Genomic DNA, 142182 nt, shown 5'->3' with positions numbered 1-142182 from the left:
ACAGCACGGTACAAAGTCCAGGTGTAATCCAACATTAACTGTCAGGGTCAACTTACAGAAGAGCTCATTATGAGCCATGTTCTCACTAAGGTGCTGTCATCTAAGCTTGTAACACGCCTGAGGTCAGTGGCATCTGCTATTTGCCCACTTAAGCAGGAAGGGAGGTTACTAAGTCGTCCGAGGTCAGTAGCACACCCGGCAAGGGCTGGGATACAAATCCAGGGAGGGTGACTTAAGTCCCGGCTACTGCTGTGTTGCGAGGCTGTAACCTGTAATAGTGTGACTTGAGTCCCAGCTCTTAGCTACTGTGGTGTTGCGAGGCTGTAACCTTTAACAGTGTGACATTTCTTGTGACTAATCCAAAAGGAATGAAGAAAGGAAATTCTTCGCTCTTTTCTAAACATATTTTTCGGGGCACTGTGTATGCTGGCCAGAGGGGATTTGAATAAAGCCAAGTAAAAGGTAGTTAGGTCCTGGGGTGATGAGCAAACAGGGCTGTAGAGTGGATTAAGAGGTCTGTTCCATCTGGGGTCAGGGGAGGCTTTCTGGGGTAGGAGAGCCTTCACTGCGACACAACCAAGCACCCCGGGAGGTTCACAAGGAGGGGAATAACATGGCTATTCTGGCTGAATCTGGGATAGAGATCTTTGAGGTGACGTGCACCTTCAGTGGCATCTATTCAGTGGCATCTATTGGCTCCCAGGGCGACTGCCAAGAAAACAATGCTCCCCTTACGCAAAATGCCCACATAGCTTTCCGACCTAAAGTGATGCTACTCTCAGGAAATAAGACGGGAATGTGGCTTTACACGAGTCCACCTGGGTCACCCCAGGCGTCTCCATAAGCCCCTGGACTTTAAAATGGCTTTTCTCTTCACCATTCCTCTGCTCTGCTTCACAGTAGCTATTATATGCTTCTCAGGCACAATTTAAAGCTGTTTTTCAGATTTACTAAACAGTTCTTAAGTGGAATGTTAAATTTTTAAAACAATCAGTGTTCTGTGTGGCCATCCCCTAATACATATCTTTTCCTGTCGGTGACTCTCAGGAACCAACATGAAAGCTTTCTCACCTCACATTTAGATTTGTTTCTGCCGGGCACAGTGGCTCATGCCTGTAATCTTAACACTTTGGGAGGCCAGAGTGGGAGGATCACTTGAGCCAGGAGTTCAAGACCAGCTTGGGCAACATAGAGAGACCCTGTCTCTAAATAATAATAATAATAAATTAGCCAGGTGTTGTGGTGCACATCTGAAGTCTCAGCTATTCAGGAGGCTGTGTGGGAAGGATCGCTTGAGCCCAGGAGGTCAAGGCTGCAGTGAGCCATAATCAGGCCACTGCACTCCAGCATGGGCAACAGAGAAAGACCCTTTTACAATCAATCAATTTGCACCAATAAAACCTTGCCAACCCAAGTCATTCCTCTACCCTTAGCACAGTCCCTCCTGTCACAAACAAGGGACCTGATTTCTCAAAATATAATTTATATCAAAGTATCTAAGTAAACCTAACGAATGTAACAAGAATTCTCTCTTAAGCTGGCAGCTATGGCTTGTAAAAAAGAAACCCAACTTAAAAGTTATCTTCTGTACTAAGATATCTCTAAAACTCATAGCTTAAATGAAGCGTAATGACATTTATGTAACTACCAATCCATGAAAAAAAATTAAAACTACCTGAAATCATAAAATGTTTAATCTTCTAAAATAACGTGATCTATTTCTAAGGGTCTAATAACACAGACCCTGAAGCTATGACAAATAGACAATATAATCACACTAATACAGGCCTAATGGACTGTACTGAAAACCCGAGAAGCAGTCCTTGCATTTTAAATAGGTGTGTGATACTGCTGTTTGCACAAGGAACCTCTGTGTCTCTTCTCACAGCAAATTCTAATTACGCAGACCATCACAATTATTCAGACTTAAACACTAGATAGCATCTTCAATTTTCTACTTGGTAAAGTGGTTAGGCATATAGAAAAACTTATTAACTCTGAGAAAGAACACTTACATTCCTGGTAGAGCCCAGTGATCCCTTCAACTTATTAAGTTCCCTAGTGACTTCGATATGATCTCACTATGACTCACAAGCATGGGTCAAATTATTCCCTTGGCAGCCTTTTCCTAGCTCTAATCATATTCTAGAGGGGCTTCTCACATTGATGCTTCCCATCAATAAGTTTCTCATCATTCCACTTTTCAGATGAAACCTAAGGGTACACAGGTAGATGTAAGGAAAAGCCAAAAGCAGCAAAATTGTGAATACATACCACACTCCTCACTAGATGTGACAGCAAGGGACAATTTTGTAGACCCGGCCTCTGGTCCACGGCCTATATCCATCCAGAGGCAGTATGAAGTGACTTATTCATGGTGACTCTGTCTACAGGACAAGGTGGATCCCTCTAGTGCTCCTGCTTCTCTCATTTCTAAACCAAATGGCTCCAATGGATGTGTTTTAACCTCCTCTAAGATCCTAAGGTCCTTTAGCTTACAGAAGACATAAAGGTATCATGGGATGTAGCAGACAATGAATGTAATAACCTTTTTTTCTGAGAATAATCTATTTTTCTTTCTCTGACACTGTGAGGTGGGTGATCACTGAGGAGCAGTGCTCTCATCTGATGGGGCAGTCCTCAGGGCGGGGGGCGTGGGGATACAGCTTTCCTTCCCCTTCCAGAACCTCTGGGGAAGGGGAGCAGGGGCAACTCCATCCAGTTCTAGCCTGACCTCATGGAGGAAGTCTGTTTTCAGAGTATTCTCAAGAGGAACTCAGAGAGATTAAATAAGCAACGAAGAACAAGCCTCTAGAATGGCTCTGGGGAAAAGGAGCCATCCTGTCCCTTTTTGCCTTTTTCATGAGAAAATGCATCCTTCTTCCCACCTCTGCCACGTAAAGATACATTTCTAGACAAGTGCTCTCTTTAAGTCCCTGAAGATGAACGAAGCCTTCACGCCGCACAAGGATAGGCTTCCTTCCCATGGCCACTGCACAGCCCCAGGCTCTACCAGGCTCCAGTCTTGGGATGCAGAAATCATGGAAAAGTCTTTTAAAGACACCAGACACTGGGAGAATCTCTGCCACAGTCCCAATTATGTCCTCTTTGAAAAAGGGCCCCATTTTTTAAGAAGTAAAATACTCATTAAATCCCCTAGCTCCGTGGACTGCTGCCGATGTCTCCCTATCTAACTGTAGCAGTTTGCCAAGCACAGGACTCCAGAGATAGGCAGGTGGGGCCGCCTCCTCCGGCCTCACCCACCTCTGCTCCCTCCAGCCCACCCGCGCCTCCAGCTGCATAGTTGACTCACCATCCAAACAGCAGCTTCCCCCAGAAAGTAGACCAGGGCTCAATGGCAATTCTTGTGGCAAATTTAATAGAAGAATATGAGAATCACCCTTACTTCCCACACATAAAACATTGCAGGCACTCCAAATCCTTATAGACATATGCACTTCAGAATTAACTCAGGCACGCACAGCATCCCTGTGCTGGAGTTTATTTTAAAAAACAACGCCAACGCCTCAGTTATCACAGTTTCTTTTTTTGTCCATCATTTTCCGTAACAAAAGAAGCTACACAAAATCTGGGGGGGAGATACTGTCTTTGGAGACTGACACATTTGCAGAGGGGTCATGAATAATGATTCCAAAGCTCCTACTTAACTCCTGAATCAGGCAAAGAATAAGCGACAATACAAGAATGAATTTTGTTTACAGCAATCTCATAATACAGCATTGAATCGTTACAGTGCAGTGGTTGGAATTAAGTCCACAATAAAATATTCTTAGCCCAAACACCAGACAAACTAAAATCACCCAACTGCTCACGAACCAAAATGATCAGTGCAAGCAGCTGCGGTCTCAAGAGTGGAAACCAAAATGGGTAAGGCTTTTCTGGCAGTGAGTCTCTGACGTGAACGGCTCCCTCTCTGCTCAGTGAGGACCTGGCCGCCCTCACTTGGAGTCTTGGTCTTTCTTTTCATCTAAAAGGGCGGAGTGGATCCCCAGCTTTTTCAGTTCTTCCACCAGGTCCCCATTCTGGTGCATCTGCAGAAGAATGTCACAGCCCCCCACAAACTCGCCATTGAGGTACACTTGCGGGATGGTGGGCCAGTTGGAATAGTCTTTAATGCCTATGGAGAAAGAACATTTATTTGTTATTTAAATGGTGAAAGCTGAACCTTTCATAATTAAATATGTAATTCTGATCCACTAATAGCAGACAACCCATTGTCCCTCCCTGGCTTCCCCCAATCTTGAGAGCACTGTGTTTGCTACTGAGAGCACGAGTTTTCGTGTCAAAGAGATCAGTGGTTAGGCCCTAACTCTTCCAATTACAAACCGTCCGCCCTCAGACAAGTCACCTGACTTCTCATCCTGTTTCCACCCTCATCTCACAAGGTTTTTGTGAGAATTAGGTAAGTAAGATTCTCAGTAAAATACCTGACACACTGCAGATTAATGGCAGAGGACTGGACTGGATAATGCAAGTCACATAAGACACATAAGGCCACAATTCTTCATCTACCAGTCAAGCTTCAGGTGAAGCAAACTTGAAGAAATGTCACAACCAACTTCATAACCAAATGGATCCATCACGGTAATTCATGGCCAATTCGGGCAATCCCACCTGTGCGCTTTTCATGACTGTGACTGTCTAGGTTGGTGCAGGCCATCAGTTATTTCAGCTCGAGATGATGAGTTGCTAAGTTTTTGTTTTGTTTTGTTTTTGTTTTTTAATTTTTAACAATTACTTTTACCCAGGAAAAAATTCCTGTCCCATGGCTCTGGGTTGTCAGTTCCCGTCTATCCAGCCACTGTGATGGGCTCTCTGTGGAGTGGATGATCAGGCTCTGGGCAGAACCCGAAGAGACTGGTAAGTCTAATGAAGGGCCAGAGCTCAGCAAGGGCCCTGTCCAGGGCTGGGGGGTTCGGGGGCTGAGACCCGCTCTGCTCTTCAGAGCTCACAGCAGCCAAGAAACCAACCAGCAAGCACGTGATCAGTCCTGTGTGCAAATGGCTCTGAGGACACAGAGGAGATGAGGGACGCTCTGTGACAGCGCAGCTGTGCGACTACTCTGTTCAATTCTGAGTCACAAGGACGACGACTGTAACAAAATGGTAAGAAAGTAATGTGGCTTCAATCTTAAGACATAATAGATTACTCTTAACACTCCTCTTCATCATTCTACTTCCTTTTCTGCTTGTATGTTGAGATGACTGTGCTTTCAAAAACATAGCCGGCCATTAAAAAGCCTATATTGGTCATGTTAAAATGAAGATGGTCAATGCATGGCATATAGGAACTAACTCTTATGTGACACTTTTATATTTACACAGATATTTTTAAATGGCCAAAATGAGCATCTGGGTAAACAAAACAGAAAAGTCAACAAATTGTTCAAGTACAGTACAGTTTACACAAATTGATTTTCATGTAAACAAACTAAAATACAAAACTTGCTCTTGATACCCTATAATTTATTATCGTTTTCCAAATAAAATTACTGATTTCAGTTATATCACAAGTCCCAATATAGAATTTAGTTTTTTCTTAAAAGTTATTGCCTTATAAAAAAAACTGACTTTGCTCTAAACGACAGTCCTAGAGAAAGCCCCTGAACCAAGGGCTTTATCTTCCTTCTCCAGACTTCACATATTAAGAAAGGGTTACATTGCTCCAGGTCTCCAAAAAGACACCTCTCAGCCACTCTGGGTGCTGGTAAAGAAACATCAGCTAGCTCTTTTGGCATTTGCTAACAAAGGGTAAATTCCATTAATCATCAAAATGTCTTTATAATGCCAAATATCTAGATATACTAGAATACCCTGATGAATTCAAGTTATTCATCATGCTGATGTTTGATGCTATGTCAACAAAAACAACTAGCATAATTTGTGTGTTTTTTACTTTCTTCAAACTCTGCCCTCAAATACAAAGTCTATCAAAACTTCCTTTTTACAATGATGCCGATTACAAACTTTTATCTTTATGATGACTGAGAGCTGGGTGCGAGATTAAGAAATGTTTAAAGTAAACATGAGCTTCTTTTCGTTCTCTTAACGTTTCTTATATAGCTTTTATGCAAATGAGTCATTTATGTGCATGAACGATCTGTTTTGTTTCAATGAGTAATATATTGCGTGAAGCTTTCTGTAATAATCAGTTTTTACTGATTTATTTTGGTGGGTGTCTATAATTTTGAAACACACCAAAATGGAAATAAGTTTGCTGCCTGAGAACAACCCAAAACTACGTTTTACCCTAAAAATACATGTTTCTAAAGTAAAATTGCTTTTCATCAATCATTTTTTATAGTATCACACTCAATCAAAGCATTGGGCTTGCCTCATTCATTAAACTTTATGTTGCTGCAGATTGTATGTCCTGACTATGAGAGAAGGGGAGACCCCAGAATCCTTACCACCAAAACTACCAAAACAAGCAGGCTTTCAGACGTTCTGAACACCCAACACACACAGCCACATGCAAGTGATACTAACTTCTCGTGAGCCACCTGCCTGTTCTTGACAGCAGCTGACAGTGTTATCAAAATTAAATTTAGCTGCTTCTTTAATTTTTAGATGAATAGGTGTAACAGGCAGCTGACATCAAGGCCAAACGTTGGCACCCTTCTTAATGACTATGCTACTTTCCATTTTTAAGAAAACTGATTACCAGTTTAAATATTTAAGGAAATAACCAATTGCTTCCTATGGAGTGAAGCTGAGAAACTGTTAATAATAAAAGACTACTCTTCGTAAGTTGAATATTAAAATGAATCCTGCAGACTCACAAGTAACTGTTTAAACATGGTTAATCTCTCTCACACTTTAGTTTTCAAAAACTGCAATATGCAGTGGTAGTTCTTACAAATATCACTTGAAATAACTCAGAATTAGAGAGCTACTCTTGAAAATTAGAAAATCATATCCAAGAATGAATTTTAATGATAATAATTATTTCATATGTGATAGACAGTGGTGATTCCATCCGGGGCAGAAAATGCTGACTGCAAAGTTATATGGCAGAGTAACACTAGGAACTGGTAGTTCGGAGGCTATCTTACAAAGTCAGTTTACGCACATCTAATGTGCCCCACCAAAAAAACCCATACAAACACATTCATATTCCAAAGTATCAACCCAGAAAGAGGACAGAAATGTACTTTAAAATTCCCTTCCAGAACTTTCAAAAGGTATTTTTCAAAATTCATCACATTCAGAACACTGGACAATACTCCTGGTTTGGACACTAAATTATAAGAGCAGCATAATCATAGTTTTCTTTCTTTTTATTTTTCCTGGTAGAACTTCACTACAGTAGCTTCAGAATCTAATGTGAGTTCCAACTCTGTCTCTTACCTACTAGGCTCTGTGACCTTGGGCAAGTTGCACCACCTCTGAGAGTCACAATTTCTTCATATTCTCTAATTTAGAGAATGGCGTTAAGTCAAGATAAGATGATCTGAGCTGAAAGCATGGAAATCAGCAGACCCTCACTAGAAGAAAAGCAAAGCACGGGGCAGAGTGGGCAAGGCACAGGCTTAAGGGTCAGTAGATCTGGTTTGCTAGCCTGTAAATGTAGCCTCAGACAAATCTGTTAATCTCTTAGCCTCCGTTTCCTCATCTGTAAAATGGGAATACACTCTACACCTCGCAGATGTATTATGAAGATTCCGTGATATCTAAGGAATGAAATGAATTGAGCTCCCAGCATAGTACCAGGCACAGTGTGGACATTCTCTCCATACCAACATCCTCCACCACCCACCCTACAGAGCGATGCTTTTCTGAGAAAAAGAGGCAACAGAAAAGCACAGGAAAATAATGCAGGAAAAAGTGATTACGTATACCATAAAGTAATAAAAATACCATTTAGGCCAGGTGCGGTGGCTCACTCCTGTAATCCCAGCACTTTGGGAGGCCAAGGCTGGTGCATCACCTGAGGTCAGGAGTTCAGACTCCCCTGGCCAACATGGTGAAACCCTGTCCCTACTAAAAATCAAAAAAAAAAATTAGCCAGGCATGGTGCCAGGCACCTGTAATCCCAGCTCCTTGGGAGGCTGAGGCAGGAGAATCGCTTGAATCCAGGAGGCAGGGGTGGCAGTGAGCCAAGATTGCCCACTGCACTTCAGCCTAGGCAGCAGAGTGACACTGTCTCCAAAAAAAAAAAAACCCAAAAAACCAACAAAAAAAACCAACAAAAAAAAAAAAAACCATTTATTGAGTTAAGGATTACTGAGTTTCACACTCTTTAAGCGTTTTACAAAAATAATCTTATTTAATCTTTACAAAAATCTGACAAGGCAGGTACAATTATCCCTACTTTACAGATGAAGAAAGTAAGGCTCAGAAGGGTTAAGTAACTTAACAAAACTCACAGTGACAGCATGCAGTGAAACCAGGATTTATATCCAGGCTTCCAGGAGTACAAAAGCCCAGACTCTTAACTGCATGCTACCTGAGTCCCTCACCAGAGGTGGCCTCTACCCTCTAGCTGCCATCTGTCACTCCTGCCCATGAGCTACAAGTGCACTGCACACATATCTGCAATATATGGGACTGTTTTATATCTTTAACATTTACATATACAAATGGTATTATGTCATAATTACATGTTTGCTACTTGCTTTTTGACTAAACATTGTATTTTTGAGATTCAGCCATGTTAAATACAACTAGGTCTAGTTTATTTTAACAACAGTTTACCTTTCTATCATATGACTAAAGTTTATTTATCCGGTCTGCTACTAATAGACCAAGATCCCTTCCTGTCAGTTTTTCATTATTGCAAGCCACGCTACAATGAACGCCCCAACACAGGTATCCTAACACAGAGGTCCCCAACCTTTTTGGCACCGGGGACTGGTTTTGTGGAACACAATTTTTCCATGGACCGGGAAAGGGTGGGGATGGTTTCGGGATGAAACTGTTCCACCTCACATCATCAGGCATTAGTTACATTCTTATAAGGAATGCACAACCTAGATTCCTCGCACGTGCAGTTCACAGCAGGGTTTGTGCTCCTATGAGAATCTAATGCCATCACTGATGTGACAGGAGGTGGAGCTGAGGCGGTAAAGCTTGCTTGCCCACCGCTTACCTCCTGCTGTACGGCCTGGATCCCTGGCCTGGGGGCTGGGGACCCACGTCCTAACACACCCATGCAGAAGTCAGTCTCTAGGCCAGGGGTGGATAAACTGTAGTCTTCAGACCAAATCCAGTCTACTTCCTATTTTCGTAAATAAAGTTTTATGGAAACTCAGCCTGCTCATTCATCTACATATTGCCCATGACTGACTTCAGGCTATCTAACGGCAGAGTTGAATAGATGCAACAAAGACCACACTGCCTACAAAGCCTGACATACTTACTCTCTGGCCCTTTACTAGGGTAAGTTTGCAGATCCCCCTCTCTAGAATATATACCTAGAAGTCACGCAGCTGGGTCTTAGGCTCTGTTCACCCATAACTTGACTGGGTACTGAGAGTTACTCCTCCAAAGTGTTGGTGCCATTTTATACTGCCATCTGCAGCTTACTACATGTGCACCACACAAACACAAACACACAACTTGTTATCCAACTTTTAAAGTTCACCCGCATGACATGTGTTTCACAACTGTCTTCAATTCCCTGATACTGAAAAGGTTGAGCGTATTTTCAAATGCTTAATAAACACTCAACAATAGGATATGGTTATTTATTCCACAAATATTTGAGTCCCTATTCTGTCACTGTTCCAGATGCAAGGACTACAGTGATGATCTAAATCAGCAGCAAATGTTTATAATGTCTTTAAGGCCACAGAGTTTGCAATATAATGACAAATAAAAGCAGCATTTATTTATTTATTGAAATGCTCACTGAAAGCTTGCTTTACATAAGCCGTACATGCAGTGCCACAGGCAGCTGCATAAGACATGTTCCCTCCTCTCTGGAGGGCAAAATACTATGTATAGAAAAGCATGGTCTCAATGTGTTTTTTAAAAAAAAGCTGTTAGGAACTAGATCCAAATGTTAATACAATGGTTTCCATAAAATTATAGGTGATTTTCCTTCTTTAAACTTTTTAGTGTTTTCCAAGTTGCTTCCATGAGCATACGTTCTTTTATTAAGACTAGGATTAGGAAGCGATGTCAGTCTACTAGGACCTGATCCCTTTGTGACTGTCTTCTGCGTGCGCTCCAGATAAAAAGAGAAGTACAAGAAGGTCTTGAGAAGGCCAGAACACAATGCTGCCTCATAGTCACCTTTGTTCCCTGGGTCACAGTCTCAAGATCTGTCCGCATCACACTCCTGGGAACCAAGTACCCAAAACTAGGAAAGAATGTTTTCCTCTGGTTTGGGCCCTTTGTAAAGTTCAGGTCTCCTTGGCATAAGAACCAACAAAAGGCCAGTTTTGCAAGAGCTCTGTTCCTATTACTAGAAATGACCTTGGATCTGGTGTACACAGCTTTGGCTGGCAAAAGCAAGCATCAGACAGCCCATTAGTTGCTCTTGGTAAATAAAGCTGTATAGGGAAGAGGGCAAGAGTCTTAATACCCTGGCTGAACTAATCCCCATTTTGGGAACGTGCTTTTACCACCCTGCCCCAGTCCAAATGTTAATACTTACACTAATCTTTACTTTTCTAATCAATAAAAGAGGTATATGTTATATTCAATATCTATGCAACACATTTATTAACCAAAAGAGCAATCTGATGAAACTCAGTGGTCAAGGAACGTAAGGGTTAAATTCCTGTTGCTGCTGTTTGAATACTTAAGAAAGTAAACTCCGAAACCAGACACCAGACATGGATAAATGACAGAAAAATAAAATGGTATCAGTACATATTCTTATTTTTGCTCCTACTTTGAGTTTATTAGCTATATTCCAGCATATCTCATTTCCAGTTATATTAAACAAGAGAAAATAAATTCACAAACCAAAGACCCTCAAAACATTATACTAAGCGAGATAACAACACAACTTTTTTACTAGTGCCATATTGGCAATTTGCAGCGGACCCCCTGCAAGGTTTCTGTTAAAAGACTGCAAAACAGTTACTCCTCTTTTAAGCTGAGAAACTGTCTTTGAAGGAAGACTGCAGGTCCTTTGCTTTGTACATGATAAAACTGAGCCCAGTAACTGGTGGCATTCTAGTTCACCAGGAAGACAAAAGGGTCATGAGAATAACACATGGCAATATTATATATACGTGGTAATTTGAACTTGCCCTGTCAACTCCTCAACTTAACATGCCTTTAGGTCCCACCCACACCACTATCACCTACAGCAAATGGAAGATCACTCATCACCAAGAGTCTTTAAGGACTAGATAATCTGGGAAAAAATACGTTTGAAAACCATAAAGTGCTATATGAAGCCAGCTACCATTTACCAGGTGCTTTCTGTGCCAGGTAAGATGATACACACTTTCTATAATTTTTATTTTGTCTTCCTAACAAAAACTTTGCCAAATTGTCTCATTATCCTCAAATGCAGTTGAGTGACTTAAGTTTTACACCTGATTAGCCACAAAAGAGGATTTCAACCCAAAGCTTTTCCAAACACCAGCCTGTCTCTTCAATGTAAGGAATGACTATGGTTAGTAATTTCAAATTTAGAGTAACAGAGAACCTGGCACCTATTTTTAGCACACACCTGGCACCTCTTTTTAGCTAGGGACATGCAGGGACTCAGTCACTGAAAGTCTCTAACTGGGATGCAGGTACTCTAAGTCACTCTTTAGAAGGAACAGGTACAGCCTTCCCAGTTCTCCACCAACCCTGACCATCCTGGCCTCTTCCTCCTCCCCCACTCAGATAAGACTGGCGAATGCACGTGGGGTACTTGGAAAAGATGCTAATTAGCTGCAGCCTCCCCTTTCTTGGCCTGATCCATCTGGCCCCTGGTCCTCTGGGCTCTGAGGCTGAGCCAGTGAGTTAGCCCGGCGCCCAGGAGCCAGGGCTGCTTCTTTTCCCCACAAACCTCTCCAAGCCCTGGCCCACATACATTCAGCCCTGTGTTTGAGTATCTAAAGCCAAATGTCATGACTTTTCCCCGACAACACAGATCCCGACTAAGGCCAGCCGACAGCAGTCCCAACCCTTTGCTTGTAGCAACCACAGACGATGGTGGTTGCCACCCTGAGCCGTGAGCCAAGAGAGATCAGCCTCCGACCTCACTAGCCTCAAAGACAACTTCAGTCCTCTCCCCACCATCGACAGCCCCAGACCCTTACCCACGAGCAGGCCAATGGCTTCCAACCTCCCCAGAGTGTCCGCGAAAGTACCTATCTCACAGTGGGTCCTTACTATGTTTCCTAACCGTGCAGAGCAGTCAGGCTGCAGGCCGCCCTCCTCCGAGTCAGTCATTGACAAGTCGCTCCGAAACGCCTATATTAGCTCGAAGTGAGGATAACTGAACCCTCAGGACTTTACCTACTGCTCAAGTTGGCAACAGCAGAGAGCCGCAGATCCTCAAGACCCAGTCAAATCAACCACACCCGCAGCCCAGACTCTACTCCAGGACAGTACTCCTCGCCCTAACCCGGCTAGAACCTCCAGACAGACCCCAGCCGATGGAGCCCCGCTCTCCAGCCCGGCGCGGCGGAAGCCCTCGGCCTAGTGCAGCGATGCTCCTGGGCCCGGGGCGAAGGGCGCTTGCCCAGCACACTGGCCTGACCTTGTCGGAGTTCGCAGCACGTTGTAGGCCGCGTAAGTCGCGGAGTCCGTGCAGCCGCAGGATCTGCACCACGGCGTTGCTGAAACCGCACTGGGGCTGCTCCGGACGTCCCCTGAGGAAGAACCCACCACCTTGTCCTTCTTCACCAGCGGCGTCCAGCTTGCTTCCGCGAGCCGCCCGCGCCCGGCCGCGCCGCACGCCGGGACCCCCCAAAGGCCACCGCCGCCCGTGCCGCGCCCCAGCGGAGCAGAGCCGCCGCCGCTCGGCTGAGGGACCCGCTCATCTCCGCACGCTCGCCGGAACCCACGACAGCCGGGGGACCCGGCTGGCCACTCGGAGCGTTCCCCGGCCCGCGGCAGTTCGACCCACCCCCTGGAGACCCTCATTGGACCGACTCTAAACTGCCCTCCGTGATTGGGCAACACTGATCGGCAATTACTCGATTCTACCAATCACGTTGCTCGTCGCGTCCGGCAGGTAGGAGGTGGGCCTTATGCCTGAGTCGCATCCTACTGCCTTACTATTGGCCGTCGGCAACCGCTTTGCTAGTTAATTGGAGAGAATGGATGTCCATCAGGGTCACGCTTGCAGGGCAACGAGAGGCAAAACAAGAGGGAAGACGACTTTCCTCCCGTGAGCCAATGAGGCCAGCTGGGATACCCCGAGACAGCTGGGAGAGGCGCGGGACTCGCCCGTTCCGCGGAATGCCGGGAAGGGGTCACCTCCCGATGAAGTTTCCGGTTCCGGTGTTGGCGGTGGTTGAATTGCCATAGCAACGGGGTTGGCTGGAGCGTGGTTCTGGTCTCTTGGGAGGTAGCGGGGTTAGGCCGGGCCAGTATCCGCCTCTTCCAGCTTAGGTGAGCGTCCCTGGGCGCCTGCCGAACGCCGCGGCCGAATGCAGTTCGTCGTGGCGGAGAGCGGTAGCCTGACCGGGGTTCCAGCGCTCGGGCTGTAGCCTCGGCTCCTGGACTCTCCCTCGGCTCCGCCGCCACGTGGGAGCTGAGGCTCCGGGGCTTCAGCCTCCGGCGCGCGATTATTTCTCTAGAACAATTTTCATTTTTAAAGTTTGTAAAGCGCTTTTGCGTGTGTGATTTCCTCTGGGTTTCGTTTTCTTCCTTTCTTTTGTAGAGACGGAAGTGGCGGGGAGGGTGGTCTCACTTTGTTGCCCAGGCTGGTCTCGAACTCGTGGCTTCAAGGGATCCTCCTGCCTCGGCCTCTTAAAGTGCTGGGATTACAGGCGTGAGCCACCGCGTTCGGCCGCCTCTGAATTTCCAGCCTCGTTGGCCCTCCAGCCTTTTAAGCTGTTGGGCCTGGGATCAGGAAAGGTTTGTTGAGTGGGGAACTAAGAAGTGAATTCGTTCGTTCGACAAACGTCTTCTGAGCAGCCGCTGGGTGCTAGGCGCGGTGCCATCGCGGAATGTCCAGGGAGACCTGGTGCCCAAAGCTTGGAGCCAGCGTGAGAAATGAGAAGCAGATAACAAAGCAGTGTGGGAGTGCAGAGGAGGGAAAGCAAGCCTCCTTAGGCCCGTTGCTTGTTCTGTTCTCCCTTGTTCTTACCAGTGTTTGACAATATACAGGATTTACTAGCTTGGTTATTGACTTCTGTACCCGGCATTCAACTTTATTCAGTGCTGTATCCTCAGTGCCTAGGACGGTACTTGGAACGTGGTAAGTGCTCCTATTGGCGGGAAGAATAAATCCGGAAGAGCAGGACCAGTGGACTTACATAATCTGTAGTCTTGGAGCCGCATGGGGTTGGTAGTACCCTCGAGCACACCAGACTTGCAGAAAAAGCATACTCCAGAGGAAGCTGAGGCATGCCTGCTCGAGAGCCAGCTGTTCCATGTGCAATTTTCCTCTGATAGTTTCTGGTCACTGTTGCCACGGTGATAATGACTGGGCTATGTCATTATCTATCCGCCAACAGTAAGATAAGCTTTGCAGTCGAGATATTGTTTAGCAGATGGAGTGTTTTCTGTTGGACACTAAGTACTGCTACAAGTTACTCCTTTTTTTAAAACTTTGAGTATTTTTTTACAGTGTTGCTGGAGGTGATCTGTTTATGCTTTGGGAGTGTTCAAATTTAAAATCAGAAAATCAGCACATGTCAGTGAGTGAGTCTTTCAAATAATCCTTCTCCATGAAACCTGAGCCTGGTAAACTATGAAAGTAAACTCGGAACATTACCTGGAAGTCTCAGTGTCATATTTTCACCTCCATCAATATTACTGATGCTTGCTCATCTTCTAATGTGGGACCTGAAATTTACCAGGTGCTTAAAGGATCTTTTTGTTTTTCAGATTCCTTGATTCCGGGTAAATCAGAGGAACAAACAACATGAACAGAAATATGTAGAAAATGCTATTATGCTGAAGCATAATTGTTGTTTCAGAAGTCCAGCATCTGGTGCACTTAACAATAGAGAATATATTAAATTCTTCCCAAAATAACCTGTTGTTTATGCCTGTGTTTAAGTTTTTTGTTTGTTTTTAAGTAAATATTGGTGATTTGTTGCCAAAAACCTAAACTGTTTATTGCTGTCAACTTAACGAACAGAGAGGCTCCCTAAAAGAAAATGGTATTTATTCAGGAATAGAGCATTGCAATGAGAAAATGCATGCGATAGTTAACTGTGTGTATCCTGGGAGATAGAGGAAGACAAAGGTCTTTAAAGGAAAAATGAGGAGGGTTACATTATTGTTTTGAGATAATTATTTTTGACTACAAGGATTAGTAGCAAAGATGACGCCAGTCCCAGGTTGGACAGGCGGTTGCTCAGCAGGCATTGCAGATGTATTTTTTGTGTAAGATTGAGATGGCCTTTGTGCAGGATTGTGGTTTTGCAATCTTTTGTGATCGTTGTTGCTATCAGGCATTTATGCTTGCGAACTCTTTATGACTTTCCCTGTGTCTATTTTGATTCTGACATCTTTCTTCATTGCTCACTCTAAACTGTCTAATTCTGCTTTTGTGTTGACTGACATTGGGAGAAGAATGTGCAAACGTATATCCTGAGACCGAGCAGTAATGAGGAGTGTGGTGTTCCTTACCTAATGTATAATATTGGGCTCAGAAGCAGTTGTCTTTTTTGTTTGTTCAACGTTGTATTAAGTTGAGAACGCAGCTGCCATTAAAGATTAAGAGTAATCCTTGAGAAGGAAGAGTACAAAGCCTGTGTTTTGCTAAATCATAGGGAAGTTGCCATGTGTTTGTAGAACGTGATAAGAACATACAGTGCGTGAAATGCTAAGGATATGGAAAAGCATGCTGGTGCTCTTTCAAGGAGCTGTTTTGATAGCATGACCAAGGGCAGGAAACATCATGTATCCGAACCAAAGAAATTGAAACAATACATCTAAATTTAAATTTTTAATAAAACAACCCAAAATATAGTGAAATACTTAGCCCCAAACGTCAGTGATCTTAAGAAGCAAAGAAAACAGTATTCAAAATATTTCGTCCAAAATATCAGACTTTTGCCTATATGTTGGCATTTTGGTTTTGAAATTCCTCTTTAGTCCTATGATGAAAACATGACAAAATATACAACTTAAATAAACAAGTGTCATCAGTCTGCATCTATGGCCAAATGTTTTGGGTGTTTTGAGTAAATGGCCTGTCTTAGTTTGTGATCGTTTCCTGCCCCGTGGACATGAGTGAAGAGGTGAGGGTGGGAAGTACTCAGAAACTTCTGAGGATCCTGGGATTTGAGTCACAGGATGGATTAAACCCCAAACTAAATAATCATGCCATGTAAACATGCTGACTCAGGCATCCTAAAAATGTTTTTCTTCCTTGTGTTTATTTATAGATAAGGCTTTACTATATTTAGTAGAACTCCTGTTTTCTATCCACTTCTCCAAAAACAAATTGACCATTGAATTCATAGTGTAAACCTTCACCTATCTGAGATAACCCCTTTTTCAGCCCCAAATGAAGAACTAGAGTTCAGATTATTGAACTGAAGGTGATGCTTTATCTGAGCACTCCACATGTCAGTGTTTCTATACCTTTCCTTTTTTAAAAAATTATTTTTGAAGAGATGAGTTCTTAGTAGGTTGCCCAGACTGGTCTCCAACACCTGGTCTCAAATAGTCCTCCCGCCTTGCCCTCCCAAAGTACTAGGGTTATAGGTGTGAGCCGCTGCACCGGCCCTGTTGCTTTGATACTCAGTGCTGCATTCTTGTTTGTTCTTAGAAAATGAGAGGGTGTGTTTGCATGAGAATGTGTGGTACAGCAGTGTCTATCTGAGCTGGCCAGAACATTCTGCAAATGTCATATTAAGGACAAGGTGGCTGCTTGGATTGTGCAAGGGGCCGAACCACCACACATTCCTAAGCTAAAATAGCATTTGGGACCCAGAGTTCTGTTGACCTGAGCTGGAACCTGAAACCTTTCTCTGTAATGCACTGAGCTAACATCTAGTAGTTTTAGAGCATCACTGCAACCCTGGAATTAACTGGATTCCCTGACAATACCACAAATAATGTGTAAGAAACTGAAGCAAAATCCAGCCCTCAGAATTTTTCTAGTTCCTAATGTGGAGATAGAAATGCTTGTTGGGTTTCGACTACCTCTATCTGACAAGGCAGCTGGTTTATTAATATTTCTTTGGCCGAGGCTTTGCTCATGACAGCCGCCCACATCTTGGAGACAGGAGGGCAGGCCAGCCTCCACTATGTCACACAATTCCTGCTCCCTTCACCTGCCCCGAGTCACTGGGCCACTGAAGAGAAAGGGCATGCTATAGATCTGGTTAGTTCAGTCTAGAATGGACCGTGGGAGATAGGTGAGTGTTTATGAAAAGCCCAGATGCCATGACAACCCAGTTTTGTCCTGGAATTTGGGTAGAGGTGTAGTACTGGGTTCTGGTCTTAAATGTTGCTGAGTACTTGAGTTCTTTTTGATTTTCCTCAGATTTTTCCACATATGTTTTCCCCTTTCTGGATTTTGAACAAATCCAAATTGATGTCTGCTAAAGATTGTATATAATTCAAGAATTTCTTCATATAAAGGCTGCAGGGTTGTAAGGAATCTGTGTGTACTTTCTCTGTTCCTAAATATTTACCCCCAAGTGTTATCATCTTGCATAGATTGTACTTTTTTTGTTAAATTTTTGTGTAGATACATGAATTCATTAGAACCATACATTAACCCTAGGATAACAGTTTTCAGACATTTTGGTCTCCAAATTATGTTTTTTTTCCGAATATAATATGTTAGATATTAGCACTTGTGTCTCTAAGTTTTTTGCCTTCACATGCAATTTCTGTTCTCTTGCTGATTCATAGCATCGCCAATAAGTCCTGTAGAAAATCAACTATCTCAGTTATCTTTACTGGTTCTGCATATATACTAGATACACAGATGATTTTTGTGCTTTGCAAATTAAAATGACAAAATGTGCAATCCAAAGATCTAATAGCGGGATGTGGTGGCTCACACCTGTAATCCCAGCACTTTGGAAGGCCAAGGCGGGCAGATCACCTAAGGTCAGGAGTTCAAGACCAGCCTGACCAATATGGTGAAACCCCGTATCTACTAAAAATACAAAAAATTAGCCAGGCATGGTGGCGGGTGCCTGTATTCCCAGCTACTCGGGAGACTGAGGCAGGAGAATTGCTGGAACCCAGGAGGCAGAGGTTGCAGTGAGCTGAGATTTTGCCACTGCACTGCATACTCCAGCCTGGGCAACAGAGCGAGACTGTGTCTCAAATAAACAAACAGAAAACCAAAAATCTAATAAAAAAATCTAAGCCCATAGCCTGCTGTTTCTGAAAGCCCTGTCCCTCTTGTCCCCATGCTACTTTCTCGCATTGAGGACCAAGCTCCTCGGCTGCATGCCTTGCAAGTCGTACACCTGTTGGACTTCATTCTGTTGTCTGATTTAATAACAAGGACATGGGCCTGAATCATATCTCCCGGAAAGTGGTATTAAGAATTAAGTGGTAATCATAAAACTTGTTAAGCCTTTTGATTAAAGGTGATGAAAGAATTGTTTATTTTCCCCAACTGCCTGTTTAATGGCAATGTTTTGTAGTATTATGTGTTTCATTTTTTTTAAACCAGTAGTTTTTGTAACTCAAATTATTACATTCCAAAGACCTGAAAAGGTCCCTAGATCACAGAATACAAAGAGTAAGGAGCCAGTGCTGCTGTTTCGTGTATCAAACCTGTTAGGAAGATTTATCTGTTAGTTATGTCTCCCTCTGATAGTACTGAGTTTGCAGCCAGAAGAACATTTAGGAAGTTTAATTGTTTTCTTTTGAATAATTGCTGAGATGTATCGCCAAGGCCATAAATGCACTTTATGGTGAGTCAGAATTTCACTTTGTACTTCAATCTTTGAGCTTTAATAATTTCGTGCCTTCACAATGCAGTCTTGCTATTGTGGGAACCCATTGCTCCAGCCTTCTTCAATCGTTTGTCTAGGCCTGGCACAGTGGCTCATGCCTATAATCCCAGCACTCTGGGAAACCGAGGCTGGCGGATCACTTGAGATCAGGAGTTCGAGACCAGCCTGGCCAACATGGTGAAACCCCAGCTCTACTAAAAATACAAAATTAGCCAAGCGTGGTGGTGGGTGCCTGTAGTCCCAGCTACTCGGGAGGCGGAGGCAGGAGAATTGCTTGAGCCCAGGAGGTGGAGGTTGCAGTGAGCCACGATCACACCACTGCACTCCAGCCTGGGTGACAGAGCAAGACTCTGTCTCAAAAATAAATAAATAGAAAACAGTTCATCTAGCAAAAAAGAAATTGCCCCAGTTTCATTGCAGGGAGGGGAGGGATGATTCAGGTTAGAAATGAGATGAGGCATTAATTGTTCACTTTCCTTTGCTGGAAAAAAATGGAAGATTTTAAATATTATTTTCTCCTTTTACAGTCAGAAAAATCCTATTTGCTAATTCTAAACTTACTATTTTTTGAAAGTGTATCCTAGTGAGATACTGTTAATTGATATCAAATTTTAGTGAGCCACAGTTTCGAAGAGTTTTAATAAAAGACTGTATCATAAGGCTGGGTGTGGTGACTTATGCCTGTAATCCCAGCCCTTTGGGAGGCCGAGGCAAGTGGATCACCTGAGGTCAGGAATTTGAGACCAGCCTGGCCAACATGGTGAAACCCCATCTCTACTAAACATACAAAAAATTAGCTGGGCATGGTGGTGGGTGCCTGTAATCCAAGGTACTGAGGAGGCTGAGGCAGGAGAATCACTTGAACCCAGGAGGTGGAGGTTGCAGTGAGCCGAGATCATGCCATACCACTCCAGCCTGGGCAACAAGAGCAAAATTTCATCTTAAAAAAAAAAAAAAAAAAAAAGACTGTATCATAAAACAATTACATTCTGTTTAAAAAAAGAAAAAGCTTTTTTGCATAAACTTTATTACATAGACAAAATTGGGTGACCAAAATAATTTTGTATTATAATACAAAATTTTTCTTGAGGAGAAGCCATCATATTGGCAAACCTTCTTCCCTCTCCAGATAGAGGGTGATCTGGCATTTTCATATCGTTGCTGTGTGAGTGCAGCCCTGAGGGGACATGCCAGCCTAGTCGATGTGAAATCGAGGTGATACTCCACTGTTTCATCTTTTTATACCGTGCAGCCACAGCGCCATGATAATCCACATATACTATTGGCTGTTTAATTACAGAGCAAATAATATCCTCTTACTTGAAGGAATTTTTGCTTGTGTTCAGAACATAACACATCTTTCAAAGTCATTCTGGTTTTGAGAAACATTTTATAATCGAATGAGTCTCTGTCTTTCCTGGCAAGGCAGGTAGGGGGCACTAGTCTCTTTTTCTTAGGAAGCCGGGGCAAGAGCCAACAAGGGCTGCCCCTGTAATTACACAGTGTCTGGGAATTAATCATTTTGCCCAATTCTAGGAAGAGCCTCTCAGTTCTCACCCAATTGCTATTCTTATTTTAGGGAACAACTAACTTACTTAGTTTTCTAATATAACCACAACAGATCAGAAGCAGTAAATGTAAAAGGCTCACACTAAAAGCAGAAAGAAACAATGACTGAACGGTAAGTGAAAGGTGAAGCACTAAGAGGCAGATATTCTGGGATTCTTTTTAAAAAGCAGCATTCTGGGGCATTCGATGTAAGAAGGGGTGAACAGCCTTCACCCGTGACCGTTTCTTGTGCATTAATGCCTTGTGTGATGCTTCCGAGCAAGAAAAAGAAATTCTTTTCTGCATGCTCTGAGTGGAAAGTCAAAAACACATGCTGTTTATTTTAGCTTGCCAACAAAAACTACAAACACACACACACACACAGCTTAAGGTGATGTTAAAAAATAAAAGGATTACTCCATTGTGCTAGATAAACAGTTGTTCTGACTCTGTTATGTACTTCATGTTAGTTCATGGAAGATACCTTCGAAGTACCTACTACATTTCATCAGGTGTTGAGGGACTGAATAATATTGGTGTAAAGTTGAATTTTTTTTTTTTTTTTTTTTTTTTTGAGGTGGAGTCTTGCTCTGTCGCCCGGACTGGAGTGCAGTGGCCAGATCTCAGCTCACTGCAAGCTCCGCCTCCCGGGTTTACGCCATTCTCCTGCCTCAGCCTCCCGAGTAGCTGGGACTACAGGCGCCCGCCACCTCGCCCAGCTAGTTTTGTATTTTAGTAGAGACGGGGTTTCACCGTGTTAGCCAGAATGGTCTACGATCTCCTGACCTCGTGATTCGCCCGTCTCGGCCTCCCAAAGTGCTGGGATTACAGGCTTGAGCCACCGCGCCCGGCCGTAAAGTTGAATTTTTCTAACTAAACCAAATGGGCTTGATGAGAGCTCAGCTGATGTTAGGTCAGAAAGGGCCATCCATAAAGTGGTTCTGCAAATGCTGATGACAACCGAGGACACACAATTAGAGGCGTCAAAGAATATAACCACCTCACTTGTCCTACTGCCCAGCCCTGTTTCACAGTGGTTGGGGGCCAGCACCCCTTCAGGGAATGTATGCATTGTAATGTTACCTATTCCTTCCCCACCCAGCACCACACCCACACTAGGCCATCAGCTTCTAGTTAGGTAGGATTCATTTTTGAAACCTGGTGCCCCAGTGCCGTCCCTGGCACTTACTATGTGTTCAATATGTAATTTTGAATAAAGAAAACATGGTGAACAATACAGAGCAGGATCTCAGCAAATCCCAAATTGTGTGAAACTCATATCGACCACAGGTGCCATAGGAGGTGGAGAAACATTCAGTGATGTGCCCACAGGCTCTGTTAAGCGGGCTACACAGTGGAGTAAGATGCTCCCAAATCCCAAGGACCTCGCAGTCCTGTGATGGGGACAGATGCAAGAATGCCCCTGAGAACTGGAGAGAGGGGAAAAAGCTCAGCGCCTAAGGGGTGGGAAAAGCTTAGTAGGGAAGCAGCACTTGAGCTGAGTTTTGAGAGAAGGGTAAAGTGCCTCTATGTAAAAAGGAGCATTCCAGGAAGAGGGAGCAACCAGGGCAAAGGCACAGAGGCCCCTGGGCCCGCTGGGGTAATGCCGGGCCGTTTCTTGAGAAATGCAGGACTGGATATAGCTGAGGGGAGGGCAGATGGTAAGAGCTTGGGCTCTCCTCTGGATGAGGGAAAGTCCCAGGAGGAGTGTAAGCTGCTGAGTGCTTGAGAGATCACCCTGCAGGAGTGTTGATGGATTGGAGGTGGCTGAGCTAACGGGGCCACTTAGGAAAGGGTCACCAGATTTAACCTTTGCAGATATTGGGGTGGGGGGCATAGGGGAAGGGCACCACTGCAAGCTGAGTTCTTTGAAGGTAGGGATGACGGAATTTGGTGACTGGCTGACTGGGGAGGGGGCTGGGAGGAAGAGGGGAAGATTCAGGCTTATTCCTGGGTTTTTGCTTAGCCACTGGCTACACTTGCTGATGCAGGGAATACAGCGGGAGGGGGAAGGAGGATTGGAAAGGTAAGATCAGGAATTACTTTTGGACATTTGTTTCCAGGTGCCTGAGGAACGTCTAAATCATCTGGTTATGTCTGAAATAAAAGGAGAGATTATGCATATTATTGCCTCTACAGGTCTGGATCTATTGATAAAGGAGATTTGGGCAGGGAGGGCAAGAAGGAGTGCAGAGAAGAAAGCCTGGGGAAAGCATATAACTGGGGAAGGACAGGCCATGAGGAGAACTGGGAGCAAGTGCTTCGGGGAAGAGGAATTTACCAGAAGCCACAGAGGGCCTGGGCGTGGGGGCTCACACCTGTAAGCTTACATCTGTAGTCCCTGCACTTTGGGAGGCTTAGGCAGGAGGATTGCTTGAGGCCACGTGTTCTAGACTGGTCTGGGCAACATAGTGAGGCCCTGTCTGTAGAAAAAGTTTTAAGTTAGTTGGGAGCAGTGGTGTGTGCCTATAGTCCTAGCTACTTGGGAGGCTGAGGTGGGAGGATAACTAGCCCAGGAGTTCTAGACTGCAGTGAACTGTGATTGTACCACGGCACTCCAGCCTGGGCAACAGAGCAAGACTGTCTCTTAAAAAAAAAAAAAAAAAAAGGAAGCCACAGAGAGGCCAGCTAAGGGCCCAGGGTCTTGTGGATTTGGTAATGGAGGTAAACACAGTGTGGACTGATACAATCAGGGTTTGCTGCCCTTGGGCGCTTCACTTTAAGTGTAAGGGGCTCTGTAACATGGTAGAGTTGGGCCAGTGAATTTGTCAAGTGTCTTCTGGCTGTTACTTTTGTCTGTGTGTAAACCCTTATTTTAGGCCATTTCTGTAGTTAGTGAGCAGAGCAGATGGAGTTCAGTCATTTTGCAGAAATGTTTCCATTTGGATGATGAAACAAGCTCGATTGCTGAAGCTGGTGCACTCATCCCACTGGCATGGTGCTAGCCGAAAGCTTTGAAATACCTAAGGACACCTCTTGCCTATTTATAGAAGTTGCTTCTGTCTGCTGAATAGGGCTTTTTAATTAACCAGAAGGTGCATTGAGTGACACTGGCCATTTTTCTCTGCATACCAAGTCTATAACATCAAAGAAGAAATTTAAGATAAAAATTCTTTAACATCTTAGGCCAGGTGCTGCTGCTATTACCACTGCAAGGACTTGCGGCAATCAGTTGGGAAACGTTTGTTCTGCATGTGTTCCGTGCCAGGTGTTGGCAATAAGATTCTAAGGTTTTGGAACTAGGCTACAACAATGAAACAACTTTCTCTGTTAGGGAAGTGTCCTGGGCCGTCAAGAATTGTCATCAAGAGCAGCAGGTTTTATGAGATACATGGACCTATTTGGCATTTACCAGCCCCTGCCGCTCGGATAGAGGGACAGGGCTGGGCCCCAAGTGTGGGCTTCCCGGAAGAGCCAAGCGCCGGCTGCTCATATGGGATGGGTGGGGGTGGTGCAGGTGCCCTGCATGGGTTCCGCTGCCCTAAGGAGGGTGCCAAGGCCACGCCTCTGCGTGTCTGCCAGGGCTGGGCTCAGAGCCTCCCCGGCTTCCTGGGCACTCTGCCTATCACACAGTGATTCTAATATGATCATGTGTTCAGAATAGTCACACTTGTCAAAGCAAGGAGAGAACGCTTGAGCAGTGTTCAAAAACGTATCTCCAGGGATAAAAAAAAAAAAAAAAAAATGAAAGTTTCATTTTCCTCCTTAGTGGGGAAGTCTTCCTTACTCACAGACTCTTCCTGAGTTGGTGTCTATCGTGAAACATTCTTTGAAAGCATAGTAAGTGGAGGATTTAATTCACAATAGTAGTACACATTTGCACAGAACCTCAAGTTTGTAGTGCATTTCATCATCTTTATGTGAATCTCATGACAGCTCTTACAGGGAAAACAGGAAGAACTGGCCCCATTTTCTAAATGTGGAGACAGGAGGAGGTGAGATGGCTCGCCTCTGCCCAGCCAAGTGGGAAATGCAGAGCCCAGAAAGACAGCAGGTCAGGAGAGGTTGATCCAGGGAGCTGTTCATTCTGCCACCCACCCCATCGATGGCAACACCGACATTATCAAGGCTGCATTTAGATTTCAAAACAAAAACAAGCAAACATGCCAGGCTCGTAGTATGCTGTTGTTTTAACCAAAATGAGACAGCTCAAAGGGTGAGCAGCCATCAGTGCTGTGAGTGAAGCGCGATCACACATCTTGTGTGTTTAGCAACTCAGGAGGTAGCTGAGCCTGGAAGTGACTTTCCTGGTATGTAGCAATTCAGAGAATACAAAACCACATTCATTATCTGAAATGGGCTCAGTTGCCTCTATGTTTTACCATATAGAGCCGGGAACTTTGATGTGTGTAGTGTGTGCGTGTTTTGCTGCATATGCAGATAATCTACACAACTGGAGGCTTCAGCCTTGCTGTTCACACACACACACACACACACACACACCAGCAGATACATCACACACAGACTTCTCACCTGTTATGTTACTAACAGTGGTGCTGGTTTGTTTGAAAAGTATTTGAACTTATCAATAACCTTCCCCCAGAAGGCTCAGCATAGCTATAGCATATGCTGTGTGTGGAACATATAACTGAAGAAACACATTGGAATTGAATCACGACCACTATTGCTATGAGACAGAATCCACAGCGATGAAGTGGGCGCTGGGGTCAGACTGCCTGAGTGTGTACCCTAGGTGAGTCACATAAGAGCTGGGTGAATGGCCAAGTTTTCACCGTTTTTCCCTCATTTGGGAAATGGGATGATAATAGGAGCTATCCTGAAGGGTGGTGATGAGGACTAAATTAATAATATAGGTAAAGGCTTAGAACAGTGTGTGGCAGATGGTAGGTAAGCCCTTAATAAACATAAAATATCGTTATTTGTCTCCATCATTTGAGGTATATCTCACATCTTATCCAGAGGACTCCCAAACACTCGTGCCTTCCCTTCTCTCTCGGGTCTCTGGATTCCTCTACAAGTCAGGTTTGTGCCACGCAGCCTCACATATGATGGACATGCAGCATTAATGTTGCTTCCCCAACAGACTCTAAATTCCTTGATGTCAGGAACCCTGTAACTAACTGGCTTTTGTTAGATTTCCACAAGTCAAGACCCAGTCCAGGGCAACTGTTGGACACTTAAACATCTTTCATCACTAGCTGTGTTCATCACTAGGAAAAAGTAGGAAAAATCCAGTGTTGTGGGATTGTAAGTGGATATTAGATCCAGCAGCTGAAACTTAAGATGTTAAGAGTATATTGACACAGATGTGCACACAAAACGTTTATAGCAGCTTTATTGATAATAGCCAAAAACCAGGAACAACCCGGATGTCCTTCAGCAAGGGAAGGGTGACCCAGCCAGTGATGCATCCATCACACCGTGGATTGCTGCTCGGCAATGAGGAGGCACAGACTCGATACAGGAACCAGCTTGGGTGACGCTCCAGAGAACTGCACTGAGTGGAGAAGGGCAGTCCCACTGTGTGATTCCATTATTATTACATTCTTGAAGTGACAGAATTATAGAAAGGAGAACAGAGGAGTGGCTGCCAGAGTTTAAGGAGGGAATGGAAAAGGGGGGAAGAGCAGCGTGCGGGATCCTTGAGATGGAAGTGTTTTGTGTCGTGTTGGTGTCTGTCAGTATCCTAGCTGTGATACTGTACCATTGTTTTGTAAGATGCTGCCATCAGGGGAAACCAGGTAAAGTATATGAGGACCTCTCTGTATGATTTCTTACAACTGCATGTTAATTTACAGTGGTCTCAAAACATTTAATTACACAAAAAACCCACATACACTTAAAATAGTCCCAACAGAAGCAGAAAAAGTAGACCAGGCTTCCCACTGTTGGGGGAAACATGGCAAACCTCTTCCAGAAGGATTTTGTATATTTTTTATTTTCTGTTTTTTTTTTTTTTTTTTTTTTTTTTTTTTGAGATGGAGTCTTGCTTTGTCACCCAGGCTGGAGTGCCATGGCGTGATCTCGTCTTACTGCAACCTCTGCCTCCTGGGTTCAAGCGATTCTTCCGCCTCAGCCTCCTGAGTAGCTGGGATTGCAGGCACCCGCCACCACACCCGACTAATTTTTTTTTTTTTGTATTTTTAAGAGAGATGGGGTTTCACCATGTTGGCCAGGCTGGTCTTGAACTCCTGACCTCAGGTGATCCACCCACCTCGGCCTCCCAAAGTGCTGGGATTACAGGCGTGAGCCACTGCACCCGGCCAGATTTTATTTTTTAGGAATAAAATGTATCGATTGTCCTTTAACACTTTTGTTTATATTAGTATTTACTCCTTGGAGTATAATAGTAGCATTGTTTAGTTATGTTAAATGATGATTGTTTAACACAAACAAGATTCCTCTGTTTTCAAAAAGATATATGTGGAGAGAGAGAGAGAGAGACAGGGTCTCACTCTGTCACCCAGGCTGGAATGTAGTGGCGCAATCATGGCTCACTGCAGCCTTGACCTCCCAGGCCTAGGCAGTCCTCCTGCCTGAGCTCCAAGTAGCTGAGACCAGGCATGCAACACCCTGCCTGGATAATTTTATTTATTTATTTGTAGAGACGGGGGTCTCACCATGTTGCCTAGACTGGTCTTGAACTCCCGGGCTCAAGCGACCATCCCACGTTGGCCTCCCAAACTGCTGGGATTATAGGAGTGAGCCACTGCACCTGGCCACTATGTATGTATACATATATAGTGATATATGTATACACACAGTATATATCATGATGTATTTATTGCATTATATAACATATATAATACTATGTGTGTGTGTATGTATATATTTCTTATAGTTACTTAAATTGGGGGAATAATTTAGAGAAAATCTTTTCCAATTCTCTCATTTCACATATTCAAAAACTCAAAAGTGACCCGAGGTCACACAGCTAGTTAGCAGCCTTAACAAGGGTTAGAACCCCATCATCTGAGAATCCAGTCCTGTGTTTTATACACAATTGTATTTTATAAATGCAGCACAATTAAATGTACGTAGAGGAATATTCGAGTTACTGCAGTTACCCTGCTTGGTACTGAGATGATTCATTGCCACCCAGGGGGGTGCCCCTGCTCAGTTGATGGGTGGCAGCTGCCCATGGAGAAGTGAAGAAACCAGGGTGCTGGATGTGCTCACCCTAGAAGCACATGTAGCACCCGAGTGGGAAAGGACAGGCTAACACTTGGAGAACTGGCAAAGAAAAAACAAAGGAGAAGGGAAAGTTCAGAGCAGAACTGGGATGAGAACCAGCTCTCCAGGCTCAGACCAAGACCTCTCTGATGGGGCACCCCAGAAGTGAGCACCCTTAATGTGAGCTTTTCATCTGTGCTAAGCTGAAAGCACTTATGTACCTCACCACTAAGTTGGAAGCCAGGCTAGAGACGGAGAGATGGGAATGTAAAATGTTCTGAACAGCAATTCCTATCCTGGGACTGTGGGCAATGTCCCTCTTCCCTACTCTCTTGCCTCAGTTTACCCATGAGGTGCTTTATTAGCCAGAAAAGCCATTGCAGCTTTTGCTGTCATCTATCTGTGGAGATTGAACACATACACGCAAACAACTGAAAACATCATGCTTACAAAATGAGGATTGTGCAGACTGCTGTGGAAGCTGACTAACCAACAGCAAATGTGAAACAGACCCAGATAATTTCCCCAGCCTTCTTAAATTGATTCCTGCTTCCCCATGAGTGGTGGTGGAGATGCTGGCTGCAGGGAACAGACACAGGGAAAGAGTGGTAAAAACTTCGCTTTTTGGAAGACATTTGGTATGTTGCACAAACAGCCCCCACTACCAAGTGAGTCAGAACTTCCGAACAGCATAATTTTAGTGCCCTTCTTGTGGTTCTCTCTCTGGGCTGCTTCTGAAAGGAAGGTCTCAGGGCGGGGTTTCCTGTGTTCAATTCCAGAGATGACAAAGGGGCTTTTCCCCCAATCCTTTGCCAGATTTTTTTTCCAGATAGGTTTTCATGTCCACCCCCTTCTGTGGCTGCAGGTAATGCTGAGGACTAAGGCATTGTGGACTTCCTAGTTGCAAACTGCCCCATCCCTTCATATTCCTTACTCAACTTCTGTTTGCCTTCCATATGGACTACTTTGGAGAGGAAAAAGACTGGCATCAAATAAAAAATAGGATTCTGTTTTTGATGTAATGTTTATGTCAGGCTTAAGAAAAGTAATGGATGGCTGGGCATGGTGGCTCACACCTGTAATTCCAGCACTTTGGGAGGCCAAGCGGTCGGATCTCTTGAGGTAAGGAGTTCGAGACCAGCCTGGCCAGCATGGTGAAACCCTGTCTCTACTAAAAATACAAAAAATTAGCTGGGCGTGGTGGTGCATGCCTGTAGTCCCAGCTATTCAAGTGGCTGAGGCACGAGAATTGCTTGAATCTGGGAGGTGGAGGTTGCAGTGAGTCAAGATTGCACCACTGCACTCCAGCCCGGGTGATAGAGCGAGACTCTGTCTAAGAAAAGCAATGGAATGGGAGAGTATTCTGAAAAGCAGCAAGCCCTGTAAAGCCCAAGATAATAACAATCACATTGATAATAATAAAACTATCTGCACAGTATTTTGCATTTCATAAAATATGTTTATCACATGTGTTTTCACCTATGAAAAATTATTACTATCCCCATCTAACACGAGAAAAACCAATGTTGTAAGAGGTCACATTCAGTGTAAGATTACATGGTATGTGTACACTGTATGTGTAAGTCAGTCTTACATTGTAAGATTCACTCAGCTAAATAAGTAGCAAAGCTTGACCAGGAAAGTGAATATCTCTACTGCTCTGAACTGGTGCTCTGTACTGCACCAGCAGCAGGAGGGACAGTTCATCTCTGTGCACCATGGTCCCCGACACAGAATTATTACACCCTGACCTCCTTGGAGGTAGTCGTCTATGCCTCATTCTTCTTCGTATTCCCAGAGACTGGCACATAGTAGATACTCAGGAATGTTTGATGAAAGACTGAGTAGCTGTATGCCAGAAACTGTAGCAGTCATACCATTCCCAGAACCATAACATAACAGTTCACCTGAGTTGGGTGCTCAAATACCAGGCACAAAACCATACAAGATAAGCTCCTATTATTAGATCTATTTAACAGAAAAGGAAACCAAGTATGAGTAATCAGCTGAAAGTTGCAAATTGGGCACTTTGTCACTAGAGCCTGAGCTCCCAACTATACCCAGCCATCTCTTCCTGCAGGACATTGAGTTACGGCGGCCTGCTCCACTCTTGGAGCAGCCTGGGGGAGCCATCTCTCTCCTTGTGCAAATCACCTGCCCTCTTTGTGCCTTGGTTTCCCTTGTCAGGCGAAACTCATTAAACTTTTCCTAACTACCTGGAGGATGTTTGCAGAGATTTAATGAGGAGACACATTTGAAAGCATTCTGAAAAGCAAAAAGCATGATCCAGATGCAAGCATTATAATCATTGTTACTCACTGCCTGCACCTGCAGTTTGACTGTGGTAACTTCAAGGCCTGCGGCAGCACTTCTAATTGAGTCACAGTGATAATAACACGTATAATAGCATACTTGGAACCAGTCAGTCGCAGGGAGATGGGAGGGGTCTTGTGTATGTCTTCAGCAATGCTGTGAATAATTACAGCTTAATAAATGGGATCTAACTAAGAGGTGTGGGTCTACCTCAGAGTGAATCCTGGGTTTTGGCTAATTCTTCTACCTCCCTCTCAATTTCGAAAAGACATACACACACACACCCCATTAACTATCTTGTCCTGCTTTACAATTTAATCTCTTAGGATACTGACTTTTACACGGATCTGTTCTGCAAACATCTGGCATCCCTGCTAAGAAACAAAAAAGGAAAACAGCATCCTGGAAGCACTGGATTTGGGTCAGTTACTAACTCCTCATCTGTAAAATCACTAGCCGCACCTAAATTGTGATGACTGGAGTTCACATAAAACCTAGTTTTACAACTTGTATCCCTCATTAGTGGCGCTCATCTGATCCAGAGGCGGTGGAGTCAATCATGCAACTATGTAATTACTCAGAAAAAGATAAGAGCTGGGGCCCAGGGCTGTTCAAAGCCGGGCTGGATGCACAGGAAGGCCAGTGACTGCTGACCTGGGAGGAGAGGGAGAGAGGGCCAGGGTGCGAAGGCTTCCAGCCATCAAGCAGTAGGAGTTTGGCAGAAGGCTGTGGAGCAAACCCCAGGCCAAGGCAACTTCATGTGCACAGACACAGAGGCACATACAGTTTAGACCTTCTGGGACAAGGTTAAAGTGTTGGCATGGCTGGAGCAGGGGTTGGGAGGACGAGAGGATGTTTCTGCTGGATGGGAGGGAGAGGGGAGGAGCATTTTGAGGCCTTGGGTTTGTTGGGGGTTCACATTATGCCTGGTGATTCACATTCCTTGCGACTCCCGGACTGTGGGCCCGAACTGTGGAGTGGGAGAGGATGGGCAGGGTGCCACTCCCCCCCCCAACCACCCCGCCCTTTCTCCCCGCGTGAGGCTGGCTGATGGGTGTCATTTTCTTCTTGGATTTCGCGCCTCCGGGCGGTGTGCCCCTTCCTAGGCCCCCACCTCTCCTCTGTGAGGGCAAGATCTGCCGGTGTCCTAATCCCTTTTCCAAGTCTGGGCGCACAGATCCAACTTTCCCGGGGGAGAGGCAGCTCCGCGCCATCCCCTAGAATGAGAAAAGGGAGGGTGGCTGTGTGTGTGTCGCGGAGACAGACAGGGGCCAGGGCTCCGGGCTGCTTTCCAGGCCAGCATGGACAGGACACCCCCTTAACCCCCGCCCCGGGTCCGCGACAGGGAGCGGTGAGGCTCTTCCTCGGCCCTGGTACCCGGGGCCACGCACGGTGTCCGCCGGGCTGGGGTTGCGCACCCGGGGCCTCCGTTGAGCGCGTGCGGAGAGGGGCGCGGCCTCTCCCGCCTGGCCACCGGGCGGGTCCCGGCCGCGGGCGGGGGTACTCCGCGGTTGTCCGGCCCCGCCCCAACGCCTGCCCCGCCCCGGAGCCGCCCGGGACGCAGGAGAGGGAAGGAGGCTCGGCCAGTACCCGCCGAGCCGCCGCGCTTCCTCCACGCTCCGGGCGGGTAAGTGGCACCGGGCCGGGAGGCCAGGCCGGGGGCCGGGGCCCGGGCGGGTGGGGTCCTCAGCCCCCGGCCCAGCTCTGACACAGCCCCGGGGATCGGGGCGCCGAAAGTCTGGGGACCTGGGGAGGCGCGCCCGGCGCGGGGCGGGGCCCCGGCATGACAGCTGCGGGCGGGCGGGTATTTTTAGTTTAAATCCAACCGTTCCGTGCTGGCTGTGAAATTCCCGAGCCTTTCCTTTCAACCCCGGGAAGCTTCGGCCCGCAAGAAAAAGCCCTAAAGCCCGGGGCAGCACGTCCCAGGCGGGCCGGGTGCCTCCTCGGGGCTTCCCTCTGCCTCTCCTAGGGGCGGGCTGACCTGTCACCAAGGCTTGCGCGCGGCGCTCCTGGCGACCGCGAGCGCGCTCAGTGGTGTCTGGGAGAGCAGAGCAGGCGGTGAGGAGGGGAAGTCCAACCCCGAATGCTCAGTTTTGTTCAGACGCCTCTTGGCTGTGCAAACTTGACAAGCAGCTCAACCTCTCTGAGCCTCATTCCCACATTTCTAAAGGGGAGGGCAGTGAGGCCAGGGGTGGCTTGCAGGGCCTGAGAGAGCCTCAGATGGATGTTGACTTCCCTTGGGGTCTTGGGGTCTTGACCCCAAACAGCAGACCCATTGATGTGGCCCATTGGTCAACCCAGGAGCAGTGCCCTACACCGCCCAGCTGACTTCTGCTTCAAAACTGGAAGCCAGGGGCTCCAGCCTGGGCGGGGTGATAATGAATATTTTTAGTGAACCACTTTGGCCCTGAAGCTCCAACCGTGGGCTGCCCTGGGACTCTTTCCCAGGTTCCTGGTCACCCCTTTCAACTCTGAAGAGTTACCCTTATCCCAGCACTGGGTGCAGGGGCTTTCTACAGCCAAGGGCTGCTAGTGGGATAGCCTGATGTGTCTTGGGGGCATGCCCCATCCCACATGAATGAGGGCATGAGGAGACTGGACCGTCCTCCCAGAAAGAAGAGCATGTCAAAATCACTGCCGTTCTGAACTTGGCAGGACAGCCTCCCTCATCCACCAAGAGAAGCAGAAACAGGCCCAGAGAGGGGGAGTGATTTGCCCAGAGCCACACTGCCTGGCTCTCTTAAAGGGCCTGGCCTTGCCGCCTGCACTTCCAGGGCAGCTAACAGCCCACAGGAGTCAGGAGCTGGGAGGTGGGAGGGGCGTACTGGTGCCAATGAGCTGTTTTGCTCAGTTTCCTGTCACTGTGCCCCAGCGGGACGCTCCAGCACATGTGGGTCTGCACATTCCTCAGGCCGGACAGCGCTCGGCAGGCTGACAGCCACAGCTGTGCCAAGCCTGCTGGCCCCGGGCGTTGTTTTCAACCAGAGAGGCCCCTCTGGGGGTGGCTGAGCGGGAAGTGGGCTGGAATGTCTTATTTCTGGAACTTGTGTCTTGCTGTGGGTCCTGAGGAGAAGACCTGAGGATGTGTTGGTGGCACAGAGGGAAGTGGTGAGAATCCAGGCTCAGGTTTCTGCCTCCAGGTACAGTCTGGCATCTGGCACCTGGCTCCCTGCAGGTGCACTTCAGGGTGAGTTGGAGTCTCCATGGGAACAACCCTCCTGCCCGGGTGCTTTGCATGCTCTCCAGCAGCCATGGACCTGGCCATGCCTGGGCAGCCCCTTTGCCTTGTGATGCAGCCTGGAGCAGGCTGCCGGGGGCCCTGGCTTGGTGGCCCCGGGAGGCAAGACTGGGCAGGCTCAGCTCAACCTTAAAATCACCCTGGAGGCTTTGGGAACCCACTGGGCAGCTAGGTCTCCCGCACTGTCCAGCTGTTAGGAATGAGGGCAGTCAAGTTGGATTGCCTGAGTCCAGTCCTGGCTTAGCCAGCTCCTGGCTGTGTAGCCTTGGGAAAGTTGCTTCACCTTTCAGAGCTTCAGTGTCCTTCCCCATGGAAAGGGGCTAACCATAGCACTGCAGGTGTTGCCTTGCAGGGCGTCATGAGCACTGAATGAGCTTTGTCCTGATCAGCATCTCGTATGATGTCAGACACAGCACACGTGAGAAGGTGTAACAGTTTGAGGCGAAGGGGCCTCATCGGGATACCTGGATTCCCCTCTGCTCTGCCCCTCCTCTCCCTACCTTGATTTCCCCTTGTCTGTCAATGGTGAGTGGTCCTGGCTCACCCCCCTCACAGTCCTTCCAGCACTGAAAGCTGGCCCTTGGCCCCGGGGAAGGCAGGAGGTTCTAGAGAAGTTACAGAGGGACTCAGATGTGTCAATGGGGTCTTCCAAAGCACTTCCTGCCTCTCACCTCCTAGGATCTGGCAGTAGGCAAGGCTGTCACTGCTGGCCCGTTTACAGATGGGGAGGCTGATATCCGTGGCTGGATGTGGTAGAGCCAGGATTAGAACTCAGGGCTTTTGACCTGATGCTCTTCCTGATACCACACGGCCTATCCTAGACAATCCAAGGACACTGTTGTACATTCATCACTGGGAAAACAGTACCGACCAGACAGGATGCTTATCTTCATTAAGTCATCAGTACTTGCTGGAAAATAATATGGATTCTGAATATATATATATTCCCTAAGCAGCCTGACTGGACCACAAAGATAGGAACCCAGGAGCAATAGTGTTTCCTGACCCTCCCATCCCAAAAGGAACCTTTGCTTTAGGACTGAGGGATGATGTTCTGGGGCTGAGCAGCTAGGAAGTGGACGGGAGACAGCTTTGGGAAGCTGATGCCTTAATTCTGTCCTCTCTAAATACTTCCCTTTCAGGGTTGCTGTGAGGATAAGTGAGGTCACTGAGGATGATGCTTAGCAGAACGCCCAGCATGGTGGGGGCACACCATAAATAGGACTGATGGTTTTTATTATTACTAACCTTCTGCTATCACTGTAACACCAGAGTGCAGCCTGGATCTCTCGCCTGGGTTTCTAGGCTGCAGATGCGGCGTAGAGAACCCTAGCATCTCCATGGAGAACTGCTAAGGCAATTGTAAAAGCTCAAAACACAAGCACACTAAGCAATGAGTTGTTTAGTGACACATAGCTGAGAAGTAAAATGATGACAAAAAGCAAGAAGGTGATTATCTTAAATAAAAGCCAAGCATTACCACATGTGCTGAGGAAAGGCAAGAGAGGATCAGGAGAGTCATGGGGGGCAGTTGCAAAGGAGATCACTTTGTAGTTATTGGATAATTACATGTATGTTTTATACATGCCTTTATACATAGATTCTATTTCACAAAGTTCAGCCAATTTAAAAAAGAAAAAGGTAAGGGAATGATAATACAAAATCAAGGTGGTTATCTTTGGGGAGAAGTGGGTAATTGATCAGGGAGATGCCTGTTTCACTCTTAGTGGGATCCATTGTGTTCTGTTTCTTCAGTCCAGTGGTAGGCTTGTGGGTGTTGTTTTTAATTTTAATATTTATTTATTTATTTATTTATTTATTTATTTATTTATTTGAGACAGAGTCTCACTCTGTTGCCCAGGCTGGAGTGCAGTGGCGCGATCTTGGCTCACAGCAACCTCCATTCCCCAGGTTCAAGCGATTGTCCTGCCTCAGCCTCCCGACTAGCTGAGATTATAGGCATGTGCCACCATGCCTGGCTAAGAGTGTTATTTTTAAATATTTTTATGCTTCACCATTTGCAAATAGGAGACACATATATTACATTACATATATATATAATCTTACATAATACCAATTAAATTAAAAGATCATATGGAGCATTTTCAGATGCTTTCTTAGAAAATCTGCCTCTCTCCTCAGATTCAAATGTTAATCTGGCTGGATTTAAAAAAGAAACCAACAAATCCTGTTGTATGACACATACTTCTCTTTAATGTAGGAGACATAATCTCCTTCTTCCCAAATCATACAACGAGCAAGATAACAATAACACTGTATGACCCCAGGTGATCAGCAGGATTTGTAAAGGTCCTGGCCTAATGATTTATGCTTCTGAATCATAAAATCCTGAAATATTTGAGCTGGGAGGAACCTCAGGTCACCTGGACCAATCTGCTGGTTTTATAACAAAAGGAAGTGTCCTGGCCAAGATCAACACTGGCACACACGTAGGGAAGACACTTCTCTCCAGACTGCCACACCTGTGTGACTATCATGAGGATACCACCCGAGAGACAGACCAGTGTGAGTCCTGGGTCACTAGTCTCCTTCTTAGGGCAGTCAGGGAGAGAGACGGGAAGTATGCATGAGATTAAACTGATAGGATCATTTTATTTATTTATTTTATTTTTATTTGTTATTTTTTATTTTTTTTGACACGGCGTCTTGCTCTGTCTCCCAGGCTGGAGTGCAGTGGTGCGATCTTGGCTCACTGCAACCTCTGCCTCCCAGGTTCAAGCAATTCTCCTGCCTCAGCCTCCTGAGTAGCTGGGACTACAAGTGTGTGCCACCATGCCCAGCTAATTTTTTTTTTTTTTGTATTTTTAGTAGAGACAGGGTTTCACCTCATTGGCCAGAATGGTCTCGATCTCCTGACCTCATGATCTGCCCACCTCGGCCTCCCAAAATGCTGGGATTACAGGCTTGAGCCACCATGCCTGGCCCAGGATCATTTTATTTTTTAAAAGTCAGAGGAGAGTTACATTTTACTCACATTTCTAGAGCTTACATGAACAGAGACATCCTCAAAGAAAACATGTAAGCAGTGCTTAGAATCTCCTTTCCTACAGGAAGTCCTCTTAGGGAAGAGCTCCCCTTACTCATCCTATTTTTTGCTGGCATATTTGATCGCCAAAACAATTGAGTGCTGCAGGTATGGTTATTTCCATTTTTCCGTGGGGGAAACAGGTTCAGAGAGGTTCAGTGCCTTGACCCAAATCACTCAGCAGGTGAAGATGGAGCAGGACTTGCATCTAGAGCGGGAGTGGAAGAGATGAGCCACTTTTGTTTTCAGTGCGCTGTGCTGTGAGCGCATTCTTCACTTCTTAGATGCTGAAATTCCGCAGCCCAGCCTAGCCTGGGCGGGCTGTGGGGAAATGTCCTGGTGGAGGATAGTTGGGTGGTGGCTTTCCAGCTGTCAGATCACAGAGATGATCTAAAGGCTAAAGCTCTGCCTCTGCCTTGCTGCTCTCCTGCAAGGAAGCCCACTGCCTTTGTGGCATGGGCAGTGGTGAGTCAGGAGTTGGGAGAATCCATCCCAGTTTGGTCCTGCAATTTTTTTTTTTTTTGAGACGGGGTCTCACTCTGTCACCCAGACTGGAGTGCAATGGTGCAATATCGGCTCACTGCCACCTCCACCTCCCAGGTTCAAGCAATTCTCCCTCAGCTTCCCGAGTAGCTGGGATTACAGGTGCCTGCCACCATGCCCGGCTAATTTTTGTATTTTTAGTAGAGATGGGGTTTCACCATGCTGGCCAGGCTGGTCTCGAACTCCTGACCTCAGGCAGTCTGCCCACCTCGGCTGGGATTACAGGTGTGAGCCACTGTGCCCGGCCAAGTGCTGCACATTTTGATTCTTGGCCACTTTCTTCTCTCATCAAAGGTATTCTTCCTGCCCTCCCTCTGCAGAAGTGCCTGTCACAGACAACAGGGCTCCAAGGGACAGATGTTCCAGGAGTGCTTAGCTTCAGAGGATGGTTTTCCTAATGCACGGTTGCTGTGTCCCAGCATGGGTGCTCCCCTGGGCAGTGTAGGCCTGGGTCCAGGTCTCAGCCCTTGCTCTCTACCCTCTGCTCTGTGAATCCATTTCTTGGCCAGTTGCTGCACTGTGAATCCAGTTGTTTCCCATCTAACTGGGTTGGTGATACCTCCCCATGGGGCAGGGCTTAGTAAGGACCTAATGACAGAGAACTTTACATGGGTAAGGCAGCTTTCAGAGACTAGGAAACAAATCCTCATGTACATGCCCAGAGACACTGTGTGTGGGAGCTGGAGAAGTATTTAGAAGTGACAGCTGCAGTGGAACCAGCCCGAGCCTTAGAGATGATTTACGCTTGTACTTTTACATATGCGGAAACTGAGTCTCCACAGCAGAAATGGTTGGCTCAAGTCTTGCAGATGCTTTAGGGCCAAGATGGTATCTCCTAACTCCCTGACCAGTGCTCTTACCTTACAATCACCTTCCCTAAGAGTTTGTTTCATTGATATTCGTGGTATAACACAACTTGGGATGGTTGCTTGATGAAAATGAAACGGCAGCGTTCAGCCCGTGTGGTCATCACCAAGGCATGGACAGAACAGGGTGGGCCACCATGGCTGGTTGGACTCTAATTTAAGCCAACAGTTTTATTTGAGATCTGAAAAGAACTGAGCCCCTCCCAAGTGACACTTGCTGAAATAATGCAGCCGGCTGACTCACTGGGGTAGCCTCCTTCCTTAAGGACGGGAGGAGCCTACATTTGACCTTCACCTGGGCTAGTCTCTGTTTCCTGCTCTTTAAAGAGAGAGGTTGAGATTAGGAGATTTCTAAGGTACCTTGAAGTTCAGATGTTTTCTCATTCAAGGACCACAGCTTCAAAGTAGGTGTTTGGGGACCTGGGTCTGGCCAGTGCAGTTCACCCACTCACCCCAGGAGGGTCCAGATCACTGGCAGGTGACTCCTTGCTTACCCGCCTTGCTCTGAGGATTAGGTCCCATGTTCCCAACTGGTCCAGCTTTCTACAACCTGGGCCACCTTCAAGGACCATCAGGCCCCTAGCTCATCCTGGCCTTTCTCACCTGGACACCTGTGTACAAGCTGCTCCCCCGCTCAGCTCTCCTTCTCCCTGCCCCTTCCTACCAACACCTGGCTAGACATGACCTCCTCCTGGGAGCCCTCCTCAGCCACCTCCTACAGGATTGGTGATCTCTGTTTCCCTGTTCCTGGTGCACTTTGCCATTGATACTAATCCACAGTTTCGAGAGTGATTCCACACTAGCCTGTGACCTCCTTGAGGGCTGAACACAGGATTATTCATCCTCACATCCCTGTTCCCAGCCCAGAGAGAGAGCGTGCTATTACTACTATTATTAAATTAAAAGGCTTTAAAATAGGATCTTACAAACTTTAGGGGTGCTCACAGCTCCCTTGAATTAAGTATAAAGGGCAGATCCTAATATTTCCAGGACACAAGAAAAAAGCGAGCTCTGGAACCATGATCTGAGGCTGGGGAGAGAAGGTGCAATATGCATCATCTCCCTCTGTGGCCCCTTCAGGGGACTGCCCTCTTGGAGATCTCTCCATTCTCCTGGGTTCTGTGGGGGTTGGCCCTGGAACCTTGCAAATATCTCTTGGCATCCCTGGGGCTCACATCTGATGTTCTCTCTCCTGTGCGTGCCAAGTCTTTCTCCCTGCAGCTTGACTTCTTGTTCGTTCCTCTTCCTAAAAATTCCTCCCCCAGGCCTTCCCCTGGCCACACCCTCTCTGCGTTGAGATCTCAGCTCACAGTCACAGCCTCAGAGGGACCCTCCTGCCCACGCAGTGGCACTCATCCCATCCTGCCAACATGCTCTGTCCTGTCACCCTGAAATTATTTGTGTTAATTATTTGCAGTTGAGTTTATTGTCTGTCTTATGCACTAGAAGAAGATAAGGCCAGGGATTGTTATCTGCCCAGAACCCAGCCATCAGAGCTGCTCAATACTGTACATATTTTTAGAACGAATGAATGAATGAGTGAATGGGCTGATGGAGTCCATTGGGTGCCACCTAAGATTCCTGCATGGTTCATCTTTACAGCTCATATCTGCTCAGTGCTTTCTGAATGTCTAAGTGCTCTCTGCCTTTTCTCTCTTTGTCCTCACAACAGCCCAATGAAGGATGCTCTGATGTTGTTCCCATTTGGCAGAAAGGTTAATTAACCCATCCTCAGCTACCTCAGTTAGCAGTGGAGTTGGAAATTGAACCCAGGTTACCTGATCCCAGAGTTCTGGCAGGAAACTACCAGGCTACACTGGCCCTTCCACGCCAGGAGAGCTGTGGGCTGAAAGTGGTGAGTCACTCAGCCTCCTAACCAGGCATCTGGCTCTTTCTCCACAGTCTCCAGTGGCTCTCACACTGCCAGGCCATTCCTCAAAGGAAATCCTTTCTGTGGGACCAGTGTCACATGGGCTAGGAAACCAAAGGTTTTCCAGAGCCAGGGCCCACCCCGGAGCCTGTCTTCTCTGACCACATCCTTTTCTCCTAGGGAACCCTCTCTGCCACTTGTTCACTAGCTGTTGAGAACTTGGTGACCACAAGCCAGTGGCTGTGGGGTGGGGTGTGAGCCAGTTGGGGTTGCCAGGTTAATCTCTGTCATTTATCCAGCACCAGGCAGTGAGCAGGCCTGGCTTCCGTGATTTGCCTGTTTATCTGTTTGCCTTTTTCAAACTCAAGTTTGCTCAGGCATAATTTTAGAAAATTGATTTTTTAAAAAATTTCATCTTGTGGCATCTCTTGTCTCACTTCCCTCTGGGTGAAACCACCCGAATGCCCAGGGAGGGGGATCCAGGCCAAGCTCTTCTGGTTGCAGTCTTCACTTGCTAATGTGCTCCTTTGAGGGGGTGAGAGGATAGCCCCGGTAAGTTCCTGTCTGGGTCTCCTGCAGGAAGCTGCAGGGTTAGTCATGCAGCGCTTAGCTGGAGCCAGCTTTGGTTTGGGAGCCAAAGAAGCACGTGTTTGTGGCTGGGATCTGGGCTCTTCCGCTTTGTAACCAGTGCCTTGGGCAATGGCGTTTCTTCAACGTACTGACACTGGCTGAGGAGGACACGAACTAGGAAGACGCCAGAGACATGGCCCTGCCCTGTGGGAGGAGTCCAGTGGGTGAGGTGTGTGCTTTAAACAGTCCCATCCTAGGGGACAGTGACTCCGTGAGAGAGAAGCTCAGGGGGTTGGGAGGGGCACCAGGAAGGACCCTTTAATTTTGCCCAGAGGTACAGTCTTTCTGGGCCTCAACTCTCTTCTCTGTAAAGTGGGGGTGCAGGTGCCACACTCCTTGCCTTGCTGGCTGTGTTGTGAACTGCAGACCACCCCATGGAGGTAAGGGGTCATCACTATTGTTAGTTTAGCCAGCAGAGCAAGGCGTCACTGGTGCCATCTGTGCAAAGGAAGTTCGACTTTCAACTTTGGTGGAGTTTCTCTCTGTTCCAGGGCCTCAGGTGGAATCCTGCAGATCTGAGCTGGAACCCTGATTTTGTCACCTGTGGCAAGTCACATAACCTCCATGGGCCCGGCTATCACACCTGTAAGATGGGGCTGGCCACACCTTCCCTGCAGAGTCATTGTGAGGCTCAGATGAGATAACAGATGCCCGGATTCCCAGGAAACAGAAAGTGCTGGGTCACACCCATTCCCATGGATTCCCCTCCCAGCCTCTCCAAGTGCTCCCTCTTTTCTTTGGGTGCTCATTAGCTGGGGAGGTGACTTTGCCATTATGCAGGTCACTTGGAAGGGAGCGCAGCACTTCTGCCTGCCTCTGCCCCCAGCACATGCAGTGAGTTGAACAGGGCACAGCTGCTGGTGTGTCAGCCCTTGGCTCAGGTGTTGCTGGCCGATGCCCATGCCCTGGCAGGTCTAGGAAGGCATGATGGGCCAGAGTCGACCCAGCTAAGCCTGCGCCCATGTGCACAGTGTCCCCCTTTAGAGGTATACAGGGTACAGACCACACACCTTGACCATTCATTGCCTGCCCAGGGCACCAGCCATCTGCAATTGGCCAATGTGACTTTTTTCTTTTATGGAATTAACTACGGAGAAAAAAGTCAATATCACCACAGCAGGTCCTGCTGTCTCATTCCCAACCCTGAGCCTCAGGGTCCTCCTCAATACAGTGGATGGGCTTAGACTAGGTCAGATCTTGGTGAATTTGGACTAGAGGCTACTAGTAATTTCCAGGATAAATTTCATGGTACAAGCCCAGGGCATTGAATGACAGCCACTCCCTCTTCATCTCCTCTCCATCTTTTTCTTTTCTTTTTTACTTTTTCTTTTAATCTTTCTCATTATATGACCTTCTCATAACCACCTGGGCTCCACCCTGGACCAAGGAATTAGAGAGATCTCTGGATGTGGGGCTGCTTACCTGTAGCTTTTGAAAACTCCCCAGGTGATCCTGATGCACAGGGGTGGTTGCGAACCTCTGGATTTTGTCTAGGAGAACATCTCAGTGAGTTGCTAATGTGTTTTTAATAGCTCTCCAACACTTGCCTCTGTCTCTAACAATGAGCAGGCCCCAGGTGTAAACTAGCAACATTATCTAGAGTTAAACACTGTTTATGTTCATTATTTTATGATATATGGCAATTGATCCCAACCCTGTTTTTTATTTAAGGTAAAAATATATTTCTTAATCCAGCTATAAGAAAAAAAAGAAAAAGGTAAAAAGAAAAAAATATTCTTTTAAAATAGTTTAAAAGGGTCAAATTGAAGAATATTAATTAGAAAAAAATGTGGATGTGTCTGCATGGCAGATATAGTCAAAATCATGACTAATGCACAAATGGCCACACTGTGAAGACGTGGAACTAGATGACCTCTGAGGCCCAACATTCTGACAGATCTGAGGGCTGCCCAATGAGATCGCTAACCCAGGACCATTGGCACCAGCCACCTGGACTGGCAGAGAGTGGGGTAAGCAGGCTTGAGAGTGGTTGTATGCATAGCGGGGTTTCCCAGTGTGGTTTTACTCAGAGCTCTCCAGCGACAGTGCAGCTAGATTCTCTCTGTTTCAATGCATTTGCCTTCTTGCTCCACCTTCCCCAGACCATAGAGGCAGCCTGAGAAGCAACCTGTCCAGCAATCAGGGCCATTTCCCTGGGGACAATGCTGCCATGTAAACTCATTGACTGCAACATTACAGGACCCCAGCACCCACAGGAGCCCGGCTTCTTCACTGGTGCTTGGGTGAACCAAGCCATGGAGGGAAGTGAGTCGCCCAGAGGCCCAAGGCAGGACCCAGCAGCACTGCTGCTTCCCAGGCCTGGATTTTGTATATCAAATAGGGCCCCTGCCCCCAGGTCTTAAGCTCCCCAGAAGGGAAACAGAAACAGAATGTGATATAAACAGGCCCTGCCTGGCCCTGGCCAGCTTTTTCCGCCTGTGTCTGGTGGACCCTACCTGTTATCACTGGAGAGTTGGCCGGTGAGCCTTTCTTTTGTGAGTGATTGTGAGGCTCCTATTGTCTTTTTTTTTTTTTTTTTTAAATAGAGGTGGAGTCTCACTATGTCGTTCAGGTTAATCTCGAACTCCTGGGCTCAAGTGATCCTCACTTCTTGGCCTCCCAAAGTGCTGGGATTACAGCCATGAGCCACCATGCCTGGCCTCCTATAGTCTTTTAACTGATGTAGTAATTCACACCGTGGGCCCCTGGGAGGGTGGGGCCCAGTCTAGCAATGATTCAGATAGTGCTTTGAGGACATGGGGAGATGATTTCAGCAGAACAACCGTGACGGTGTGGGGGAACCTCAGCTTAGTGGCAAAGGCCCCCTAAATGACTATAAGCAAGATAAATGCCAGATGGAAAGCCCTGATGAAGACACGATTCTTAGCATTTGGAAACCTTTGCCCATCAGCAAAGCTGGCTATCCAGATTGTGTCACGGTTTGCTGAAAGGACTAGTGTAGAATTTTCTAGGATAATGGACCCGCAGGAATGCTGTGTTGATAGGTAGAGGGTGGGGTGAGGTAATTCCCTTGGGCTGATAAATAGCACTGGCCTCTGGAGCTTCTAGAACAAACTTTTTTGGTAAAAGGCCAGAAAGGAAATATGTGAATATATTTTGGTTCTCCATCATATCAAGAAGGCAGCCACAGACACTATGTAAATGAATGGGTGTTGGTTGTGTTCCAATAAAACTTTATGGACACTGAAATTTGGATTTCACATAATTTTCATATGCCATGAAACATTATTATTCTTTTGATTTTTTCCAACCACTTAAAATGTTCAAAACATACTTAACTTGAGAGCTGTACAGAAACAGGCAGTGGGCCATGGTTGGCAGCCTCCTGTTTAGAAGCCCCGTCTGCAGTGGAGGATGAGTCTTGCAGGTTTGAGCTAGTCACTCTTCTAAGAATTTCAGTTCTTAAAAATGTAGTTCTGGCTGGGCACAGTGGCTCACACCTGGAAACCCAGCACTTTGGGAGGCTGAGGCAGGAGGATTGCTTGAGCCCAGGAATTTGAGACCAGCGTGGGCAACATGGTGAGACCCATCTCTACAAAAAATATAAGAAAATTAGCTCAGCGTGGTGTCCCATGCCTGTGGTCTCAGCTACTCGATAGGTGGAGGCAGGAGGATCACTGGAGCCCAGAAGGTCAAGGCTGCAGTGAACTGTGATCACACCACCGTGCTCCAGCCTGGGTGACAAAGAGAGACCTGTCTCAAAAAAAAAAAAAAAAAAGTAGTTCTGAAACAAGTCTCAATCTTGTGTCTACTGTTTAAAATAGAACCTAGTGTTAATTTGTTTGCTCATTCAGCAAATATTAATGGTCTAGTGGTTAAGAGCAGGGGAAACTTGTCATATACAGGCTGTGGGACTTAGAGCAGGTGGCTTAGCCTCTCTGAGCCTCAGTTCTTTCATCTGTAAATAGGCAGGAATAGTAGGACCTACGGCAGCCGTGAAAGGATCCTTGTAAGACTGAGCCCAGTGTCTGGCAGATAGCATGCCCTTGGTGAAGGTTTACCATTACTGCCTCATGTCTATAAAGAGTTAGAGATTGGTATACAAAGGTGGATGGCAATGCTTACCCTGCATGGTAGGGGAGGCCCAGAGAAGTTAAGGGGCATTTCCAAGGTCACAAGCTAATAATAAATGGTAGAACTAGAAAACCGTGTGAGCCACAAGACCCAGCCCTTTCCATGCGACGCCCTTGCAGGGGACTTGAGGGTAGATTAAATCCACTTTATCTGGAGGCTGGCTAATGGGATTAATTTAATCATTAGCACCTTTCGCATGAGAGCTAGAGCTCTTGTAACTCCTCATCCCCGTGCCTCAGATTCTTGGGGAGACCTGCATTGTTTGGGGGGCCTCAAAGCTGGGAGTCAGACCTCCAGCAGCTTGGGGTGGCACCAGCCTGACTGTATTCTGTGAATGTCTTTGGTGGAAACTCGCTGCTTGACATGGAGCTCTACTTTAGAAACCTAGAAACAAGCATCTGCGGAAGACTCAGTTTTTCCGAGTCCTGTGGTTTCTGAGTCTCTGCAGGGTTAGTGGAAAGGGCCCTGGAAGTCAAGATTGTGAGTAGCTGCTTTTGAATAATGGAATCCTCGGGGCCTTGTGAAATGAATCCCAGAGGTGAGTTCCTGACCAGTTTTCCATGCTGGTTTTCCTTCTGCAAAATGGAGATGGTGGTGTCGTAATTAGTTGCTCGTTGGTTCAGTTTGGCACGTGGTTGCTTGCGGGGCACCCACAATGGGTCTCCTTCTGAATGCACAAAGACAGGTCGGGGAGGAAGCCTGTCCTTGGATTGTGGAGGCCTCGGGAGATAAAGCTCAGATAAGGAAGACAGTGACTGGATCTGAGAGCCTGTGGCAACTGTGATTAGGAGCCAGCCGGGGAAGATGGGGCCTCAAAGGCAGGACACACAGGCTGTAGGTGGCTGTCCCGTCCATAACCCAGAGCAAATCTCCCTCTCCACCCTGGAGGAAAGGCTGCTCGTGAACCTGGCTAGTTCTGAGGACACAGGCTCCAGGAACCCAGCCCCTGTGAGTGGCTGCAAGGTGGGGGTGGGGGGGGGGTGTCAGTAGAGTGGGGGACAGTCTGGGAATCTTGGAAGGGGATATGAAGGTGAAAGTAAGTGTGACCAACTGTCCCTGGTTTGCCCAAGACTAAGAGGTTTCCTGGGGTTTGGGACTTTCAAGGTTAAAACCTGGATGGTGTGCATCAACTCAGGATAAATTGGTCATCCTAGGTTAAAGTCATGCTACTCTGACTGTGGCACTGGGCGGTCGAGTCATTGGTAGAAGGAGTAAAGCGGGGATCATCTCTCCCCTGAGCCTTGTTGCACCCTCAGACTAGATTGTCCCTTCGCAGTGTTCCCGGAGCCCCCGTGCTATCCTTCAAGGGTCTGTGTGCTCCCCCAAGAGTCTGTAAAGGCAGAAAACGCCCTTGTGCTTGGGGCCAACTCGTGCCTACTCTAGGCCAGCATGTTTTGTAAATGCTGTTGAATGAATGAATGAGGCTTGAGGCTCTCCACCTTCATTTCTTCCCCGCTGAGGACAACCTACTCAGATGCTAATTCATGCTTTGCTGCTCTGCACATCTTGTTCCTTCCCCCCATGCCCTTCCCTCCTGCGGCCACCTCCCCCACTGTCCCTTCAGCTCAAGAGTCTCCTTTTCTGTGACTGCTCCTGACCAGCCCTCCCTCTGAGTGGAGTTTCTCCTGCCCCTGCTGTGTCCCCTCTGAACCGAACCTCACTCAGTTCCCTAATTGGGCCTGTTTGTGAATGCATCTTTCTCCCACATGCGCTGTGAGTTCCTCAAGGGCTGGTGTCCAGCTTAGTGTTTCCTCTGCTGTACGTGGCGCCTGGATGCCCCATGGAGGTGCCTTGAGAGAATGAATGGAGCTGAACACACGGAGCACAGATCCGTTCATTTCCTCACTCACCAGCTCCTCTGCGAGGCCTCCTGTATGACAGGCACAGTCCTGAGCAGTGGGGTGAGAGTCATGGACAAGATTGGTAAAGCCTTTGTGCTGTTGGAACTCACATTCTAGAAGGATCTAGAGTCAACAAGCAAGCAAATAAATAAATGAGAACATATCAGAAGGATACGTGTGCTCCGAAGAAAACACAAAGGAGAAGATGAGTCACCTGAGCTCCTGCCAGCTGCTTGCAGGCTGGGATGGAGTCACCAGCTCCATGGAGCGGACATTGCTGAGGCCCAGCACATGTGCCCATTCTATGGAGGCAGAAGGCATGCATTGTCCCCTGGGTCGTGGCATAGTCAACTTGGGCACAGTGGCTTTTGCCTTTCATGCAAAGTGTGTGGACTGTCAGTCCCTTTAGAGAAATTCATTAAAGCCAGTATTGTCTGAGAGGAGAGAGAAAATATTTTAGAAAGTCAGATGGGGTTTTGTGCCTGGTGTGGGAAGCAAGCGTGTGTCCTTCCCGCTTCACCACTCCCCCTCCCCCACTGGGAGTACAAAGAATGGGGCTCGTGTGCTGACCGTCCGCCTCTTCCAGTTGGGTGGGTGGCCTTGGAGCTGTAGCTGCAGCAGGAAGGGTCAGTGACTCTGCTATGGGGCTGCTGGGGACAATCCAGGGTCCTGCAAGGGAAAAGGTGTTAAAACGGCCAGCCACTGTCCCTCAGGCTGTCAGGGAGAGGATGAACAGGGATCATGAAGTTGGTTGCTCAGCTTCCAAGCGCTGCACACAACAGTGGGGCATTGTTCTCTGGGTCTGATGGGGAGCTCAGCCCCGGACACAGGCCAGCTCCAGGAGGAAGGCAGCCTCCTCCCACTGAGTCCGGCTGGGCCAAAGCAGAGCCCCAGAGGGCAGTTTCTCTCTGCTGCCTGGCTGTGGGCGGCCGCTGGTGCTGAGGTCTGGGGACTCAAGAGGACACGTACGAGTCTGCAAGGTAGTCACTCACTCCTGCGGGTAGCCCCTGCAGGTTGGGAGCCGCAGAGAGCAGTGGGACAAAAGGCAGTTCCTAGGCTGGGTGCCTGGCTTCTCACAGGCACATCGTAAACCTGGCGTCTCAAAGTTCTGGCAGGAACAAGCAGGTACTAATTATAACCTGCACAGCCTGTTAATGATCGACCTTGGACTCCAAGGAGGTGAAGGTTCTGGGGAGAAGGTCTCAAGGGTTCTCTGAATATCTCAGATATAAGACAGGAGGTAGGCTGGGCGCAGTGGCTCACGTCTGTAATCTCAGCACTTTGGGAGGCCAAGACGGGTGGATCACCTGAGGTCAAGAGTTCAAGACCAGCCTGACCAACATGGTGAAACCCTGTCTCTACTAAAAATAAAAAAATTAGTCGGACATCGTGGCGGGTGCCTGTAGTCCCAGCTATTCGGGAGACTGAGGTGGGAGAATTGCTTGAACGTGGGAGGAGGAGGTTGCAGTGAGCCGAGATCGCACCACTGAACTTCAGCCTGGGCAACAAGAGCGAAACTCCGTCTCAAATAAAAGACAAGAGTTAGTGATACAGGGGGCTCTTCTAGGTAACTCAGAGGACATTATCCTGCAGCCCCAGCAGAATGAAGACAATTTAAAACCGCCCGGGCTCTGCTACGGTATTGCTTGCTGTGTGACCTTTGGCAGGTTACTTAGCCACTTTGAATCTAACCTCAACTTCTTTATCTACAAAAAGAAGCCAGTCATTCTGGTTTAACGGTGGGTGGGAGGACTCAATGAGCTGATGTGTACAAACACCTCATGGGTACTTAGTAAGGTGCTAGTTCCCAGTCCTCTACACTATGAAAAATCCTGGAAGACTTTCTGGAGGTGGTGATGCCAAAGCCAATGGGTGAATGTAGCCAGGCAGAGAAGGGCGGAGGGACCAGCAGGAGCAAAGATCCAGGGGAGAAATGATGCTTACAGGAGCCACAGGTGGCTCCTGCTACAAGCAGAGGAGATGGAAAGTAGGGGAGGCTGAGGCTGCAGAGATGGATGGAGAAGGACTTTGAATGTCCTGTTAAACACCTTGGACTTTCTTGGGTGGAGGCTGTCAGGCACAGGAAGTGTTCATTCAGAAAAGCCTTTGACCCTGAGCCTTTAGATGCTCCTTTCTGCCAAGAGAGGACTCTGGTCCCACTGCCTCCTGCAAAACTGGCAGGTTTCCTGGGAAATGAATGGAAGCATCCTCGTGCCTGAGCCTCTGGATCCAGGCATGGATTTGGCTCTGCCAGTCAAGGGCCCAGGCACTGCAGGGCCATGGATCTCCCTAAGGGTTCAGTGAGCTCTGAGATTCACTCCCGCCAAGAACTCCCATTTGAAACGAACCCTACCGTTTCTCAGGCTGGGGCACCAGTTATTAAATTAAAAGTGAGATTCGAATGGTTCTGTGTTGTTTTTGTAAACCAAAGCTGAAAACTGTGGAGAGTATTGTTTTTAGCTGGAAGGTAAAGCATGCCAGGCTTTGTAGTCCGCCTTGTCCTGCTGCCATAGACCCAGGGCCAGCAGGATCCAGCCTGGGGGACACTGAGAGGTAGCTTCTTTGTGTTGAGGGCCTACGGTGCACCAGGCTCACTCAATGCCAGGCTCTTTGCATGCTTGTGGGTGCCATTGTCATCCTCATTTTACAAATGACGAAACTGAGGAACAGAGAGGTGAATACACTTGCCTGAGTCACACAGCTAGTAGATGGAGAAGCCAGATGCAGTCCTATTCTATACATACTTCAAAGTCTGTGCCTTTTCTGTCTCATGTAATGTGAATGCTGGACTTAATGCTCTTAACTTTTTCTGAAAGTCTAGTGGAACAATGAAATCTTTTAATTTCTAGGCCGGGAGTAGTGGCTCACACCTGTAATCCCATCACTTTGGGAGGCTGAGGCAGGCAGATCACCTGAGGTCAAGAGTTCAAGACTAGCCTGGCCAACATGGCGAAACCCTGTCTTTATTAAAAATATAAACATTAGCTGGCTATGGTGGTGCATGCCTGTAATCCTAGATTTCTGGCGAAATGAATGGAATCCCAGCTACTTGGGAGGCTGAGGCAGGAGAATGGCTTGAACCCGGTAGGTGGAGGTTGTAGTGAGCCAATATTATGCCACTACGCTCCAGCCTGGGTGACAGAACAAGACTCCGTCTCAAAAAAAAAAAATCTTTTAATTGTGATTAAAATGTAACTTTAAAAGCCTCTATTTTTTTTTTAACTGTTAATACCACTTTAAGGAAATTGAAATCTTAGAAACATACCCATGATTTCACTGCTCTGTGATGCTACTTTTTTCCCTTTTTTTTTTTAAGAGATGGGATCTTGTCCTGTCACCCAGGCTGGAGGGGAGTGCAGTGGCGCTCCTGTCACAGCTCACTGCAGCCTTGGATTCTGGGCTCAAGAGGTCTTTCTAAGGCTCTCTAGTTGTTGGGATTACAGGCACGTGGCACTGCATCCGGCTTCATTCCTCATCTTTTTTTGACAGTTTTTGAATGATTTGCACAGGAGGGGTCGACAAACTGTGGCCTGCTGGTCAAATGCCACCTGTTTTTGTAAATAAAGTTTTGTTGGAATGCAGTCATGCTCATTTATTTACATGCTATCTGTGGCTATTTTCATGCTACCATGACAGATTTGAGGAGATGTGACAGAGACCATATGGCTTGCAAAGCCTAAAAGCCTTGCTCTCTGACCGTGTCTAGAAACAGTTTGCCAACCCTCGTCCTAGAGTGCGGCGCTTTGCAGTCTGCTCTTTTTCTCTGCAGACCGTACATTATTCTAGGGCATTAATTTCTCATTATAAATGGCCAGAATATGCCGCAGAGTGGGTGAATGTCACCAACTTTCCTTGCTGGACTGTTATATTGCATCTTCTTTTTCTCCCCTCAGGAGAACTGTCACATTTGCACATTTATTATTTATTTAGGAGGCACTTCTATAGCACCTACTGTGTGCCAGCATTTTTCTAAGCACTTTACCAATATTAACTCACTTAGTCTTCAGACCTGCAGTGAGAAGTTTGTGCTAATACCATCCCCATATTATAGATGAGAAGGCAAAGTCAGAGGAGTTAAATATACTAGGCTAAGACCGCATAGCTTATTTGGCAGCAAAGTCAGGTTTGAATCCTTAGCAGCTGTTAGGAAGTGTCCCAGGAAAAGCAAGTCTTTGTGAATCCCTGTGTAGGGGGACGGGGCTGGGGCAGTGACTCACCAGGAGTGAGCCCTGCCAGACCCTACCTCGGCCCAGCCCTGGAGCCTCACACCATCCAGATTTGACTTGGCCCTGATCTTCCAGCTTGGGCCAAGTGACCACAAATTTTATTTCTTTGTTTAAAATGGCCCTGAAAAGACGGCCAGCAGCTGATGCTGAAGAGAAAGTGCAGAGGCCTAAGAAAATAATGACTCCGGATCAGAAAAATACCATTTGGGTGTAAGAGTACAAGAGTGGATGGTTGAGCCTGGCAGGAGCTCTGCTTTGTGGCCGGAAGAGTCCACAGCTTGCTCACTTGTTAGATAAATGGTAACTCTGCAAATATTTGAGTTGCCTGGAGAAAACAAAAATGTAATGTAACTATCCAAGAAAAAGGAGGTAGTTCAAGAAAGTTTGTGATCTTCACTCCATAGAATATTCTGAGCCATTTCCAACGAGAATGTAATGATGGACACCGTGGATTGCTTGTGGCAAGCATGTTCTTAGTCCTCTGGGAGATAAAGGGCCTTAGGGGAGCAGGAGGGAATCCCAGACGTTCTCACCAGGAGAACAAGCTTCCTAAGATTTCACGGAACCCTCGTGGCCCATCCGGGCACCCCCACTCCAATGATGTCAGAGGAGGCTGGTTAAAATCCCCTGCTCACGGAGACATTTTAGAACGTGAATTTAGCCAGGGCTTCCCACAGGACATTTATGAATGGGTGGATTCCAGAAGATCCCGTGTTAGGAAATGCCATGTTATAGAGACTGGAGTGGAGGCGGGCAGGGGAGGGAGTCCACAGTGTTGAGAATCCTCCAAATGCAACACTCACTTTCCAGAAGAGGAAAGACATACTGAGCTGTGTCAGGGCAGGACGCTCTAATCTGTTTGGTTCGTCTCTGTGATCTTCAACACTGACCACAGTGTCTGGCATAGGCTTTGAAGTAATTGTTATTAAATGAATTAAGCATCTCCCAAGCTTTGGAAAGGAGACAAATTGGGTCTGGCATGGTTCTTGGTCAGAAGACAAGATGACCACAACCCAACTCTCTGCCCATCCACTTAGGGTCCTTTTAGGGCATGGCCTTCATCTTCTCCCGGCCCCTCTGAGTGGAATGAGAGGTGGGAGAGCCCTGGGTTTTGGGGCCGCTGCCTTGTTGAGCTGCTCTGCCTGATTCATTTCAAGCCATACTCTTGAGAGACCCACTGAGGAAGCCTTCGCAGGTCCGGCTGCCATAACCCTAAGCCTGGCTGGCTCCTCGGGCTTGTCCCAGGCTCAGGAATGCTCACAGGGGATGGTCCGGCCTGAGCTGCTGGGGCTCACCCTCCACCCTGTCTGTCTGTCAGTCAGTTGGGAGGGAGATGGGAAATCCTGTTCTGAGACGAAAAGCAACCCTACTCCCTTGCCTTCCTGATTCACTTCCTCATTCCGCCGACATTTTACAGCCTGGCACAGGCGCGGGAGCCACGCAGGCCTGGGGTTGCTTCTGACTTGGTGCCTCAGTCACTGTCTGACCTGGGCGGGAGAGCCAGCCTCAGTTTCCCCATCTGTCAGACAGCATGATGACCCCTGCTTTGAAGGTTGATGAGGGCCTTCATGGTGTCTGCCCAGTGCCTGGCATGCAGCAGGCCTCACACGTGGGAACTCTTGCCGTTGTGAGTAGCATTTGGTAACATTTTACCCAACCAACAGGAGTCTCCTTTGGCATCCTAAGCTCAAGACCCAATGATAACCTTGACACCTACCAGGACAATCATAGGGTCGCAGATGAGCCCAGAGCAGGAGATAGGGTAGCAGCAGGGAGGGGACTCCTTAACTGTCAAACAGCATTGTCCAAGGTGGGCCCGGCTGGGCATTTTGCTGGGAAAGGGACTGTAAGGACAGACTGGGCACAGACACTCTTGGAAAGAATGGAGGCTGCTCTCACAGTTCATTAGATATTGGCAAGCTTAATCAGTTCTTAAGAAAAGACCCTTCTATCTGAACCCATGGCTTGCTTCTCTCTCTCTCTCTCTCTCTCTCTCTCTCTCTCTCTCTCTCTCTCTCTCTCTGTTTCTATTGAGTCTTGCTCTGTTGCCCAGGCTGGAGTGCAATGGCACGATCTCGGCTCACTGCAACCTTCGCCTCCCGGGTTCAAGCTATTCTCCTGCCTCAGCCTCCTGAGTAGCTGGGATTACAGGTGCCTGCCACCACACCCAACAATTTTTGTAGTTTTAGTAGAGATGGGGTTTCACCATGCTGGCCAGCCTGGCTCAAACGCCGGACCTTAGGCGATCCACACACTTCTGCCTCCCAGAGTGCTGGGATTACAGGCATGAGCCACTGCACCTGGCCCCCATGGCCTTTGTTTTGAAGAGCAGGTTTACAACAAATAGGATGCCTTAGGGTTAAACGGCGCCTTGCAAGGCATCTCCTAGCATGTGACTTAAGGTGCCCTGTTGCAAGGGCCCTGCTTGGTCCAATGTGGTTTTCACACCATTGAGCAGATGCTGCCCTGACTGCATGTGGGTCCTGTCACTGAGTAGGCCGTGCCACTCTCTTGCTCACAAACCCTCACTGGCTCCCTATTGCCCACAGAGTAAAACCCACACAACCCTTTGGAATCCTGTGCTGTTCAATACCCTCGATCTGCTCTCCACTGGGCTTTTCAGTGTGCTTATTGGCCTTCTTAGAGGTAGGTATGATTTAAAGAAATGTCTATTCAGGTCGTTGGCCCATTTTATGATTGGGTTGTCTGTTTATTATTGAGTTTAAGAGTTCTTTGGACATTCTAGATGTACGTCCCTTATCAGGTATGTGGTTTGCAAAAATTTTGTTCCATTCTGTGGGACATCTTTTCACCTTCTTGATGATGTCACTTTTTTTTTTTAACCTTTTTTGCCTTTGAAGTGCAAAAGTTTTCATTGTGATGATGTCTAATTTATCTATTTTTTAATTTTGTTATTTTGCCTTTGCTATCACATCTAAGCAACCATTGCCTATTCCAAGGTCAGGAAGATGGATGCCTATGTTTTCTTCTTAAGAGTTTTATAGATTTGGCTCTTACATGTAGGTCTTTGATCTATTTGGAGTTAATTTTAGTATACAGTGTGATGTAAGAGTCTCATCTCATTCTTTTTCATGTGGCTGTCCAGTTGCCCCATCACCACTGTTGGAAAGATTATCCTTTTCCATTGAATTGTCTTGGCACCCTTGTTGAAAATTAACTGTCTGTAAATAGGAGGGTTGATTGTTGCTTTCTCTGTGAGTCATTTTGAAGAAATGGAAGGATCCTTCTCAGAGGTACAAGATAGGTCTTGGCCATCACTCTACACTGAGCTGCTGCCAGATCTTGGGCAGGTCTATTTCCCTCAGTAAGTCTCCTCATCTATAAAACGGCAGAGCTAGATAACAGGATTCCTAAGAACAGGTCCAACTGTGACATGTTAGCTGGGAGATTTCCACAGAACCTTTCATTGTTCATTGGCTCACTGGAATGTCCTGTCATCCCATGAGCCTACCCCACCACCTGAGATCTAGAGCCAGCCTCAAATCTGGGGGCAGTTCCAGCAACTCCCTACCCTGACCTGGCCCAGAAAAGCCAGCCCTGCTTTTCCAAGAATGTTGATGTTGTGTGTATTTATTGAATAAGCAGCACTGCCCTCCTCCTCTGTGCCAGCTGTGTCCCAGGCCTGAGGATACTGAGGGGATGAGACATAGCCTCTGCCCTTGAGGGGGACATTCTAATGGGAAGACAGACACATCAACAGATGATGCAGAGCTGAGTAGGGCATGCTGGCTGGTACTGCGTGCCACAAGCTGCAGATGCGAGAAGGTGGATGGCAATGCAGGGCCTTGCTGATAGGGCTGCAGACCTGGCCACCGTGGTGACCACTTGCTCTGGGCCATATCTGAAGAGTGTCAGGTTGAGCTATGGAGTCAGGCCACCATGGGGAACTCTTTATAGCTCTTTCACCTGCCATCCAGCAGCAGCTCTTGCTTGACTTACGCCTTTGGCTCTGCAGCCAGCCTCAGCATGCTGACCAGGGGCTTGCTAGACACTTGTCTATAAGCTCAGTATAGTTCAGGGTAACAGGAAGCCTCTGCAGCTGGCCTGCCTGAAGTTCAATCTTGGCTCTGCATGCTTTTGGGAAAGTTATTTAACAGCTCTGTGCCTTATTTCCTATCTGTAATAAAGGGCTGGTCATGGCATCTACCTGATAGGATGTTTGCTTCTGAAGCCCTGTGTAGTACTGTAGAAAATAGCTGGGCACAGAGCTAGCTCCTGCCAAGGTCTCCAGCTGTTGCAGGTTGGAATTAGAGCTTGGAACAATATAGCATTTACTCCAGCCTGCTGTGCATGCCATAATCGGTTATAGCCCATGGCTATTACGCATTATAACATGGAAATATGGTATAATTAGCCTTTAGGTTGCCAGAACAAGAGATGACGGTGCTAGTCCTTTACACTGGGATAGGGCAGGGTCTCTCAGCAGCGTGTATTTCCCTCACTAACTGATTCTGTTAGAAAAAGCCCCAGGGTGAATCAGACGTGCCCCTCTCTTTCGCAGCAGCCTTCCAACTGAAAGCTCACTCGTCTCAGAGCGGGTGGAAGTCAGGTGTGCACTATTGCTCCCCTCTGACCATTGAGGAAACTGGGGTTTGGGCGCAAGTTGGTGGTGGAGCCCACACTGGAACCATGACCCCTAACCCCATTCTAGAGCCTGTTCTGCCCCCACTCGTGACCTGAAGGAAGCCTCTTATTTTGGGGTTACAGAGTCTGTGCTGAGGCCCACTCTTGCCTCTGATTCCTGCCTTTCTCAGTTCCCCTGAGCCAGCAGCACGTGAAATCCAGGACTAATGAGGGCACAGAGATGTCCATTCTGGCTCCACACTTCTTTCTTTTCATAACAAAATAAGCCAGGCCTGGTGGCTCATGACTGTACTCCCAGCTACTTGGGAGGCTGAGGCGGAAATCTTGGGCCCAGGAAGTTTGAAACCAGCCTGGGCAACATAGCAAGAGCCTCTCTCTAAAAACAGTCAAATAAAAGAACACTTTCTGAGTACCTACTAAGCACCAACCGAGGTAGGTATTGTAGTTTATATTTTCCAGATGTATCTTTCCATTCACAAATGTGTGTAAGCACTTACTGTGTGTCAGTACCTGTTCCATGCCACATGTTGTGGTTAAAGTAGGCAAGGGCTGTGCCCAGAGGCAGTTTATGTTCAAATGAGAACAACAGGCTCAGAGTTCAGAGGAATTGGACTGGAATCAGGTCCCTGAACTCAAAAGTTGTTGATTTCCAATCCTTATTCTAGGAGACCCCCTGGCAGCTGCACGAGTTGTTCAGAAATTCCAGGTCCTACACAGGAATCTGCCTGGGACCTGCAGGAGATGGGAGAGAGGCCCCGTGGATGTGCTGTGGGGAGCTCAGAGAGCCCCATCACCTGTGGGTGACTCCATTTGTCTTCTGCTTTTACTGGCTTTGGCTGTTGGTTCATGGTGCTTGGTTCTGTCCTCAGAGAGTTGCCTGCATTCAGGGAATTGGCTGGTAGCACCCTGAGAATTGGAGCAGGTCCCTGTTGGCCATGTGTCTTTGTCACTCAGTCACTCAGCTGCTCACCCCCTTAGCCTTCAGCCAGCAGGCCCAGTGCTGAGCACAGCAAGGATCTTTCAAGGAGGAGATCCCTGGGAAGCGCTCAGCACAGAGTCTGGGAGCTCAGCTAGGCTGTCCTACGCCACAAATGCCAAAACCCTTGAGAAATGCAAGCCACAGTGAGCCAGCATGGCATACCTACCAGAAGGGCTGAGATGAAAAGACTGACCTTACAGTGTTGGCAAGGCCGTGCAGGAACTGGAGCTCACACATGGCTGCTGGGTATGTAAAGAAGTGCAGCCACTTTGGAAAACAGTTCTACAGTTTCTCCTCTCCTCTCCTCTCCTCTCCTCTCCTCTCCTTTCCTCTCCTCTCCTTTTTTATGAAACAGGATCTCCATATGTTGCCCAGGCTCATCTCAAACTCCTGGGCTCAAGTGATCCTCTGACCTTGGCCTCCCAGAGTGCTGGGATCACAGGTGTGAGCCACCACACCTGGCCTTTGGCAGTTTCTTCAAAGTGTAAACATACACCTAGCATGCAATCTAGTCATTCCACTCCTAGGTATTTACACAAGAGAAATGAAAGCATATGTTCACACATAGGTATTCATCACAGCTTTGTTGGAGACTGTCCATCAGTGGGTGAATGAATCCACAATCGGTGGCACAGGAATGCTATGGAATAGTACTCAGCAACAAAAAAGAACGAACCACTGATACAGGCAACAACATGGATGAATCTCAAAGTAGCCATCTTGAGTGAAAAAATCGGACCCCTCTCTCTAAAAAGAGTGCAGTTGACCCTTGCACAGTGCAGGGGCTAGCCCCTTCAACAGTTGAAAATTTAAGTCTAACGTTTGAATCCCCGAAAACTTAACTGCTATAAATAATATAATATAGTAATATAATTATATAGCTATAAATAATATAATATAATATATACTAAATAATATAGTAATATAATTTAGTAATAATAATAAAGTAAGCTAGAGTTAAGAAAATGTTATTAAGAAAATCATAAGAAAGAGAAAATATATTTACTGTTTATGAAGTGGAAGTGGGTCATCATAAAGTTCTTCATCCTTATCATCCTGATGATGTTGAGTAGGCTGAGGAGGAGGAAGAGGAGGGGTTGGTCTTGCTGTCTCGAGGGTGTCAGGGGCAGAAGACGTCTGCGTATGAGGGGACCCACACAGTTCAAATCTGTGTTGTTCAAGGGTCGCCTGTATTTTCTGTGTCATCCCATTCCATTTATGTACAAAACTCTAGGAAATGCAAACAAATCTACAATGACAGTCAGCAGATCAGTGGTGACTGGCACAGGGTGTGGGTGGGAGGTGGGAATTACAAAGCCAGACAGGGACCTTTCAGGGGAGGTGGGTATGTTCATTTTATAGATGGGTGTTGGCTTTATAGGTGTATATGCTAAAACTTAATAAATTGTGCAGTTGAAATATATGAAGTATCTTGTTTACCAATTATACCCCCAAGAAGGTGGTTTAAAATAATGTCAGCTCCAATCTCCAGCCAATCAGTCAGGAAGATGAACCTGCCACACCCCTCTTTAGGGAGCTCCTGGGGTTTGTGCCAGCAACATGGACAGTGAAACATGACATCGTGGTGGAAGTGCCGGCTCCGGGTCTCACTCTATCCCTCACCTTGCCAGGCCTCCCCAAGCCTTGGTCTTCTCATTGAGAAATGGGAACAATAATAGGACCTACCTCCAAGGTGTAAGAAATATAAGAAAGAATATAAGAGAATATGAGAAAATCATGGCAAATGCTTAGTAAACGTGTCATAAATGGCAACAGCCACAGGGCCCCGTGGGGACCCAAAGAAAGGAAAAGTCGCTTCTACCAGGGGGAGCAGAGGCTGAAAAGATTTCTCCCCTGCACCTGCAGTGACTGTGAGCTGAAAGAGACAGGGAAGAGTCAGCTAGAGGCAGGTGCAGAGGGGCGGGTGGGGTGGAGTAGGGGAAGGACTCTCCAGGCAGAATTAACTGGAGCTGTGGCACCCAGACTCTGATATTCTAGAAATGCAGGCAGTGTGGTACAGCCAGCGTGCAGCACAGAGAGCACCCTGGCTAGTTAGGACTGTAGGGCTGGCAGGAGGCACTGTTCTTGAGGGTCCGAGGAACACTGACTTTATCCTTCAGGCTGGGATCCCTCACCTTGGGTGTCAGGAGGATTTCTCTGGAGACCATGAGTTTTATGTGAAGTTTAAAATTTGTGTGTAATAAAACAAAAAAAGTTTAAACCCTATATTTTGGCACAGTCCTTTTCAATGGAAAGACATTTTCATCCAGTAGAAGGCTGTCATTTCTCAAGTCTGTGTTGATAAGAGTACAGTCTGAGGATGTGTTCTTGTGCAGCCATAATTTTGCTTTAAAAGGGTCTGTCCACTGGCTGCTGGGGTTTAGGGCCGAGGAGGACGGTGGTGAGGTGTGTGTGGTCATTGTGCCGTTCCCGCTTCTTTGGGCTGCAGTACAGATGGCCCAGGAAGAGGGAGATGTCTGGGAAGGCAGGGCCAGCCGGCCAGGCAGCTCTGGGGGGTTCACGGAGGGTCCCTCTGTGGGGAAGACTCCTGTCTGAGAAGGCATGAGGCGCTGGTGGGGAGGGTGAGGTCTGGCACCTCTGACTCCCAGGGCCAAGAAGACATTGGGAGAGGGGTGGGGGATGGCCTGGGGGACAGGCGTCAGTGCCATGCTGTCAGGGGTGCTGGGTGGGTCACTGGGGAAGGTACAGGCAGGTGCAGGGACCAGGGGTCAGACATCCTGGCTGGTTCTGCCTCACTGGGCCAGATCTTCTTGAGGGTGATGGGGGCCTGGGGCCTGGCTCAGTACCTGGGATTAGCCTGGCCCCAGAGCATATGGGAGCTGTCCTCTGGGGCCAGGGTCCTGGGGATTTCATCTATGGGCACTGGGGAGTGTGTTTCCGCTGCAAGGTGTGCGGTCGGGGAAGGGCTGCTTTCCCAGGGCTTCTAGAGGGCACAGCCCTTCTCCCTTCTGCCTGGCATGGTGCGGATGGAGCTGATAAGGGGTGGTGGGGGTGCAGTGTACCACTTGAGTGCAGGCTGCTGTCCGCACCTCTGTCCCTCCCCTGACCCTTGTCCCAAATCAGACTCTGCTGGTCCTCAGGGTTGAGGTGGGAGAAGTTGCATTCATTCCTATTGACTCAGAGCAGGCGCTGAGCTCAACGGGGGAGGTGAAGTGGGGAGCAGGAGAGATGAGGGGACAGATATTTATAGTCCAGTGGGATCCAGGCTGAGATTGACATCTGCATAAGAGTGGACATGGCTGGGTCAGTCATTCAGGGAAGGCTTCCTGGAAGAGGAGCCATCTGAGCTGAGCCTGTGGGGATGCTGGGTTTCCTAGAGGGAGTGGTGTAAGGGGAGAGGGAGAGGAGACAGCCTGGTGAGGGCAGAGGGGAAAAAATCGCTGAGCATTTCAGCTTTACTGGGAGGTCTAGGGGCTCTGGGGCAGGGGTGGCCATCGGAAGGTGGAGTTGCAGAGCTCCTGGCACCTGTAGTTTAGGGAGTCCTATCCTTGGTCGGGAAGCAGCCAACTCCCTCAGTTTACCTTCAGGGCATCTGAGGAATGTGTGCGTTTTCACTCTCAAGTGAATGCCTCAGGTCTATTGATTAAGGTGGCTCCAGGGAAGCTGTGTGAAGTGAAGCCCTTTGGAATTTGGGGAGGGAGCCAGCAGCCCTGCCTCACTCCGTCCTTCTCCAAGAGGAGGAAGCCGATTCTGCTCTTCAGAAACAGAAGTGACTGATGCAGCTGAGGCAAGAAGGGCAGGGGTTCTTTGCACTTGTATTGCTTTCTGATTTCTAGTCTTAGCCCACATGGACTCAAACCTAATAGCACCCAGCCCCAACTGCCCCCCACACCATGTGGATGAATTTGCCAAATACACACTCACGCCCACGGTTAGAATCATCTGTTTTCATCTACTGGAGCCTGAGACATCCTCCAAGCCCATGGTTCTCAAAGTGAGGTCCTGGAGCAGCAGTGTCAGCGTTACCTAAATACTCATTAGAAATGCAAATTCTTAGCCCCCACTTTTATAAATTGGGGGTGGGGTCCAGCTATCTGTGGTTTAACAAGCCCCCCAGGTGTCTCTGAGGGAGGCACCAGTGTGAGAATCACTGAGCGAATCCACCGTTCCTCAAAGGATTTTGGTTTTGTTTAAATCACAACTCTCAGTGAAATATATTCTACATTTATACATATGCAACGCATCCATCAAACAAGCAAAAGTCTCACAAAACAGTATTTATCCTTCGTCCGTGAGAGGCACTGTGGTATTTTTCATTCTATTCTGTCGTCTTTCCTTACAAAGCACTTTTGATCAAGACCCCTGAGTTGATTTCACAATACATGCGTAAGTCACACTCACAGTGTGAAAAACCAGTACCAACCCCGCTGCATTAACTGGCCTGTCCATATCACTCCAGTGGCCCATGGCACTCAATGTTCCAGCCAGGCTGGGACCTGTGCCCTGGTACCCTGCCCAGTGCTCTCTGACCTGCAGCAGACAGCCAGTGCCCTGCCTGCCTGCCCTCTGACCCGGCTCCACTCACACTGCCAGCAGCCCCTGTCACTCTGTGGCCAGGGCTCCTGGGAGCCCCCTTGAACCTGCTGGGAGCCGTCCCCTTCACAGTCTCTGGAGCCTGAGACAATCACACCTGGTCCCAAGAGCTAAGGCCCCACCCCTTGGAGCTGCCCACCCTGCCTTAGGAACACACCTCTGCAGCAGCCTGGCCTTCATCCCTACCACAGCTGGAGACCTCTTTTTATCTTGCACACACTCTGCCCCCTCCGCTCTGTCCCATTTCCCTCTTAGCTGCCCTCATGTCTTCTCTCCCTCTCAAACACCTGTATTTGTGTGTTGCTAAGGCCAGCACTCCTGGGTGGAAATCCTGGCGTCCTCCAGACTGTGCCTGTGGAACTTGGGTTTCATTCATCGAATAGAGACTGGAAATGGGTTCCATGGTCGGCGTATTTGGAAAAGGAGGTGCATCAGAGAGCAGCTGGCTTTCCCTACCAGGCACCACTGGTCTGTGACAGCGGGGCTGACTTAAAACGGCTTTGGGACCACCTGCCTCCAAAGCAGTCCCTGGCCAGTGTCCTTTGTGACTGTAATTGTAGAGTGGGGCTCCCAGCCCCTTCCAAGGTGGGACTTCTTGTGTAACCATGCATAGCTGGTGGACAGAGGGCAGTGTGGCCCTGCGGCCTGCATGGCTTTGGTACAGTCCCTTAACCTGCCAAGCCTCTGTCTGCTCACCTCTAAGATGGAATGAAGCCCAGTAATTGCTCCTCACTTTGGATTAGCTGCCTGGCAGAGTTGCTGTGAGATTAAATGAGATAATGCATGGGCGCCATCATTGAGTTCCTATCCCTCCTTTCACACACTTTGTTCTGAGAGTCACCTTCGGCCAGTGCCACAGAGGAGAGGATTGCCAAGGTCCGTGCTCTTGGTGCAACCTCCTCTGCGATAAATAAACAAAATTGTGTTCCCAGAATCCACTGGAAAAAGCTTTGGGATTAAGACCAGCTGTAACTCAGTGCCTGAAATTCCATCCAAGCATAAGAGCAGTGGGAAAGAGAGGATAAGGGTGGGAATGTGTGTGGCGGGGCAGGAATGAGTCACAGGACAGCGAGTGAGTCACAGCAAGTGAGCACACCCATGCCAGAACTCTGGGTCAGCTCGTGGTGGGCGGCCCTGGCCAGCTTGACAGAGCAGGGGCACCAGGCGGTAATTGCTAATGGGGCCTGCCATGGGAGCTGGGGTTTACCTGGGTCTGAATCCCAACGCTTTCTAAGTTCCAGAGCAGAATGTCAGTGGGCAGCTGGGTTGGCACAGGGCTGGAGTAAGCGGGCACAGTGTGACGGAGGCTGCCTGGCAGCTGGGGGGCTCAGCTGGTTGTCCTGAACTCTAGATTCTTGAGCTGCAGCTCAAGATAGATTCCTGCCCTGGAGTTACCTTCCTGGAACTCAGCAGCTCCCATTGGGGTTCTGGGAGGGACAGGGAGGGCCGTGGAAGCTGTGTGGCACTGGGGGATTTAAGAGCAAAGAGTTTAGACTCAAGTCATCCTTGGTTCAAGTCTTGCCTCTGCTACTTAGCGTCCCGGTGACTTTGGGCAGTGGTGTTAGTGTCATTAAACCTGTTTTCTCGGCTGTAAAGTAGGGATAATATGAATGTGTCACTGGGCCTGTGTAGGATAAGTGAGTTAATACCTACAAACATTTTATCATACGGTCAGGCACATGCAGAACACCGGGTAAATGTCGGCTTTTACTGTTATTGATGGACCCGGGTTCATCACTTTTCAGCAGGCTGTTTGCTTCTCCGAGTCTCAGTTTCCCTCTTTGTAAAGTGGGACAAATAATGCCCGCCACATGACAGTCACTCCCTGAAACTGACGTTGCCCCTTTCTTTGCTTGGGAGGGGCTTGGTGTCATGTTTCAGGGGTGTTCACTAAGGAGATTGGGTTAGGTCCCGGGCAGGATTCTTGGAGCCTCTGGATCATTGAATGACAAGAAGAATTACAGTGTTTTCAAATTCCCAGATAATATTAATTAATTAATTAATTAATTAATTAATTTTGAGATGGAGTCTTGGTGTCGCCCAGGCTGGAGTGCAGTGGCGCAATCTCTTCTTACTGCAACCTCTGCCTCCCAGGTTCAAGTGATTCTCCTGCCTCAGCCTCCCAAGTAGCTGGGATTACAGGCGCATGCTATCACGCCCGACTAATTTTTGTATTTTTAGTAGAGACGGGGTTTCACCATGTTGGCCAGGCTTCTCAAACTCCCGACCTCAGATAATTCGCCTGTCTTGGCCTCTCAAAGTGTTGGGATTACAGGCGTGAGTCACCGCGCCTGGCCCCAAAGAATTTTAAAAACTGCTGTTAGGATCTTGGAGGGATTGAGACAGAGGTAAGAACCTGGTCCTCATGGGGTATCAGCCCCTTACCAGTGGCATTGCAAAGCCAAGTAGGGGCCCCACCCAGCACCCTGAGCTTTGGAGAGCCAGGGAAGGAGAAGGGAGGGAGAGAGGTCTGTGCCCAGCGACCCCAGGACACAGGGCCCTCAGCCCCAGTTGGCAATCCACGTGCTGACCCAGCAGGCGATCTGCCTCAGGCGTTTTTTCAGTGCCAGTATCTTTCCTTCCTGCAAGGCTGGTCCCCCAGAGACCAAATTGCATCTCGGCCAATTGCTTTCAGGCCCAGAATCAGGGCAAAGGGAGCTGATGTCCAGATGGACATTCACAGTTACCCGATGGACCACAGGAGCAGCCCTGGCCTGGGGGCCCACACATCTATTTCTCCCTGTACTCTGCTCTGCCCTGGGTCACAGGAGAGCTGACCCCTGCAGGCTGCATTTTCCCAGCTCCCCTATACTGGCTTCTGGCAGGACCAGAGGTAAGCAGTCGGCTGGGGGTTTCTCTGACAGCCTCTTCTCTGACAGCCTCTCCACCCCGGGTGGCGTCTCCTGCAGCAGATGTATCTCCTTTGGGGCTCTAGTTCCTGCTGCTCAGCGGCCCACAACATGGGTCTAGTAACATCTAACATCGCCTCCCCGCCTTGTGTCTCCAGCCTAGGGGCTGATCTCTGGGTTTCCCTTTGTCTCCTTGCAGCTTCTCAGCTCCTCCTCCTCATTACACCCTCCTGGTTCGTAGCTGGACTCGGAGGGGCTTTGCTCTGCTGATTGGACCTTGACTCACACGGGGTTGATTTCCTCGCAGGGGCAGTTCTGTCGGATGCCCCCATGGTAGGTGAAGTTCAACTTTGTTTTGGAGTCAATATGGTCTAGTGAGAATCTAGGGCTTCAGAATCCAATAGAACAAGGTTTAAATCTCAGTGTTACTGCAAGCGCCTCCATGCCCTGGGCCAGTGACTGCAGTCTGCACATTCTTATCCAGGATCTTGGAAGGTAACAGCCGCTCCTGTGCCCTGGGCACCTATTACCGCTCCGGGCACCTATTACCGACCAGGTGCTCCCACACCTGCCCCAGTCAGCCCCACAGCATTCTCAGAGGCAGATGCCCCTGCTGTGCCTGGGGGCGGGGTGGGGAGGAGGCTCTGCCTAGGCCGCCAGCTAATGGGCCACAGAGCTCACCTGAGACCAGCCCTGCTGCTCCCCTCTCTGCTGCTCCTGAGGTGGGCTGGGGCTGCCTTTCAGACCGGGATGCAGGAGGCCCAAATGGACAAGGGCCTCACATGGTGTGGGCCTGTCATTATTTCATGAGTGTTAGCACCTTCTCTTCCATGGCTGGCCTTTTTTTTTTTTTCAGTCTGCATCACATTTGCCAGTATCTCCGAGTCAACCACATGCTTCCTTATGTCATTTCAGCTTCTTCAAAGCGCTCTGAGCTTTCTTTATGACTCAGATTAAGGTGTCCCATTTTGAGAAGATGGCTAAAGCCTGGAGCTCAGATTCTGGAAGCTTCCTGTCCTCTCCCAAAGTGCATCCTTGCCGTCCATTCCTGGGGAGACTGTGTCTCCAGCTGTGCCCACAGGCCTTATCCACCTCTGGGGGACTGGCTGGTCTTCCAGGCCCATGGCTTTTGACCCAGGTTCTGTGTTCTGAGCATGTGCTGAGTCTCAAGCCTGCCTTATCATCTGCCCTAGCTCGGGGCTTTCCATCATGAAAAAAAAAAATCACTTCTCTTCCGCTGTCATTTGTGATAACCACATGGACGCTGAAACCCAAACCCAAGGCTGTTTCCTTTCTGTCTCCTCCATACATCAGTGCCAGCATGACCTAGAAAAGGTCAGCACCCTCATGGCCAGCCCTCTCACTGACTCAGTGGGGACTCAGAGACGTGCCTAGAGCCCCACTCTCCCGCTGCCTGCAGCCACACCCGAGGGATGTCCCCAGACAGGGCTTGGAAACAGAAACTACTTTTTTTTCTTCTTTTTACCCCCGAGCACAGTTATTTTGCAATATTGTTTGGCAAATGCACAGTGCCTTTTCTTTTCTTTTTTTTTTTTTTTAATGCTGTCTCCATTTAACCAGTCCAGAGATGAAAGTTCTCCCCTCCCAGAGAGGCATGCTGGCTCTGCTCACTCCTGCAACCTTTTCTCATTGTCCTTGGCCGTGTGTATCTGCCATCTCTGCAGTGACCCCAGTGTCAGCCTCCCTCTGAAGTGCAGAGCGCTTCCCTCCTCCACCCACCCTGGCCTGGAGCTGTCTCCCATCTGCCCTCTCCAATGCCTAACCCTTGCCAGCTCCAGTGCCCTCAGCAGGCAGTGCCTCCCAGCCACCTTCCTCAAGCCAGGTGACAACCACTCCTTTGAGGTCCCGTGGCCTCTGACCTCCTGTCTCAAAGCTCGTGCTGGCCTCACTGTAGCTGCCTTACTGCATGTCCATCCCTGCCGTCCACCCCTACTACACTGGACATGGAGTCTCACCAAGCCAGAGCCACACTTGGTCTGTCTCCACATCCTCAGCACCTGCACTCAGCAGCCACTTAGTGCACTGATTCATTAGTCTATCAGCCGGTAACCCAGTTCCTATGCTCCCCCAACCTTGAGCTGGTGAGACAGCTGCTGTCCGGATGCAGGTTCCCAAGGAAGGAAAACCCTCCACCCAACACCTGTGCGTTTGGTAAAAAGGAACTATTTCCAAGCATGGTGTGTGCTCCAGGCTCTGGACAATTTTTTATTTTATTTTATTTATTTATTTATTTATTTTAGAGACAGAATCTCTCTCTGTCACCTAGGCTAGGGTGCAATGGTACCAGCATAGCTCAATGCTGCCTGGACCTTCCAGACTCAAGTGATCCTCCCACCTGGCTAATTTTTTTTTTTTTTTTTTGGTAGGGACAAGGTCTCACTATGCTGCTTGGGCTGGTCTTGGGCTCAAGTGATCCTCCCATATCAGCCTCCCAAAGTGCTGGGATTACAGGCGTGAGCCACTATACCTGGATGGGTTTTTAAATTAATTAAATCTAGGTGTTATCCCCATTTTCCAGATGAGAATATGGACATCCAGAGAGGTTAAGTGACCAGCCAGATGCCACACAGCTAGTGAGTCATGGGGTCTTGACCACTGGGACCAATCCTAGATCCTTCTGGCCTCATGGCTGGCTCTTTCCCAGACACGTGCCTGTGGGGTCACTTAGCCAGCGAGCTTTGCTGCCTGCTGGGCTTTCCTCAGTTTCTGGTTGTAGCCTTGGACCAGTGAGGGAGGGGCTGGCTCACAACAGCCTATAGGCCAAGTGCCCTTGTGGTGTGTTTTTGTCTAGCCAGTGAGCTAAGAAAGGGTCTGACATTTTCAAAGGGTTGTAAAAACAAGGAAGACAATGCAACAAAGACTGTATGTGGCCCGAGACAGCTAAAAATGTTTTCTACCTGACCCTTTACAGGAAGAGTATACCTCTGCCAATAGACAGTGTCCCCTAGACCATTCTTCCTTGCAAGGGGTTCAGGGGGTGACCAGCGGCTGTGCAATGGTTGTGGGAGGCTGGCTTACCTCAGCCTGCCTTAGAGGGAGTGGTGACACAGGCAGCAGTGCTCTAGGCTGGCTGAGGAGCAGTCTAACCGGCAGAGAAAGGGAGGACCAAGAGCAGTCTGATAGTTCCAGGGCAGAAGCTAGTCCCCAGAACTTGGCATGCAGAGGTCACAGTAACATCGACCCTCTCAACCTACAACCTCAGAGGTCCCTCAGAGACTGTTCAACTGTCCCTAATACCACATGAGGTGGTAAAGAAGCTCCTCTGAGAGCTTCTTCAGAGTAGTATAGTGTCTGCTGTCTGCTTATTTGATGCTATGGTCGTAGCATCAAGTCTGGCTCTTAGCATGTGCTTAAGTCCTATGTTTCACTGAACTGAAGCAAAATAGGCAGAATTGGCCAAGAGGAGGCTCAGGTCTCCTGAACGCTGCCTGCAGCCTCGCCCAGCCCACAGTTTGGTTGGTTTGAGGCACCCCCGCCTGCTCAACCCCACTGTGTCCCTGGGTTTTCATCTTCCATACCCTCCGGACACCAACCACTGAGCCTCAGAGGCCACGGGCGTTGCCAACAAGAAGGGATGCTCTAAAGCCTCGCTGCCCATTGATGATTAGAGCCACGCTTCCCCACTGTCCCATCATCTGAGACTCAGCGGGACTCTTCTCTGTCCCTCCCATTCTTTGCTTAATAAAATAAAAGCTGAGTTTTGGAAGCCAGTCAAGTCACACTAGCCGAGAAATTAGAGCCAAAACAAATACATTTAAATGCTTGCACATCCAATGTGCTTTTCAAGTAAAGCATTCAAAGGCAGGGAGTGGCCACAGGGAACATATTCAGTTGTTACAAAAAAATCGAAACAGGCCTGAAGGGAAAGCAACTCGTTGGGAGAATCACAGGACGGGTTTCCAGAGCACAGCCCGCTACGTCACCTGCCTCCCCTGGCCAGCCCGCGTCCTTTGGCCCAGCACGCGTCTGATGGCCTCTTCCATTTTCTCCTTCTCTCTCGTGGATTCTCCCCTGAAGCTTCCTCTGGCCCCGTGCAGGGCCTGGGGAGGGTGCCCAACTTCCCAGTAGATACATACTAACTGATGAGTGAAGACAATTTTATTTTAATCGTGATGATTTTACTGCAATGTAATAAAATTGTAATGTAAATTCTAAGTGCTTAATAGAAAAAAATAAGGAAAAAAAAAACTTTCAACAGTGGTCCTACCCATCTCAACCAAGTGGCCTTCAAGGTCACTGTGCCAGGGAGAAAGAGGCCTGAGGGTCCCATGGGATGTGCTTAAAAGCCAGGCCTGGAAGGGGCTAAGGCCACTGCACACAGCCCCAGCTTGATCACATAGACCGTTTAATGGCAAGACGTCTCAGCCTTTTTCTTGAACTCCTGAGCTCAAGTGATCCTCCTGCCTAAGCCTCCCAAAGTTCTAGAATTATAGGCATGAGCCACCATGCCCAGTCCCGGCCTTTTTCTATGAGTGTAATTTTTGTTAATGTTTTGTTTTCTTTTACTGGTTGTTCAGCTAATATAAAATTTTGTCTCTTTTTTGGTATTGCCATTATATCCTACAAATTCCCATTCACGAATTCATTTTAAGCCTCCTTTTTGCTGGTTGCATAATATTCTAAAGTGCAAGTATACCATAACTTACTTAAGCAATCCCCTATAATTGGGCATGTGAGTTGTTTCCGGTTTTATTTTGCCATTTTAAATAATGCCGTGTTGAGTTTTTTGATGTGTTAAACTTTATACCCATTCTGGGCTCATTTAACAACATCGGCCTTACTCTCTATAAGGTATTGTGGGAGATTGGAGGATAAATGAGATAAAGTCCCTTTAAATAAAATGCAGATACAAATAACTTTAGTTCAAAGCAGTTACATGGTTGCTATACTCAGACTAGAACTGGAATACGGAAGAGTTTTGCCTAGACTTACTGGGATTTCAAGAAAGTCACAGGAGAAAATCTGAGACTTTGCAGCCATAGCCCAGGGGAAGTCAAATGGACAGTCCAGCAAAAGCGGTCTCTGGTGGGTGACCTATGCCAGCAGCAGGTGTTACCTGGGCCAGCATAGCAAGCAGGTTGCACCTCAAGCGTTAAGTTCGTTTTCAGTGGTTGCGAGGAGTACTGTGCGGACATCAGAGGGGAGCGGCTCAGTGGGTAACTTTAGCAGCACCTGCCCATGGACCCAGGTTGGTGGAGCGGTGGGGCATACACCTAACATGGCCATCCCCAGCCTGAGAGGTTCATCTCAGGGAGAGCTCAGGGCTGGTGTCGGCTTGGCCCATGCCCAGAACTGTGTTCCTTAGGTTGAGGCCTCTTTGAGCTATTCAAATCAAGACCATTATGGGTCCAGACATTTCAGACTGCAGGTTTTGAGGTCCTCTTTTGGAGAGCGTGCAGTCTGAATAGACAGACGAGAATTGCCTCTGGGCCCCAAGCTGGGAGAACAGGAAGCAGGGAACCTGGGAGGCCGAAGACAAAGCAGTTTTGCCAGGCTAGAGCCCTGGACTGCTTCTCCCAGAGGCCAGACCTGTTTTCCTTCCCTGCCTAATTCCAGTCCTGACAAACGCACCCACCTCTGGCCGTATTGCCCAACTGGGAGCGCCAGGGGAGGGTTGGTGGTGGGAGTGGACCTGTCCCAGGTGTCCTGCCGGAGTCCTCTCCACAGCCCCCTACATTCCTGCCTGTTGACCTGATCTGTGGCCCTTTCTTAAGCCCCTGCAGGTGCCATGACTCAGCAGCCCCAGGAGGACTTTGACAGGAGCGTGGAGGATGCCCAGGCGTGGATGAAGGCTGTGCAGGATCAGCTGCAGGTCAATGACAACACACAGGGGCCCCTCGCGGCCCTGGAGGCCAGGCTGTGGGAGACAGAGGTATGCAGAGGCGTGACCTCAGATGGCCCTGTGGTCTTGGCCCCGTCCTGTCCCGCCCTCAGACCTCAAGTTTCCTATCTGTTAAAGGCAAGGGTGGACTAGACCAGTGTTTCTCAAACTCTGATGTGCACACAGATCTCCTGGAGATTTTGTTTAAGTGCAGACTCTGATCCGGTCTGTAGAAGTGAAGCCCAAGACTTTGCTTTTGGCAAGTTCCAGGTGATACCATTATTGCTAGTCCTTGGAACCTTATCTGATGATAAGGAACTAGAGCCTGTCCTCTCACCCTGCTGTCCCTGCAAGGGGAACCTGTGCAGCCAGGTGGGTCCCCCAGCCCTTGTTGGGGGGCTTCCCACCCCTTCTCTGCTTCTGCCTGGTTGGGGTCCCTGCCAGATCTGGGTTGGCCAAGGTCTTCCCCCAGAGGAGCGGGGAAGGGGCTCTGCCCAGCTAGAAGTGACTTCCTGAGCTTCTCCAGAACCGGAGTCTGGCTTTACCCACCCCACCTGGCACAAGTCCATGTAGCACTAAGTGCTGGTGCCCAGTGCCTGGCCTGGCATCGTGGTGCCCCTCTCTGAGGGTGGGTTGCCCACAGCCTGGGGACAAGAGGGAAGAATACTGAGCTAAGAGTCAGCAGCTGGAGTTATAATCTCCTTGCTGATGCTAGACTGCTGTGTGACCTTGGTCAAGTCTCTGTCCCACTCTGGGCTTCAGTTTTCCCATCTGTAAATGGAGCAGTTGACTTACACACCTCTGGGGTCACATCCATTTAGATATTCCATAATTCTAATTTATCACCCAACAATGGTTGCTCGTAGTTGGGGGGTGCTGCCTTCTCCTACAGCAAACCAGTCACCCAGCCAGGCTGGAAGCAGTGGTGACCCCACAGCTGGTTCCTTGTGTGTTTCCTTTGCGTGTGTTGTCTTCTCGATTCTGCACACTGCGCGTCGTATTGCATATATCTCATGCCCTTGCTGGAAGTGGACAGTGGGAATTAAGAATCCTCATCACCTTTCTGAGTCAATGTTTGATTTCAGTGTCACCACCACATCCAGACGCAGGGGCCATTGTCTGCCTTTTGCAACTAGGGAAATGGAGTCTCCTCACACCGTTTCCTGTGCCTGGAGAGCCCTGTCACTCACGTTCAAGCTCTCTGCTGTGCTCCCTTCGCCTTCTGTTTTGGGAAGCTCCCTCACAGATCACCCAAGAGTGGAATACCCCCTGCTTTCCGCCATCCCTGTGCTGGGGCTGGGGCTGTGCAGGTGGGTGAGGCCCACCCTGCTCTGGAGGGTTCCCAGCCCAATGGAGACACATATGCAAACAACCAGGGCGACTGCACAAGCATGTATAAGGCACACCCCTAACGTGGGTCCCATGATGTTATTTTCTTCCTCTAAAACCTTCCATGGCTCTCACTGTCCACCAAAGAAAAAACAAACGTCACCTGGCATCAGAAGTCCCCCACTATCTGCACTGCTCTGCTAGCTCCAGCCACTGTCACCCCTCCCAAGCTCACACCGGCCTTAGCTCCAGCCACTGTCACCCCTCCCAAGCTCACACCGGCCTGAGCTCCAGCCACTGTCACCCCTCCCAAGCTCACACCGGCCTGAGCTCCAGCCACTGTGACACCTCACAAGCTCAGGCCCTCCTTTGATTGGCCGAAGACCTCCTAGACGTCCCATCGCCAAGCCTTTGTTCACGTGTTGCCTCTGTTAGGAATGCTCTTTTGTTTGGGTCTGCGTGTGCACAAGAAATGAAACCCTCCTGTCCATGCATCTTTCCTGACCAGTTTCCCCCTTTCTCAGCCCCAGCTCCTGACCTTCCCTGTCTATGAGCATCACAGCCACTGTGTTAGGGTGCTTAGCATTTCAAATTTTCTGCCCTTTGCTGGCAGGTCTTTCCCCGCAGGTGGTGGTTCTGGTTTAAGCAAAGTCAAGGGTGGTCCTTATGAAGACACATTGGCAGGCAGGGTGGACGGGCCCTGGAAGCCAGAGGCAGCACTTCTGTGGGCCCCGAGGGGGTGGGCGTCCAGGCAGAGAGGAGTCATGACCTGAGCCTTCTGCCACTGTCTCCTCCCACGGGGCTCCAGCATGCTTCATTTATTGTGTGTTTTGCCATTTTCAAAACCAATTTCACAATAAAAAAGAAAACATTTTCCTATTGCCAGCTGGTAAGAGGGGGCAGCTAGTGCCTCTGGACCTACCCATGGGACCTGCCCCCAGGTTCTGGGGTCTCCCTTGTGCTTCCTCCACCAACTCTGTTAGGCTTGTCTCCAGTGCCTGTTTGCTGCAGGGACGAGGACATGGACTCTGATCCAGTTCTGACCCTTAATAGCCTGCAGCTGGGAGGATGTCCCATGCCTTCCCGGGACCTCATGTTCCCATCTGTAGAGCAGGAACGAACCCCCTCAGCCCTTGTGTTCCCAGGGGGTTAAGGGAAACTCCAGAATCCTCATGGGATGGGAGCTTTCTGTAAGGTGTGATTGGAGAACCCATCACTCCTGGGTTGAGAGCTTGGCTACTGGGCCTGCAGGCCTGGGCTCCAAAATCTGCCGTGGCTGTGACACCTCAGGAGGGTTTCCCAGAGCTCTCTGAGCTTCAGCTTGCTTCCAGGGAGAGTGATAACTGCTGCCTTGCAGGAAGGAGGGAGGATTAAGGAGAATCACTTATAAACATGCTTGTATGCACAGTGCAGGGTATGCTGGCAGAGCTGGCTAAATGGAGTCGATTGTTTCTTGTGGTTTTAGAAGCTGGGATACACAGTGTACCAACTGTCCCTGACCATCCCCAGAGCCTCCAGGAGCAGGTCTTAGGAGCTTCCAGCCACACTCCCAGGTCCAGCATAGGTAGTTCTTTATTTGTTTATTGAGATGGAGTCTCGCTCTATTGCCCAGGCTGGAGTGCAGTGGCACGATCTCAGGCTCCCTTGTCCTGTGTCTGGGTCCTGGCCTGAGCCAGGCAGCTTCCTCACCAGCTTCTGGGCCACCCTCTTGGTCAGGAGCATCCTGGTGTTTCCCAAAGCTTGGCTTCCCAGTGCACTCAACCTTCAATATATCTTACTTCCCTACCTTTGCTCAAATATCCTTCTCCAGTTGTCTTTAATTAGAGACCTGCAGGCTTGATGCCAATGCCACCTTCTCCACAAAGCCTTCCTGGATTTCTCCCATCCCTCCTTGAGCTCTCATACAAACTTTGCGGTCTCTTCTGACCCTTTGTGCAGTCATCTACGCTCTTATCTGCAGCCCTCTTTCCTGCCAGCTTGTTCATCCAGGACCCTAGCACCCAGCGTAATGCTCAGCTGGGGGTCACCTGGTCTTGGCTGGGCTGAGGGAAAACCCTGATTAACCCCATTCCTCCACTTTCCTGGTCTCCTGATTCTTCTCTCCAAGGTGTTTCCTTACATCCACTCTCCACCTTCCCCTTGACCTCATTGGCTGCTTCAAATTGGAATAATTTTGTGGCTGCAGTTCAAGTACTTTCTCCCACTTGGCCGCGCAGCCCTTGCCAAGCACTCCTGGACTGTGTCCTTGCTGGTGATGGGCTATAAAAGAACCTCGCACCAGCCAAAGAGTGTAATCATCAGGACAGTCAAAGAGAGTGGAATCTACTTCTCAAAATTTGGCTTTTCGAGCCCAGCCACAGCCTCTGGCCTCCCCTGGCTTCAGGCCTCCAATAAACACCCTACAGGTTGATCTTTCAGGGCAGACGTTTCTTCTCCAGGTCGGGGAAGGGGGCTTGGTGTCTGGCCTGCCTTTGGACCAGCCAGCTCCTCTGCTTTGGTAAAGAAGCATCAGACTCACTCCCTTGAAAAGGCAGTGGGTCTCGGGTCTTTGTGTCCCCCTCTGTCCAGCCTGTGCCTCTTTCATGAGGATAAGAAGGACAAAGGTCCAGGGGCCTGGGGGGACCACACAGTCAGGACACCAGGCTTTGGAGAAGGGGCCATTGTCCACACGGGACATTCCAGACCTGGCTGCTCCTTCTAGATGTGGCCAGGGGAGATGGAATTTCACTTCTTCCCCAGAGTTGTTGGCTCCTATGATTTTCAGAGCTGGACTCCATCTGAGCTGAAACCGGGAGCAGGTGTGGAGGAGGCTTCTCTGGCAGCTACAGAGAATCATATCTGTGGTTTCCGTGGGTCCCCAGCTCCCCTGTTTGTAAAATCGGACTTATTGTGATGCCTGTCTTGCTAGCTTGGGGAATATGAAGTCTCCTTTCACATTTCTGGGAATCAGAAATATCATCTTACTTTTTTTTTTTTTTTTTTTTCCTGAGCTGGCATGTTGCTCTGTCACCCAGGCTGGAGTGCAGTGGTGCGATGGCTGGAGTGCAGTGGTGTGATGGCTGGAGTGCAGTGGTGCGATGGCTGGAGTGCAGTGGTGTGATGGCTGGAGTGCAGTGGTGCGATCTCGGCTCACTGCAACCTCCGCCTCCCAGGTTCAAGCAATTCTCCTGCCTCAGCCTCCTGAGTAGCTGGGATTACAGGCACATGCTGCCATGCCCAAGCTAATTTTTGTATTTTTAGTAGAGATGGGTTTCACCATGTTGGCCAGGATGGTCTCAAACTCCTGACCTCGTGATCTACCCACCTCAGCCTCCCAAAGTGTTGGGATTACAGGTGTGAGCCACCATGCCTGGCCCTTTTTATCTTATTTTTATTTTTTTAGTGACAGGGTCTTGCTCTGCTGCCCAGGCTGGAGTGCAGTGGTGTGATCATGACTCACTGCAGCTTCAACCTCCTGGGCTCAAGCAATCTTCCTGACTCAGCCTGTTGAGTAACAAGGACTACAGGCATATGCACTATGCCTGGCTAGTTTTGTTTTGTTTTGCTTTGTTTTAATTAAAAAAATGCTTTTGGAGAGATGGGGTCTTACTATCTTGCCCAGGGTGGTTGCAAACTCCTGGCCTTGGTCTCCCAAAGTGCTGGGATTACAGGCCTGAGTCACCATGCCCGGCCTACTATTATTTTTAATCAAATTAAATCTCTCTCTGAATGACAACAAATTCATCCTCAGCCATGCTGTGGAACCCTGCCCCTCGGTGGTGTGAAACGTCCTGGGTGGATAATCATATTCAGTCTAGAACATTCCACACTGACCCTTGGGTCTTCGGGCCACACTGGCCACTATGGTACTTTTGTTTGCCCCATCATTGCTTGCTGCTGAGAGGGACTCGGGGTCCCTCTCTGGGTACTTCCTGTGGCCATCACTCCTTGGGCTCCTGCCACATCCTGCTACTTGGCCAGACAAACCCTGTTTCCTCTCTTGGGGCATCTCCCCATTCTTCACTCTCCCTGAGCACCCCCCACGCACATGCACACAGAGACAGCCTTTGGAAGGAGCTTGTTTGCCTCACTGTTTGGTAATGCACATAGGAGGGGAAGTCCCTCTATACTGTTATCATCGTCATCATCATCGTCATCAACGATTATTATATGGAGTAACAAAAAGGATGGAGACCGTTGCCCATTTGCACACATTGGGGAAGAGTCTACATAACTATTCAACAGTTTACAAAGTACTCTAACTTATACCCATGTTTAATTCATAGTGTTTTTATTTTATTTTTATTATTTTTAATCTTATTTTTTGAGGCAGGGTCTCACTCTGGCACCCAGGCTGGAGTGTAGTGGCTTGATCACGGCTTACTGCAGCCTCGACCTCCCAAGCTCAAGTGATCCCCCCACATCAGCCTCCCAAGTAGCTGGGACTACAGGCATGTGCCACTACATCTGCCTAACTTTTAATTTTTTTTTTTTTTTTTTAGAAACGTGGTCTCACTGTGTTGTCCAGGCTGGTCTCAAACTCCTAAGCTTGAGCAATTCTCCCGCCTCAGTCTCTCAAAGTGCTAGGATTACAGGCATGCAGCACTGTACCTGGCTAATAGTGTTTTTAAAGTTAATATTATAACCCTGGGAGGTGGACAAGCAGAGATTGTTATCGTTGTCTCAGGATGAAAAAGGAGACTCAGAGTAGTCTAGTGACCTGCCTGGGCTCACACAGCTGTCGGTGGGGCCGCATTCCACATGGCAGGAGCTCCTCCCTCACCCCAGCCATGGGGAAGGGTCAGAGACAAGCAGGCTGCTGGGGAGCCAGTGTGAGGACACTGACCGCCGGCCCCCAGGGAGACAGGCTGGGGATCTGAGCTTGAGCTTTAGACCGTGCCTGCTCTTGGTAAAGACAGATCCAAAGATAAGGATAATAATAATAATAGTGAGCAGCTAGTGACTGGGATGCCGTGTGGACTGGGCAGCGTGCTCATGGCTCTCCCTACATTACATAATGCTTATCTTCCCTCATTCTTAGGCCTAGAGAATGTCACTCCTGTGACAAAGGTCACATCAGTAGTAAGGAGTGGCCCTGGGTTTGGAATCCAGTGATATTTGCCTGCAGAGACCAAGCCTTGGCTGCCACTGAATAGTAACAGTGGAATAGTAACTGGAATAGTAACAGCAATGACAACAGCTAGCATTGCTTGGAGACTTACTATTTGCTGGACATCATGTGTTGGTCTTGGTCCTCCAAGAAGCTGACAGCAAGATGAGATAAAATGTGCATGGCATTTATTACGGGGATCACCCCTGGGAGAATATGGGGAGGAAGGGAACCAGGAGAGCCTGGTCAGAGGGATGCAGATGTGACCCCAAGGCCAGGAGAGCAGGGAGGAAGGAGCAGGGTCAGGAGGGGCCATCTCAGACTGCTGTGGGTTCTAAGGCAGTTAGCAGGAACATGGGCTGTCTGTGAGTTACAGTCACTCACTCAGCATCTCCCAGGAATGGAGCTGCTTCAGTGTCCCGGCTGCTCTTGGTCTCTGGTGGGAGCAGCCTCAGGAGCAAGCCTCTGGTGCAAACTGCAAAAGACAGAGATGATTCTGGAGCCTCAGCTGGGCCCCGGCTTGGGCCAGCTCCCTGCTGTCCCCATGAGAGGTAGACTCTCACGCTGTACACTGAGACATGTACCTCACATGCATTTTCTCATCATTTAATCATGAAAAAATCTGAGAGATAGATGTGATTAATACTTGCTTTTTACAAATGAGAAAACCAAGTCCAAGGAGAGAACAAAACTTGTCTGAGTTCACACTCTAGAAATGGGCCGAGCGGGGAAGGAGGGAGCCATTCGTCGGACAGCACCCAGCATGCTAATTGCCTTTGCTCCCGCCTCTTACCCTCAGAGCTATTAGCAGGTTGCCCAAGACCCCACAAGAAGGGGTGCAGGGCCTGTGATGTGAATCCTGGATCCTCTGGCCTTCGAGTCCTGGCTCTTTGCACCATGCCGCTGTCTTCTCAAGGCTGTGCCTGTCTGCCTTTTGCTCAACCCTGGAAACTGGCTTGTGTGTCCACAACAGAAAATATGCCAACTGGAGCCCGAGGGGCGTGTGAAGGTGGACCTGGTGCTACGGATGGCCGAAGCCCTCTTGGCATGCTGCCCTGGGGACCAGAAGCCCGAGATCCTGGCCCAGCTGAAGGACATCAAGGCCCAGTGGGAGGAGACGGTCACCTACATGACTCACTGCCATAGGTAGGGCATCCAGGGCCTTTGTCCACAGCTGCCATTGACCCTCCTTGCCCACTGCGACACTAGCTTGGGCCCTCTGCCCAAGAGACATTTCTCTAGTCCTGGGATTCCAGGGGACAGGATATTCTCTTGGGATTAGGGCCAGCCCTGCCTGCCTCCTTCTAATTATAATCAGGTTGAATAATGATAACAGACACTGGGAACCCAGCATGTTTTGCCAACAATTCCTAAGAGACTTACCGTGTGTGCATCCTCCAGAGCATGGCACAGTGGCTCTGGAGAAAGAGGGCCTGGGGCCCTGCTAGCACTGTAGCCAGACTCCTTGCCTGTACCAGGAAGCTGGGTAGTGGTCGGTGGGGACAGGGGGTGGTGGGGAGCAGACACTCGGACAGACCTGGCATTGACTCTTGTCCTGCTGGTTACTTCCTGTGTGGCTTTGGGAAAGTTACCTGACCTCTCTGAACCTCAAGCACCTCCTCTGGACAATGGGAATAATCAAGTGCTCCTTGAAGGTTGTTAGGAGGTTAGAAGGGGACACTGCTTGGCGCAAAGTAGGCCCTCAGTAAACAAGAGCTTCCAGGATCATCTCCATTTTTAGAAAGCAAGGATGTGCATGGAGATGGGAATGACTCTGCCCAGTGCTTTCTGCTTTCTAAATCCTTGTGCTTGAAATTCCGAACAAAGTGGCTTGATGTTCGCTGGGGAGATAGAGCCACCTCCATGTTAGAGATGGAGAAACTAAGGCAAGCGAAGAGGCAGGGTTGCAGAGTGAGTTCACAGCACCCCTGGAACCCACACGCAGGCTCCCAGCCTTCCGTCCCCATTGGGTTCAACAAGCCCACAGATGCAGCGGTGCTTTGCAGCTGCCTGGACACATCCCAACCGCAGTCTGCTCCTAATATTAGTGGGTGTGCATGTGCCAGGGGCCTGGAGAAACTGTGTTCAGAGCCCCAGTGCCAGAGAGAAATGATTGGGGGTGTCTGTGCATTGATAGTGGGAGTTCAGGGCCAGGATTTAAGGTGCTAGAGGTAAAGGACTCCCCAAGATGCGTCCCTAAAACTGGTGGTTCTGGGAGGAAGTTTGGAGTCTGAGCTCCCCCGGCTCCTACCCTCACACAGGGAGCTTATTTACTGGGCAGAGGGTCTTATCCAGTAGGACTGAGGGAGGGTCTAGAATCTGGAGTGTCAACCAGCTGCCCAGGTGACTCAGGGGCCAGAAAGGGCATCATCATGTCCCCAGACCACAGCCCCCTAGTATTGGGGAGGGGTGGCAGCATGGATCCCCGACCCGGGAGGCAGGTGACGGGTTCCCTCCCAACCTTGAGGTCTCTGTGCCCACAGCCGCATCGAGTGGGTGTGGCTGCACTGGAGCGAGTACCTGCTGGCCCAAGATGAGTTCTACCGCTGGTTCCAGAAGATGATGGTCACGCTGGAGCCCCACATCGAGCTCCAGCTGGGCCTGAAGGAGAAGCAGTGGCAGCTGAGCCACGCCCAGGTGCTGCTGCACAACGTGGACAACCAGGCAGTGCTCCTGGACCGGCTGCTGGAGGAGGCAGCCTCCCTGTTCAACAGGATCGGGGACCCCAGCGTGGATGAAGATGCCCAGAAGAGAATGAAGGCCAAGTATGATGCAGTGAAGGCCAAGGCCCAGGTGAGGGTGAGGCTGAGTGGGCTACATCTTCACCCACCCATCCATGTATCCACCCTTGTCTATCCATTCCAGCCACTGTTTGCCTACTATCAAGCTGTCTACCTACTGTCAATCTATCTTCCTACTATCAATCCGTCTACTCGCCTGTTTCCTATCCAACCACCCTCCTATCCATCTACCCACTCACCCATCTACCTCCCCACTAAATCACCAAATCTCCCCTTCACTGTCCACCCACACACCACCCCATTCACTTATCTACCCCACCATTTGTTCATTCACGTATCCTGCCACCCAATCTTTGACTCACTCATCCCATCTACTCCCTGCCAGCCTAACACAATCTCCTATTCATCTCTTCAAACACTTAATTGTCCCCCATGTCATCTATCTATCCATTCCCTACCATCAACCCAGCCCACCTCTTCCTCACTCACCCATTCACTCATCATCTCTCCCACTGGCCGACCCCTTCACCACCTACCTACCCACATCGACCATCACCCACATCGTTATCCCAACCATTCCATCCACCCTAGCTCCCATCCCCAATCCTCATACTACTCTTCCACCACCCCCTCACTCCATTCACCATTATCTACCATCCAGATACCCAGGTGTGACTGCAGTGGCTTAATATACTATGGGTGTGTGACCGACTGATTGATGGACTGTGATGTTCACTTTGATCCAAACAGCTTCCCCCTTCTCCTCCTTTCTCTCTCTTCCTCTCTCCCTTCTCCCCTCCCTTTCTCCTTCTACCCTTTAGTCCTTCTCCTTCAGTGTTTCCTCCTTGCTCTCTCTTGCCCTTACCCTAGTCCCTCTGTCCATCCCCTGTCTGCATTTCCTCAACTCATTCTTGCCTTAATTTGGAAACAGTTCATTGAGTTACCAAGTTCAATTATATATTTTAGAAATTTTATTTGGTTCTGTGTTACGTCTCCCTGTTCTTTTTAACACATTTTGTCATTTTCCCCCTGAGATTTTGCATTCCTCCCCAGATATAGCTTATATTTACAATCATTCTAAACATACGTATTTTACAGTCTCCATCAGATTGTTCTAGTGGCTGAAGTTCCAGGGTCTAAGGCTGAAGTTCCACATCAGGCACCTATGTGTCCCCTGACATGGTAGATTGTTTCCTTGGGAGGTGTCGTCCTTTTGAGCTCTGAGCTCAGCCTGAGCGGGCTGTGTCTGCAGAAGCCCACGGCTGGGACACCGCCTGAGAGTGGCTTTCTGTTGGCTTCAGCCGAGCTCCCCCGGAGGTTTATCTTCATGACTCCTATTTTATGTCAGTGAATTGGCTTGGGGTTCCCAGATCAAGCGGATATTCTAAACGTGAACCCCAAGCCAGAATCACGCAACAGGCCCCAACTCCATATTCTGAAGGGTGATTGGGATTTTTGTTTGTTTGTTTGTTTGTTTGTTTGTTTTTAGGCCGAGGCTAAAACACACAAGTTTCCTTCTTGAATTGTGATTGTAACGATTTTTTTTTTCTACTTCACCCTTTGGCTAGTGGGGGCGGGCAGTCACTTGAGGCTCTGTCTTTTTGCAGTCTCTGTTGCCTCTGAGCCCAAAGTCTCACTTCTTACTCTAGCCTGAGCATTAAACCCAAGTTTCTAGTAACCAAGACTTCAGGCACCTGTGTGAGCTTAACAGAGTGGTTTCCTGGGCATCTGTACTTCTAGCCCACAGGAATGTCTCTTCCCTCGGTGTGACGTGGGTCTGCATTGAAACAGTGTTTGTTATGTTACATTTTATCTGGCATTTCTGGCTCTCTAGTCGGCTGTAGCGCAGGAAGCTGGACGTCTCCTGGGTTCTTCATGCTGACGGTTTAAGGGAAGTAAGCTCTATGATAAGCAGAGCTAGAGAATCCACCACTCTGGCGCTTGGGAAGGGACTTGGATTCCAGGCCAGGCACTGCTGCTTTCTGGCTGTGTGGCCTCAGGGCAGCTCACCTGACTTGCACCCAGGTTGTGGGGGCTGTATGGTTACATGTGAGCTCTTTGAAAACTGGCAAGCATTTTGCCAACATGAAGAATGACTTCTACTCTCAGTAGCAGTGAGAATAAATAGTAACAACAGTGGCTCTTTGCCATGCAGCAGGTGCTCAGAACTATCTGTTGAAATAATGAGAACTCCACCCCTGCAGTTTGAAGGCAAGCAACACCCAGGGCCCCAGAGAGAAGTGACAGGAGGCTCCAGGAGGCTGCACAAGGTCCCGAATGGATGGGATTCGACTTGGCTCTTGCAGAGGCAGCCAACTGGCCCTCATCCGGTCCTGCCAAGTCCCGTGTGACACAGGCAGGCTTCACGGAAGTTCTCTCTCACTCCAGGTCTGCCCCTCTGGCCCAGCTGGGACAGGTGCCTGGCTCCACAGCCTCTTTGCTGTGACTTTACAGGAAACAGGTGCTCATGCCAATCAGCAGAGAGCGCCTGGTGCAGGGTATAGAGATGAGATCAAAAGTTGTTGGTGTGTGTGCAGGTTTACATGTCTGTGCGTGGGTGTGTGTGCATGTTTGTATGTGAGGGTGGATGCTGGGGTGCTGAGTGAGCATCCGTTCCGGCCCAAATGCTGAAATGATTGCCTCCAAGAGCCTCATTTTCATTTCCGGAGGCTCTCCCCTCCCATGATCCAAAACACTATAGATACCATAGCTCTTATCAGTGAGAGCTGTTTTTTCTAACCTTTTCCTGTCTCTGACCTCATCTGCTCCCCCAACCTTTCTATGAAGTAGATAGAGAAACTGTTATTGAACTCTTTTTTTTTTTTTTTTTTTTTTAATCTGAGACTGAATTTCACTCTTGTTGCCCAGACTGGAGTACAATGGCACGATGTCAGCTCACCGCAACCTCCTCCTCCCAGTTTCAAGTGGTTCTCCTGCCTCAGCCTCCCAAGTAACTGGGATTACAGGCTTGCGCCACCACGCCTAGCTAATTTTTTTAGTAGAGATAGGGTCTCTCCATGTTGGTCAGGCTGGTCTCGAACTCCTGACCTCAGGTGATCCACCTTGGCCTGGGATTACAGACGTAAGCCACTGAACCCAACCTTTTGGACTCATTTTTTAGATTAAAAAACATTCTATGTGTCAGACACCAGCAGCCCAGTAGAAAAAGCCAGAGGTGCTGGCGACTCCTAAGGTGGTACTCCCTGCAGCGGCACCTCAGGTCCTGGGTGAGTGTCTGCACCTGTGACCATCAGGATGAGCTGGGGCCCCGGGTGCTTCTGTGGTCAGGCTGGGACAGTGAAAGGCAGGTTTGAGCTGCTGAAGAGGGAGCCCTTGCGTCCAGGGCTCTCAAGAGGCGAAGGCCCACCTGGCAGTGTCCTGGGGCAGGAGCATGGGTGCCTGTGTCATGTGCAGAGACAGCAGTGATGGGGGAGATTTGGGGGGCAGTGAGGGGGAGGCTTCCTCCATGGTGGAAGCCCTTGGAGTTGCCAGATGGCTGGTCAATGCTGATGCCAATGTGGAAATGGGGTGCTGTTGTTTGTGGGGTGACTGGACCCTGCATGGAGAAGTGAATTCAGTTTTGGCTTTCTCAGCTGTTGGTTGAAGCCTGTGGCTCCTGATTAAGTCTTCCTGCAAGCTTGAGGACTTTGTTCTCACTCACAGGGGGCCTGGTCAGCTCTTAGGCAGGAGAGCTGTGGTGTACCCTGGAGGTGTTTCCTGCCTCTATAAGCTGGTCATGGGGAGGACTAAGGTCTTGTATTCAGAAGGTACGAGCATGCATTTATAAGGTATGAGGAGCTATAGCATCCACCAGATTCTATGGATGGAGCTTTTGTGGATCCAGAGGGTGCCATGTTCTTCCTAAGCCTGAGAGGCTCCTGAGAGGGGCAAACTTTTCCATTGACCTTGGCCAGAGATTTAACCACCCAATCCTAAGCTCCTCATCAGCAAGGTGGGATGCAGTCCCAGGCGTCGACCTCCTGGGTGTCCCCAGCCCTCCAGCCCCAGACAAAGGGGGAGGATTTTAGCCTTATCTCAAGGCGGGTGGCGACTCCACATACCCAGCAGCCCGCAGGGATCCTTGATGGTCTCAGCCTCCCAGTCCCTGCTCTGAACGTTGATGAAGACCCCCCCTGGGTAAAAGGTCTCTCTCAGGGCAGTCCGCTGACTCCAGCAACAAATCTGTCCTGGTGCCTTCCTAGGGATCCAGGCCTGGCTTCGGGGTGGGATTGGTCTCTAGGTTCAGATTAGTGCCCTTACTTTTACCTATGAGAGCCCATTGCCACTGCTTGGTGTGCTAGGAACAGGCCACTGCTCCAACAAGGAAAACACATTTTTGACGTCCAACATGTTAAGTAGCACAGCCTCTAGGGTTGATGGGGACAGAGCCACAGAAGTACCATGGGGTCCTTCCTGAACTGGAGCCTTTGTGACCACCTGATGGAGGGAGATTCTTGACTAGGGCCAAGGCTAAGCCCAGAGGGGAGCAATGGCACATTGTCACCCCACAGCGTTTGCAAGTGAAGTGTAGACAGGGCAGGCTGGCTGCGGGGAGGGGCTTGCTTGTTTGTTTTTAATCCTGATTTAGTTTTCCCAAAGGCAGGCACATGGAAGCATCTTCACCCCCCGCTGCTTCCCGTGGTGGCCCTCACAGAAGGCGCGTCTGTCTGGTATCTTGGCCATGAACCAGAGCTGCTTGTGATGAATCAGAGCTGCTCGTGCAGCCCTTTGCAGAGGCATAAATCCACACCACCCTTGTTAATTGGTTGGGTTTTGACATTCCTGACAGCTCTGCCCGCCGCAGATGGTGTAATTGCTGGGTCTAATGAGAAGGTTGAGCACCTTCCCGTTTGTCACCCTGTCATTCTCCAGCACGGCTGGATTCTGCCCTGTTACTGTTATGCCTGGCGCAGGTCTCAGCTGGATCCCTGCGCCTCCTGCCAAGGTCCCCTCTGAGCACCTGCTCCCCATCACACAGACTTTTATTTACCCTGGACTTCTCTGGGTGCCAGCACCTCATCCTTCACACCCTGGGAGCTGCGGCCGGCACTTCCATGGGAGAGTTCACTCCCAGCTGCATCTATCATCATCGGCGCAGCCAGGGGCCCAGCATTCAGCCTCCGCCTGTTACTCCTGACCCACTTTGTTTCATGAATGAGCCTTTCCTGTGGATGGAGGAGGCTCCAGGAGAGTTTTGACGGATTTAAATAACCCTGCAGGAAGGGGAAGCCAGCAGGGGAGCTTGCCGAGGCCCTGGAGCCATCCTTAGGGCTGCAGGCGGAAAGCATGAAGGGCACCATCCTCCCTGCACTTGCTCCATTTTCAGATTCAAGCAGGGCCCATGTTTTGTAAGAATTTTGTCTTTCTTTATTCAAATTGTGAACTATTTCAATTACTGTAACTTTAAAATAGGCTTTTGACTGGGCGAGGTGGCTCACGCCTGTAATCCCAGCACTTTGGGAGTCTGAGGCGGGTGGATCACTTGAGGTCAGGAGTTCGAGACCAACGTAGCCAACATGGTGAAACCCCATCTCTTCTAAAAATACAAAAAAAAAAAAAAAAAAAAAAAAAAAAAAAAGAAAGAAAAGAAAAGAAATAAAAGAGAAAAAAAGCTAGGCATCATGGTGCACCCCTGTAATCCCAGCTACTTGGGAGGCTGAGGCATGAGAATCGCTTGAACCCAGGAGGCAGAGGTTACAGTGAACCAAGACCAGGCCATTGTACTTCAGTCTAGGGGACAGAGCGAGTCTCTGTTTCAAAAAATAAGAATTAAAAATAGCTTTCTAAATAAGAATGTATGGTGCCTCCAATGTTATTTCTGTTTTTCACAATCCCAGTTGGAGTGCTCAACATTTGTTGTTGTTGTTGTTGTTATTTTTTGAGACAGAATCTTGTTCTGTCAGGTGAGATAGGCTGGAGTGCAGTGGTGCAGTCACAGCTTACTGCAGCCTCTACCTCCCGGGCTCAAGCGATCCTCCCGCCTCAACCTCCCAAGTAGCTGGGACTACAAGCGTGCTTCACAAACCCAGCTAATCTTTAAACTTTTTGTAGAGATGCCATATCACTATGTTTCCAAGGCTGGTCTCGAACTCCTGGGCTCAAGCGATCCTCCTGCCTCAACCTTCCAAAGTGCTGGGATTACAGACATGAACCACCATGCCCAGCCTTGAGAGAACTTCTCAGCTCTCTACTGAAGGGCTTGGTCCTAAGCCTGGGCTTCCCGTTTCTAAAATGGGGATATTTTCTCCTACTTGCAGTGGTGGTTGCAAGGTTTATATGAATTCATATTTCTAGATTCGGTGAGGAGCTTCCCAAAGAAGAGAAAGGCATATCTGAAAGAGCTAAGGCTGCATTTCAGATGCATTTGCTGGTTCACTCTACCCAGCTGAGAATGTCTGACTTAGCTTTGTGGATGGTCAGAACCCTCCTGGACAGGGCCTGGCTCCATGGTGAAGAGCTGAGGTCAGCCAACTATGGTTCATGCACCACATCCAGCCCATTCCTAGCTTCAGCCTCAGCCTCCCGAGTAGCTGAGACTACAGGTGCACATCACCACATCCAACTAATGTTTTTATTTATTTTTTGTAAAAATGAGGTCTGACTGTGTTGCCTAGGCTAGTCTTGAACTCCTGGGCTCAAGGAATCCTCCTGCCTCAACCTCCCAAAATGCTGGGAGTATAAGCATGAGCTAGAATGGCATTTATATTTTCAAGCGGTTGAGAAAAATGAAAAGCCAAATATTTCTTGATGTGTGAAAATGACATGAAAAACATTTCAGTGTTCATAATTAAAGTTTTATCGGAATGCTGCCATTCTTTTCACGTTATCTGCAGCTGCTCATGTGCTACAACAGAAGTTGCATGACGGCGGTGGAGGAGCTCCATATGGCAGGTCAAGCTAAAAGCATTTCCTGGGTGGCCCTTGACAGAAACAGTCAATGATTTTGGAGTCTGACACTTGCTGTTGGAATCTTTTCTGTAAGACCAAGAGAGTTCTGTGACATCCCAACTCCAGTCTGAACATTTGCAGATTAGGAGGGTTTTGCGATTGAGTATTAAATAAGATAATGCTTTGAAGTTTCACGCACACCTAGCATAGGTGCTTATTGAATGAGTCTCCTTTTTCCCTTTTCTTGGCTCTCTTTGGAAACTTCCCTCCGATGGCAAACACTCCAGATTTGTGCTTCCTGCCATTCAGGAAGTGTTCACAGAGCCTGCCCTGAGCTAGACCCCGGGAGATGAAATAACAGGAGCAGCCTTTTTTCTAGGGACCTCCTGGATCCCCCAGTGGGTGACGATGCCATGGACAACTGCTGTGATGGAGTTGCATCCCAGTGGTTTGGAAACGCAGAAGGAAGGCCGTTAATTCAGCTTGGGGCAATGGGCACAGCCTCAGAGTGAGAAGGGAGCCTGGGGTTAGTATTGCAGGTGGGCACCCGCTGGGGGTGTCAGAAGAGCTTGGAGAAGGCAGGAGACGATCAGCAATGCCTCAAGGTTGTTAAGCGCTTATCAGTTGCCAGTCTCTGTTTTGGGGGCTGTGTGAGCTCTGGCCCATTTCATCTCACTTTCTCCCAATGAGGCAGGTGTTATTAACCATACCATATGGATGAGGGGACTTGGGCACAGAAGGGTTAATTAGGTACCTAAGGGGGGCCAAGGTTCAAGCCATAGGCAGTGGGATCCCAACCCCAGGGTCTTGACTGCTGGACCACAGAGCTACATCATGGGGACCTGTCCTTGAAATGATAGGGCTACAAGGATTGGACTTGGGCCTGGGGCCAGTGGGGAGCCATGAAGGAATATGGGGAGACAGCACTGTGATCAGGGCATGTTTTGAAAAACTTAGTCTCTAGGAGTACAGTCTGGCTTATAGCAGGGACACCATCATTTTTCCAAATATCAGCCACCCTCAGGACATCATCTTGCCTCTGTGTTGTTAAGACCTTTGGTGGGACTGGCTGAAAATAGAGATGACTCCAACCCATGCAACACATAATTGCCGTATTCGTGGGGAAGTGGGGCAACTTGCCATTGATTTGCGCACCCTGTGGACACTGTTGTGTAATGGAGCTAGAAATACTGGTTTCTAGCATTCAACCCAGCTCAGATTGAATCTTGGCGCTTTCCTAGCTGGGTGCCCTTGGGCAAATCGCTTTCTCTCTCTGTATCTTGGTGTCCTCATCTGTCAAACTGGGATTGTAATGGTACCACCTTATGGAGTGGTCAGAAGAGTTCACTGAGCTCGTGTATGTCAAGCTCTTAGAGCAACGCCCAGCACCTTGATGAGTGCTCAGAACGATAGTGTGATGTAGTAGTAGTAGTAGTGCTAATGTTGTTGCTGCTGCCACGCCTCAGTCTTGAATGTCATTCCTAGGATGTGGTAAACAAGAAAGCCAGCTGCATAGTGACAGGGCCCAGTGCCAACATGCTCTGGTCTCCAAAGCCAAGTCTCTTGGCATATTGCTTGTAAGGCAGAACAGAGTATCTGAGAGCTCTTTGTATCTAGAGAAAGGGCTGGGGGTTGGTTGCACCTCCTGCTAACACACACAATCACACACACACACACACAAACACACACACACACACACACACACACACAGGCAGGCTATGGGTTTTCTGGCCTTTGGGCTGTCTGGGCTGGGAACCCTCATGGCTGGTGATTCTCCTCCTCCCGCAGGACCGGGTAGATCTGCTGGAACAGGTGGCCCGGGAGCATGAGGAGTACCAGGCAGGTGTGGACGAGTTCCAACTGTGGCTGAAGGCGGTGGTGGAGAAGGTGAATGGCTGCCTCGGGCGGAAATGCAGGCTGCCCATCACACAGCGCCTCTCCACACTGCAGGTAATCCCCAGCTGTGTCTCAACCAGAGGGACCCTAGGGACACTCACAGAGGGTGGATTCTATGGCATAGTTTCTTTAATAGGACAGTGCTCAGTGCCACAGAACATATAAGTACCCACAGACCCCCGTGAAGAGAAGCGTGGAATCTAGTCTAAATGCTTGGGTCCTCAGAGGCTTTATGGAAATCCCTGGCCAGCAGAGCATTTGGAAACCCAGGACCACAGAAGCACAGTCTAGGCCAGTGGTCTCAAATGGGGGACATTTGGCAGTATCTAGAGACTCCTCATCCCGAGGAAAATCTTCAGCAATGTCCTAAGACAGTAGAGGGGGTGGATGCTGCTGCTGCATCCAGGTGGCGACCAGGGGTGCTGCAAAACCACCATACAGTGCACAGGACAGCCCCACACAGCACAGAGCAATCAGCTCACGTGGCAATGGTGCCAAGGGAGAAGAACCGTGGTGCAGGCACCAGGTCTGCCTTTGGGAGAAGTGGGCTCCCCACTTTTCACCTGCTGTGTGGCTTCCAGTGAGCCCCTGACTCCCTCCATAAAGTCAGTGGGTAGAATGTCTTTAATAATTCAAGAAGCACTTGATAAATTTTGCCACAACTGTGCAGTACCTGAACTATTTCTTTAATATTTGTATTTAAATGGACTCGTTTTTTTTAAACTGATGATTATTTATTTAGAAAGAAAACATATCACTGTCATAAATGGAAAAGATGGTGCCGATTCCAAATAGGTAGATAACCACACAAATAAATACAATGAAACCGAACGGAGCCATTTGGTTCTATTTGGCTCCACACTGTTTCCAGCTGAAGGCGTGGAAAGGAAGATAAACGAATGTCAGAAAGTGTTCAAGACAGAAGCACCCAACAGAGACTTTCTCCTTGACTTAATCAAATGGCTTGAAAAAGACTTATGGGGAAGGAATAAGGTTCTCAGGTGGTGAGTCCATGCTGCTTAAGGCAGACAGTCCAGCCCCTGGGAAGGCCCCTCTGGCTCTAACACGGGACTCCAGGAATCAGTGTTTTGCAGGGCAGTCCTAGGTCTGCTCTGGAAGATGCACCAACTGTTTTCTTTTTCCCTGCCTGTTTTTCCCTCACTCCCTCTATCCTCTTCAGGACATTGCCAAAGATTTTCCCAGGGGTGAGCAGTCTCTGGAGAGGCTGGAGGAGCAGTCTGTGGGCGTCATTCGGAACACCTCTCCTTTGGGTGCAGAGAAGATCACTGGAGAACTGGAAGAGATGAGGAAAGTTCTGGAGAAGCTGCGCGCCCTCTGGGAGGAGGAGGAGGAGCGGCTGCGGGGCCTGCTCCAGTCCAGGGGAGCCTTTGAGCAGCAGATTAAGCAGCTGGAGGCTGAGCTCAGCGAGTTCAGGATGGTCCTGCAGAGGCTGGCCCAGGAGGGCCTGCAGCCTGCGGCGAAGGCGGGGACCGAGGATGAGCTGGTGGCCCACTGGAGACGCTACTCGGTAAGTGTGTTTGGCCGAGTCATGGAGCCCGGGTTGCTGTCTGTGCCCCAGGGTCCTGGCACTCAGACCTCCTCTATGATGGAGAATCGGGCTGAGCCCTGAGCACACTCACTCTGCTTCTCCAGGATTCTTGATATCTCAGCTCCCTGAGCGGGGAGTAGACAAGTTGGATGTTTATCCCCATTTTCTGGAGGAGAAAGCTGGGGCCTGCAGAGATTTTTTTCCCCCCCAGCATCCCTAGAGTCACATGGTGGGTCTGTGAAGAAATAACAGCAGAGGTGGATTGGGCAGCCAGGGTTGGGCCTCAAAGCTAGTCTCTTGCCCAGTGGTGGGATAAGATGTGGGCTTCCTCTGCGTGGAACAGGGAATATTGGATCAGAAGGGGAAACTCTTAGTGTGGAGATGATGGGGAACAAACATGGACCTCTAGAAGGCCAAGCAGCAGAGGCCCACGGTGGCGGGGGTGCTTCCCAGACCAGACATGACATCCCATCAGAGGCTCCCCACCCCTCCCCGCAGTTATATGAACCGAAGCTTGACTTGTGGATAAAGAGAGTTTTAAAATAATAAGCAACGGTCCTCCCCACCTCTGTCTGTATATATTGTTAACTCAGGATCACGACTCCATGAGAGGAGATATCTCCAAGGGAAGTCATCCCAGGTCTTACCTGCACTCTGCCACCTTTGTTATATTTTTCTTCTTCCTTCTAATCTTTGCCCATACACAACAATATTTTTTGTAGGGAGAAACAAAGGGCACGTATTCTTCAGGACTGTCTTCTCGTTCGATCTTGTAGCAGAACAGGTTACCCTGCAGTGATCACCTTCCTGCAAAGGGAACTGTCCCCCCTCTTTAGGACTGTGTGCCTCAATGCTCATTGGAGGTGGTATGGCACAGTGGTGAAGGATGGGGACTTTGGGGCCAGACTAACTGGGTTTAAGTCCTAGTTTCACTCCTTGCTAACCGAGTGGCTTTGGGAAAATTACTTTAACTTCTGTTATGTGTGAAATGAAGCACTGAGAGGCTAGGAGACTTGCCCGTGGTTATATATCCAATAGGTGGAGATAGGGATTTTAACTTGAACCCAGGTAATCTGACTAAAGGTCATATGCTTCCAACCACTGGGCCAGCTCAGGCTCCCAGTTCTAGAAAATTAACATAGCAAGAGGAACAGACCAGGAATCCAGACATCAGTGGATCTGTCCCCTCCGGGACTGCAACCCTGGGATGCTCCCGAGAGAGCAGAGGGCTGGGTATGACTTGCGTTATCCCTCTGCTGACCAGAACAGGACCCTTGTCTGTTTCAGGAAGACTGTTTTCATCGAACGTTGAAGTCAGGGTGGATTTGTGGCTTATCCAGTGTCAGGTCAGGAAATACAACTACCTGGCAGGGTCCACCCTCCTGAGCCTCCCAAGGAATCAGCAAACTAAACCTGATAACAGTATAGGTCCCAGCACGGCATGTCAGAGCTGGAAGGGATGCAGTCTTATTTTTACAAGGAGGGAACTGAGCCTAGAAAAAGGTCATGCTTAGCCAGGCCACCCAGCCATGGGGCAACGTCCTTCCCAGGAATGAGGGTCCTGGGTGTTCCTGTACTGCCTCAAGTTGATGATGGGCCTTCCAGTGGCCTGGACAGGCCTCTCTCCAGGGGCAGCCCCTCTGCACCCTTGCCCTTCTTTGGCTGAATTCCTGCTGGCCAGCCAGCTTTCCTGACCACTGATATGCCGGGCTGCTTCATGAATGATTTTCAACCTGCCAGTTCCCACAAACCAACTGTGTCTGGTCTGTGGAAACTTTCATAGACGTCATTACATTTGCTAACTAATTGAATAGCGATAGGAATATTTTTGAGAATGAACAGGGCTGGCTGGTCAGCTTCTGTGTCCTTCTGCCTACATAGTGGTAGCCACTATGCCCGTATTACCCCAGCCACTGCCTAAAATCCTTCCCTCTATTTGTGCTTTCTCCCTTGAGCTTAATCCTCTAAACCCTGTTCATCCGTGGGTCACCCCAGGCTAAGCCTAACTGGAGCTGCCCCTGGTTCCTCGTGAATGAAGGATCGAGCAGAGGTCGGTATAGTCAAGAAGGGCAGAAGCACGAGGCTGCCTCCTGGGATTGAGGGAGCTGGGGATGGGGAGGGACCAATGTACCCCTGCTCTGTACCAAGTGCCTTGTCAGTATCACCCGACCCATGTGGTTGGTGAAAGTGACCCCATTTATCAATGAGGAAATAGCCCAAAGTGCACAGCTAGGAAAAGACAGAGGTGGGTCTCCAGGCCAGCTCTGTGTTGTGGCAAAGCCCATGCACTTTCCACTACCCCACCTTGCCTCCTACTGAGCAGGGCCAAGCAAGGGACCGGGAGTCCTGCAGATCAAGGTCAAATGCAGAACTTCCCAGGACAGCAGGGAAAGGCTGTGTCTGGAGTGTCTGCACACATTGAAGTGAAGCAACTTAGGAATAGTCCATGCAAATATCTTCTAGGCCTGCCGAGAATAATAACCGGGTTCACAAGCACCTTTAGAGGCATGAAGAGGCCCTGCTCTGATGTCGGGTCCACCATCTGCAGACTCTGCAACCATCAGAGAGCTCTTAGCCCAGGTTTCCTTGTTAATAACATTGGGACACAGAGACTAGCCTTTCAGGACTGTTGCAAGGCTTAAACGAATGGGACACCCAGGGCGCTCAGCCTGGCATTGGTGTCCCTTGAGTATTAGTTATTTGTATCATTAGGTGCTAGTGTTTGCCATGGCAATGCTGGGAGGTAGGGGATAAAAAAGAGCAGAACTGTAGCCCAGCAACAGACAGGAAAGGCTGAGTTCCGGGTCATGGAGCCGGAGATAGGAGGGCAGGGACTGAGCTCAAGAGTGGGACCCAAGTTCCTGCCCCCAGTGACAGTTTCTGCCCAGCCTGGCCCACCCCCACTGGCCACGCTCACCCCCCTTCACACACACACACTTATCCTGTTGAGGAGCCTCATCCTCCTGCTGTGATGTCGTCATGTGCTGCAGGCAACACGGGCGGCGCTGGCCTCAGAGGAGCCCCGTGTGGACCGGCTGCAAGCCCAGCTGAAGGAGCTCATCGTCTTCCCCCATGACCTGAAGCCACTCTCTGACAGTGTCGTCACTGCCATCCAGGAGTATCGGAGGTATCTGGGAAGGCTGAGGGCGGTGGGACTCAGGGTGTGCTGGAACCCACATTTCCCCATCTCCAGAAGGCAGGCTTGCTTTCTCCTGCAACATAGTAACTTCTAAATCATTCTTTGCACCTCTCAATGACTGACTTTTGCAGGTTCTCTCTTGGCTCAGACACTGTCCCCTTTGACTGCTTTGCGTTTGCTCCCAGAAAGAGGCCTGAACTTTGCATTTATCCAGGCTAGTGGCTGAGCCACCCATCCTGTCATGACTCTTTATGCAGGTTAGCACTGGGGAGGGGTGATGGTCCAAAGGGAGGACTTTTCAATAGACCGACTCCATTCCCCTGCCTTCGGATGCTGACTTCAACATCCAAGCTGTCTCTAGACCAGCCCCCACCTGCCCGCTCAGCCCCTGGGCTCAGGCACAGCAGGACCTTCCAGCTTCCTAGTTTAGCAAAAGCAGCAGCCCTGTATCCTCCCTGTGCGGAACTGAGCCAAGTGTTGATTTGAAATCTGTTACCTGTCTTCACTGTATGAGCCTCCGAGGTGTTCTGAACATGGTACAACTGTCCACACAGCTGTCACGCGTCTCCTACCTCTGCCTGGTGCAAGGAGCTCTTTCAGAATGAACGAAGGGAGCTCCTTCTTTGCCGTGTGTCTCTCATCCCACAGCATGCTCAGGCCCACATCTATAAAACTGGGGCAGTGGCCTGGATCCCCCATGGCATGCTGAAGTAGGGGTAGGACTGGGGTTGGGGGGTTGAATTTCCTGTGCATGAAGCAGGCAGGGAAACAGAGTGGCCAAGGGTCTTCCTCTCTCTCTGGTTTCTCTCACTGAGGTTTCAGGTACTGGTTTCCTATGACTTGGTGCTGGACATTGTGTTTGAAAAATTATTTGTAGAAATTAAATGGGCCTAGAATAACATTATCTTACTCAAGAAAGGGTTTTGTTTGCTTCTGCCAGATGCCTGGGGGCAGGCAGGACTAGTCTAGGGTCTCCATAATTTATCTTCAAGGCTTGTATTCCCTGGTCATGCAGCTGGGCTATCCGTCTGTTGTACTGGCTTGCTTGCAGTGCATTTTTTATCCTGAGGGCATGGACCTTTGCGATCCCAGCTTCATGTGAGGTGCTGTTTTCAGAATCTGCCCATTTTTGATAGACTCTTATCCTGAGAGGCTGCCAAAACCCTAACTCAGTTTTGCAGCTATTTCTTCCAGATTGGCAAGTGCCCTCAGGGTCAAAGTAGCTTTGGATGTTAGACTCACATTTTTATTACTTGTTTTTTAAAACTTTGATCAAGCAATTTTTTTTTTTTTTTTTTTTTTGAGGCGGAGTCTCGCTGTCTCCCAGGCTGGAGTCCAGTGACTGGATCTCGGCTCACTGCAAGCTCCGCCTCCCGGGTTTACGCCATTCTCCTGCCTCAGCCTCCCGAGTAGCTGGGACTACAGGCGCCACCACCACGCCTGGCTAGTTTTTTTTGTATTTTTTAGTAGAGATGGGGTTTCACCATGTTAGCCAGGATGGTCTCGATCTCCTGACCTCGTGATCCGCCCGTCTCGGCCTCCCAAAGTGCTGGGATTACAGGTTTGAGCCACCACGCCCGGCTCAAGCAATTTTTTTGTTTGCCTTTTGTTTTTGTACTCAGTGGGAGGGCCAGTCTGAATTAATTATTCTTCTGTTACTGGAAGAATAATGTCTCCATGTGTCATCTCATCTAACACTTAACATGATTATATGTGAGGGACACTGTGTTGCCTATTTCATAGGTGAGAAAACTAAGGCTTATTAATATTGAACTACTTAAGGTCACATAGCTGGCCTGTCTGGCTCCAAACTCCCAGCTCTTTATACCTACTATAGAATCAGAGAACACTCATGCCTCTTATTTATTTACATATTTACTTTGGAGACAGGTGTTGCTCTGTCACCTAGGTTGGAGTACAGTGGTGCAATCACAGCTCACTGCAACCTCGAATTCCTGGGCTCAAGCAATCCTCCTACCTCAGCCTCCTGAGTAGCTAGGACTACAGGCATGCACCATGATGCCTGGCTAATTTTTAATTTTTTTTTTGTAGAGATGGGGTCTTGCTATGTTGCTCAGGCTAGTCTCATACTCCTGGCCTCAAGTGATCCTCCTGCTTTGGCCTCCCAAAGTGCTGGGACTACAGGTGTGAGCCACCGTATCTTGCCCATGAATGTAAATTATACAAGAGCCTACAGGTCCCAAGGAGCCCCGGTGTCTGTCCTCAGGAAGACCCCAGGCCTGCTGCTGATGCCTTTTCATAGTAATATTAACCAGAGTCCCTTCCAGCTACATCTTGTGTCTACTGCTGCAGACACTCCCAGCAACTGAGATAGGAGAAGGCCCACCCTGGGAGCAGTGCACCCTGGGCCTCTTGAGGGTCTTGGTGGAGGCCTCATCCCTGGACTGAACCCACTCTCTCTCTTCCCTCGTTTTCTCCCTCCACGCTCCTTGCAGCCTGAAGGGGAAGAGTGCCAGGCTGTGCAATGCCGCGGGGGTGGAGCTGTGGCAGCATTTCCAGCAGCCTCTGCAGGATCTGCAGCTGTGGAGGGCCCTGGCCCAGCGGCTCTTGGAGGTCACTGCCAGCCTGCAGGACCTGCCCTCCCTTCACACCTTCCTACCCCAGATCGAGGTAACCATGGTCCTGCCAACTGGGTGTGGCTGGGGTGGGCCACTGGCGGGGCATGGAGTTTCAGCCTCTCTCCCAGGGCAAGGCCCACTGCCGGGTCCTCCGGATATCTGGGGAGAGCTCACTGCGGCCGGTCTGCTGAGTCCTGGTGCACAGGGAGTGTCCATGCTTGCTTGTTACAGTGACAAAGGTCAGCTCGGCTCCGGGTTAACCCGGGGCTCCGTAGGGACGCTCCCCACCCGCAAGCACCTCCCAGGTGGAGGCATCAGCAGTCCTGAGAGAGCAGCATTTCAGGCCATTGCCTTTACTGCAGCTGCAAGCGGCAGGAAACCTGACCCGACCTGCGGTATCTTAAAACAGCGACATTCAGGCAGTCCAGGGTGCCAGGCCATAGCTCAGTGGTGTCACCAGGACCAAGCCCTTTGTAGGTCTAAGCCAGGTCTCCCTTCATGGCCCCAGCATGACTGCTCTGGCTCCAAACATGCATCTCCCATGAATAACAAATGGCTCCGGATGGAGCCGCGGGTGCACGGGGCTCTCTCCACCTCCACTTCCGCCTTTCAAATCCTCCCGACTCCTGCACACTCCCCTTACATCTCATTGGCTGGTCAAGGTCATATGATGATTCCTGGCCCAATCACTGGCAAGGATGATGGGATTACCCTAACTGGTTTGTACCAATTAGACCCAGTGCCCCGGAACTAAGCACTTTGCCTCCCAAAATTCTGGTTGTTTGGGAAGAGAGAAGGAGGAATGACAGTGGGATGAGCAGAAGACAGCATCTGCCATGATGTCCACCATTATGGTGCCCCCAGTATGCCTGTACGTACTGTCTCTGACATCATTGAACTCTGAAGTGCATAAAATGATTTTGTGTCTAGAGATTGTTAGACACAAAGAGTGGGAAAAGGCTCAAACGTGTGTGAAATGTATAATCATTCTGATTATAAAAGGCACACCTACTTGGAGAGTGTAAAGGTATGTGAAGAAGAAAACGAAAAGCACCCATTATCCCACAAGCCGTAGGGATGAACATGTTGGGGCAATTTCTCCATCGCTTTTTCTGCCACCTTGGTATTACTGGGGAGAACCAATAACCAGGATTGGCCCCTGCTCACCCTTGGGTGCACTACTTGGCCATGTGCCTGCATTTTGAAATGTCTACCCTTGTGATTTTCCGCTTGGGGCTTATGTTGGGCCAATAATTTGTTTTCTTTCTTCATTGGTTTTTTTTTTTTTTTTTTGGAGACGAAGTCTTGCTCTATCATCCAGGCTGGAGGGCAGTGGCGCGATCTCGGCTCACTGCAACCTCCGCCTCCCAGGTTCAAGAGATTCTCCTGCCTCAGCCTCCCAAGTACAGGATGCACCACCACGCCTGGCTAATTTTTTGTACTTTTAGTAGACTCAGGGTTTTATCATCATGTTGGCCAGGCTGGTCTCGAGCTCCTGACCTCAAGTGAGCTGCCCACCCCAGCCTCCCAAAATGCTAGAATTACAGACATGAGCCACTGTGCCAGACCTCTCTTAATAGTTTTTAAGCGGCAGGGCATGGCCTTTCTTTCCAAGGGTCCAGGGGGCCTCTTCTTCCAGCCCCATGCTCCAAAGGATGATGGGACATCTTTTCTAGGTGCTCCTCAGGGCATCCTGGAGTGAATTTCATATGTGCCACAAACCTCAATTTTAGATCAGAAGATCCCAAATCTGTCCTTTATATCTGATTAAGTCCATTTAGATATTTTCATGAGATATGGTCACCAAGAGACAGAAGATTTAATTACAATGTTTATGTATTTGGGATCAAGTTCTATAATTGTATATTCTGATATTCTCACTCCACACATTTGAGCTTTTGTTCTCAGCATCATTTAAAATCATTCAAATAAAAGTGATCATTTTCAGTGGCTGGATAATATTCTATTTTGGAGTATGCCATAATTTAATGTTGCCACCATTAGAGGTTTAGGTTCTTTCTGATTTTTTATTGTCATAATTCACATATTTTGAATATCTATGCATTGTAGTTTTATTTCCATTTCTACCATGATCTTCCTTATTTTGCAGATGAGGGATCAGAGCCAGGGAACCTATTTGACAAAAGAGGAAACTGAGGCTCAGAACTGCCCCTAGCTTCCCAACCAGTACATAATCCAGACTCATGATCTCAATTCCCTAGCCTAAACTCTTAACTCCTATAATATTGTGTCTGAGCTTGGTGAAAAGGGGGTAAAAGTGACTCCCCTACAGTGAGAGGCTTGACCTCTGTGTGGCTGAACACAAGCTAGATGCCCTGGTTTGCAGGTCATGCCAGTACAGCTGTATCAGCTGTGGCTACACTGCCTCTTCCAGAAACACCTACCCTTCAAGGCCTGTCATCAGTACTGCCTTCTCCAAAGTAGTACTCGATTTCCCCAACCAGGAGTGTCCACCTCTGCCTTGAACTCCCACGGCACTAGCTCCAGCTTTGCTTAAAGAATGACCACTTTCTGTCTTGTATTGAAATGACTTACCTGGGTTGGAATCTTTGTTCTTTCTCTCCCAACCCTGTGCCTAGCTCAGTGATTTAAGTCTGAGAGTGGGTTCTCAGCAACATCATCAGGTATAAAATGAAAGAACTCTGGCCAAAGACAAAACCTCTGACTTCCAGAACCCCAGACTCTTGATTAGAAATGCAAGAGGTGCTTACCTGAAACAGCTGGAGAGGCAACAGGAGCCAGAGGCTTGGTTCAGGCTCTAAGAGTTGCAGGGCTTTTGGGGCAAGAAGAGTGAGTGTAGGCTGGGAATGGGGTCAGGGAAGGCTTCCTGGAGGAGGTAGGGTCTGGGCTGTACAGAGTTCAGGCCGTATGGCAGCCTGCTACCATTATAGGAGGCTTCTGAGCCCCCTTAGTTCTCCTCTTTGCCTGGCAAACTCCTGCACATCAGCAGTCTGCTGAGTATCACCTCCTCTGGGAAGCCTTCCTGAATTCTCTCTGATCATGCTCCTACAGGCCTGTAGCTCCCTTCAAAATGTCCAAAACACTGTTGCAGGTAGTGCTGCGGGTGCATCCACTGTTACTGGTGATGGGGGATCACTGAGTAGAGGATCGAGCTGGCTGGGTCTGGCTTCTGCTGCAATGTGGTGGGTCGGTGGTGGGGAGCCAACTAACTGGGAGGCAGCAGCCATTTAGGAGCTGTGTGGTCCAGGTGCCCAAGGCTGAGGGTGCACTGCAGTCAGGAGCAGAGGCCATGGAGAGGAGACAGACTTCTGAGGCCTGTAGGAGGTGGATATTGCTCAGGCTTGAGTATCAAGACAGATGTGGGAGGTGAGAGAGGAATCAAAGTTGACCCCAAAACTCAGGGCCTTGCCAGCGCATTCCTGCCAGCTCATTTTGTTTCTACTTGAGTTTGCTGCTTCCTCAGATACCTGCACAATGGTAAGCTTCCTAAGCAGTTGCAACCAGAACAGTTGTGCCCCTGGCTGTGTTTCTGAGCTGTGTCCTGCCCGGTCTGTGGTTCATAGAAGTCTTGTCTCCCACAGGCGGCCCTGATGGAAAGCTCCCGCCTGAAAGAGCCACTGACAATGCTGCAGCTGAAGAAAGACCTCCTGATTGGCGTCTTTGGCCAGGAGAGAGCCACGGCACTCCTGGAGCAGGTGGTGGGTTCTGTGAGGGACAGAGACCTGCTGCATAACAGCCTTCTGCAAAGGAAAAGCAAACTGCAGGTGTGCAGCACGTGGCGTCTGCTCAGGACTCGGCCTGGCCACGGGGCTGGAGCACCCGCTGGGGAGGCAGATGGCCCTATGTCCTAAACTCAGCTCTGCCACTTGCCACTGTGTGGCGCTGGGTATATCCCTTTGTCCCAGACAATCTCAGGCTCCTCGTGTGTAAACTGGGTAGGATTCTCGCACGCTCCCTCTAACTGGCTTCCTAGCCACCACCTGTCTGCCTCCCAGCCCTGTCCCCAAACCCCCTGCAATCAAATTGAATCCAGTCCAGTCTTCTGCAGAGAGTGACTGGAGGGTCAAATAAGAAAATGGCGATAAAAGCCCTTGTAAAATTTAAACCACCCTGGAGCTGGAAGCTCATATTAGCAACACATTTCAAAATGACTACTCTACATCAATGACATGGCCTGGCATGTTGTGGACAGCTTATTCTTTTAGGTAACAAATGTTTGCTGAGCGTCTAATGATAATGACAATAATAACTGTGATCTATGGGGCACTGGCTATGGGCCAGGGCGTTGCTAAGAGCTCCAGATCCTTGATCTTATCGAATCCATGTAAGAGCACTGTGAGGGAGGTACTGTTATTTTTCTTGTTTTACACACGAGGACACTGAAGCAGGATGGTCAAGAAGGTGGCTCATGGTCCATATGAGGTACAGCCAGGACCCTGTCCGGGTACAGCCAGGACCCAGTCCGTGATTTCAGCTCCCATGCATGTTCCTTCCATCTGCAGGGCCTGGTGCAGTTCTAGGAGCTGGGGGGATGAAGAAAGGAAGCCAAGGTCTTCACCCTCAAACACTCACAGCTTGCTGGTGGACACAAATAAATAGGCAATTACTGGAAGACATCGAAGTGCTGTTTTACAGCAAGGGTTGGCAGACTGTTTCTGTGAAGGGCCAGATAGTGAAGGTTTTAGAGTCTGCAGGGCAGGCCATCTCTGTTGCAGCTCGTCAGTGCCACCACTGCAGCATGGATACAGCTGTAAATGTATGGGCATGGCTGGGTTCCTATAAAACTTTATTTACAAAAACAGGCCTCCTGTGGGATTTGGTCAGTGGGTGGAGGGGTATAGTTTGCCCCAGTTCTAGAAGGATGTGGCCAAAGTGTTCTGTGAGGACACTATGGTGACTCTAAGGAGAGGCACCCAACTCCATCAGGGCTCAGGGCAGGCTTCCTGGAGCGGGCGGTGCCTGGTGAGCATGAGCTGGCCGAGACCAAGAGCAGCCTGGCTGCACAGGTCAGGTCTCACAACACGGTGCCCATGAGGAACGCTCTTAAGGTGCACGCTGTCCTGTGTCTCTGCAGAGCCTGCTCGCTCAGCACAAAGACTTCGGAGCGGCTTTCGAGCCCCTGCAGAGGAAGCTCTTGGACCTCCAAGTCAGGGTCCAAGCTGAGAAGGAGCTTCAGAGGGACCTTCCTGGAAAACAGGCCCAGCTCTCAAGGTTACAGGTGAGGGGTCTGTGAGGCCTGAATCGCTCTTGCCCAGGCGCTCACCTGCACCCAGAAGCGGCTTCTTCGTCTAGCAGTAAATGCAACAGCTGCCGTGAGCCAGAAATTTAGACCCTTAGTTGAGATCTGACCTTTCATCTCAACAGAACCTCTGCTTATTTATCTGATGGTTCCTGACCTCAAACAACTGAGTCTTGAGCTCAGCAAAATGACAAGCTGTCTTTTTGTTTACTCCTCAGTTCCAAAGTCTAACATTGGTATTTGTTTTTAGAATTGCTTTGCTAAGTATTCTTAATGAGTCCACGTGTTCAGTTAAACCAACTTTGAGATTAAGAATAAATGTTCTGGCCGGGTGCGGTGGCTCAAGCCTATAATCCCAGCACTTTGGGAGGCCGAGACGGGCAGATCACGAGGTCAGGAGATCACGACCATCCTGGCTAACACGGTGAAACCCCGTCTCTACTAAAAAAAAAATACAAAAAACTAGCTGGGCGAGGTGGCGGGCGCCTGTAGTACCAGCTACTCGGGAGGCTGAGGCAGGAGAATGGCGTAAACCCGGGAGGCGGAGCTTGCAGTGAGCTGAGATCGCGCCACTGCACTCCAGCCCGGGTGACAGAGCGAGAGTCCGTCTCAAAAAAAAAAAAGAACAAATGTTCTGAAGTGTAGACTGTAAGTAGGTTGGCCGTTGATCATTGTTGGCTGGATAAGGAACTTGCTGGTTTTTAAAATGCATGTGATACAATAGTTCTCTTTTTAAAACCCAAGCACAACTCATACACAAATTGAGAGTGTTCTCTGGAAGACATTAAAAATAGTGCATTTTAGGCCAGGAGTGGTGGCTCATGCCTGTAATCCCAGCACTTTGGGAGGTGAGCAGATTGCCTGACTTTAGGAGTTTGAGACTAGCCTGGGCAACATGGCGAAACCCTGTCTCTACTTAAAAAAAAAAAAAAACAAAAAACCAAAAAAATTTAGCCAGGCGTGGTGGCGGGAATCTGTAATCCCAGTTACTCGGGTGGCTGAGGCACTAGAATCGCTTGAACCCAGGAGGTGGAGGTCGCAGTGAGCCTACATTGTGCCACTGCACTCCAGCCTGGGTGACAGAAGAAGACTCTGTCTCCAAAAAGAAAGAAAAAAAATAGTGCATTTTGGGTTTTAAAACTAAAATTGGGCTGTGTTTCTTCATAATGAGAGGTGGTCGCCAACTATGAGTCCCGATGTGAGCTCATCCCTGGAGATGCCATCTGGCCTGTAGCAGAGTTTATTTTCATGGTGTCCCAGAATATTTGTGTCTGATTTTTAAAATCTCTCCAGCCCTGAGAGTGGGCCCATCAGACCAGCCATGTGATCGGTACTTCCGCTGGTATGAAAGAGCCCCACCGCCTTGGGGAAGTCACCCCTCCCAGGCTCTCCCACTCAGAGCCTCCGCCCTGATCAGCCACCCTGAGGGAGGGAAAGATGGGAAGATTAGCCTACCTGTTCCTTTCTCTACTGCAGGGGCTGCAGGAAGAGGGGCTGGACCTGGGGGCACAGATGGAAGCTGCGAGGCCTCTGGTCCAGGAGAATCCCAACCACCAGCACAAAATGGACCAGCTTTCCTCCGACTTCCAGGCCCTGCAGAGGTCTCTGGAGGTAAGGGGCTGGCTGAAGGGCCTGTGCTTTGACAGAGAGCAGACCCCTGTCATCCAACAAGCCTGGGGACTTTCTCCCCCTTTCCTGCCTTTGTTCCTTCTAACCTATCTTTTTTCTTTCTCCCTTTTTTCTTACCTTCCTCATTCATACAACAGATAATTATTGAGCACCTCCCATATGCCAGGCGGTGTTCTAGGTAGCCCTAAGGATGGAGGTAGCAGAGCATGACAGCCCAGGCCCCTGCTCTTCTGGGAGTTACACCCCAGTTGGGTAGATGGACAATTAATCATCAAGCAAACAAGTCAATGCACAATTACCTATCGAGATTAGGGCCATGAGGCAAAAGCAGAGAGCAGACTGCTGGAATCCTTAGGCAGCCCAGAGCACGGGCAGCCTTGGGTCCCCTGCAGCCTGCCTAGGCCTGGAGGCCACAGAGCTTCGTCGCCAGTGCCCTCTAGTGGCCACCTTGGCTCTTTCTAGGGTTCGCCCAGGATTCAGTCCCCTTCCTGCAGTGGGGATGGAACTCGAAGCTCCTTCAAAACTGCCCTGAGGACAAGTGGAAATGCAGACTCCAGGCCCCACTGTGACACTGATTCAGATGCAGTCCTCGGTCTGCCTTTGTAACAAGCCCTGAGGAGTAGAAAGCAGGGTGTCTGGCGCTCACACCTCAAGAAAAACCCAGTGAGGCAGTGAGAGCTCTCCATGCTACCTGACTTTGCACACCCTATTTCATACCAAATATTCCTAACCTCCTCTTTACACTCCTGAAATTCATAGGGAATGTAAGTTACCCACCCAGGAAATAGAAAAGAGAAATCAAAGGAAATAATTATAATATAATATTGTCCTTCAATATATACGTACTCCCAGATGGCCACACTCAAGACATAAGGAGGGGGTCAGAACGTGCCCTCCCTGCATGACAGCTGTCAATGTCGTGTCAAGTGGCACAGCCATCACGACCTTCAGTGATGTGGTTTTCTGAAATGTGAATAACGCTTGATAGAACTTTGATCAAAGCCAAGAGCAGTCTCCCGTCCACTTACACAAAGGGTGCAGCTCTAGAGAAGTCAGTACGTTTGTTAAAACTGCAAAACGTTCTTTGTGTTTGTGTGTTGATTGGAGTGACAGTCTGAGCTCAGGTCATGACAAACAGGTTTTTTACTGCTGTGGATATTAGGAGGACATGAGAAAATTGTGTGGGATATGGGCCAATTCTGCTTTGGTGGACTGTCCGCCCCAGGGTGGAATGCGAGCGCCCATCCCTCTCACTCCTCCTAGTGTCACCCTCACCACCTCTATCTCAGCAACTGCAAACCCTCCCCACCGGTTTCCGGGAAATAAGGCACCACCTGTGGAGACCCGTTGGTCTAAGTGACGATTGATGTCTGGATGAATTCATTTAGTTACATTCAATAAACTAGCAGTGAGTAGTTTCAAGGTCGAGGCAGTAGAGAAATAGGACACACTGTCCTCACTCCTCAGGAGCCCATAGAAACCCACAGAAGCAGCAGAAGTCTCCTAATACCTCCATCCAAATGATGGGCTAGATTAGTCATTACAAGAAGCAGCATTAACTGAGGATCACTAGGTGTTGCAAACGATGATATTCCAACTCTTATTGATTGTTTCTATTCTTCTTTAAAGAGAAATTGCCGTTTTATTATTTTGGTACCCAGTGCTTGTTAATCTAATATGTCCTTCCCTACAGCGAGGCAGTCTCTGCGTCCCCCTGGGGGGCAGGTATCCCATGTTGGAGATCACAGCTCTATGCACGGGAAGCCCTTGGAGGCGTCTGGTCTAATGTTGGCACACAGGGACCAGGAGGGGACAGTGGTAGGGACATCTCAGAGAAGTGGAGTTTTAGATAACTTCTCAGGCCCTCATTGATGGTTCACTGAGGACAGAGGCAGCAGTCTGCCCAGCCCCGGGTATGGGCCTGGTATCCAGCGGTCTCAGCCGGTGTCTGTGGAATGCAGAAGGCAGGGCCTGTGGTAGCCCTGCAGAGAGTCATGACCTTATCCAGCTAACACAGCTGGAATGGGAACGGCAGGCCCTGGGGTCTGACTGGTTCATGGCGGGCTATGGAAAGAAAGCTCCACGGGTCTCAGGCTGGGTGGCCAGGGGCATAGAGAATGGCTGCCCTTCTGGGGACAGTGTCCTCCTTTCCTGGGGACAGAGAGCTGAGCAATAGATTGGCCCAGGAAACAGTACTCAGGGGAAAAGAACAAAGAAAGACCGAACGCGAATATCTGAGTGTGCAGTTCGATGAATTTTTAAAAAATTAAATGCATCTGTGTTACCAGCAGACAGCTAAAGCACAGAATATTACCCACCTCCCAAAGCCCCTGTGCCTGTGGTCACGCCCAGCTCACCATTCCCGACCCTCAAGGGGAGCTCTGACTTCAGGCTTCCCGCGACACAGCTTGGGTTTGTCTGATGTTATCCTTCATTTCAATTGAATTGGACAGAATGTTTTCTTTTGTGCCTGGCCTTTAGCTCTCCACATGATGGTTGTAAATTCATCTACCGTATGGCATGTGGTTATAGACTGTTCATTCTTGCTGCTGTAAAATGTTCCATGATGTGAATATATACCACCGTGTATTTATTCATTCTGCTCTCGATGGGCACTTGGATCGTTTCCAGCTTGCGGCTGTCACATATATGCCCCTGGGTGAGGACATGTTCCCATTTCCAGGGCATGCACCGGAAATGGAATGGCTGGGCCATCAGCTACAGCCACATTCTTTTTGGGTAGATTTTGACCCATGGTTTCCACAAGTGGTTGGGCCAATTTACACTTGGATCAGTGGTGGACAGGAGATCCGATTTCCCCCACCCACACCTAGACTTGGTCGTTTTCCTAAAAGTAAGACAGGCTTTAAACCAGAGTTGATCTTCCCAGGGTAAATTCCTTGTGCTGTGCGGAGGGAAGGGCCAGCCCAGCCTTTTGTGGTGCTACTTGGTGGGGAGCTCTGGGGTCCCCAGCAGGTGTGAGAGCCCTGCAGGGTGGAGGTGGTGTGGGGGTCTCCCCCTTGGACAGCACTCAGGGCACCCTGGGCTCCCCGGGCTATGCTGCAGGACCTTGTGGACAGGTGTCGGCAGAGCGTGGAGGAGCACTGCACCTTCAGCCACCAACTGCTGGAGCTGCGGCAGTGGATCACCGTGACCACGCAAAAGCTGGAGGCACACCGGGGAGAGGCTGGCCCGGGGGATGCTGAGTCCCAAGAGGCCGAGTTTGAGGTAAGGCGGTGGTTCCCTCACCCACTTCCCAAAGAAGCAGCCTTGACAGGCCAACGTTCCCACACCGAGGAGCAGAAACCTCCCTCCACCTTCACCGTGTATGTTTCTGTGTGTCTGTGTGACCTTTAGAGGCTGGTGGCAGAATTCCCAGAGAAGGAGGCCCAGCTGTCCCTGGTGGAAGCGCAGGGCTGGCTGGTGATGGAGAAGTCTTCTGCAGAGGGTGCTGCCATGGTACAGGAGGAGCTCAGGGAGCTGGCAGAGTCGTGGCGGGCCTTGAGGCTGCTGGAAGAAAGTCTGCTGAGGTGAGAGTGCCTCCTAGGCTCTGAGCCTTGTCTGGGACACCGCCTCTGCCCACTCAGGGGCACTCAGGTGCTCGTGGAGCAGATGGCCAGGGTGCTGCCCAGTGTGGAGCCAGGGGCCTTGGGCACCTTCACACTTTGGCCCAGTTGGCTATTCTAGCAGGAGCAGGAGGAGCCAGGAAATGTCCCCATCTTAGGAGTTAGCCTCCAGTCCATACTGGTTTGAGCCTCAGTTTCCCCATCTGCATCAGTGGGCATATGCACCTTCATGACAGGTTACTGTGAGTTTAAAGTCAGAAACCGGATGTGAGCATGCCTCAGGAACGTTCTGACAAACTTCAGTGGGGGCACTGACTCGTCACCCATGGTTCCCCAGTTCTATTACTTTTCCCATGTCCTGGTGGGTTCCCACCACATCTCTGCATTGACTGGGCTGAGTTTGTCTTCTCAGCCTCATCAGAAACTGGCACCTGCAGAGGATGGAAGTGGATTCAGGGAAGAAAATGGTTTTCACCAACAACATCCCAAAGTCAGGATTTCTCATCGACCCCATGGATCCTATTCCCAGGCATCGTCGACAGGTGAGTCTGTCTAGCAGGGCTGTGGGAGAAGGGGCCAGGCCCCAGGTCAAGAGATGGGTAGGGTCTCCAGCACAGGCCCCTCCCTGTCTGGGGCAACATGCTCTGCTCTGAGGACTTGGCCACATCCTGTCTTATTTGAGCCTGCCCCACCTGTGGCCCAAAGAGCAATTGATCCTGCTCCACAGTGGACCTCAGAGATCCCAGAGTCTGCAGAGCCAGGCTAGCAGCAGCTCCTGCAGGGAAGAGAGTGTTGGGGCTGAAAGCTTCCTGCTGGCCCTGGATTGGAAGCCAAAACCATACAAGATGAGAATATTTTTGTGCCATGTTTCATCTATCCCTTACTGCCCTTAAGCAAACTTGAGCTTTGTTGAAAAGAACGTTATTCCTTGTTATTCAAAGACATCAAATTATTCATTTTCCCATTCATTCTTTCACTCAGCCTCCATTTGCTGAGTGCTACTTTGTTCCAAGGACTGTGCTCAGAGCTAGGATACAGCTGTGAGTAGCACTTCCCACCCTCAGAGAACTTGGAATCCAGTGTAGAGCTTTTCAGTGGGCACCCAGCCTTGTATTAAAATGCAGGTTCTGGGCTGGGTATGGTGAGCTACACCTACAATCCCAGAACTTTGGGAGGCCGAGGCAGGAGGATTGCTTGAGGTCAGGAGTTTGAGACAAGCCTGGGCAAGATAGCAAGACCCCATTTCTATAAAAAATATTTTAAAATTAACTGGACATAGTGGTGTGCACCTGTGGTTCCAGCTACTCAGGGGCCTGAGGTGGGAGGATCATTTGTGCCCAGGAGTTTGAGGCTGCAGGGAGCTGTGGTTGTGCCACTGCACTCCAGCCTGAGTGACAAAGCAAGACCCCATTTCAATCAATCAATCCATCAACAAAAAATAATAAAATAAGATAAAATGCAGACTGTGAGTTAGTAGATCTGACTGGGGCCCACAATTCCATTCTGCATTTCTAATAAGCTCTCAGGATAGGCCCGTGCCGCTGGGCCCGGGAGATACTCGCCTCTGTGAGCCACTAGCAGTACCACCTGTAGGGGAGAGAGCATGGGGGCTGGACACTTCCTCTGGCCCCAGAATGGAAACTAAAATCAAACAAGATGGGTCTATTTTTGTGCCATGGCTATGTTTTTTTTTTTTTTTTTGAGACGGAGTCTCGCTCTGTCGCCCAGGCTGGAGTGTAGTGGCCAGATCTCAGCTCACGGCAAACTCCGCCTCCCGGGTTTACGCCATTCTCCTGCCTCAGCCTCCTGAGTAGCTGGGACTACAGGCGCCCACCACCTCGCCCGGCTAGTTTTTTGTATTTTTTTTTTAGTAGAGATGGGGTTTCACCGTGTTAGCCAGGATGGTCTCGAACTCCTGACCTCGTGATCCGCCCGTCTCGGCCTCCCAAAGTGCTGGGATTATAGGCTTGAGCCACCGCGCCTGGCCAATGGCTATGTTTTATAAAAGAAAAAAAAAAAAGAAACTACATTGTTTCACCCATCACTTTCCCTTACTGCCCTTAAACAAACTAAGCTTTGTTGAAAAGAAAGAAGCAAGGGAGTGGATCCACAGGCAGTTAAATAAGGGTTTCCAAAAAAAAAAAAGCAGCAAAAAAAAAAAAAAAAAAAAAAAAAAAAAAAAAAAAAAAAATGTGGTGCACCTTGGCAGACAGGCCAGAGGCCACGGGAGTCTGCAGCAGTTCCCAAGTCCAGGACAGGAAAGCCCCTCCTGGAAGATAAGAAATCTCAGCTGAATTTTCACGGCTGAGTGGCAGTGAGGAGAGGAAGGAGGGAGGTGTGTTCCTAATAGAGGAGACAGTGTGTGTGAAGAGCAGAGGGAGAAATTCGAGTGCCAGTTTGAGGGGCCAAGACACGTCTCCAGACCCAGGCTCAGAGGACAGGGAAGGCAGCACGTGCAGTGGAACCAAGACTCCTGGGTCACACTGAGGAGGAGTGAGAGGCACCAACATGGATAACCAGGAAGTTAGCTGCATGGGCTTACATCATAGTCAGATCACTCTAGTCATGGAGCCCCGAGGGGACAAGCATGGTGGAAGGGTGACTATTTGTATCGTCACCCTGGTAAGAGGTGGCGGTGGCTTCTGTCACCTCTCAGGGGATCAGAGAGGGGACAGTGAGGAATGTTCTTGGCCCCTAAATGTGGCCATGTTGTGTAGAGATTCATTGTTCATCCCCCAGGCCTCTCCTGTCACTACTTTGGGCATCTTGTCCTCGTCCCTGCCCCTCTGCCTCGGGTGGAATTCCCAGGACACATGGCCAGGGGGTCTCTTTCACCTCTGATGCTTTGGCCGTGTGTGATCCTACAGGTAAATCTTCTCCAGGAAGAAGAAGGGAGCCATGAAGATTTCTCCCAGCTCCTGAGGAACTTTGAGCAGTGGTTGCAGGTGGAAAATTCCAAGCTGGTTAGAATCATCGCAATGAGGACTTCTACAGCCGAGGACTTGAGGACCAGAGAATCGAAGCTACAGGTCTGTTCCCCAGGAAAGGTCCCTCATCCATAGGGTTTGCAACCACAGATGCATTTGCCACCAGGGGGTTCTTCAAGAGAAAGAGCACACCCACAGTTGTGAGCTGTTCTGCTGTGTGTATAGATAACGGCTTTTATACTTTTTTCGTTCAAAGATTTTAGAACTTTTTCTGGCATTCATTCATGTATTCAGCATGCTTCTGTATTTCCCTACTTGGAAAATATCACCACTAATCACTTGACTCCTGTGTCACTTAGCTATTGCTGTGTAACAAACCATCCCAACAGTTTGTGGCTGAAAACAACAACTAGGTATTTAACCCGTGGTTCAGAAGCACAGCAAGTTAGGCTGAACTCAACCGGGCAGGGCCTGCAGTCTGTCTGCTATCAGTTGTAGGTCAGTTGGGTGTCTCTACTTCTGGGGGCTAGTGGGCTATTAGAGATGAGAATGACATGGACTACACATCTCTTATACTCCTGTGGCACAGCCTGGACTTCTCATAGCAGAGGCAGGGCGGAAGAGAGCAGTAGCAGCAGGCAAAGACTTTTGAGGTCAAGACTAGGAGCCAGCATAACATTAATTCCCCTGCATTCTGTTTGCCAAAACCAGCCTAGAGTCAAGGAAAGGGAAACAGACTCCACCACTTGATGGAAGGGATGGCAAAGTCATGTTGCAGTGGGTATGGATATGGCTGTGGGGAGGGAGATGGGGAAAGTCACAGCCATTTTTGCAACTGTACTATCACTTCTCTTCTGTCTTCTTCACTCTCACATCTAATCAGTTGCTAAAGCTCCTTGATTCCACCTCCTAGATATGTTGTGTTTCTCTTTCCTCGCACTACCATTGTCTAGATTTAGGCACTTACCATTTTTGGCCTTGACTATGGCTGTAGCCTCCCAGCTGATCCTCCCTTCTTCCTGTTGGGTTCCCATCTAGGTCATGGCTCATTCTGCAGCCAGAATGACAAATATGACCCTGTCCTCCCCGTAATGAAAACCTTTCACTATAGAGTTTAACCCCTGAGTTTATTACTCAAGGCCTTTCTCAACCAGGCTCCAGCTCACTTCTGTTTCCCTATTTTTCTGCAATTTTAGGTTTGAATTTCTTTTTATTTATCTGGGTTGGGATTCATTTTAACTCCCAAATCTGTGGTCTAGGATCTTTCTGGAAAATTCTCTAACATTATTTTTTTTCTCTTACTTCCCAAACTTGTTACTTGTATTTTTTTCTACTAACAATATTTCTTAAAATATTACCTCTGCCTTGTTCCCTTTCTCCTCTTCTATTGTGATATCATTTAAAAATATGTAACTACTTCTCACTGTGTGCTTTATGTCTCTTACTCTCTCTTGTGTATTTTTCATCCTTTTCTCTCTTCGTGTTGCATTCTGGATAGTTTTTCTGATCCATCTTTCAGCTTACTAATTCTCTCTTTAGCTGTGTTTCATCTTCTGTTACACATGTCTATTGAGTTCTTAACTTTTGTTGTTGTAGTTATCAGTTCTAGAACTTCTTTTTGGTACTTTTAATAATCTAGGCTATCATTTTTCTTACCTTTATTTTTTTTTCTTATTTTATAACTCACGTCTTAACTGAAACTCTATCATTTTCATACTTTCCAGATGCTTGCTTAAATTTTAAGCCTATCTTTTAATTATTTGAACATAGTAAATATAGCTTTTTACAGATTGTGTCTAATAATTCTAATATCTCAAGGCATTTTATGAATATTTCTGTTGTATATTATTTCTGCCTGTTCTTACTCTTGGTTTCTTGTGTCTTTGTGTGGCTGCTTTGTGTGCTAGACATTGTGTTTGCCAAAATATGTATAAGAGTGATTTAAGATTTAGGAGAGGCCGGGTGCGGTGGCTCACGCCTGTAATCCCAGCACTTTGGGAGGCCGAGGCAGGCGGATCACCTGAGGTCAGGAGTTGGAGACCAGCCTCAACATGGAGAAACCCCGTATCTACTAAAAATACAAAATTAGCCAGGCGTGGTGGTGTATGCTTGTAATCCCAGCTGCTCAGGAAGTTGAGGCAGGAGAATTGCTTGAACCTGGGAGGTGGAGGTTGCGGTGAGCTGAGATTGCGCCATTGCACTCCAGCATGGGCAACAAGAGCGAAACTCCGTCTCAAAAAAAACGAAAAAAGAAAAAAAAAAGAAAAAAAGATTTGATTTAGGATAATCTTTTCCTCCAGAGTCTATTCCATTTGCTACTGCCAGGCAAGTAGGGACCTTTCGTTCTGGGACCACTAAATCCAAGTTCAAGACTTGAGTTTCCCTGGTCTACTAAGATGACTTTGAACTGGGCTGCAAGTCTCCACAAGGTCCAGGTTTACTTCTGGTTCATTTTTAACAGGGTGAAGGCTTTAGGAGCTCAGCAAAAGGGTAAATGAATCCTATCAGACTCTCCAACTCGGTAGGGCCCAGACTTTGACCTTTGTCTCCCCAGCCCAGTGAGGCTGCCAAAAGCACAGGTGTTTTACAGCTATTCCTTCCAAATTGGCAAATGTTCTGTGGACAAAAGCCGGTCTGAACACAGCACTGTCTGCCCTGGGTTTTCATTCTTTCCCAAGTTGTGTCCCGGTGTGCCTCACATTCTTTTGTTAATACTTTTATGCCTTTAAAATGCTTTAAATATTTTGTCCTTAGTGAGAGATTTGGTCCCAATGATCTAGTTGGCCATTACCTGGAAGTCTTCCTTGCCTGCCTCTCCTGTCTCATATTTGGCTGCTCCTCTCATTCCCCCCACCGCACCACCACCCGATTCCAGCCATATCAGAAATGACTTTCTGTTCAAGTTAAACCCCCTTGCTTTTGTACAGCATACGTTCCTGCAGGCTCTGAGAAGCTAAGCAAGGTGTCCCATATTACTTGCTAGTAGGATGGGGCAGAGTCAGGATCCAAAGCCAGGACTTAAACCTGGGCTCCCGGATTTATAGCCCCGCTGCTACTGCCCCATCACACCACCTCTCCGGAGTCCTGAGAATAAAAGGTTCCATCCCAAGGGAACACAGTACTTCTATTTCCTGAGAAAAATCTGCACATTCCAACACCACTCTGCCAGGCTCATAATGCCAACAGAAAGACATGTTCACAATGACAACTTTTAGAATGAGGCAAACTCTAGTCAAGCCCTCTGGAGGACTTGGTCCTGGAATGTCACAGTTGGAAGTAACCACTGGAGGTCTGCAGCCCAGCTGCCCGTTCCGTGCAGGAGGCCATCCTGTAATGTTCCTGAGAGTAAGGGCTAGGCCTTAGCTTGAACTGCACAGATGGGAGTCCCACTTCATGGATTCTGTCTGCCTCCTCCCTTCCTACCTGTCTGTTGAGTGAAATTTGATGGACCCATCCTTACCAGCCAGTTGGGACTGTCTGGGCCATTTGGAAACCCCACCATGACGCTGCTGCTTTCCCCAGGAGCTGGAGGCTCGGGTGCCAGAAGGTCAGCATCTCTTTGAGAACCTCCTTCATCTTGGGCCGGCAAGGGGGACCTCGGACAAGCTGGAAGATCTGCGCTACCAGTGGATGCTGTACAAGTCCAAGCTGAAGGACTCCGGCTACCTGCTGGTAGGTGCCAAGGATGTGCAGGTCCCAGATTCCAGGGACAGGACTGTAGCTGGGCCTGGATTTGCCTGAGGATACAGTGCTCAGCCCGCATCCACCCTGCCCTGTGCATTCACACACCAGGCAGAGATGACTACTTAGAGGACAGGGATACTCAAGGGTCCTGGACACTTGACTCAGGTGATGCCATTTGGCCATCCAACCACCTCATGAGGCTGGAGTCCCAATCAGGACAGCAGTGACCTTGTAATTAATGTGTAAGGAGTGCTTCCTACCTCCCAAGCCGAGGGCTCTGTGTGCACTGTCCCATTCAGTCTGTATGGTTCCCCTCTGCTCAGGTCATTGTATCTCCAGCCTCCAGAGTGGGAGCTGAGACTCCAAGCAGTGAAAAAACTTGCCCAAGGCTGCATGGGTGGTCAGTGGCAGAGCCAGCCTGCAGACACACCGTTGTGTTGTAGGCGTGACCTGGGGAAGCACTGGAGTGGCATCAGGAGCCCTGGGGTCCAGCCCCATGTCTCTAACTTGCCCTGTGTCTTAGTTGAGCAAGCACCTTCCTTTTTGGGGGCCCCTGTGTCTCCTCACACAAAATAATAATAATAATAGCAAAACTAGTAATGATCATAACCTTTGCTCAATGCTATGTCCTCATAACAGTCCTTTAAAGGAGGTGCTGTTATATGCCCTGTGAACCAATGAGGAAACTGAGGCACAAAGGTTAAGTTTCCTAGGTCCCTAAGTCTGAGGAGGGTGGTGGGATGGCCCCTAAGGGCCCTTTCAGCCTCAGACCCCAGGCCCAAGCTGGGTGCCCCAGGCTTTCCTGGCCCCGCAGCAGCCGAGATGGCCACTAGGTGTCACCCTAGCCCAAGCCAGGTCGGCCATGGCCCCAGCCGGCCTTGGCCACCGCCTTTCCAGACAGAATCCCAGCTGGGCCTGAAGTGTGTTAAAAAGCTCATTAAATCGAATCACCTGCTGGCTCAGGCTGTCCAGATGACCAGAAGTTTTAAAGAAACACTCCCCTGACAAAATGAATATTCCATTACAGGCTCTGTTGGGATTTAAGTTTCACTCACTTAACTTATTTTTTTTCCCCCTTTTCCTCTCCTTCCCTAAAATAACAGACACAAAGTTCTCCAGGGGAGCCGACTGGATTCCAAAAGGTACAGTGTCTGCCATCTGCTCCACACAGCTAGCGGGCAGGGTGCCTGGAGGGTTGGTGGGCCTGTGACACTGGGGCAGGACTCGTGGGCTTTCTGGAAGGCTCCAGGAAGACCAAAGAACATTTATGGGGGATCAACTCTGGGCTGCGCTGTGCTGGGCCCCAGGATTCTTGGTCTCAAGAAGCCCCAGGCTCGGGGTGAAGCTGGCCAGGGTGTGCAGAGTCCTCCGCTGTGACAGGCACATAGCAGAGAGGGGATCTTGGAGTTCACCCTCCCAAATCAGGACACGCTGGGGAGTGGACAAAGATGCTACCAGTGATTAGGCTGTGACAACAGGTGTGAACCAGGACTGTCCCAGGAAACCTGGGTTGTTGTGGGTAAACTGGACGGTGTGGCCACCCTGGTGGTGGAGGGTCTGCAGGGCTTAGTAGGGACAGGAGAGGGACGGATTGTGCCGTTGAGTTCTACTAGGCAGGTGTTTCCACTTACCCTGTGGAGCCATGCTCAGAGTCACTCCCAGGGCCTTTGCAGGCTGAAGCAATAACAATAACAGCAGTAATAATGACAACAATGAGAAACAGGTATGATTCTTACGCGAGATGCTATGTATTGGCCATCCACTGTGTGTGTAAGGAACTGTGCTAAGTTGTGGTTAGGGCCTCTCCTGTAACTCTCCCATTGACACCCAGGAGGCAGTATAATCTCAACTTTCAGCGTGAGGAAACAGAAAGGGCAAGCCTGAAGTGACTTGTTCAAGGAAGGCCTCAGCCCCTCAGTGGTCTCTGGCTTCTGAATCCAAAAGCCATGTTGTTAACCTTCCACGTTGTGACTTGCAGAAGACTTCCCTGGGGCCCGGAGTGTCTCCCCATTTCTGGAAAAGCCAGGTGTAAATCGGTGTCCCCTGGTGTCAGTGTTTGCAAAAGAACGAATGCTGTGTTTTCCTGCTAGGCACTGGCCCATACTGACACGAGCCTCCGGCATGCTCTGGCCCAAGGAGCTGAGTTCCTTGAGATCTCTCATTCTTTGGAATCTGAGTTTCCTAGAAATCTGTGATTTCTTCTTGGCCTCAGGCTGGTGTCATAAGTAACATCTGTAGGAGAGTGGATGACACATGGACTGGGCAGGGCAGTCACAAAATCAAGGCTGGGCTCTGAGCCCAACACCAACTGGCTTTGTGGCTTTGAGGGAGTTGCTTGGCTCCTTCGGGCTCACTTTCCCCATCTATAAAATGGAACGTTTTTCTTTTTTTTTTTTTTTGAGATGGAGTCTCTTGTCACCCAGGCTGGAGTGCAATGGCATAATCTCAGCTCACTGCAACCTCTGCCTCCCGGGTTCAGGCACTTTTCCTGCCTAAGCCTCCCGAGTAGCTGGGATTACAGGCATGCGCCACCACGCCCAGCTAAGTTTTGTATTTTTATTAGAGACGAGGTTTCGCCATATTGGCAAGGCTGGTCTCAAACTCCTGACCTCAGGTGATCCACCCTCCTCGGCCTCCCAGAGTGCTGGGATTACAGGCATAAGCCACTGTGTCCAGCCTAAAATGGAACTATTAATGGCAACCTTATTTACTTCATGAACTTAGTTTGAAGATCCGGTGAACTGCTGTATATGAAAGTAGAAGTGCTTCTGATCGCTTAAACCCTGCCCCCAACACACCGCAGTTTCGAATAACAAACAGACTTCTCATGAGATAGGGAAAATCATCAAGAAAGGACAGGTGTTCTACACAGGCCGGCCAGGGGGGTCCTGGTGGGAGACGGGGGACCCAGGACCTGTTGTCCAGACCGACTCTAGCTCCTGCACTTCAAGCCTCTCTCTGGTTGGAAGCCCCACCTCTGCAGCCCCAGGCCAGGATCCATGTGGGTGTCAAGTCTGGGCCCCCTGGTGTCTAGCCATGGTGCCTAAAACATAGTAAGTGCCCACTAAATGTTTTTGAGTAGTGACATTTGTAGGCTGACACCAGCCCTCCAGTGCAGGCTCAGGTTCCTACAACCTGTAATTAATGTGTTACTGTGGTATGTTCATAGCCATAGTGTTCATTGCTATCTCTACGTCCCCTCCCTCCCTCCCTCCCTCCCTCCCTCCTTCCTTCCTTCCTTCCTTCCTTCCTTCCTTCCTTCCTTCCTTCCTTAGTGCTGACTTTGTGCCAAGCTCTGCTTTAGGCACTGGGATACATCAGTAAACAGAAGAGCAGCGACCTGTCCTGTAGACTGTACATCCTGCTTGGGTGGAGAGAGGGGGATGAGGCCAGAGCACACGTGTCCAGCTGATGTTTCTCAGTAGCACAGTGGGAATCTCTGGATCAGAGAGCTCTGAAGGTCACACCGCTTGGGATCCATGTAGCCCTGAGGTGTATCTTGTCTATGACCAGAAGACGTTGGGCACATCTTGGTGGGGTATGCAAAGCAGGAAAGCCCTAAATGACTAAAGAATCTGCTTACTTGGGCTATGTTTAAAACAATTGGATGTGTAAAAATTTGACTTTGGTGCTTGCTGGCTTTTGAGCTAACAGATCTCAGCCCACTGTGAAGAAGTAAACAACGTGGGGGCCAATACACAGACACCGTCTGTGGCTCCTTTATAGGACAGCTTGTTAAAACATAGATTATTGAACCCCACCTCTGGAGTTTTCGATTCATTAGTTTTAGGGTGGCCCATGAATCTGCATTTCTGACATGACCCAGGTGTTGCTGCTGCTGGGGGCCCGGAGACCACACTTTGAGAACCACCACTTTATACTCTGGATTCAAACCCAGGCTCCATGATTAGTGTGTGTGACCTCCAGTGAGTCATTTAGCTACAGTCTTCCAAACTCAAATGTGAGTTCACTGAGCTCCTGGTAGCAAAGTTCCTGTTGTAACAATGGCACATAGTAGGTTCTCAAGTGCTGTGTGAATGGGGACCTGGGAGACTTCTGCAGACACCGCCCTGCTTTTCTTTCTGAGAGCAAAGGGAGCAATGACACATCTGAGGGGGAAATCCTCCCTTCTCTTTGGTGTGTGCGTGGTTCTTTGCGGGTTGGGGTGTGGCGTATGCCTGTGTGGTTATGCGCACGCATGCACGTATGCACATCCACAGGCTTGGCAGGTAGAAAGTAGGTGCTGTCTTCAGAGGCTGTAATCTTGCCAACTTAAAAACATTCCACATATTATTTTTGGTCTAAAGGGAAACGGGGAAAAAAAACTTACCCCAAAGCTAATTATTTATGAGCAGTTGGCTCTCCACACTTTTTTTCCTCTCTCCATGCTCCAAGTCATTGAAAGCCCCAGCTACGTCAGTGGCTTCAGCCTGCTTGTTTGTATAAACAGAATAATTAAGATTTATTAAATTTGCAGCTGCCTACGCACTTGCCAACTCACTGCCGCGGGTGTTTGCCTGCAGCATTTAGACACGTGAAATGTAATTGCTTTTTGAGTTGCAGTTGCGCTGTGAGTAAATTGCATTCCTTGCATTGGCCCAGGGAAGTGGAATAGCCCTACCTGAGGCAAACTTTTAGTTGGGGATGGATTGGCCAAAGGTTCTGTGAATCAGGGTGCAATAGGGCAGTGCTAGTTTGCAGAAACAGAGAGCAGGCATCTCCCATCCATTTCATATGTGGGCTCTTGGACTATAGACCCAGATGTTGTGTGACCTGAGAGTAGCATTTTATTTATTTGACTATGTTTCATAGGTTTTAAGACTCATGTTTTTCACATTTTCACATCTCTGGAATTCGGGTGTCTTATTACAATGTAGTTCTTCCAGTGAAGATTTAGATTTATTGCCCGTCACCCCCAACCTGAGATTCCTTTAAATTAAAATGTCTGCTTGCGGGTTGTGTTCTGTTTGGGTTTCCTTTGGACCACACTGGTTGTGTAAACGGAGACCGCCAGCCTTGGGGAGCTCCAGCCCGTGGTTCAGACTCTTGAGGAAGAGTTCTGGTTTCCCACCCTTCACCCAGTGCCAAGAGAAGACCTGGAATTTCCTTGCCTCCTCTTTCTGTGAGGTGGGTTTATTTCTCATTTCTCCTTATATTGAAGGTGCAGCTCCCTTGGTCCCCCATATTGATGTGGGCTTTCCAATCAGATGCACCATCTTGGTTGCTGTTCTTTTCTTTCTTAGCGGTTTGTAAAATAATGGTGCACTTTTTAATCAGCGTCTTAGATTGGATGAGCTACTGTGATACCCAATCTCAGTGAGTATTCCATGTTAGATCATAACTTTCTCTCTTTGCAAAAATCCCTTTTGTGTGTCAGGCCCTGTGCTGGGCACGCATGTGCTTGGTCCTTAATACTCACAACTGCCTTCTCCTTTTATAGTGGGAGGAAATGGTTTCTGGGCCCCTTGGCCCCTTCTCTCACTCGTGGGATGGAGTCAGATGGGAGTCAGGAGAGGCAACATAGCTTGAGTTTTTACTCCTGTGACTTACCATGGAACTCCAGGGGCAGGTCAAATCTGCTTCTTCCCTGGTCACAACCAAAGGCCTGGGCTTCGCTAGGGCCATGCAGTCTCTGACCTCTAAAAGGCAGAGCCAGGGACAGGCTTCACTATGCTCTGTGTCATCCCACGGCCTCGCCACTCCTTCCGTCTACAGAGCCCAGAGACAATCAGTCTTTGATGATTTGTGAACAAGTTGGTGCTAAAACTTTGGTGGTGATGTATTTGAAACTAGTCCTTGACTACCAAGCTCCAGAGAAGCATTCTCTACACTTGCTCACTCACCTTCCACCCCACAACTCGTCTGAAATTCATCGCAGTGAGGGACCCAGCAGCTACTGCTTCACTAAGGCCAGTGAACTGCTATCCTCATCACACCTGGCCCTGGGGCACTGGGGCTGATGACCACAGCCTCCTCTTCCAGCTGCCTCTATCCTGATACCTCTCTCTTTGTTTTACTGTTTGCCAGCTATCTAAGTCAGTGTTGATAACACTCAATGTTAATGAAATACTATTATTGAATCCACAGTCCATATTTTAAAATTTTAAGCTGTCTCAATAGTCCCTTTTGAATTGATAGACTTTCATTTTTCAGCAGCTTTCGGTTTATAGAAAACTTGAGCAGAATGTACAAAGTATTCCCATAGACCTCCTCTCATCCCAGCCCCCTCCATCTTCCACATTAGTTAACATCTTGTGTTAGTGTGGTCCATTTGCTAAGGATGATGAACCACTTGATACATTGTTAATAACTCAGTTCACAGCTTGCCTGAGCACCCACTCTTGGTGTTGTACAATCTATGGGTGTGGACAAATGTCTAATGACCAGTATCCACCACTAAAGTATGATGCAGAACAGTTTCACTGCCCTGAAAATCCCCTGTGCTCCACCTATTTATCCCTCCCCACCTCTCCCCAGGCCCTGGCAACCACACATCTTTCTGCTGTCTCCATGGTTTGCCTTTTCTAGGATATCCTATGGCTGGATTCATACACTATGCAGCCTTTCAGACTGACTTCTTTTACCTGTCAACATACATTTAAGGTTCCTCAGTGTCTTTGTGGCCTGATAGCTCATTTCTTTTTTCTTTTTCTTTTCTTTTTTTTTGAAATGGAGTCTCACTCTGTCACCCAGGCTGGAGTGCAGTGGTGCAATCTCTGCTCACTGCAACCTCTACCTCCCAGGTTCAAGCAATTCTTCTCCCCCAGCCTCCCGAGTAGCTGGAATTACAGGTGCCTGCCACCACACCAGGCTAGTTTTTTTTTTTTTTTTTTTTTTTTGTATTTTTAGTAGAGATATGGTTTCACCATGTTGGTCAGGCTGGTCTCAAACTCCTGACCTCAAGTGATCCGCCTGCCTCGGCCTCTCAAAGTGCTGGGATTACAGGCATGAGCCACTGTGCCTGTCCAATAGCTGATTTCTTTTGACCACTGAATTATATTCCATTGTCTGGACATACCACTTACAGTCTTACTGGTAGATTTTTTTTTTCTCAGTCCAGGATCCAATCCAAGATCACACATTGCATTTATTGTCACATCTCTGTTTTCCTCCAATCTGGCCCAGTTCCTCAGTTTTTCCTAATTCTTCTTGACCTTGACCTTTTTGAGCACAGGCCTGACAGTTTGTGGAATATCCTTCCGTTTGGGTTTCCCTGCTATTTCCTTGTGATTGGATTTGGTGACAGGTTCCTGGCAGGAATGTCACAGAGCGGTGCTGTGGTTTACTTGTGCCTCTTATCAGGAGACGCATGGCGTCAGTATGTCGCACATGGGCTGTGTTCACTCTGATCATCAGTTAAGAGTGGGAGGTGGCTGAGCGCGGTGGCTCAAGCCTGTAATCCCAGCACTTTGGGAGGCCGAGACGGGTGGATCACGAGGTCAGGAGATCGAGACCATCCTGGCTAACACGGTGAAACCCCCGTCTCTACTAAAAAAATACAAAAAAAAAAAAAAAAAAAAAAAAAAACTAGCCGGGCGATGTGGCGGGCACCTGTAGTCCCAGTTACTCGGGAGGCTGAGACAGGAGGATGGCGTAAACCCAGGAGGCGGAACTTGCAGTGAGCTGAGATCCAGCCACTGCACTCCAGCCTGGGCGACAGAGCGAGACTCCATCTCAAAAGAAAAAAAGAGTGGGAGGGATGGCATTGGGAGTTATACCTGATGTAAATGACGAGCTGATGGGTGCTGACGAGTTGATGGGTGCAGCACACCAACATGGCACAAGTATACATATGTAATAAACGTGCACATTGTGCACATGTACCCTAGAACTTAAAGTATAATAAAAAAAAAAATAAAGAAAAAAAAAGAAAACAAAGAAAAAAAAAGAGTGGCCGCCCTTAGGGAGGCTTCTCCCTGTGAAGTTCCTACCATTGCTTTTGTAATGGATAAGTGACCTGTAGGGGCTGGGTAGAGGCACTAGAAATACAATACCTCTTTCTTCTTGGGTGGTATCCTCAGGTTCTCCAGGACCTGTCCCTCTCCTGGGTCACTCTCCCTGGCACCTCCTTTCATGCCTGTGGTTTGCACACTATCTTATGGGTAACTCTCCCTGGCATCTCCTCCCATGCCTGTGGTTCATGCACCATCTGGTGGGTGGCTCTCCCTGGCACCTCCTTCCAGGCCTCTGGTTTATGTACTATCTCTTGGGTCATTCTCTTCTTGGCATCTCCTCCCACACCTGTGGCTTTCTGCACCATCTCGTAGGTGACTCTCCCCGGTACCTCCTTCCACGCCTGTGGTTATGCACTGTCTTCAGGCTGTGTGAGCTCTTGCTTCATCTCTAATGCAGGTCTGTCCTTCTAGCCTCAGTCCTAAAACCTCAACTGCCCACTAGATGCTTCCTTGGGGGTCCTGCAGCTGACTCAGTGGGCCTCGTCCACCATCCCGCACTTGGTGCCGGCCTGGAAGCATCTTTGTGGTGGGTACTGAGACCTGGACAGGTCCTGGGTAAGACCCTTAACCTCAGTGGTGATGGGATGTGACTTCCTCTCTCTAGGCCCCAGGTCAGAGCACACCCACCCTCCACAGATCCAGGTTGAACAACAGAGGCCCCAGATACGTTTGTTGTTATTTTATTTGTTGTTTCTTGTGAGAAATGCCACGTGGGATAGTAGGAAGAGCCTGGGCTCTTGACTGACACTGGAGAGCTGAGCCTATCTGTGTGACCTTGGACTGGATACTCTCCCAGCCTCAGTTTCTTCCTCTGTAAAATGGGCATAGGAAAGTCGGCCTCACAGAGATGCTCAAGGTGCCCAGGAGGCCCCTGAGTGAGGTGAAGAGCAAAGCTCAGGACCATTGGGGGTGTGTTTAGTGAGTTCACTAACAAGTGGAGCCCAGACATCCTGGTGAACCATGGGCACAGTGAGAACAGCTCGCAGATAGCAGGTGCCCGTGTCTCCGGGGTGGCCTCCGATGTATTGAGGGAGAAGCGGATGGCCAGAGGTGCAGGGAGGGAAGGAGCCTTATATTCATGGTTTCATTCATTCAGCAAATATTTACTGAGTACTGCTGAGGATACAGTAAAGTACAAGACTAATGTGGACCCCGCCTCCGAGGAGTTAAGGGCAGCACAGATCTTAATCAGTGATCCAGAGGAAAGGGTGCCCTGAGGATGTGTAAGACCAGGGAAGGTCTCCTGGAGGAAGTGACTCAGGGTGAGATTAGAATGGTCAGTCAGCACTAACCAGGTGGAGTGGAGAAAGAAGGACAATGAGCATTCCAGACACAAGGGACAGCCTGTGCAAAGGCCCTGTGGCAATAAGACGTGAGAGTCTTTAAGGAGCTGAGAGATGGCATTTAAGGAGGGCAGTGCTTTCTTCCCTGATGGGACCGAAGGTGATGATGGTGCCTAATCCCTGCATCCGTGGTGGAGGGGAAGCTTGTGGAACTTGCAGAAGCTGCCTCTCTGCCCCACACCCATCAGCCAGAGGAGAAAGGAAGTGAGCCTTTATTGGGTGCCTACTGTGCATTTTATGCATAGCATGCATTGCTTCATTTATCCTTCCTACATTGGTAGGCAAGTGTCACTGTCTCCCAACAGAGAAGAAATTGAGGCTCTGAGAGGCTAAGCAACATGCCCTAGATCACACAGCTAGAAAGTGGTAGAGTCAGGGTTAGAACCCAAGACTCCAAACCTTTTATTTTCCCCACATTCCATTTCACCAATGGTAGAAGATTAGGTCTCATGGACTGAGATGAACTCTAGCCTGCGATCCTCAGAAATCTGGAGTCTCATGTAAGACCTTGGAGGACTCTTGGTCAGAGCCTCTGTTGAGTATGTTAACTCCTCTACTCCCTCCCCACCCCTATGGGCTCATCGACCCCTGCTTCCCTACCCTCAGGGATGGTGTATGAGTCCGTTTTCATGCTGTCGATAAAGACATACCCGAGACTGGGTAATTCATAAAGAAAAGGAGGTTTAATGAACTCACAGTTCCACGTGGCTGGGGAGGCCTCACAATTACAGCAGAAGAAAGTCATGTCTTACATGGCAGCAGACAAGAGAGAATGGGAGCCAAGTGAAAGGGGAAATCCCTTATAAAACCGTCAGATCTTGTGAGACTTATTCACCACCATGAGAACAGTATGGGGGAAACTGCCCCCATGATTCAATTATCTCCTACTGGGTCCTTCCCATAACACATGGGAATTATGGGAACTATAATTGAAGATGAGATTTGGGTGGGGACACAGCCAAACCATATCAGATGGGGAGCTTATAACTTCCTGAGGAAGCCCTTTCTCTCTTTAGAAGAGCAGAGATTGTCATTTTTCTTGTTGGCTTCTTAGAGGGTTGTGTGTGTGTGTGTCTGTGTTTGTGTGGGCATCTGTGTGTGTGTGTGTTTCTAAGCATTTAGAAACATATTGAAAGGTGTCCTTTTTTAAGAGCATTTTTGAATCCAGGACCCTTTAAGTGAGGATGTGAGCTCTAAGTAAACAGGCACTGGGCAGGCTGCAGGAATCCTTTGAGAAGACCACCCCTTGTCAACACTTGTATGTGTAAACACTTTTTGGACCTTCAAAGATGTTTTCCCCAGAGGATCATGGCCAAGGCAAAACCCCTCTCCTGAATAAGCAAAGTGTTAGCTCTGAGAATGGAGGGGCAAATAAAAAAGGACACTTGTAAGCAGACCCTCCATTTGGGAAATCCTTAATTACAGGCTGTTAGTTGCAGTGAAAACCCAGACTGGGTAGCCCTGCAGCTCATTGTCTTGCCTCTTTTCTCTCTCCCTGGGTGGGTCACATGTGTCAGAGATTTGGCTCCACCCAGCCCAGCAGTTGTGGGAAGAGCCACCTTCTCTGTGAACTCACACTCATTCAGCTGCTTAAACAATTTGTCACCCCCTACCCTCCGCTCCCAAAGTCACTGCTGAAATACATGCAGCCAAGAGTACTTATTCATTGTTTTAAGCAGCCTGTTTTATAAAATCAGTGTTTAAGGACTTTGGTGAGTGAACACATTTGAGGCTGGAGGCACAGGGTTAAGTGTTATCATCTGGAGGAGATACTTGGAGCAGGGGAATACATGAGTTGACTCAGAGAGGAGAGGTAGAGAACTGCCTAGGTTCGAACCTCCCAGGAATATTTGCATTTAACAGTGCTTCTTCATCACCATCATCACCCTCACCGTCACTACCACCACTACCACCATCACCACCACCATTGCCATCATCCTTAACACCATTGCCCTCACCTTCACCACCACCACCATCTTCACCTCTATCACCATCACAACTATCACCATCACCACCACCATCACCATCACCATCATCCCTACCACCATTACTGTCACCATCACCACCACCACCATCTCTACATCCATCATCATCATTACTATCACCATCACCATCACCAACACCATCAATCTTACCACCATTACCCTCACCATTACCACCACCACCATCTTTATCTCCATCATCATCACTATCACCATCACCATCATCCTTACCACCATTACCCTCGCCGTCACCACCACCGCCATCCCTACCTCCACATCATCACCATCACTCATCATCCTTACCATTACCCTCACCCATCACCACCAACCACCATCTTACTCCATTCCATCATCACTATCACCATCCATCATCCTTACCCACCATTACCCTCACCGTCACCACCACCCATCTCTACCTCCACTGTCATCACTATCACCATCACCACCACCATCACCATTCACCATCATCCCTTACCACCATCCACCCTCACCATCATGACCACTGCACCATCGCTGTCACATCAACCATCACCATCATCACCAGCACTATCATTCATCACTATCACTCACACTTACATATCACCATCACAGTCACCACCATCCCCATCCCCCATCACCATGGATCATCCACCCCTTATCACCATTACCCATGGTCATATCACCATCATCACCACCTTACTGTCACCACCCTTACCCCATCCCTACCACCATTAGTGTCATGATCATTATCACCATCACCACCATCATCAAGCATCACTGCCATCATTGCCCTCACCTCCATCATCATGGTCACGATCACTATCATCATCACGGGACTGTGGCTTTTGGTGTTCTGGAGGATGAACCTTGGTTCTTCAGGGAGCCAGCACATATATTCTATGATAATAGTACTAGTGCTATGATTACTAATATTAATAGTAATGAATGTTACTAACAGTTACTAATAATGCTAGCACTATTATTATAAATAATTACTAATAGTGCTAATAGTAAGAACTGGTACATTTATCAATCGAGGTATAAATATACCTTTGCTTTGAGCCCTCACCACAGCCCAGCAAATAGGGGTAGGTGTTTGATCCCCATTTTGCAGAGCAGGAAACAGAGGATCCAATATTGATTTGCCCAAGGACACATAGCTGTTGAGTAACAGAGTCTGGGTGGGGACATGGTCTGCTAGGATCCTAAAAGCTGGGCTCATCCTGCACTCTGCAGCATCTTGACCATGAGGGCCTCACTTTTCTAAGTGACCAGCTCTTTCCCTGCACTCCTTGGCAGTCAGACATCCATGAAGCCACAACCCCGCCAGTCCCTCCAGAATTTAGAAAATGTTTTCTTGACCACTTTCAGGGATATTGTAGCAGAGAACTCCATTAGGCATTTGGACTTGTGAGACTGACCTTCATGTGATACTGATGGCAATGGTGATGGTGATGAAATTGATTATGAAATAAAAGGAGAAGGAGGAAGAAGGGGAGAAGAGGGAAGGGGAGAGGAAGGAAAAGGAAGACGGGGCTGGGCACGGTGGCTCACACTTATAATCCCAGCACTTTGGGAGGCTGAGGAGGGTGGATCATGAGGTCAGCATTCAAGACCAGCATGGCCAACATTGTGAAACCCCATCTCTACTAAAAATACAAAAAAAAAAAAAAAAATAGCTGGGCGTAGTGGCAGGTGCCTGTAATCCCAGCCACCTGGGAGGCTGAGGGAGAGAACTGCTTGAACCTGGGAGGTAGAGGTTGCAGTGAGCTGAGATCACGCCACTGAACTCCAGCCTGGGTGACAGAGTGAGACTTCACCTCAAAAAAAGAAAAAAAGAAAAAGAAAAGAAAAGGAAGAGGGGGAGGAGAAAGAGGAAAAAGGGAAGAAAGACAGGAGGAAGAAAGTAATGATGGTGAACTTGATGGTGGTGATGATGGTGATGACAGTGATTTAGATGGTGACAATATTAGGGATGCGTACTAATAATGACAGCAGCTGGTACATACCTACTATGTGCCAGGCTCTGCCTCATTGGATCCTCATGACAACTGTGTCATGTAGGTACCATTATTGCCTCTATCTGTAGATGAGAAACTTGAGGTTCAGAGAAGTCAGGTAACCTTAGGATTCACAGCCAGCCCTTTGCTACACCAGGCAAAGATGTATGTCACAATGGCAGAGCCTGCAACTGTATTTTCTGTTCTTCCTTTCATGTCTTCAATGCTTTGGGAAAACTGCAGAAACCTTTGTTTCTGGCAAAACTTACATTAGCCCCATTTCACTGATGAGAACACAGAGACATGTACTGTCATACAGTCAGTTCAGTGCCACCACCACTCCTGGCATCCTCCTCACCCCCTGAACCTGCCCCCCACCCCCAGAGTCCCCCAGCCCACTCACCTGTACTGTGTTGGTTCCGCAGACTCGGCGGTGGCGAGGACTGGGCTCCCTCTTCCGGAGGGTGTGCTGTGTGGCGCTCCCACTGCAGCTGCTTCTGCTGCTGTTCCTCCTCCTGCTGTTCCTGCTCCCCATCAGGGAAGAGGACCGCAGCTGCACCCTGGCCAACAACTTCGCCCGCTCCTTCACGCTCATGCTGCGCTACAATGGCCCGCCACCCACCTAACCCACTGGGGCACACAGGTGACTTTGTTCTCCAACCTCCAGCAGTCCCAGGGCCCCTTCTGAGGATGCCCGCCAGGGAAACTGGAAACAGCGGCAGGCCAAAGACTGCAGAGCTGCATCCGTATCAGTGCTGTGTCAGCATTCCCAGAACAGACTTACTTTTTATACAGTGTTGTCTTAGTCTATTTATACCAAATGTGTACTACATGTGACTAGGGAACAATGTCTAGAATTTTTATATGATCTGTATGTAAATGCTCAGTATGTATAGTTTCATATATGAGGTCTATTTGGAGTTGGGAAAATTCCTAGCAATGTCTCCCTCCAATGGGATTTTGTGGTATTGTTGACTTGGTCTGCAGTCATCTCTAGAAAGCAAGAACAATAACCTGTCACTTTCATGGCAACCTCTTCTCCAAAGCCAATCCCAGAACTAGGATGTAATGAAAGGCCTCTGAGCTGCAACGCAGAAGAGCGGCACAGACCCTCACTCGGCGCCCAGCGACTCTGGCTTTCTGCATAATGAGAACAAGTATGCTTGTCTAGTTTTAACAACCACAGAGAGTAGCTGCTACGTACGAGAAGTAGAAATGGCAATGACCAGAGGCAGGTACAGTGATAGCAGTGACAACTGACAGAGTGATATCAAGAGAGAAAAAGAAGAGCTGCAGAGAGCAGATCCCCGAACTAAGAAAGTACAGCCGCGTGGAGGCATCCCATGCGGGAGCCCTAACCCCAGCTCTCAGCGGCTTCTGATTACACAGACCTGTGAGGACTGTCCCTGGTGATGACACCGAGCCCCCGTGAAATGGTGAGATCCTGCGCTGTGTGTTTCATTCAGGGGAAAAGGGAAGAAGACAGGCTTTATTTTTAAGATTTCCATGCAGAATGGTGAGGCACACTCCGTGAGCAGCACCCACTAGCAGTGCCCAGGAAAGATGCATTTCCTCTGTCGCTCTTGGACTGAGTTTTCATCATCGAGAGCTCAAGCTGCAGGACAGAAGGGAAGCGTCTGCCATGCCAGGGGCCAAGGATCGAGGGTCCAGGACAGAAGTGAGAGAATCTGCTTTGGAGTTCGGCCTGTCTCAAGGGCTCTCCTTCCCCTTCCCAGAAAGGGCTCTGGAGACAGCAGGTCCACAGGGCCAAGAAGGTCTCACAGGCATTCTCATATGGGACTAGGACCCAGGCCACCCAAAACCAGGCCCTCTCCAGCCAGGTGTAAGCGAGCCGGGCTCCAGGAACCACCTGGGCTGGGGCCGCGGTGACTCTATGTGAGTTCCCGAGGCCAGAAACTCATCCCTTCCTTGCCAGGGAACTCTGGGATGGTTCCTAAGTGCTTAGCAACTGGATCATGTTTGTCCTAAATCAACACTAAATTTTCACCTTAAAAAAATACTTAATGCCCACTCTTTACAAATGGATTTTGTCTGTTCAACTACAAATATGAGCTTCAGAGGGGATTTCCTTGGACCTTCTGTCTAGCTTTGGAATCATAAGGTATTATAGACCCAGAAAGGCCCTTTAAGTAGAGAGGAAACTGAGGCCCTAAGAGGGCCTGACGCCCAGCACCACTGCTGTCTCACACACACTGACCCTTGGCCTTTCACCGTGAGCTCTGCCCTTGGGAGCCCCGGCCCTCGGCAACCAGGACATTCACGGGCAGGAAACCCGTGCTGCCAAGGAGAGCCCTCGGGGCTGACTCAGAAAGCATACTTTTGTTTTCCTTTTAACTCACCTGTATTTGTTATAGCTTTAAGCAGAACGTGACTTGGGCAGTATATTTCCATCCACAAGCCTGGCTCTGAGTTATTATTATTATTGTTATTATTATTATTTTGAGATGGAGTTTTGCTCTTTTTGCCCAGGTGGGAGTGCAGTGATGCGATCTCGGCTCACTGCAACCTCCACTTCCCAGGTTCAAGTGATTCTCCTGCCTTAGCCTCCTGAATAGCTGGGATTACAGGCACCTGCCACCACGCCCAGCTAATTTTTGTATTTTAGTAGAGACAGGGTTTCACCATGTTGGCCAGGCTGGTCTCGAACTCCTGACCTCAGGTGATCCGCCTGCCTCAGCCTCCCAAAGTGCTGGGATTACAGGCATGAGCTACCATGCCTGGCCATTTTTTTTTTTTTTGAACAGCTTTATGATAAGCTATAGGCTTATAATTCTGCTCCTCCAAACAATACTTTTCTCTGGAAAACAAGCCCTGTGGATGCTCCATCCTTCCATCAAGTTCCTTCCCTCAAGTTGCTTCAGTTTAATTTATTTCTACAGGACCAGTACATGCAGAATTGGCAACTACAGGGGATGAAAAGTTCAAAAAGTAGATTCTACAACCCTATGGCTTGGTATCCAAATATCTGGAGAAGTATGTGATTTCATGGAAGAAGAGAAAGCACACTTTTCTCCAGATATCTGGAAACCAAGCCATAGGGCCTTTCTCTGCAGGCGACCATCTTACTGGAAAATCAGGGGCTGAGCGAGCCCAGGCAGCCATGCACAGATGTCCAGTCCTGGAAGTCAGAGCTGTGGTGCGGGGGCTTGCCAGGTTCCTACTCTCCCATGTCACAGGTGAGAAAGCTGAGGCCTGGAATGGGGAAGAAACTGATCCATGGCCACACAGTGAGAGGCAGCAAGGCCAGAGCCCAACTGGCCGCCACGGCCCTCAGGCGGTGCCCTGCTCACTGTGGTGTGATCCCTGCGTGTCGGCAACTACAGGAAAAAAACAGCCACCAGGCATGTGTGCAGCCTGTCACATATACCACATATTGGGGAAGGAGAAGCTGGAACATGCGGGCAGGGGGTGGGGATATCTACCTATATTTTTTAAATTTTGATAATGATGCCATCAAGTCTGCTTGTCTGCATAACTTTTTTAAAAAAGAATTGATATTTTCAGTACTTTCTTATAAATATACTTGTAATATGACGGAACAGCCCAATTACTGGTGCTTCCAAACGCAAGTGCAATCTCCTTTGCTTAAAGGAGAGCCAGGTGATTGTTCTTATGGCTTTAGTTTCTAGCCTCTTTAACAGCCATGCAGAGCTTTAAGGTGCTGCTTGAAAAGGTGGCGCTGTGGCGTGTGTGTGTGTGTGTGTGTGTGTGTGTGTGTCTTGTTCACCTGTCTCCAAAATGAAAGGGGTCTTAGAGTTTATAAGAATTAGTACTCTCATGGCCCAACACAGGGTGTGTGTGTGTGTGCGTGTGTGTGTGTGTGTGTGTGTCAGAGAGAGAGAGAGAGAGGAGGGGAGGGGAGGAGGGAGAGAGAACCACCAGTGGGTCGGTTGATGAATTAGTTATCCCTGCTTACCTGTCCACCCCACCCCTTTCTTAACCCATTTTCTGTATGTGGAAAGGCACATGCAGCACCCAGAGGGTGTTTAAACAGAAGAGCTGGGAGTGAGTGGGATGGGCAGGTACTGACAGCACATAAAGCCAGGACCCTGGGAGGTGCTCAGTGGTGGCAGGACAGAGGGAACACTGACAAGGGAGACAAAGAATGTGCTCCCTTTGGTGCTCGTGGGTGCGTGACCCCCTTGGGTGGCACTTTGCAGCCTCACTTTGTGTAATTCCCCCACGGACACCTGCCCCCAGGGTCTGATACTATTTTACCCCCATGTTTGAGATGGAACACTGAGGCTTAAAGATATAAAGACCCTTGCTCACGCTGAAGTGGGTCCAAACCCACAACATGGGGCAATGAGGACCCTAAAGCCCAGGCTGGAGGGGGCTTGAGGCTGGTTCTACCAGGTTGCAGTCTCTGTAGCCTCTGGGAATGGAGTTCCCTGGGCAAGCAGGCAGAACTCTCTGCCCATCAGTTTGCCTGGGACATGGCCAGAGTGGAGCATCCATAGGTTTCCCTGAGGGACTGGCCCTCAGCTCTAAGATGAGTCGCCACCAGCAGCACATTCCCCTGGGCCATCTATCGTTACCTTCACATGCTCACCTTGAAGATGAGCCCCTCTAATGTCTCACGATGAGGTCCTCAGTCATGAATGACGGAACTCCACACCCACAATGCCCAGCACAGGATAAGAGCTTCGGCTGTGGTTTGTTGAATTACATTAAAAACCCCAAGGCAAATGTGTTTCCTGACACCCAACTCCCTTCCAGAGGAAATGGGTCATGGATGACCTGACCCAGTTCCATCTCTCAGGCCCCGTTTGCCTTGGGCAGGTGGCTGGAGTTCCCTGCAGGGACCAGGGGGCCAAAGATGCTTGTGTCCGGGCAGCTTCACGGGAAGGAAGCTGGGTACCCTCTGCAGCCTGGGGGCCACAGAGAATGACAGGCAGAGGGCAGAAAAAGGCCTGAAGGTGGGCAGTTTGTGCTAACTGGGGGTTCCCTAATGGATTTTACTGCTGGCAAACTGGGACCAGTGGCATCATCCTGCCCTGCTTTGCAGGGGATGGGAGGCTGGGGCTGCCCACAGTTAGGGAGTAAAGAGGGGATCTTAACTCTTCCATTAGACTGGAGCCAGGCCTGACTGGGAGGCCGGGAGGCTTTGCAGAAGCTTTGGGGACCTGCACTTTATGCTGGTCTGGCTGGAGAGGGCAGACAGGGAAGTAGGCCAGAGGGAGTTAAAGGCAAGAGGTGATGTCGGGCTTGATGCACTGAACTGTGTGCTTAAAAGTGGTTAAGATGCTAAATTTTATGTTATGTTTATTTTACCACAATTTGAGGGTGAGAGGAGAGAGAGAGAGTGAGAGCAAAAGAGACAGAGAGAGAGACAGAAGAGAGAGAAAAGGAGGGAGGGAGGGAGGGAAGGATAGTGAGAGAGAAGAAGAGAATGGGAATGGCAGGCTGTACCTTCGTGGTTCCCAACTTTCCTCCAAGGACAAGCACTAGTGGCAAGCTTTCACTGACCAAAGGCGAGTGAGACAATACGAGGGAACGCCTTGAGTTTTTCTTTCTATAGGATTTATTTCACCCAAATGCTGACTCTTCATTCTAGGATTATGTTCTTCCTACTTCAAGGGTGCTCAATGGCCTTTAGGAAATGAGGAATGGGTAAAGGTGGCTCTGTCTTCTTTGATGGTTTCTATTGTGTTTTGGGAGCCCTCATTGGACAAAATAAAAAGTTGCCAACTCTATGTTGGTTTTGCTTCCTATACAGTATTCTTCCTGAAAAAACATGCTGTCTGAAAGTTTGGGAACCCGGGAGATGGTTGGGAGAAGAGAGCAGCTTGAGGATTGCTTAGTGCAGGAGTCCCCGAGGGAGAGAAGGAAAGAGAAATGGGAAGAGGGACATTGCGGAAATTTGTGTCAACTGGGCTCAGGGGAGGCCAGGAGCCTGCCAGCTGTGCCCCCCCCCCCCCTCCAAAAAAAGGTGCTCACTGGCCCTGCCTTCCCACTGGCCATTTAGATGCTGTCCAGGGTCTACGGCTTTCTCGCTTCTGGTTGGTGGGCAGACGTGCCCTGTGCCTCTTTGCATCTTAAGCCAATGCAACAAGCATTCTCCAGCCTGTGTCAGGCTTTGTGCCGGGAGATTTGGGGTGAGCAAAGCCCAGTCCCTGCCCTCAGGGCACTCGCAGATGAAGAAAAGGATTTGTACCATTGAAGATGCCCATCTGGATTGCGGTCATTGCCCTTGACTTTGCCTATCTGCCTCTCCAGAGGGCAGACCCACTTCACAGAAACTGGAAGAGTCACATGGGGGAGACAGTGGGAGAGCTCAGGACAGGGCATGAGAGTGTCTTGCTGCCTCTTGGAGGCCACCATCATGACTATGAACCATGCCGGGCAGAGGAAATGGGTCAAGGCGGCCAGGGCAACTGGGCCGGGCAGGGAGAGGACCTGGGCATGGCAGAAGGAGGGGAAAATAGACTGACTCGGCCTCAGGAGGTCAGAAGGATGTTGGGCTGTGCTGAGTCTCAGAACAACACAGCTTGGGAGGTTCCTGGAGGCTTCAAGGTGAGGCCCAAGGCTAAGGCAGTGGATGTTGATTGTCATTTCCATTACTAGCCCAATTATTAGTCTGTCTTCCTGGTAAAAATATGTGGTTGGAAATGCCAAACTGAGAAGCCCATTTTTCCCCACTGGGGATTGTCTGGGTTGGCATGTACATCCCAGTGACCAAAGTGTCCATGCTCAAGGATAATCTCTTGCCCTTTCCTGCCCCCTGCCTAGGATTTCTCCCCAGAGGAGGGGAGCTGAATGACCCCCCAGGGAGGCTGTGCCTGTGGCTGTCAGCCTGAGATGCCAGAGGCTTCCTTTGGATTCTATAATCAGAGTATTTTTCACTGGTGTCTGCAGTGATCACCAGGGTGCCTCTGTGTCCATAGCCCAGTGGGATCCTGCCCTAATTCCCTTTCTCATGGGGACTCAGCCAATTCTCACCCCAATCTGATTGTCACCAGTCTAGGTCAGCATTGGAGGGAGGTGTGGGCAACTACAGCCCTTGCTGCTTCCAAGACAGACATCAATAGTTGATTACCAACCTTTCCCACTCCCTACTCTCCAGCCCAATGGATGTCACAGTCCTCAAAACCACTCCAAGCAGCTGCCAATCAATCATATTCGCATGTGAGCAAAACCTGTTTGACATCCGTACACCTGTACCAGCCCTCTCGGAAAGCTCTCAATTCTGGCCTCCTTTTCTTTTTTCTTTTTTTTTTTTTAATGTATGTTAAAATTAGGATGTTCCCAATCAAAAATCAGTTTTCCTTCATCTACTTGGGTGAGACAAACTAGCCCCAGAAAGCAGACAATGGAATGAACTGCCAGGTAGGACTTTTAGGGGAGGCAAAATGGATTAGGAAATGCTAAGTTCTCTGTTGAAGGAGGATACCTGGATTTTTTAGGCTGTCAGAGGTGGAGGGCTTCCATAGACTGTCTTGTTCCAACTTTGTACTCATTTTACAGGTTAGGACTCTGAGACCTCAGCAGTTCTTGTTTGGCCAGTGAGCTCAGGGAGTTAGTTCCAGGAGTGGGGGTCGGTCTCTGCACCCTCTGGATGACAGGGCAACATTGCTCAGCACTAGACAGGGTTGAGTTGGAACTCCGCTGCTGATGGGCTATGTGACCTTGGGCCAGTTCCTTGCCACCTCCCCGCACCTAATGATAAGGAGGGAAGTCAGTCCTGGAACGTCTAGTGCTCCTTGAAATATTAGGTATCCTAGGAGGGTGCGGGTGGGCTCACATCTGGAAGAGAAATCCCTAGATTCAGCCCCGAGTAACAGAATCCCTCCTCCCCCGTCCAACTTTGGCTTAAACCAATGAGAGACTTTACTTTTCTCTCCTCCTGAGAAGTCTAGAGATAGGCGGTTGCTGGCATCGTCTCCTCAGCTTGTGGATGTCAGAGCCAAGGCTTTGCAACTCTCTTTCCTTCATATCACAGCCACTTCATGGCCCAGGATGCTTGCTGTACCTCCAAGTTTTCATCTGGGTTCCAGGCAGGAAGGAGGGGAGTGAGTTAGATGAATCTGCTCTACTCATGAGGAGTTTTCCCAGAAGCTCCACCAGCCACTTCGGTTCTCATCTCGTTGGCCAGGGTGGTGTCACATGTTTTCCCCACATCTGCAAGGAGTCTGGGAACATGCACCCAAAAAGATGGGGCCTTCTAGTAAGAATGAAGGGTAGGGTGGCTTGGAGTGGGACTTAGCTGTCTCTGCTACAGTTGGAGGAAAAAACCGGGGTTCGTCCTGACCCTCCATGCCTTGGCCGTATGCTCCTTATGCGGAACGTGAAGGCATCATCCTTGCAGTGTGAGAGTGACCTGCCACCATGGCCTGCCACCTCGTCTCAGGGGTCCCTGAGTCCTACAGGTCTACCCAAAGGCATTGTAGACATTCTTCCTGCAAGACTTGGGAACCAACAAATAGGTCTGCCCTGCTTGCCAGAGTTTTTGTGCAGGAACAGCCCCTCCCGTCTTTGTCCTGGCCGTGAGCACCCAGGGCTAAGCTTTTGAACACGTTCTTTGTGTTTGGATTCAGCCCAGGCAATGCATATTTGCTTTCATTTCTTCTCGAGCTTGAGAAGCTCCTGGGTGCAAATCTTGGAAAATGAGGATCTCTGAGCCTTTCCAGGCCAGCCCTTTGTTTTCTAGCAGACAATTGAGGCTTTGAAAGGGAAAGTGGGTGCGGGCACCCCACAGGTGGCCCTCATCACCCAAATGCCAGTGCCTGCAGGCTCCTTCAGCAGAGGCCCAGAGTCAAAGAGGACTTAAAACCAGCTGTCATTTCTCTCTTAGCTTCTGTGTATGAGAGAAACGCCTTCTGTTTTTCAAAGTAAGAACAAGGAGGAATTTGTGTCTAAAGGAACGTTAAAACACAGGCTCGGGGTTTAAAAGCAAATGGTTCAGCAGGATGTTCAGGGCCTTAAAACAGTCAGCAGGACTCAGCATCTCCCAGTGCCTGCTCTCCAGTTGTCATGGTAACACCATCCCCAACCCAACCACCTTGTCCAGCCGGGAGACAGCAATCACAGGGAGGGACCTCGGTTTCCCCAGAGGATCCTGGGCTTCCTTTCTGAAACGCTTGCTTCTGAGCTCAGCAACCAGGAACACCCGGCCAGCCCATCCCCAGCACCTCTGTGGAGATGAGGGACAAAGTCCTGCAGCCCCTCTTCCTGTTCGGATGAGAAAGGGAGGGAAGGAGACATACCCTGAGGGCCTGCAATATGGTCATGACACTTTCAAAAACCCTGTGCTATGGGGTCATGATCAGAAACCAGGTGCAGAAACCAGAGTGTGGAGGGTCAGCAGCCTGCCTGAGAGCAGCCAGCGAGGGGTGAGTGGTAAATGTGGGACTTGTACCCAGGTAAGACTGGCCCGATGCTCCACTCTATGCAATGTTCCCTGGGCCTCAGTTGCTTTCCTTTCCTTTGCAGGCTGCGGGCTGCTGTCACTCTGGCAGCTGGTGAGCTAGCTGGAGGGCGACATTCCAAAGCAGGGGCAGTAGGGCTTTCCTCCTGTGCCCACTCCCGCGGGGAAGTCTGTTGACTCCTACCACTGATGGGAGCTGGCAACATCAGGATGAGGTCCCAGGGGATGGGAGCAGGTACCCGCTGTCTGTCTACCTTCCCACTGGAAAAGCACCGACAGGCCAGCGCTTGGGGGGACAGGCAGAGGGCAGAGTTGGCTTTGCACGGTCTCTGCCTGCTGAGCAGCTCCAATTCCTCTCATGGGAGAAACAAGGAGGCAGTCACTTGTGCATATTCCAGAAGTTTTATTGGGGAGGAGGAAGCGGACAGAGGAAGCTGTGTGTGCGTATGAAGGGGTCGGCGGCATGGGAGGGATGCACGCGTATGTGAGCATAGCATGTGCGGGTACTACACATACATCTCCATGCAGAAGCACCCCTGGGCAGCCCTGGCTTCCAGCATTGGGCTTCAGCACAGCAGACCCCAGCCTGTGGTCTCTCTGAACCCAGGGAGACTGCATTGGGCTCAGGACGTTTTCCCCGAGGTCCAGAGTTTTATGCCTCTCCCTGGCATTCTCCATAAAGAAGGGAAGGTCAGATGACCCCTTAGATCTGTGTCATCTGGGAATTTCCTTGGGCTGGTTTAAAAACGATGCCCTCTCTTTTTCTCAGGATAGCAGATAACCTGCTGTGAAAGAGGGCTTAATTATATGGGTCCTAAATTTTCTCCTTTCTCTCTCTCGTTCTGTGTGTGTGTGTGAGGAAAAATGGCAAGTTTCCAATACCAGCTTTGGAGGAATGATTATGTTTTCCCTCCATTTCGAGTCCAAAAGACCAGAGCCCTCATTCCAAAGGGCATCCACCCAGATAGATTTTTTAGTTTCATTTGTCATCCCTCCCATGGGAGGGTCCCATGTCTCCTCAGAACCCATCCTGGGCCGGGCACAGTGGCTCAGGCCTGTAATTCCAGCACTTTGGGAGGCCGAGGCAGGCGGATCACGAGGTCAGGAGATCGAGACCATCCTGGCTAACACAGTGAAACCCCGTCTCTACTAAAATACAAAAAATTAGCCGGGCTTGGTGGCAGGCGCCTGTAGTCCCAGCTACTTGGGAGGCTGAGGCAGGAGAATGGTGTGAACCCGGGAGGCGGAGCTTGCAGTGAGCCGAGATCGCACCACTGCACTCCAGCCTGGGAGACAGAGCAAGACTCTGTCAAAAAAAAAATAATAATAATAACAAAGAACCCATCCTGGAGGCAGCAGGTGGGGTAGAGTTTGGCCTGCCCATGACTTCCACCCCTGAGACTGTGAATGAGGAAGGTCTGGGGCAATGCTGAGAATGTTTTTGAAGATACTCCCAGATGATGCTGATAATCACACGAGATTGAGTGCTGCGATCGCCTTGAGTCCAACCTCCACATAAACGCGGTCCTCATAAACAAGTTCACTCTACAAATTCACTCTACCCTAAGCTAAGTCTATGTGAGCAAATTCACTTCATCCTTTGTACCTGGAGACCTGGACCTGATACTCACCTATTCACGTAGCTGGAATGATGTGTTGAGTGCAATGTGGACCAAGCAATGGCATGGTGTGTGTGTGTGTGTGTGCGTGTGTGCATGTGTATGCGTGCACACTTTTGTGTGTATATGTGCATGTAGATGCTGCATAAATGATTTTTGATGTCAAAGGCAAACTCATTCCATTGTTTTAAATGTTCTATTATGTAAACAATACGCAGAGGGACCATATCTACTCTTGTCATATTATTTGTGATGGTAAAACATGCATTTGCAATAAATTAAGCTTTCTGGGAAGGCGAGCAGTATTGGAGCCAAACGACTGTCTCGGAACATGTGTGTGTTATCTCGGTTCATATCAAGTCCAAAGCCGATGGAGCCTTCCCCGCCATCCAGGGAGGAACACCAGGACCCCAGAGTTTCTTCTTAGTGCTATATTTTAAAGTTGCATTGACGTTTTCCTCCCCTTCCTTTTGTGCAAGTTGGAAGTAGCAGTGTTCTAAAAGATGGTTTGAGGTTTTTGCTGTTGTTTTATGTTTTTAAAAATGTATCTGCTTTGTGTTTAGAAATAAACATCTCTATTTTGGTCTGTGAAATATTGTGTGGTTTGGAAATTCGTTTTCTGAAGTAAAGGAGTTTGTCCAGGAAGTTATGAGAAGAAAGATGACACGTGGCTGAGGCTGACATTTTAAGATTCTTCCAGTTCAACCTTGTTCATGCAGAGGTTGGACTCAAGGCGACAGCAGCACTCAATCTCACGTGGACGTCAGCCTCATCTGGGAGCACCTTCGAAAACATTCTCAGCATCGCCCCAGACCTCCTCGTTCACAGTCTCAGAGGTGGGGGTCATGCGCAGGCCAAGTGGATACTGAAAATTCCGAAATGTACTCTGAGTGCATTTTGTAGAGAAACAGCACCTGCAATAGATCCAGGCACTAGCCCAGATAGGGGTAAAATGAGGCCTTTCCAGCCATTTCACTCCCAACCCCAGGGATCAAAGCCCCACCAGGACAGTTTGTTTAACAAAGAATTCTCGGGTTTGGCTATCTGGTTCCTTAACTCACAGTGCACTGGAAGCCGCGGAGGAGAAAGGGAGGACTCTGCCGGATGCAGGAGAAGCCAGAGACACCATCCTGACTTTTGAGGGCAGGTCTAAGAAACAGGCAAGTAAACCCAGGAGCTGCCACAGGCTAACAAAAGCTCCTAACAATGGCCTTGGTTTGCCAAGAAAGGGAAAGTGTATGTCAGAATCTTCTGCTTACAAAGGCACGGAAGTGTACCCTTCAATTCAGAACACTGTCATTAGAAGGATTTAAAATAAAATGGTTTTGCCTCTTGTATAATTGGTTCTCCCAAGTGAGAATTTTTTTAAAATCTGCCATTATTTTAATAATGAGTGTAATATGTTTCCTAAGCTTTTTCCATCTCTGTGATCTTAAACCCTTCTCATCTTTGGGAGGTGGGGCGGGATGGGGGTGGGGTGACTTGAGTGAGAAGCATTGTATCTGTAGCCCCTCACTCCTTAAGTGACTGGTAAAGGAAGAGACAAAGTTTCAGTCTCCATATGAATTCAAGTGGAGTCCAGAGCAGTGCATGAGGCTTTGAACCACTGGTGCAAAAATTGCTACAGGCTGGAAGTGGTGGCTCATGCCTGTAATCCCAGCACTTTGGGAGGTCGAGGTGGGCAAATCATTTGAGGTCAAGAGTTCAAGATTAACCTGACCAACATGGTGAAACCCTACCTCTACTAAAGATACAAAAGAAATAGCCGGGTGTGGCAGTGCACACCTGTAGTCCCAGCTACTTGAGAAGCTGAGGCAGGAGAATCGCTTGAACCCAGGAGGTGGAGGTTGCAGTGAGCAAGCCAAGATCACGCCACTGCACTCCAGCCTGGGCAACAGAGTGAGACTCCATCTCAATAATAATAATAATGATAATTACAGTTTTTGCCATCAAAAGTAACAGATTTGGATCTGGTTCAGTGGTGCACGCCCTAGAGTTAAATGCCATTCAAATGAGTCTCTGAGTTTTTGACTTGGTGAAGCAGTGCTGCAGAGAAAGGGCAAAGGGTGGGAAAGTCTGTTCTATTAGGAAGAAGGAGTGGTCCTTGGTTTTTCCATCTGCCTTGTTTAGGGCAGATGAAGCCAGGTTGCTGGCACTCCTATAGCAGACCTGCAAATGGAAGAATCACTTTCCACTGTCAGGCTGCAGCGAGACCACTGCTGGCTACAAGGAATTTACAACTGAAGGAGGTGATTTCACCCAGCATATCTGGATCCATTGTCTAAAGTCTTAGAGTAGTGCTAAGTACCCTCCCAGAAACATTTGTGAGTCTCATGGCCTTGAATAACGAGAACCCTTACCTTCTAAGTAGTTGTCCAAAAAATAAAGCAGCATGTTTTTTGAAGAAAGACAGAACTCTGTCCACTGGGATGCTCTGCCTTTTAGGTCTATATGGAATTGATCACGGCATAGCCCTGTTTAGTTGATCTGAAGAAGTCTTAATCCATATAACATAAAGGTATACCACGTGTCATTTATGTTAACTAAACGTGGTATACATGTTTATTTCTACAGCAGAAACATCAAACCTGGGGTCAGGAACTTCAGGGTTAAAACACTGTTTCAGTGAGAAAACTAGATTCACCCTTCCTTGTTTTAATTTAGCACCTTTTGTGAGAACCCAATCCACTGTGAGAGTAACATTAAACACACACGGTTTCTAAATCTTTACTGAGTTCTCTAGTGTTTCTGGCTGGGCGACTCATTCATTTTTATGATCGTGTGATTTTTTTCACAACCAGGCGTCCCATGGAAATAATTATCTTACCTCAGTTTTCATCCATGGCTTCCAAGCCCAACCATGACATGCTTAATTGGAGAGATTCATCATCTTCTCGTGGAATCCCCTTGGTGAGAAGGTTACTCTGCTACTTGGCCCTGCCAGCCTCCTCTGTCACTGCCTCTGCAGCCCTGGCTCTCTGTTCTGCTACCCTTCATTATGCTGCAAGAGGAGATACCCCAACTTGCTCAGGGCTTCCGGGCTGGAATTCTGTATTGCAATTTCATGCTGGCATGCGTCCTGGTCCCTGCTCCCCGCTCCAGCTTGGTCTTCACTGTGGCCTGCTGCTGCCAATTTCTAACAGGAGGGCTCCTCTACCAATGGACAGCGAGGGAAATTGATCTAAATTGTTCTGAGACACGGCCTGTCTCATGCTGTCTGTATTTGCTCTCTTTGAGCTTGTGCACATCACTGAGGCCCTTTTCCTTTGGAATGAGGTGATGGGATAACAAAAAATAAAAAGCAATAAACCACAATGCTGAATGCAATGTGGAATCCTGCACTGCATCCTGGAACAGTGAACAGGCATTAGTAGAAAAGCCAGTGATACACAAATCGAGTTAGCAGTTTCATTAACACTATTGTACTGGTGTTAATTTCTTGGTGTTGACAAATGCCCCGTGGACATGTAAGATGTTACCATTAGAGGAGACTGGGTGTGTTCACCTATTTTTGTGTTGCTATAAAGGAATACCTGGAGCTGGATAATTTATAAAGAAAAGAGGGTTAATTGGCTCATGGTTCTGCAGGCTGAACCGGAAGCATGGTGCTGGCGTCCACTTCTGGTGAGGTCCTAAGGAAGCCTGCAATCATGGCAGAAGGTGACAGGGAGCCAGCGTGTCATATGGCCAGAGCAGGATCAAGAGAGAGAGGGAGAAAAGTGCCATACTCTGTTAAACAACTCGATCTCTCTGAGCAAGCATCCACTTATCACCAGGGGAATGATGGGTGATCCAATACCTCCCACCAGGCCCCACCTCCAGCACTAGGGATTCCATGAATTCTGGAGAGACAAACATGCAGACTGTGTCACTGGGTGAAGGTTATGGGAACTTTGTGCTGTTTTTGCACCTTTTCTAAATGATTCCAAATAAACATTTTATGTATTGTTTGTTCCATTTTATTTCATTTCTATTTTCATTAGAATGAAATGAATAGAATCTTATCAATAATCTCCTTTGCCTTTCTAGTAAATGAAAAGACCTGAATTTTTAAAAGCATCGAATATTTCAAAACTGAGTTTGCAGTTTTAATGATATCTTCATAATTAAGAAATAGTAAAAAGTTATATGCTAAATAATGGCAATGTTCCAAAAAAGATTAGTCTTCCCTTCCAAGTGGCAAATTCAGCAGTATTTAGGACAAGCACTGTATGATTTGAACGCTAGAAAAATGTATATTTCCTTCTTTTTTCATCAGCTTACATATTTTTCTTTCTTTCTACACTTAAAATTCTTATTTTTTTAAATGGACAAATAATAATGTTACATATTCATGGGGTACATAGTGATTTTTGATACACATAATATAAGGGATCAGATTAGGGTAATTAGCATATCCAGCATCTCAAACATTTATCATTTCTTTTTTTGGGAACATTCAGCATCCTTCTTCTAGCTATTTGAAACTATATACTATTGGTTTTTTTTGTTTTGTTTTGTTTTGTTTTGTTTTGTTTTGTTTTGTTGAGATGGAGTCCCGCTCTGTCGCCCAGGCTGGAGTGTAGTAGCCGGATCTCAGCTCACTGCAAGCTCCGCCTCCCGGGTTTACGCCATTCTCCTGCCTCAGCCTCTCAAGCAGCTGGGACCACAGGCGGCCGCCACCTCGCCCGGCTAGTTTTTTGTATTTTTTAGTAGAGACGGGGTTTCACCGTGTTAGCCAGGATGGTCTCAATCTCCTGACCTCGCGATCCGCCCGTCTCAGCCTCCCAAAGTGCTGGGATTACAGGCTTGAGCCACTGTACTATTGTTAACTATAGTCAGCCTACAGTGGTGTAATATACTAGAACTTATTTTTCCTATCTAGCTGTAATTTTGTATCATTTAACAAATCTCTCCCCATGCTTCCTTCCTCCTACTCTCCCTAGCTTCTAGTATCCCCTGTTTTACTTTTTACTTCTATGAGATCAACTTTTTTTAGCTTTCACATATGAGTGAGAACATTTGGTGTTTAACGTTCTGTTCCTGGCTTATTTTGCTTAACATAATGTCCTCTAGTTCTATCCATGTTGCCATGAATGATGGGATTTCCTTTTTTTTTTTTTTTTTTTTATGGCTGAATGGTATTCCATTGTGTATATATCCCACATTTTTTACATCCATCTGTTGTTGGACACCTACGTTGATACCATATCTTGGCTATTGTGAACAGTACTGCAATAAACGTGGAGGTGCAGATGTCTCTTCAATATAATGATTTCCTTTCCTTTGGATAAATTCCCAGTAGTAAGATCACTAAAATTTTATTTTAAAATATGATTTGTTATGGCCCTGGAAAAAAAAATGTGAGGTTTCTCTTTTGCTCTTAACTAACTCCCTTAAAAGTGACGGTGAAACTGTTCTAGGAACAGGCTTGGAATCCTCCTCATCAGTGTTTGGCTCCAAGCAACCAAATCTGCAAGGCATTGGACCTTAAAACATTCTCCCGTCTTCTGGAATACTTATCTCAAAGGAATGTGGTTGTGCAGATTAAACGGGATAGTATGTGTAAAGGGCTTTCATAGTGCTCAGCCCACAGGACACACTCCATAACTGGGAGCTATTTATTCCACCCCATCCCAAATGCCTTCCCCGGTCATGCTAGGCAGGTTCTGAAGAAGCATCTTCTTTTACATTCTCTAGGATGCATAGTCTGACTCCAAAGTACTGCCCTGCAACTACTGCCAGGAGTCTGGGGTCTCCCGCATGGGCTTACACATGTTCTGGGGATGCTTGTTAAGGGGAGAATCTAGAATCCGTCAGCGGTCAATTGCAGAAAACAGAATCCACTCTAACTAGCTTAAGGAGAAAGGGATTTATGATGGGGTGTAAAATGGCTCACGAAATTGCTGAAGAACAGACTCTAATCTGAGATTTCAGGAGGAGCTCAGCCTCAGGACCACGCTGCCTCTTCCATGGTGGAGAAAGTTAGTTGCTGCCACCCCCCAGGGGGCTGCCAGACCAGGAGAGCACTGCCGCCGCTGACTGAAGGCCTCACCTCCGCTGCACTGCGGCAAAGGGGTGCCCGTGTCAAGCTGTCTCCTCGTGCACCTCCCTCCCACACTCAGTCTCATGAAGGAGTATTGGAATTGAAAAAACCTGGTTCACATTTAGAACACGGAAGCAAAGGAGGCAGGGATATGCCATGTTATTTTTTTTTAAATGATTTTTTTTTTCCTTAAAAAAAGAGACAGAGTCTCCCTATGTCGCCCAGGCTGATCTCGAACTCCTATCTTGGCCTCCCAAAGTGCTAGGATTCCAGGTGTGAGCCACCACACTCAGCCAACGCCATTTTAGTTTTACCCTTCTGCATTACGGGTAAACATCTTGCAAGGAGTTTAACGGGCAATTAATAAGCAAATCCACAGTATCCCCCACAGCCCATGCCTCTGGATACTTCATGTCCGGGTGCACCCCAACTTCCATATTTA

General features: G+C 48.8%; 3 protein-coding genes, 1 long non-coding RNA gene and 1 pseudogene across 11 annotated transcripts; 4 read left to right on the top strand and 1 right to left on the bottom strand.

Moving 5' to 3' along the window:
* Positions 1-3358: 3358 nt before the first annotated feature.
* GLRX5 (glutaredoxin 5) lies at positions 3359-13067 on the bottom strand. The gene is made up of 2 exons (XM_017857988.1): positions 12679-13067; positions 3359-4138 (listed from the first exon to the last, which is right to left on the bottom strand). Exons 1-2 carry the CDS (start codon positions 13062-13064, stop codon positions 4132-4134), a joined length of 393 nt encoding a protein of 130 aa, XP_017713477.1. The 5' UTR covers positions 13065-13067; the 3' UTR covers positions 3359-4131.
* A 111-nt stretch (positions 13068-13178) lies between these two features.
* Positions 13179-15128, top strand: LOC108519158 (uncharacterized). Its single transcript, XR_001882544.1, has 2 exons — positions 13179-14346; positions 14979-15128. It is a non-coding gene; the product is annotated as an uncharacterized LOC108519158 (long non-coding RNA).
* Positions 15129-31621: 16493 nt separating this feature from the next.
* On the top strand, positions 31622-125666 carry SYNE3 (spectrin repeat containing nuclear envelope family member 3). Of its 7 annotated transcripts, none has more exons than XM_017857959.1 (19): positions 31622-31655; positions 63570-63703; positions 69106-69263; positions 76604-76776; positions 78114-78423; positions 87048-87209; positions 88336-88683; positions 91695-91831; positions 94300-94474; positions 97986-98102; positions 99479-99622; positions 101120-101254; positions 104339-104500; positions 104630-104802; positions 105251-105380; positions 107706-107867; positions 111288-111437; positions 112553-112591; positions 125134-125666. In XM_017857959.1, exons 3-19 carry the CDS (start codon positions 69120-69122, stop codon positions 125332-125334), a joined length of 2862 nt encoding a protein of 953 aa, XP_017713448.1. In that variant the 5' UTR covers positions 31622-31655; positions 63570-63703; positions 69106-69119; the 3' UTR covers positions 125335-125666. The 7 variants fall into 7 exon arrangements, with proteins under 7 accessions (XP_017713448.1, XP_017713441.1, XP_017713447.1 ...); XM_017857952.1 differs by having other exon boundaries at positions 97986-98168; XM_017857958.1 differs by having other exon boundaries at positions 97986-98168; positions 107721-107867; positions 125134-125544.
* LOC108519143 (uncharacterized) lies at positions 80411-80875 on the top strand. Its single transcript, XM_017857960.1, is given in 3 exon segments — positions 80411-80654; positions 80657-80754; positions 80756-80875. Coding segments are annotated over 3 exon segments (462 nt in total).
* Positions 125667-130053: 4387 nt separating the features above from the next.
* Positions 130054-135182, top strand: LOC108519141 (putative uncharacterized protein encoded by LINC00341; annotated as a pseudogene). The gene has a single exon (XR_001882538.1). The product of XR_001882538.1 is annotated as a putative uncharacterized protein encoded by LINC00341 (transcript).
* Positions 135183-142182: the final 7000 nt, after the last annotated feature.

Source organism: Rhinopithecus bieti, unplaced genomic scaffold, assembly GCF_001698545.2.
Source record: "Rhinopithecus bieti isolate Rb0 unplaced genomic scaffold, ASM169854v2 scaffold_41913, whole genome shotgun sequence".
In the NCBI taxonomy this organism is placed as follows: Eukaryota; Metazoa; Chordata; class Mammalia; order Primates; family Cercopithecidae; genus Rhinopithecus; species Rhinopithecus bieti.
The sequence above is the reverse complement of the archived record's forward strand: the minus strand, read 5'-3'. Positions and strand labels throughout refer to the sequence as shown.

What these genes read in the sequence shown, in the direction of transcription:
- GLRX5 (XM_017857988.1), bottom strand. Translation starts at nt 13,064, where the DNA reads ATGAGGGTCTCCAGGGGGTGGGTCGAACTGCCGCGGGCCGGGGAACGC.
- SYNE3 (XM_017857952.1), top strand. Translation starts at nt 69,120, where the DNA reads ATGACTCAGCAGCCCCAGGAGGACTTTGACAGGAGCGTGGAGGATGCC. An exon ending in CCCACTGGAGACGCTACTCG is followed by an intron (nt 88,684 to 91,694) that starts GTAAGTGTGTTT and finishes CATGTGCTGCAG; the next exon opens with GCAACACGGGCGGCGCTGGC. An exon ending in AGGACTCCGGCTACCTGCTG is followed by an intron (nt 111,438 to 112,552) that starts GTAGGTGCCAAG and finishes CTAAAATAACAG; the next exon opens with ACACAAAGTTCTCCAGGGGA.